This window comes from Meriones unguiculatus, chromosome 2 (assembly GCF_030254825.1).
Source record: "Meriones unguiculatus strain TT.TT164.6M chromosome 2, Bangor_MerUng_6.1, whole genome shotgun sequence".
In the NCBI taxonomy this organism is placed as follows: Eukaryota; Metazoa; Chordata; class Mammalia; order Rodentia; family Muridae; genus Meriones; species Meriones unguiculatus.
The window spans coordinates 125,851,760-125,995,938 of NC_083350.1; the positions used below are offsets into that span (position 1 = coordinate 125,851,760).

General features: G+C 40.7%; 1 protein-coding gene across 4 annotated transcripts; it reads right to left on the bottom strand.

Annotated features, from left to right (window-relative positions):
- Positions 1-4,205: 4,205 nt before the first annotated feature.
- On the bottom strand, positions 4,206-88,447 carry Frs2 (fibroblast growth factor receptor substrate 2). Of its 4 annotated transcripts, XR_009590029.1 has the most exons (11): positions 88,310-88,447; positions 38,953-39,043; positions 37,391-37,431; positions 36,773-36,797; positions 21,292-21,382; positions 17,273-17,364; positions 15,007-15,193; positions 13,130-13,288; positions 12,546-12,709; positions 6,782-10,517; positions 4,206-6,212 (listed from the first exon to the last, which is right to left on the bottom strand). XR_009590029.1 is itself a non-coding variant. In XM_060378097.1 (10 exons), the coding sequence occupies exons 6-10, from the start codon at positions 17,336-17,338 to the stop codon at positions 9,567-9,569; spliced, it is 1,527 nt and encodes a 508-aa protein (XP_060234080.1). In that variant the 5' UTR covers positions 17,339-17,364; positions 21,292-21,382; positions 36,773-36,797; positions 37,391-37,431; positions 38,984-39,043; positions 88,310-88,447; the 3' UTR covers positions 4,206-9,566. The 4 variants fall into 4 exon arrangements, 3 of the variants coding, with proteins under 3 accessions (XP_060234080.1, XP_021499329.1, XP_060234081.1); XM_060378097.1 differs by having other exon boundaries at positions 4,206-10,517; positions 38,984-39,043; XM_021643654.2 differs by having other exon boundaries at positions 4,206-10,517.
- Positions 88,448-144,179: the final 55,732 nt, after the last annotated feature.

Sequence of the window (144,179 nt, forward strand, 5' to 3'; positions counted from 1 at the left end):
TTTTCTATTTACTTTTGACACCCTAGCGTACCTAAAGTAAAACCTCAGTGCTTTAAAAAGATACTAGTTTTTCTTTTATCCACCAGCAACATTTCTTCACTCTTTGATCACTTAGAAAGTACCTGTGTTTCTGACACTTGACAACACTAAGGCATTTTCAATTGTTAGTTATTTCTACCTTCAGATATAGTAAGTTCATCTATAGTGGGTTGGCGTGCTATGGAGAGTTAAATCCAGGTATCAACTGCTTTTAAAGTTTTAAGTATTTAAAAAATAATACTTCTGTGTGCATATGTGTACAAATGTGGACCTCAGAGGAGAACTTGGAGAAATCAGTTTTGTCCTGCCATCATATAGATCTGGAGGAAGGTTGTAAGGCTCAACAGCCTGCTTTCTGTGTGTGTGTGTGTGTGTGTAGGTGCTGGCAGAAACCAAAAGAGGGCATCAGACCTCTGGAGCTGGAGCAGTGAGCAGCCCAAACCTGGTGCTGGGAATTTAACTCAGGTTCTCTGTGAAAGCTGTTAGTGCTCTTAACTGTTGAGCCATCCTCCCAAGTGCCCATCAAATGTTTTTATAGTCTTGGGTCCACAGAGCCTACAACAGCCATTATTTTAAATAAGTTGGTGACCCCTGGTTTACACTATCCTAAGGTCTAAAACAATAAGGGGTGTGTTCAGGCCCAACAAATTGTTTTTTAAAATGTATCAGTTTTCTGTTGCCAGAAATTTTTCTTCGGAAGTTTGTGTGTGTGTTTTGTTTTTGAGATGGGGTTTCTTCATGTAGCCCTGGCTGTCCTGGAACTAGCCTTGTAGACCAGGCTGCTGGCCTCCAACTCACAGAGTTCTGCCTGCCTCTGCCTCCTAAAAAGTATTTTAATGTGCAGATCCCATATGATATTTGGAAGCGAGTCACACTGAGAAGCTAATGTACCTGCACATTTTCAAAGGCTGCCTTTTTTGTGGACAAATTATGTACTAGGAGATATTTATTATCCTGTCCAGTGGGTGGCAGGCAAACTTAGATTGTGGCTAGAGGGCTACCAATGTCCCCTCACTGTTAAAGACTTTAGAAAAGTAGGTAAACATAAGGACAATTGGATTGGCACCGGGAGACAGGCCCTGTCATCCTGGAGATCTGAGAAGAGATGGCCAGGAATCTCCTGGAATGGGGGCCCTAGAGACTTTTGCCCTTTCTTCTTTGCTCATCTTTGGTCTCTTCCTCCTTTCCCCCCTTTCCCTTCACATCATGCCTCTCCCACACCTGAGAGGTTAAACACCCAACTCTAAAGCCAAGCTACAATAAATTTGAATTTCAGCTTGTTTTTGCAAGTAGTTTTATAATGTTGGGCGTCCACAGGCACTCTAAATAGATTGACTGAACACTATTTTGAAAAGTCCCACCAGGTGAATGTGTCATTTTAGCCCCAAAATGTTCAAACTTCTCTTAGCTTTTTATATATAAATTATGTAACAATTTGTATTGGGTATGTCTCAGGGTCCACAGTAGTGAGACAGTGGGAACAGTCTTCCATGGACCATCTTTTTGCATATTCCTCTCTTCTTTTACTCCTCAGGTTTTCTCTTAGCTCTTCCACACCCTGTCTTTGTGACCTCCCCCTGTCACCCTCAATCATTCTTCTCTGTGGTTAGAATTCCTTTCACTGAATTCTGTAAATTGATCACCCCTAGTTATATTACCTCTGTGCCTCAACTTCCTGGTGTACGAAATGGACATAATGAGAATACATATCTCACAAAAGCAAGACTAAACTTCTTAGAGGGTGCCTGGGGCTATAGGCAGCTCTATTTGGGTTACCTGTAACTCCCAATTGTTTGTAAAACATTGTGTCCACATTTGGTGTACTTAGGACTTGCAGAGCTCTGTAGGGTAAGGTTATTTATAGAGGTGACTTGGGGAAAAGAATGGAGTTACTATCTAGAGCAGCAGTTCTCAGCCTTCCTAATGCTGTGCACCTTTAATACTGTTGCTCATGTTGTGGTGATTTCCCCCCCAACCATAAGGTAATTTTCGTTGCTACTTCATAACTGTAATTTTTCTACTGTTATGAATTGGAAATATCTGTTTTCTGATGGTCTTAGGCAATCCCTGTGAAAGGGTTATTCAACCCCCATGATGCATGGATTTTGAATACTGCTAGTCTGGAGTGATACAACTAACGGAAATAAACCACCAGAGCTTAGGTTATGGGACCTCTCCACATTCCTCATGAATTCTCATACAACTATAGCAGGAAGTCAGGACTCCACAGTCAAGGCCTATGTGGGTTCACACTGTCTGGTACCGAATTGCCCTATCATTCACTATACAGTGCTACTTATTGGTCAATAGTTTGCCAATGGGAATAGGCAGCCTGAGAGATTAGCCAGGATCACCTTTAAAGTAAACTCTTCAGGGGCTGGAGAGATGGCTCAGTTGGCTCAGCAGTTCAATGCTTGGTCCCCTTGCAGAGGACAGGAGTGTGGTTTTCAGCACCCATATCTGGCAGCTCACAACTGCCTGGAACTCCAGACCTGGGGCATCTGATACTCTCTCAGGCTTCCAAGGATATCTGCATAGACATGTGTATACACATACAGACACACATATAAATTAACATTTTAAGTCTTTACATGAAGCGAGCCAGTATCTGTGATAGCACCTGGTAGCTGTTAAAGCCTTTTACAGGTCAAAATCCTAATGTCTTGAAGCAGTACACGGCATTCCAGTTGCCCCTGCTATCTGTCTGTGTTTACTAACTTCTGAATCCTGAGCTTCTTAGTGGGGACAGTACTGACCCCGCTGGCAGCAAGTAGAGGAAGCTTTTTCAGAAATATATGAGCCTCTGTAAGAGAACAGCTATTGTACTTTGTATGAGGTAGGAAAATTTTAAAGAAAACTTGATAGCCTGCAGTACACAAGAAATGCTTCTTCCACAACCCATCTGCGGTTTCTAGGATCCATACCACATAGCTGAGCAAAATATTTGTAAGGAAGCAAATCTCCAGAACCTAAGTCTGCTATACACACACACCTCTTCTATAAACTCTAACACTTTCCTCAGTTCTCCTAAGGAATTTGGCTGCTGTCATTATAAGTTAAAGAAGTTGTTTGCAATATGCAATATATCTTAGGGCTTTGTTCTTTGGGAGGAAGGACATTGCTTTCTATCATTAGTGATGGTCTAATTATAGATTCTTTTGAGGACAAAGGCTGCTGTCTCAGTGACTAGCACATTCATTTATTTTTTTTAATTCACTTTATATCCCTATCGTAGACCCCTCCCTCTCTCTTTTCCCCCATCCCTACCAACTGACCCCAGCCTATCAAAGTCTCATCAGGGCTGGCTGCATGCTCTTCCTCTGTGGCCTGATAAGGCCACCCTGCCAGGGGGAAGTAATGTAGGAGCTGGCCACAGAGTCATGTCAGAGACAGCCCTCCTCCCCTTACTAGGGCACCCACATGGAGACAGAGCTGCCTATTGGCTACAACTGAGCAGGGGGCCTAGGTCCTCTCCATGCATGGTCCTTGGTTGGTACATCAGTTTTCGCAGGCCCCACAAGCCCAAATTTAAGCCCATCTGTTAAACAAGAACACGTGAACAGTTATGTCCTAAAAAGATTCTCAAAGGAAAAATACATAAATAATTCAAAGCAGTTTTCAAATTCTGATCATTAACAACCTAATTTTTAAAGCTGCTTTATATCACACATAACGAATTTGAGTGTTCTCTAATGTGTGGCCCCGTATACACACCTAATCATTTGGGGGTTTGTCTATGAATTGCCTGAATTATTTCTATCCCTGCTGTACTAACTAAACAAGGCTTGGCAATCTCGGTGGCTAAAATAAGGTTTGGACTGAACGAGGTAAATTGCAAGGACCACTCACATTAGATAGTGAGAAATAAATACATAATCTTTAACACAGAATACATTCACTTTGAAAACAAATCTGGCTGGAGATATGGCTCAGTAGCTCACAGCACATAATGGTCTTACAGAAGACCATAATTTGTTTCCCACCAACCAGTCTACTGGGGATCGATCAACTTCCTCTTCTGGCCTACGTGGCACTGCATTAACGTGTCCAACACCACTCCCCAAGTTAAGAATGATTAAAAATAAAATCTGTTCTTAAAATTGCAACCTTTAATGCACATAAGGTGTCAAGAAATATATGAAATATAAATACAGTAAAACTTTAAATAAGTATCCAACCAAACTTTTATTTGGGTTTTATTGCGATCTACTTTTGGCAAAGAGGGGAAAGTGACCACAAGAAGTCATAAGGTTTTATTCAACAAAGCAGTTTTTCATGAATGCTTCAGGTCAGTGTATAGTCAGCTCAACTTCCAGTATCAGCTCGAGTACCTCATCATGGATATTTATGGCAGAATGATAACAATAAGGCAGTGCAAGATGCTACACAGTCTACGATTAAACCATATTTTACACAGTATAATTTTAGGATAGTATACTAATACTCCACAATAAATAAGAATTTTTTTAAAAGTGTTACTTAGCCCTTGTTGAACAAAATTCCATTATTAGCTTATTCTTTAAGTACTCCAGTTAATAAAAACTCGACTGTACTCAAGGACTCTGACTTTTCCAAAGATTAAAAATTAGTCATTTGTTACATTAAAAACAAAGCTTTAAAGCACATCCATACTTGCCCTTAAAGCATGTTTACATCATATATAACTTCTTATGCCTGATAACATGGCTTATATGGCAAAAAGTTCCATACTAGGACAACTAGGGGGCTATCCTCCCATCCCCACTTCTTTCAAAAAGCCACACTTGGCCTCAGTGTAAAAGTTATATTTTATTGCCATGCTACAAAATGTATGAAGTTGGCACTGACAAAGAGAATAAAAAACAAAGGGAAAGAAGGGATACAGGGCAAGGGCAAATGATGCTGTTACATATACAACAAAGCTTTATTTTAACTAACAGTGGTTAAGTTTTGCCAATACTAAGAATGCCAACTCAAAATGAAAATGCTGATATGAAACAGCATTAAAACACAATTTATGCATAGTACAGTATCATGTCTTTTATTAGAGAAATATGGAATGTTCAGAAAAGAAATTAACCATAGGGGTAAAATTCTTATCTCATATACAATTTGGCAATGGTAGTCCCACTGAAGAAAACTTTTATAAAAGAAAAAATTGAAACCTAATAAGCTACCTTTATACAAAGTTGCTATATTTATGCCTTTATGTAGGAAAAAAAACCATTTATAATGCAAATTAGGACATACAATAATCTTACATTATTATACAATGTAATGAAAATAGAAACATAACACAAAGTCTGTCCTTTATAAAACATCTATTTTGCATTTACTAATGCAAATGTGGCACCCCGGTGACTACGGTACTATGAATACCAGCCTGTTTCCATGCTGCTATTGTCTAATTGCTAGAGAATTTCAAATATAGGATGCTATGAAAGAATTGTTACACCCTGAAAAATGAGGAAGCAGGGATGGGAAATAGGCAGCAAGATGACAGGGTGCTGGTCTGGGCAGAGTACATTGTGATAGATAAGAAAGTGTTAACTTTTCAAGCCAAAAATGTTTTCCATACATTCTGTAATTTCGTACCAATGCCTTGATTAAAATTTGGCAAACATTAAGGAAAAAGTAAATAGTACCATATACTTCACATCAGAAATATGAATGAAATGCCAATACATTATTTCTGAATGATGTCTCTGATGTTATGTCTATTTCAAGAATATACATATTTATACATACACATTGCACAAAACATTTGGGTATTATGGGTAGAAAATAGCACAGGGGAAACTGGGAAGTACATTTTAGCTTGCTAAACCTTTACCTGGTGGCAAATACATGGTGGCACATTGCTGGGAAATTATGAAAACATAAGGCCCCTGTCCCATTTTTAATAGAACATTATTGAGGTACATTTTTATATGCTGTGCCACAGATTTGGGGCGGGTACAGTGAGGAGAACAAACACACCAGTTTGACTTATTGTACCGGGGAGGTGGGAGGTGGGGTCAGCATTAATATCTGCAATGACACAGACTGCATGGCAAAGCTTCCACGTCCCAAATGCGATCTATTTTATGGATGTACTGAGAAGTGAACAGCTTGTTGCGGAGTCTTCAAGAGTAAAGTGCATGTCTCACCACTCCACAGCAGCAGTGACTGAAAGCAACTATTTGCCAATCTTCCTGGAGGGAGGGAAGGCACAGTATTTTCATTTTTCAAAGGAAGATGAAACTGGGAAGTAAAACATTCAGAAAAACACTAGTAAAACCCATATCAGTTTCCAACCCTGGATCTGGAAAAAAAAAAATGCCATGGTCTATATGGATAAAAAAGGATTTTATTTGGGGGGGAAACAAGGAAAGCAAGGATTATATTTCCAAACCAAAAAGTGGGGTCACATGGTCTAATCAACAAAACCAATTATCTAAAATTAGGTTTGTCTCAGAAAATCTGAGACATATGGCCACAAATATGTGCCAATAAAATACCTCACTCTAAAAGGTACACTCTTCCAGGACAGACCTTAATGCCCACGATGAAACAGCTGTAAAGGACAGTGGTACTCTACATGACTGATTAAATAGGAACAAAAGTGATTCCCAGAAGACATCTAGAAATTAACACCATCTGTTTACCTCTTCCTAATATTCATACAGTACCCTAAAATCAAATTAGCAGACAAATTGGTCCCATTTTCATTCTTAAACCATATACTATTTAAAGCATAAACTGTAATGATTATATTACTCACCTAAAAAATATAGCATCTAATTCAAATCTGAAAGGGTACAAAGGGGGGAAAAAAAGACAAAAAAAAAAAAAAAAAAAAAAGCATTCAGCCTCCAGAATGAACAGATCTGCCCCCTCACTCGGAGAGTTGGGTTCGGTCCTGACCGCTTGTTAGAAATCGTGTGTGCTGTTGCCATCAATGTTCTTACCCCACATTACAAAATCCACTACTGAAATTTGGCACAATTAGCAATCTACTCAGAATAAAGGATAAACAGAACAGTATATAAAACATGAAAACTGCACATCCAGCCATTGCTCTCTTAAAGAGAACAGTGAACACTTCAGTAAGCACCAAGTTCACAGAGGAAAAAGGACAGAGAAACTTGTACTATGCTATAAACCAATGGTGCTAAAGATGAAGACAGCTGTCATAATTTATTTTTATTACGACACTATTCTACTGTTCTGCTACTGATGAGTTCCTAAATATACTGAATGCTGTATGACTGAAACCTTTTCTTGTTAAATCAACCTTAGTCACATCTGACGTATCCAGATCGTGATATGAGACTAACTCAATTTTAGAGAAAAAGTAAAATATTTTGCAAGGTTACCCAACCTTCTACTTTTATCTTCTCTTTATTATACAGTGGTTTGGGAATTGGGAGCATTCTTAATTTCCAAGATTTCAACATCTAGATACTCATCAGTTTATACAAACTTGACTTCATTTCAGATCCTCAATTATGACATAATTGCAATGCTTCAAGACTTCCCTGTAACTGCTATGCTAACAACAGCTCAGCAAAATCATGGGGATAAGAAGAGCCCAGCTCCAAAAGAGAACAGCAGAGTGGGCAGTGGGACTGCGGCCATGTCACTGAGAGAACCCCTGCTAAAGTGCTGCGCAACGCGCCCACAGGGAGGACAGTACCTTTGGGGAACTCACATGGTTAAGCATATCTTCCTTTTCTTCTTGTATACTAAAGACATCACTAATGGACACAAGTGAAATTTAAAATTGAGACAATGTTTTTTATCATCAGCTTGAAAAGTAAACAGCAGATAAATAAATACTGGACAAGGGCAACCCTGTTAGAAAATAACAGTCAGTTCCAAATGGACCTTCAAGACCATAACTTGACAAAAATGCAAACTAAGTAACAATAAACACACAATCCCATTCCAAAATGATATACAAACTCAAACATCATACTGTAAAAATGGAAGGACACTACAAAACAAACTTGTAGAGGAATTTTAATCCAGCAACACGGCTGCTCTGATCACATCCAAAGACCTTCTAGGTCTGTGTGATCTGGCTGGAATGCAGACACGCCCTTAGTACACACCTTTAATCCCAAACAATGAAGGTAAAGTTAGTTTGTAGAATAAAGCACCCATGTTTCAATGTAATGTCTAATTGAGAGGCCAAGTGACAAACCAGAGAAAAGCTTGAAAAAATAGGATATGCCCAATTCTCATGAGAACAGGGAGGAAAAAGAAGCTACTTAAGACACAGCAGCAGCACAGAAGGAGGGACAAAGGAGGCAGTTTTACTGCAACAGTTTTACAAAGACAGGATAAAGACAACAAGCTAGACAGGTGAAAACAGAACAAGTCACAGGATAAGAAGCTAGAAGATTAGAACATATTGCCAAAGTTAGTACGAGGCCAAACAGAGCAATTCAGTCAGAAGCTGAGAGAAGCCAGATTGGATCAGTCAGCTTGGAGTTAAGCCAGAACAGCTGAGTTAAACCAGCCAACCAGAGTTCAGAGAGCCAGAAAGGGTGAATTTATTCAGCAGTAAGTCTCAGAGGCTGAAAACATTCTAGGCCTAGATTAGATTGTACAGCGGCTAGAAGCTTCCAGGACTAGGCCTAGGTTAGCAGACTGAGGCAGTAAGCCCCTGAGAAGACAATTACATCAGGAGAATAAAAGATACTTTCACACAACGACAAAACAAAAAAAAAAAAAAAAAAACACCTGAAGCTAAATGGGAATTTAATGGCACAAATGTCTCCAGAAACAATGTGCTATCAATAATCTACTGAAAAGAAACGCCAAGAGATCATGGTGTAGATTTTCAAATGTTTTTTGAGGAAAGTGACCTGAGACTGATTCCTAAATCCACCATAATTCTGAGTAAGATAATATCTGGACATGCCCTTCAAATGACACCATGAGATGAGTAAACAAAACATTGTCTCCTGTCTGCCTTCCAATATACAACTATATTCATGATACTGGACTCTGTCTAGTAACACTGAAGACAGAGGAGCTGACTGGTACAAAAGGAGGTGTGGTTTCTCTTGTTTCTTTTATACGAGTTTTGGCCCAAGTCAAAAAGCCTTTAATTATATCCTCATGTTACATGCTGGAGACCATATACCGTGAACAGTGAATCTACGAGTATTACTCTCAAAGCCTAAAGTTATGTTAGCAATGTACATTATCAAGAGACTTTATAAAAGGTTTAAATGCCAACCACAACTTAGACATGGAAGATATGCGTATGTCCAGGACATTGACTATAAACCAACCAGCATGTCATTCACTTCCAATCTCATTTTAAATAGGCACTGTGAAGATGGGAATGCTGCTGTACAATGAGTAGAATATAATGAAATTAGTGTTTTTAATGAGTACCTGCTCTACATTAATTCCCTTTAAGAATGCACATGAAATATTCAGAAAAAAATTCTCAGTCTATAAAAGGAGTTAGTGTATAAATGAAAATGAAGCATTGCATCTTCATTTTTAAAAACTTCACGAAGGTGCAAACAACATAATGCTTTCCAGGCTCACATGGGCAGGTCAGTACTATTATGTCTAGTTTTCCTAGATGTACCATCGTCTCGTGGCAGTGCTTTCTGCAAGTTGGACATAGCAGCAGTTCTCTCAATGTCTATCACAGCATAGAGTTCTGTGCGCCTGGTAGGGGTTTGTGGAAGGGGAGTGGTCGGCGTCTTTGGAGTCTGAGGGTTATCAGAGTCACTGCCACCTTCCAAATCCACCTGTATATAATTGAGTTGCCTGTGTTCTAAACTGGGGCGCCTGATATCAAAGTTAAAGACTGTCGGTGTACAATCCCGACGCCTTGAATAGTCTATTTTGTGAGCACTTGCCGGCACTGTTACATTCTCTGTATTAACATAATTATGCATTGGATCTAGATTATTATGGTAGCCATTTAGAGATGGGGTCTTTGGTCCTAAACTTTCATCTTCATCCCTACTGAGTTTGCGGGCTTCCCAAACAGGAGGCAAAGACGGTAGATTTTCATAGTTTAATAACGCAGTTCTTCTCTGAGCAGAGTTGTTGACATTCTGGGTATCTGAGGTGCTGGTAGATGTCAGACGACCTCTCCTGACCCCTGAGGCACTAGGGATAGATAGCCCATTTATATTTTCGTACACCAGTTTGTTAACAGAGGGTACATCTCTTCGTTCATCACTGTCATAGCCAGTGTCCCATTCTGTGCTATTTGCACCACTTCCACTAACTGGGTCTTTTCCAAGTTGCTCCAGTTTCTCCTTTTCCATTAACTGCTTCTGAACAGGGGTTGGTCCTAAAACAAATTTGACTCCTTCGGGTTTAAGAAGAACCTGAGGGTCCCTGTCTTCAATATTACTTGGTTCTTCTTTTGGTGTGTTGCTTTCAGCATTAGAAACTCTTGCCTCTGGGGGAACATGCACACTTGCACAGTTTTTTCGATCTTCTTGCACACCTGTAGTGTTAACATAAGTATGTACCTTAAAAGAAAAGGGGCGGGGGAGGACAAAGCAAATCAGTCACAAAAGCAAAAATAGCCTGACTAATCAGGGAGCTAGTGAGGTGGCTTGGTGGTTAAGACCACTGGCTGCTCTTCTAGGGGACCTCAGTAAATGATTCCTAGCACCCACATAGCAGCCTACAACTGTCTGTAACTCCGATGCCCTTTTTTAGCCCCTATAGGCACTGCACGTAAGTGGAGCAGACATGCACACAGGCAAAACACCCATACACATAAAATTTTCAAAAAGATAGCGTCATGCCAAAACATTCTGTTTATTTAGTGAAACAGGGTCTTACTATGTAGCCCAGGCTAGCATCAAACTACACCCAATTGCTTCTACTTCCTAAATGTAGGATTTGTGCCACCATTCCTTTTTTGTGCCACCATTAATTTTATTACTTCCTCTTTAAATAAACTGTTAATTTAAAACTTCTGCACCTATTTTTTTTTAACCTAATAAAAAGACAGGAGGGGAAGGAATGTAGAAATCTCTTTGTAAAAGGAATAACTACTTTAAAATAACATGCAGCATTACACTTAAATAGTACTACATTCATCAGAAAGTCAGCTGATCATGGTGACACATACCTATAATGCTGGCAGAGATAAGATAGCCAAGTTTGAGGCTATCATAGGCTACATAACAAACCCTGCCTCAAAATAAAAATAAATGAATGAATGGATAGATGAATGAATGAATGAATGAATGAATGAGGAAAGGAAGGCCTGGAGAGATGGCTCAGTAGTTAAGAACACTATCTGCTCTTCCAAAGGGCCTGGGTTCAATTCCCAGCACCCACACAACACTTCACAACTGTCTGTAATTCCAGTCCCAAGGGATCTGACAGTCTCATACCAATGCACATAAAATAAAATTAAATAAATTTTGAAAAGAAAGTCAAAACAAAATAGAATTACAATTTGGCAGCTCTAAGATTTTTAAAGCATGGTGCTGGAGAGATGGCTCAGGGGTTAAGAGCACTGACTGCTTTTCCAGAGGTCCTGAGTTCAATTCCCAGCAACCACATGGCAGCTCACAACCATCTACAGTGTGATCTGATGTGTGTGTAAAGACAGAACACTCATAATAAATAAATAAATATAAAAAAAGATATTAAAGCATGACTCAGCAGTAAGAAATGACAAGAACTGAAAAGAAAAAGGCAATTCTATCACTATTTCCTCATGATCTGACTTGACAAAATGGAAACCCCCAAATAAAGAGTTTTGTAAAATGTATAGATGCAAAATAGCTACACCTAGTAAGATACCATGACCACTTAGAAAAGTGTCTCAAGAACTCTACCTAAAAATTTTCAGATTTAAAATGGTACGCAAAACTGAGATAAGTGTTATTATGGTAAATAATATAAAAAATGTTTACTATGTTAAGAACACAAAGAAATTTACTTTTCAAACACTAAAAATCTCTTAATGACAAATGATAAAATAATTTACAGAAGATAAACTTACCTGCTACTATATTATGTCCAAACAAATACTTGATTCCACATTTGAACTAGTAGGAGCACTAAGTAGCTCCAAACCCTCCACAGTAAAATCTAAACATTAACAGCCGCGTAAAGTCTTGACCCACTGAGCGTTATTCTATTCAGAACTGACTATGAGTTTGTCTTTCTTCACGGACAGATGCACCTCTCTATGGACAGACTGACTACTCACGAGTTTCTTCAATCCCAGCACTCAAGAGGCAGAGGCTATGGAACCTCTGTGAGTCCAAGGCCAGCCTGGTTTATAGAGTGAGTTCCAGGATGACCAGGGCTCTACAGGGAAAGCCTTACCCAGAAAGGAAGAAAAAAGTTAAGTTTCCCTGGCATCTGTGTGCATTCAGCGCACGCTAGCAAATGCATGGCACTTTTTCACTGTCAATGCACAAGTACTTTACAGAGACAGTTAAAGTCCACACTGAATGACACTTCGAGCACTAACACAAGCACACTTTAACCCTACAAAGTCTGTTCTGCTGACAAAGTGGTGGACTTACTTGTTCCTCAGCCACGAGCAAAGGGTGTGTGGATTCTTCACCGACTGAAGGTAAGCGTGCACTTCCGACAGAAGGATGCCGGCTTGAGGGGTGGGATGAAGCATCTCCAAATGAGGGGTAGCGAGGATACCCATTCGGTAAGCTCTGAGCAGCAAGCCCCGGGGCTGACATTTGTTTATTGTATTGAGAAGAAAGACAGGAAATGGGGGTAGGGCAGAGAACAAAAAAATGAATGAGAATCTAACATGCACTGGGAGTTAGTAACACATTCCTGTCAAGACTTATGAACTAGAGCAAAACTGCGGCCCATCCAGTCTTAACCTTCTTATCAACTGGCTGTTCTTTCTGGCAGTGCTGGCAATAAAGAGCCCACCCCCAGGCACACAGGTGAGCATTCTGACAGTGAGCAGTACTCCTGGCTTTTGGCTCACGTTTAATGTTTTCATTTTTAAAATGTTTGTAACTAAGGCTAATCAGGATTTGTTGCTATTGATCATCATTTCTAATTGTTTTAGACTAAATTTCTATAACCTGTATCATATAAACATCTGACATGCAGAATGAAAGGAAGAACGGCTCCTTACTTGTAGGTGTTCGAGGTGTTCTAGGAACCTCCAATTCTGTCTGATGACTATTCCTTTCTACAACTGGCTCTTCCACCACATTTATACTATTATTCTGCATAATCTCTTGCAACATGTTAAACAATTCTTCTGCACGGGCACACTTGAAAGCAAAGATTCCTACAAATAGAAATCAAGAAAGAAACATGACAACTGTGCCTTTAAGAAGCTATAAAAGTGTTGGTCAAAAGAACTTCCTTTTGTACTGGTTAGCAGTGAGTGCAGAGACAAGAACAAATATAACAAACACCTATCCAAGTCCTCCAAGGCTCAGGGGACAGTACAGAAGAAAGGGCACAGAATGGTATGAAATGCTGACTTCCAGACGTGACAGCTGTACTTTTGAATGCACAGTAGCTGAGACTATGGGCATAAGAACTGAACTTATCCATCAACATACCACATCATGGGAACTAGCTCAAGGGACTTTAGGATTTATACCTAGTTAATGGTTACTGTGGGAAGAAAAAACATTTTTTTATCAACGGTATAGCCACTATTAAGGTACCTATTCTCCTGTAAACAAATCCTCAGCCATGTTCCTGTAGCCAACTCTAATGAAACTCACTGGAATTCCTCTAAGGGCCTCCTGACCCCAAAATTAAATTAAAGTAGATGGGGGTACTAAGTGGGAAAAGAAGGAGATTACTAAGAGTGGTAGGTGAGTAAGAGAGGTTAAGAGGGGTGAATATGATCAAATTTTATTATGCACATGCATGAAAATGCCAGTGAAAACCACTTTTATGTATAATTAATATATGGTAATAAGATTTTGTTTTTGAACTTGTAAGAACACATCAAAGAGAAGTTGTGGACTAAGCATGGTGGTGGTCCTAATGAGAACAGGCCAAAAGGCTCATATATTTCAATGTATACTCCCTAGTTGGTGGAATATTTGAGTAGAACTAGGAGGTGTGGCCTTGTGCAAGGAAGTACGTCACTGGGACGGGGTTTTGAGGTTTCAAAAACTCACTCCAGGCTGAGTCTTTCTCTGACTGCTGCCTGTGCGTCAGGATATAAAGCACACGAGATCTGCACATTTACTACAGTAGGCTTTAACAGCAGGGGGAGCCCAATCCCACTAACAGAGCAGCTCTTTCCATTGACCAGGCCCTGGTAGGGAGTTTATAATCATTACCTTGTTCAGCTGTTACAATTCTGCAAGATAGGTTATCATTCCCCCATTACAACATTCAACAGCAGGCAGGTAACTTACCCAGGCCATTCCACTAGCAGGGAGCCAAAATTATTACCATTATTATCATCATCATTATTACTAATAAGTTAATTAAAAAACAAAACCAGGGGGCTGGATAGGTGACTCAGAGGTTAAGAACACTGGCTGCTCTTCCAAAGGTCCTGAGTTCAATTCCCAGCAACCACATGGTGGCTCACAACCATCTATAGTGAGTCTGGTGTGCAGGCAGAATGTTGTATAAACAATAAATAAATCTTAAAAAAAAATAAAAATAAAACCATGTTCTGTTGACTCCACTGTTTACACTCTGCCCAAGAAGTTAGAACCAAAAGATGCTTAACTATTTTATTTCCACCAGGGCAGGGTGATTAGTGCATGACTGATAAATAAATCAGTTTATTTTCTTAAATAATGGGAGGTTCGTGTATTATTTATTTATTGGCATGGGGTCTTCCTTTTTAACCCTGGCTGGCTGCAATCTGCAACAATAATCTTGCTTCTACCTCCCAAGTGCTGGCTATACAAGCATGTGCCAACAAACGCAGGCTTTCTCTCAGAAATGAAGCACTATATAAATAGTAACCAAAAGCACAATGCTTCAAATACACTATCACTGGGAGAAAATAGAGGCTTCACCTACCTTGTCCAGTTTGACACCTTCGACCACTTTCAAAAGAAAAGAGATTTGAGTCATAGCCATATCGTCGCAGGCAGAGGTAGTGCCATTTCACTGAGTCACGTTTTCGAGTGTATAAAATCAGCTCTGTGTCTGTAAGCTCCATTATACCAGAGCCTAGCTCATTCCCATCATCATCCACATTAATGACCTAAAGAGAAATGACGGTAACTTAAACATTTCACCAAGTTTTAGAGAAAAATGCACTGCTGATAATTATATCAACTTTTTCTTCACTTGCTACAAGTTCATTCACCTGGCAATGTGTGTAGGGCATCAACTATGTCACAATAAAATAATATTTGTTCATATGTATAGAATTTACATTCCCACTGGAGAAATAAGATACAAACACAAAATCTAACTATGTTTGATTAGTTGACAAAAGAATGCAACAGAGACTACAAGGCACCAATGACTGCCTAAGGTAGCTGAAGAAAACGAGATTTCAATTAGACCTGAGTATAATAACTTTAGAGAGGAAATAAAGTAAGAGAGGAAATCTGCTGGCTTACAAGATACACAACACAATATGAAGGCACAATGCTAAAACAGAATAAAGAAAGTTCCTTTCAAAGAGACCAAATTAAGACAGGCACAAAGTCCATCTATAATGAGAGAACTATACTGCTGAGCTTCAGAAACTACCCAGAGATGGGCAGGGTATATGGCTCAGTGGGACAGCACTTGACTAGCATGTGTGAGGCCCTGGGTTCCATTCCCAGTGCTGCAAACAAAGAAAATGGCCAAAGACTAAGAACAGAAGGTAACACAGAGAAGCGGTTTTACCCCGGGGCACGGACAGGTTTTACTCCATTTAATCCACTGCACTAATGGAAGTAAAACTTACTAATCATACAAATTGCCCAAGAGAGCAAAGCTGTTAAGTAACAGGCATAGAACTTATACAGATATGTATCACCCAAAAGCGAGGACTCCCAGCACACTGAGGTAAGATTATAAGTGACACTAAATAGCTCTGGGAACATTTAGTCTATTTTAGCACAGGTTACTGAAGGATGAAAGATAACTAATTATATGGCAACCACAGGATGAATTACAGGGTAAATGCAAGTACAGTGCAGTTAAGAAATCACACCAGATGTGTAAGCTTCAGCCTGTAATCCCAGCTACAACAGAGGGGAGGACTGGGAGCTACAAGGAAGCCTTGAACACACAGTGAGACCCTCTTATCAAGAAAAAAAAAAATCATCTAAGCATGCAAGAAGATGCCTAAATGGCAGTGCTATAGCTTGAATCTTAAGTCTCTCCCACAAGTAGGCACAGACCCCCATTTGTAGTGCCACTTATAAATGTAAAACCTTAAGAAGAAGGGGTCTTCCAGTCACTGTGGGCATGTCTGTAAGGAAGAGCCCAGCTGTGTCTTTTTCTGTATCTTGACCACGACCATGACATACATGATTCTGTTCTACAACAGACTTCTGCCCTGATGTGCTATCACACACACTACTATCCCAGAGCAGTGGGCTAACAGATCATGTACTGAAACCTCTTAGAATGACCCAAAATAAAATTCTTCTTCCATAGAAGTTATTTGTCACAATAACAAAAAGTTGACAAGTTGTAAGACTACAAGACAATTATAAAAGGATATTTTAAAGAAATTATTACCTAAACTATGTGATTAAAAGGACAAAGGACTAAAGAAAAACTAGAAAAGAATTCCTATTATGGTTTCCAGTTCATGTGTTGGAGGCTTGGTCATCACTGTAGCAGTGTTAAAGAAGAGGTAGGTCATAGCGGGAGGTCCTTAGGTTGTTGGGGGTGTGTCCTCCTGTGGGAGTCCAGTTAAACACACCTCCCTCCCTCCCCGTCTCTCTCTTTATCTCTCTGTCTCTCTTGGTTCTGGTCTTTAGACCATTGGATACTCTCCCACACTGAGACAGTCTAGTAAAGGGGTGCTTGGGCAGGGCCAGCGCTATGCCTGCTGAACTTTTCAGAAAGGTTAGCTAAACACACCTCTCTTCTTTCTAAGGACTTAGCTTGAGGTATTTGTTGCAGCAGTGAAAAATGAAGTAGCAATCCATATTGTTAGTAAGAGAGTGCCATCATTTACTCAAATAAGAAAAAGGCAGACTATTGGAAAAGGGGAGGAATAAAAGGTTCTGGGCAATAAAAAGAAAGAGAAGGCAAGATAAATTAAATGTTCAAGTCCATCCAAGTAGGCAGAAGAAAAAAATAAGGATACAGTTCTGCTGGCAGTACTGACCTTAAACTTGTTCCGATGGTTATCTGGGACAGTGTCTTTATCTGGACAGCTACAGCAGCTACCCATGGCTTCTTCAGAAGACCATGTGAGCACTACACAAAGAATAATTTGAAGAAAAGTATTATACACAGGATATAAAAGATGCAATCAGGCTAAGACTAGAAAGCATCCCACACAGGCATGATACTTTGATGCAGAAAATAAAGCCCAATTATGTTAATGTTTAGAACTAAATTTCATTCAATTAGTTGGTCAATTTTGCATGGTGATAGTAAATTATATAAGGTACATGTCAAAGAAACTCACATTTCCAGTTTAATTTTTAAACGTCTGCTTATTCTAAAATCATGTACCACTATCTAAATATTAACTTTCAGTTATTCAACAGTTAGTCAAGAAACTAATCTTTTATGGCTTATCAGAAATTTCATGTCCTTTCTAATGAATGAATGAATGGATGGGTGAATGAATGAATAAAAGTTGGATGTGTGGCACATGCCTTTAATCCTAGCAGAGACAGGCTGCTCTCTGTAAGTATGAGGCCAGCCTGATTTATATAGCAAGTCCCAGGCCAGCCAGGGTTGAACAGTGAAACCCTGTCTAAGGAAAAAACAAAATGTTTAAAAAAAATTTTTTTAAAGGATGCTACACTTTTAGCCAGCAAGTATTCTGATTCTTATTACTCACTGTAGTATCTTTTATATATCTTATTAAACAAGAGTTCACTGGCAAGCAACATACATTGAATTTTAAATAGTACATTAGTAAGAAAGGTGGTCAACTCAAAATTCCACCGGCAGTATAAAACACACAGCACTAGCCAACCTGATAGTAGTCTGTGTGTTTAATCCTTTGCCACAAAAGGTCAGACAGAAAGGTTACACAGGAGAAAATAAGTATTCAAGGGCATTCCAAATAAACAAAGGAGAATGTCAAAGCATTACTTCTAAACAAGGGAGAGAAGCAGAGTAAATTTACTGTTTGCTTCATGGGGATAGCAAAGGTGCACAGGAGCCACAGGACCTTACACATAGATCTGACTGAAACCATTTACATTCTTCAGTGGTTCTTTAGCACTTTCAGGTTTAAAAACCAAACCTTCCTTCTCCTCTGCTAAACTACCTCACCTCTAGTTAGAATAAACAGTCTTCCTCCATATCATATTGTCTCACGTCCTTCCATAACAGCTTTCTGTGGCTTCCTTTGCCAAGATTAAACTTTTTCTAACTCCAACCTATTAGGTTAATTACAATTCTCACAAATGCCCATCTCAGTGCCCTAGGCTGTCCAATAGCATAGCATCTACCATGCTTCGTACTTAGCAAAAGTTGTGGCTGGCTATCTGTTTATAGACTGTTCTCCCTCCACTATGAGCTCCTTTCCAGAAGTGGAGCTTACTCATCCTTGCACCTCCAACGTTCAAAGTAAGTACTTTAGGCCATTTGTGAACTAAGTGAACGATACTGCACTAAGGTAAAGAATGCCTGGCAATTATAATTAAGTTGAAAAAATCACAGTAGTGTGTAACCTAAAGAAATGACGACCTTCAATGTTCCCACAGGAAAACATTATGGCCTTTGATTGTGTTTTTCACAATAGGTATTTGTCTTCACTAACTTACTTCACTGTGGTCTCTCTAAAGATAGGCACACCTTGTTTTCTTCATTTTATAGGGAACTAGCATACTGTTTAACATAGCTACAAATGTTTTAGGTTTTTTTTTTTTACCAATAAGTGTTAAATTATTAAATAAAACTATTTTAAGTTTATAAAAAAAGTTGTAACTGATAGAAATATTTTGAAAACCTTAAAATTATGCAGCATTCTTTTCCCAACCTCCTTAAACTCAATCACTTTAACCACACACATGATATACTCAGATATGTATTTAAAATTTACCTGCCTGCAGGATATGGTTAAGATTAACTCAGAAATCAACAGAAAAAATGAAGTATTATAAAGACCTAACACCATAGCAGCAATAGGTACAAGAAGAAAGCGATGAATCTAGAAGACAAAGTCGGCAGCACTGAGTGGCTAGCTTGGTACAAGGGTACAAGAAGCAAGTGTTCATTATGAAGATGACGGTACCGGCTCCACTGCCAGAGATTCTTCTGGTGGAAATGATGATGGGCTCAGCTTCGGCTACCCTAACTGAGGTTGCAGACAACATCAAAACTAAGGCATACCAAAGAGCTAAATACGTAGTTATGAGTTTGAGGCAGGAGTTTAGAAACATCACAATGCAGCGTCGGTGCTGGTTGCATACGCCTTTAATTCCAGCAGGAGGAGGCAGAGGCAGGAGGATCTCTGTGAGTTCAAGGCCAGCCTGGTCTACAGAGGGAGTCAGGACAGCCAAAGGCACACAGAGAAACTCTGTCTTGAAAAAACAAAGCAAAACAAACAAATAAACAAAACAAAAAAGAAATGTCAGACTGCATGGAACACTGAAGCCACGAAGGGAAGGAAGGCTGTGCCTGGAGAGGACTTGCAGTTAAGAGCACTAACTGGTCTTGCAGAGAACCTAGGTTTGGTTCCCAGCACTCAGATGGCTCACAATCACCTGTACCTCCAGTTCCACGGTACCCAAAGCCCTCCTCTGATCTCCAAGGGCTCATGCACACAGGTAATGCAAATACATACACTCAAGCACACACACCTAAAATAAGTACGGGAGGGGAGGCTGGCCTCAAACTTCTAACTGTCCTGTCTCAAGTCTTCTAAGTACTGAAATTACAGGTGAGACCACAAGCATGTATTTCCTTGAGATGTCATATACTTAAAAAAAGCAGATTTACAATCAGGGGATCAGAAAGAGTTATTTTAAAATGGGGGACAGGAGTGTGTATGTAGATGAGTGAGTGGCCAAGACACTCCCTGTAAAAGCGCAGAGGAGTTTTAGGTGAGGCGAGCTCGGCAAAGGACAAGGGGGTTATGTTCTTTACTGTGGCACTCAGCAGTCAAAGAGCTCAACCTAGGGTCTGAGGTGATAGAGGAAGTACAGGATGTCTGTAATGAAGAGTCATGGTCAGAAAAGAAGCAAGGAGGGACAGCCGACAAAGGGAAGTACTAGTGAAGACCTCAGGCTGATGAGTGCAGGCACTTGTGGTTCACATTCAACTTCAGGAAAGAGACTTTAAAAAACTGACTTTGGTATTTTGACAGTCTCATTGCTGTACACAATGCATTCTGATTCTTAAATTTTCCTTCTTCCCTTATCAACTACCCCTCCCTCCTCCCTTCCTGTCTCTTTCCTAGACTCTTGATGTTATGTGATTCAATTTAGTTTAACCAGGACCGTATCTGTGATTATTGCATTGAACTAACAACTGGAACCTGCTGAGGTTACCAGTAGGTACGCAACTGAAGGTAATGAATTCTTTCTCTGACTCTGTAAGTAAGAAATACTTCTGCAATGAAGGGGCAGAGTGCCCTGAGCCCTTCCTCCATCCATGCCTGGCTACTGATAAGCTCATTCTTGTGTGGCCCCAGTGCAGACATTCAGAGGTGCCGAGATTCCTGACTGAAACAGCTGTGTATTCCCTAACAGATGTGGACTTGGCATTCAAGTCTCTGAGTCCTGAGCTCTGAACCATTATGTCCTAGGCACAGGGCAAGGTGGGGCGCTGTATAGTCTGCTTTTCTAAATAGCAGAACAGCATCTGGAGGCCACATCTCAATGGTGACATCTCATGATGTGCAGTAACATTGAAGTACCGAACAAAAAACCATGTGATCTCATAAGCACATTTCTCCAAACCAGAACTCAGCTTTATTTAAGTAGTTTTATGCTCCCCTAGGAGAACACTGATTTCTGAGTGCATCTGAGGTAGCTTTCCATCTGAGATGAAAACTTCCACAAGCTGGCTGAATATTCTATATTAGTATACATTGTGTTTCTTTAATTAAAGCCATTTGTCCTTATTTTATGGTGCTGAGGGAGTTGTTAAATCAAGATACAACACGGTTGCATTCAACAAAATAATTGGTCCTTTCTTTCAAGATAAATTTCAACTTACCTAGATGTGGCCATTAATACTGTTAGCCTCTGGTGCTGCATCAGGAGATTAATCATATTTCAAATACAATGTCTTCGTTTGCTAACTTAACCTAGAAGTAACAGAAGAAAATCAATCTCCTTCTGGCAGTTAAACCCAAGACCTCATCATACCTGCCGAGTGCATATTTTAACTACTGAAGTAAACATCCAGCCCTCAGACTATTTCTTTTAAGATAACAATTTTCACTGTAAGGCTTCTGGTGGCACTACTAGTTCAGGTGACCTACATATGCAAACTCACATATCTAAAATACGCGTTTAAACTTAGTATCTAAGCTAGATTTTTAAAAGATCAAGTAAAGATGCACCAACTGAGTTTTATAATGCTTCTTCCTGGTTCACTTCTCCAAACATAAATCCTCTACTATAAATATGGCTTCTTTCCAGGCCCAAAGTCCTGTTTAAGCCCAGGGTACACTAATTCTGCATTCTTGGTGATTCTTCCTGAAAGTAAGATTCCTTTAGAATCCATCCTTTGTTTTTTTTTTTTTGTTTTTTTTTTTTTTTTATTCTCTAAGACACACAGCACCCACCTCCAAGCCAGGTGACAGTGGTCAATCTAAAAACTGAAAAGAAAACCATCTCAAAGAGTCCCAGCATAATATCAAATTCTAGCACTAAGTTAGTCTACAGTGTAAGAGATTTCACTGTATTTTCTGACATTTCTGATCAATTAATTTGTTTACTGAACTCACTCAAGGAGAGAGGTGCCCACTCAACACCTACACTGCATCTACCAGGCACTTTATCAGAGCCTGCAGAATTTCCCATGTGACCTACACACTAACCAGAGTTCACAAGTGGATGACATTCAAAACAAGCACTTCCAACATCATGTAAAGATAATCCATACAGATACCTGAACAAAATACCAGCACACCAGGTACTTGTATCCCCCATGGAGGTGGGTGTGCAGCAGCTCCACATCTCTTTTAGCACAGCGTCTTGCTTGTCTAGCTATTAAGATGGGGAATCTTGCTAGACAGTCTAAGGCTTAGACTTAACAGTGGTTTTCAACTTGTAGGTCGAGACCCCTTTAAGGGCTGAACAACCCTTTGATGGGGTTGCATATCAGATATTATAATTCATAACAATAGCAAAATTGCAGTTATAAAGTAATAATAAAATAATTTTATGTTTGGGGGTTATGACAACATGAGGAACTGTAATGAAGGGTCACAGCAATAGGATGGTTGAGAACCACTGCTCTAAGCTTCTACAGGCTGGCCTCAAGTTGATGGTCTTCCTGTCACAGCCTCCCTAGTGCTGGGATGATGAGCACACACCACATTTGGATAACAAGGCTTCTTAGAAACTACAGGTCTCAAAAATATGTTTGACAACAATAAAAGGGGATTTGTTTTGGGGTTTTTGTTTTGTTTTGTTTTGTTTTTGTTTTTTAGCTTAAAGAAGCATTTATTAGGGCATTACGGTTTCAGAGGTGAGTGAGTTTATAACTATCAGGGCAAGAAGCATGACAGCAGGGAGGCTAGCATGGTTCTGGGGAAGTAGCTGAGAATATACATCCTTATCCACACAAATAGTACAGAGAGAGAGAGAGAGAGAGAGAGAGAGAGAGAGAGAGCGCTAAGTAGGAATTGAGTGCCGTTTTGAAACCTCAAAACCCACACCCAGTGATAAACCTGTCCCAACAAGGTCACATATCTGAATCCCCCCCAAAGTCACTCCATCTTGGCTACTAAGTATTCAAATATATGACCCAATTAGGGCCTTTCTCATTCAAACTGACCAATTATCAGAATATGAAAAAGTCAAGCTAATGGGCATGACTGAGACTTAGCATAGCAGAAGAGAAAGCATGGGAAAGATAAGCTTTATCTGCTTATGATGCTGTGGCTAGGAATTGGTGTGGAGTTTCTTATTTAGAGCTGTTTTGGCTTTTTAAATATATTTCTATTAATTGAGAATTTCATACACTGTTTTATGAAAATCATTTTAATTTTTATTTTAGGGCGCACATGTGTTTCGCCTACATGTATGTCTGTGCAGCATGTGCATGTAGAGGGCCTGTGGAGGCCAAGCAACAGCATCAGATCCCTTACAACTGTAGTTCCAGACAGTTGTGGGCTGCTATGTGGGTGCTGGGATCCAAACCCAGGTTCTCTGGTAGAACAAGTGCTCTTAACTGCTGAGCCATCTCCCCAATCCCTGCTTTTTTGTTTCTAAAATTATTTTTATTTTATGTGTATAAGTTTTGCCTGCATGTATGTCTGTGTACCACATACATGCCTGGTGCCCTTAGAGACAGGAGAGACTGTTGAATTCATAGAACTGAAATTACAGACAGCTGTGAGTTACCAGAGACCTAAACCCTGGGTCTTCTGCATAAACAGCAAATGCTCTTAACTACTAGGCATCTTTCCAACCCCAATCAAAGGTTTTTGAGTGTTCAATGATAAAAAATAAATTTAGTATCAAATAGGCAATCAATCCAAGCTGTTTCCGACAGTACTCTACTGTACTGCAATGTATGACTTCACTCTTCATGTTATACCCCCAACACCACAAATGCTGCTTGGAAGGGCTTGGCCCAGATAGGGGAATACCAAATGCTGTGCATTGCAGCACTCACACTGTACATATAGCTTTCTACCTTCATCCTGTATGGGTAAGTATGCAATCAGTTTATCTTTGAAATGCACTGTATTAAAAAGTACACTTTTAGCTACTTATTTGAGTGCCATAAAAGTTGTTCAGTGAATTTTTGCTTGGGCCCAGGAGAGACGCCTAACAATTTCTGAATGGGTCTAAACATACTTCTGCCACTTTCATACACGTATGAACATTTTTAGCACTGATTGTTACAACATCAAAATATCAACCAACTATGAAGATGTTTGACATTCTGTGTCCTGCAGTATCACATATTCACCCAACATTTAAATCTTAATGTAGAAGTAAGCATGCAAATTTGCTTTTGGTAAAATTATACAGATATCAAATTTCTTAAAATAAAAACTTCATGATTTATTATCAGTAACTTTCATTTGTATGCTTATTTTATAAACATGTACTTGTGGTTATAAAAAACTTTCTTACACATAAGGGGTAATGAACGAAAAAGTTTAAGAAGCCCTATTCTATACATCCTCTTCTATTCTCCAGCAACCCAAAGGCTTTGTCTCTGGTGTATTACTGTAGCCTACGGCTAAAGTAATTCTCCCATAATCCACTTCTCTTCTTTGAAGCTATCCTCCCATTGTCCACCTCTTCTTTAAACACATTAACTAGTTACTCAAGAAAACCTTTCTTTCTTACTGTCTTTGTTCTGGCATCTCAGCATTTGCCCACTTCCACACTGAGTGAGTTTACAGTTAGAAAATAAGCTTAAGAGAAATAAAAGTGTTCCAGATGTGACCCCACACACCAAAAAAAATTTAGAAAGGAAAATACATTTTGAAGTTAAACATATTATAGAATCAGTATGCCAACTTGTAAAAATAATTAAATGCCCCATTTTAAATCCTTGGAAAATATATACTCTTGTTTTCTTTTTTGTTTGTTTGCTCAGACAGGGCTCACTTTGTAGCCCTGGCTGTCCTGAAACTCACAGAGACTTGCCTGCCTCTGCTAGGATTAAAGGCTGCATCATCATACCTGTCTCCTCTGTCCTCCTTTTGAAGCTCAATGTTTACTTAGGTGTTTGTTACTGCTGTTACTGTTTGTCTCCTTTGGATGTTTCTGAGATGGGGGTCTCACTATTCAGCCCTGGCCGCCCTTAACCTGGCAGCCCTCCAACCTCATTCTCCTGAGTGCTGAGACTGCACGTGTGTGCCATTGCATTACATTTTATCGCTTTATGTTTTATTAAGAGTGCTAGCACTGCCAAAGTATTATGGCAAATTTGCTTGCCTTTAAGATGCCTACCGTTTAAGATTTTCGTGCTTTCCTTAAAAGCACTTTGTACATGAGAACACATTCCCAGTTTCAAACAATCTAAAGCCCTCCTGACATGAACATAACTCACTGCGCTATGGGGTCTCAGCATTCTACTCAGGTCTTCTGTATGAGTTCTTAAATCTCTTTGGTTTCTTTTCACTGTTGCGTGACTTAGAACTAAAAGCAATGTAAATGCAGTGAAAATGAAGTGGTCATAGACAGTATAATGGAGCTTTGGTTTTACTGTTCATGGGAACTCAATGGCAGGAGAGAACTGACGCCTGGAAGTTTCCCTCTGATCTACACACATACAAAACCTCTATAAACTATGTTGAATTAAAAACATATAGAGTTATCGTCTAGATGTGACATCAAAACTACACCCATGAAATCTCAACAACACGTTTGCCTAAACAAGACTTAGACAATTTCAACAACAGTTGAAATTCCAGTTCAGAAAGGAGAAATCTCATGAGGCCCCACTCCTAGATAAAGAGCTTCAGGCAATTTACAACTGCTGAGAGAAGGTGAACTTGCCTTCCTCCAGGATGAAGCCCCTACTTGGCTATTTAAAAACTAAGCGGTCAACCCTACAAACACATGCATGTAAGCAATACTGAATGACTAAGAATGACAATACTGAATGTATTTATGTTGATTTGAGTGCATGCCTGTGTGTGTGCATATGTCAAGCCATGGGAAGGGTAGAAGGGAAGAGAGGGACAGGAGAAGTGATATGATTGTATTTTAAATCTAAGAAAACAATAAGGACTGCAAAGCTGGCTCAGTAGTTAAGAGCACATCTGGTTAAGTTCCCAATACCCACAAAGTAGCTCACAACCACCTGTAACTGCAGTTCCAGGGAACTCAGCACCTCCTATCGGCCTATGTGGGCACCAAGTACTCACATAAACATAAAAAACAAAATTAAATTTAAAAGGATGGCATGAGCTGGGTGTGGTGGTGCAGATCTTTAATCCCAGTACTCAGAAGGCAGAAGAAGATCTCTGTGAGTTCAAGGCCAGCCTGGTCTACACAGTGATAACTTCTGGTATACTGAAAATAACAATTTCAGCTAAAATAGGAATATGTGCACAAATAGTTTTAAAAAATGCAACCTTGAAACGTCACAAACTACAGAAATAATAGTTTATGAATATTAGTTTCTTCCAATTAGTTTTCTTTATATTAATTCATTCAAAAATTTGGAAAAAAAAAGTCACTGAATAAAAAGTTCTTCTTTAGCCTTAAGGGTAAAGTCATCATAAAGATTTTAAGTTCTTCCTGTTAATAAGGTTGAAATTTTTTAGGACTGGAATTGGCAGCATGTGTTTTCACACTCCAATTAAAATGCCAGAAATGAATGTGTTTATTTTGTCAATATTAAGAAAATCCTGTGGTAAAGAAAAATATTCAGAATGCTTCCTCTCCCCAAAACACACGCATTAGGAAGCAGTGAACGCTCTTTTCCTCCTCCATGGCCTGATGGTATTTGCTTTATTAACAAAAGAGTAATTCGATCATTCAAGTGTTTACTGCAAAATTACTCTGAAAAATAAATGCTACTTATGTGAAACCAGGATCACATTACTAAAACTGTGTTAAAATTACTGCTAGAAAGAAAAAAAAAAAACCTGTACAAAGAAGTATTACAGATTAAACCCTAAACTACTCCATCAGCATTATAATGCAGTGCTTTTATACTAAAGTAGACTTAATAACATTAGTAACAAGAGCATTGCAGCCTTTCCTTTAGAAGCTCAACAAAAACTCAGTATGAAAACAGGCAAAAAAATTTACACAGTCCAGAGTACAGTCAGTATTTTATATTTTATAAGAATTTTCGTTAATCTGAAGATAAAAAAACTTGAAATGTCCTAAAAGAGTTAAGATTATAAAAACATAACTCTAACATTTACGAGGGTGTCTTCAATGGGGAACAAATGCAGTCAAATACAGGGCCTGTCTGCAAAAATCATTTGTCCAACACCCTCAGGCAAAGTACTCCTTTACTATACTTACTAGATTTTAAAATAAAAAAAAATAAAATAAAATAATAAAATGGGCTACCCAAGAGCATGGTATTATTTAAAAAATGGTTTTCAAAAAAGTATGAGGTACATATTTTCTGGAATAAAACAACTTGAACAAGCTTAGTTTAACACAAAGTTTTAGACTTGGAGACCCTTGAGAAGAGGTGCTAGAAACCCCATAGAGCCTGAGCCCGCCTCCCTCTACTACGGACAACTTACACGACATGGTCACTTGCTATTCTAAGGTAGAACATGGACACCACTGTCAAAAACTGAAACACACATTATGGCCAGCGCAGAAGCTGAAGCTTGTAATCCCAATGACCAAGACACGAGGCAGGAGGATTGTCATTAGTTTGAGGGCAACCTGGGATACATAGTATGTTCCAGGCCAGCCTAGATACTGTGTGACATCCTGTGTCAAAAACAATTTAAAACTTAAAAATAAAAAATTTAAGTGTATACTTACTGGGATTTACTTAGTTTTTACGTAAGTGGGTTTTTTTTTTTTTTAATTTTTGTTTTTGTTTTGTTTTCTTTCCATTCAGGATACTGTAGTATATGTAGTCAGAGAATCTCTTAAGGCTTCTTTTGCCTGTAATATTTTCCTTCTAATGTTCCTTCTTTCTTGTGACACCTCCAATTCTGAGCAATATTAGGTTAAGTAATTTATAAGGCTCTTTGCTGGGATTTGTTTCATGTTTTTCTTATAATTAGACCAGGGTTATGAGGTTGGGGAAAACCAGAGATAAAACTTTACAACCCCAGAAACATTATCAACATCACTTATGGCTGGTAGTAGCCTGCTATTTCTCCAGTGGAAGCTATTCCACTCCAACTGTCTTTCCATACAGTATATTTTAGAAAAAAGGCTCACACTCAGAAAGCAAGGAAGCCAAGCATGGTGGTGCAGGCCTACAATCCCGGATACTGAGGAGGCTAAGGCAGAATGCTAAGCTTAAGGCTAACCTGGGCAATTTCAGCAAGATACAATCTCAAAATGAAACAAGGTGATATAGGCTAGGAGGAGTTCCATAAGCACAGTCCTCTAGCACACATGGGGCTGAGTTCAACTGCAGTACTGAAGTGAAGGAGGGGGGGGTTGTGGGGGTAAGTATAATGCTTAATACTAAAGTCCTAATACTTAGTGGTAGAGAAAGCTCTGATCTACTGTATGTAAGTTCCTGAGTTCAATCCCCAGAATGACACACAAGAAAGGAGAGGATGTGGGAGGGCGGGGGTGCAGAGGAGTCAGGGGCAGCTTCAATTTATTTTGAAAACAGAACACTGTCAAACTCTTTGGTATGCTAGGCTGGTAGTCTCTCCAGTGAGCTAAACCTGTAGCACTGACCAACTATTTGGAATTCTTTGGCACAAGAGAGTTGTCTTTTCCCCATTTTCATTATATTCAGTCATGTATTTACAGCAGTATTAGCACATGGATATTTCTTTTACATTCTGAGTTATACCTAAGACTACTTGACTTGACTTTGTTGCTCAAATGATTTCAATTTTGGCCATTGGGAGCTCTTCCATTTGGTTCCTATGCTTTTCTGACATATTCCCATCTTAGCACAGTTTACTCCTTTGCTTCCTTCTTGTTTGCCCCAAGTCCGAGAATCAGCCATTTCCTAAAGGATCCTTTTACTAAAGAATGCTATTTAAAACCAACCTCCAGACCCTGAAAGCTCTTCCTATGGTAAAATGTTTCCAACAAGACTCTGCTTTTAACTGAATTTTACACAAATTTTGTGAGGAGTTAGCATAAAAATATAGAATTAGGGGCCTGGAGCAATAGCTGAGCAGTTAAGGGTACCAGCTGCTCTTCTAGTAGGACTCAGGTTTAACTCCCAGTATCCATATAGCAGCTGTCTGCAACTCCAGTTCTAGAGAATCTGACACCCTCACACAGAAAACACATGCAGGAAAAACAACAGTGTACATGAAATGAAAATTAAAAAATTTAAATGTAGAATTAAATTCATACTGAGATTAGCTCTATGTAATTTTATACAATTTTATGTAAATAGGACCATTTTTAATAAACATGTTTCAAATATCCAACAGAACAATTTTTTAAAAACTACAAAATTGGAACACAGTCTTTTTCTTGGAAAAAGAAAAAGTAACAAGTAGATAAAGTCAGAAAAATTTAAATCTCACTACAGGGGGCTGGGGATGTAGCCCAGTTCATAGAGTACTTTGCCTAGCATGCCTGAACCCTAGGTTGAGACAGGCTTAACTATGTGGCTCAGTTCCAAACTTACTATTTAGTCCAGGCTGCCTCAAACTCCTTATCTTTTTGCCTCAAGTGCTAGGATTAGAGGCATTCTTTCTTCTTCTTCTTCTTCTTCTTCTTCTTCTTCTTCTTCTTCTTCTTCTTCTTCTTCTTCTCCCTTTCTTTCTTTCTCTCTCTCTCTCTCTCTCTCTCTCTCTCTCTCTTTTTTTCAGGACTTTGTTTGAGGTAGGGTCTGTGTAGCCGTGGCTGCACTATATGGGCCAGGCTAGCCTTGAACTCAGAGATATCTAACACATACCTCTATAAGCAATGGTTCAGGACAAACAAGTGCAATAAGGCAGAGCATACAGAATCAAAACTATTCACCCATGAAAACCTGACTTCTCTTAGGATAAACTATAAAGGAAAGACAACCTCACATCTGCTATATTGAAATTAAGACCTATTGTGAGGGTTGGGTGTGTGTGTGAAAGCCGATCACCCTTTGCTTATTTGGGGTGCAAAGGTTATCACGATCTACTGTGAAATATCAAATAGCCAAGTGAATTTGAAGATCAAATTACTTTAATTGTTCAGTTACCCCTCAAATCCTATAATTACAAAACTAATCAAACAAAAACATGTCAAATCAAGTAGATTATCCAATTAAGAAAATAAAGCGCCAGAAGCTGTGGCAACTTTGGAGGCTGAGGAAGGATGATTTCTAGTTGAGGCTAGCATGGGCTACACAATGAGACTTAAATAAAGTCTGTGACCATTCCAGATACTTCACACGTTGAGCTCTGCTTCTGCTTGCCTCATTTAAGATAAATGTGTTACTGGGATGGGATGTGCGTCCCTTGACAGAGCACTTGCCTAGTGTATGGAAAGGTCTAAATTCAGTATGTGGCACTTGCCTGGAGTCTTGACACTTGAGAGGTAGAAGCAGAAGGATCAGAAAGAAGTTCAAGGCCATCTATGGTACATATCAAGTTGGAGGTAAGCCTGGGATACATAAGACACTGTCTTAAAAAAACAAAACAAACAAACAAATATTGTTGTATATACAAATATATTATTGTAGGAATTAGGAAAGAAAAAAGTAAGATAAAAACAATGCAAGTGGGTTGGAGAGATAGCTCAGAAGTTTAGAGCACTGGCTGTTCTTCCAAAGGTCCTCAGTTCAATTCCCAGCAACCACATGGTGGCTCATAACCATCTATGGTGATATCTGGTGCCATCTTCTGGCGTTCAGGCATACATGCAAACAGAATACTGTATACATAATAAATAAATACATCTTTTTAAAAATGCAAGTTTCAGGCTGTGTCTACATGTATACCTTCCTTAAAGTATGAGCAGCAATGCCTATGGCTATCAGAATTGAAGCAGGAGGATGCATGAGTTCATGTCTATAGAATAAATGCCATGCATGTGTGGGCACCTGCAGAGAGGGCAGGGAAAGGCACTGGATCCCCTGGAGCTGCAGTCAGTACAGGCGGCAATCATCTGACCTAAGTGCTGGGAACTCAACTCCAATTCTCTGGAAGAGAATCAAGTGCTCCTACTGTGAGCCATCTCTCCAGCTCCTTTTGAGTCACTACATTTTTTTTTACTACATACAAATGCCAGAACCTGTCTGTAAACACGTTAGAGGATGAGCAATGTGTTAGGATCTCACAGGCTGGTGGCTCAGTAGGTAAAGAACCTGCCACACTACGATGAAGACTTGAGTTCAGCTCCCCAGCACCAGCTTAAAAAGCTGGGAAGTAGGTGTATGCCTATAACCACAGCACTGGAAAGACAGCAGGCAGATCCCCAGGACTCGCTGACCACCCTGCTTAGCCAAAATGGCAAACTCCAGGTTCAGTGAAAGCCTGTCTCAAACACACATAGATACTCAGCTGGCAAAGTGGCACGCCCTGGCAGTCTTAGCACTCAGAAAGCCGATTCTGGATGCTCATGAGCTTAAGGGCAAGCCTACAAACTACAAAGTAAGATCCAGTCTCAAAAAATAAAAAACAAGTACACAAATATCAAAACAAAGATAAGATCTTCCTTGGAAAGAGTAATAACAGAGGCAGAGAGAGGGGCGGGGAAAGAACTAAGCCAGGCACAACAAGGCAAGCCTGTTGTCAGACCTACTTGGAAGACTGGGGCTGGAGGACTGTTCTTAGAACAGCAAAGGGGGGGAGGGGATTTTCCAAATAATTCTGATTAAAGTGTCAAGTCAAAAAAATACAATTGCAAAGAATACATCACTAAACTGGGAACTTATCAACACTGTATTCATGACTAAAAAGGATGAGATGGGATAAGTAAACATTTATGTCAAATACTTTTTAAAAATTGAATATAATGAATGTTTATCATTAAGCAAAAGAAATTCACTATTTCATCCAACATCAAAGTTGCCTCCCCTGTCTCCAAATGCGCGTGTACACACACAGAGGCAGGCTTTTTCCTTCTGAACTGTAAGTTTCTGGCTCGCATGAAAACATGATTAAACACACGCCAGTGTGGGCTGTCAACCCTGTCTCTCTATGCTGCCCACACAGCACTTTGTGAGCATGTGATCAGGAGGAATGATGCACAGTCACACCACATTCTTTCCCTCAGCTCACACATCAAGAACTTGCCCTCTCAGCTGCATTCTTCTCCAAACAGCCGTGGTCACCTTAGCAACCCTATGCTCCCAATATGGACAGCTGGTCCACTTAAAGTCAGTCCTCCTTGGCAGGGAAAGTGCTTGTTCTTCAAAGTGGGGGAAAGAAGAGAGGCTTTCCTTTCAGTGCACATTACAGGGCTTGATTCATCTTGATCAGCACTTTTGTTCTGTGGTAGCAATTTATGTGGAGTTTCAACCTACTCTGAGTTTTGGGTTTTTGTTGTTTAAATTTAAAAGCAAGTAACTGAATCAGTAAAACCCGGCTAGATCATAAGGGACTCTATGAGCGGAATATGAAACAAGAAGTTATCTAAAACAATTTACTCTTTTATTAAAATTTAAAACTATCAAATTTCAAGAATAAAGCTCAGCTTCATTTAAATTTAATTTAACACCTGGAACCTTGATATACGACAAAGGATTTGAATCAGAAAGCCTGAAACCTTTCAATACCATGGCCTGTCTCTGACACGCAGACACAGGGCCTGCAGAAAGCCCTTTCCTAGCAAGTGAGCTGGACCTCCAGCACCACTCTAGTGTTAAACTTCAAATTCTAAATGCGTTTAATGAATTGACTATCAGTCAATCTGTTTTCTACCACCTACAAGGATACTTTCTTAATCCTTCCATATGTTCAAATAAAACCAAGTAATAAGCGTATCTGGAGATCTAAAATCTAGACTGACAGAGATAACTACTCAAGCCAATCTTGATGGCTGCCTGGATCTGGAACTGAATGAAACTGGGACTTTCAGAATAAGAGACAGTTTAAAACCCAGTATACATTATCTTTATATAAACAAACAAGCAGAGAAAACTGTGACACTCTGAACAATAGTCAATCAAATCGCTTAAGACATAACCAACAAAGGCATTTAAAATATGTCCTACCTAATGATACTAGACACCTAACCTTTAAAGAAAGTAAACCAGAATATTCTAAAAGTTTGTGGTATTTGTGACAAACCGGAAGCATTTATTAAATGTTTTTCTATATAACAGAGGTTAACCAAATTTTATTAATTTAATAAATGCTGCTTTAGTACAACTCATAAGTACTTAAATAGAAAATAAAAGCAGTTGGGACTAGAGAGATGGCTCCACAGCTAAGAGCTCTGGTCCTCTTCTAGAGGACCCAGGCTTGCTACTAGTACTTACAGGGTGATGCACAACTGTCTGTAAGTCCCGCTCCAGGCCCTCTACTGTCTTTCACAGGCACCAAACATGCACTCAGTACACAGACATGCAGGCAGGCAAGATATTCATACACATAAAAGAAAAATTTTAACAACAATGATATACAACTGTTGATATACAGGTGATTCCAGTAGCCTGACCTAGGGTCCTAGCAACCTCTTAGGTCACCAACTGCCACACAGGCAGGTATATGCTGGATAAAAGGAACCCATCCTGCCACCCAACTCTCGGTTTCTCTTTCTCTTTCTCCTGATCTATCTCCCTGTTCTCCCTCTGACCCCAAGTTTTCTCTCTGTCCTTCTCTGCCCTCATGGCTCTGTCCCCATCTGTCTGTCAGCCTGTCTATGCATCCAATCTTCTGCCTTCTAACTCTTCTCCTCTTCCTCTCCCGCAAATAAACATCCTTATACCAGATATGTTGTATGGCTTAATCATTACTATAACAACAACAATAATAAACCATAAAGTAACTACTACTGAAATTATTCACTGACTTTTTTTCTTTCTTTCTCTCTTTATTAAACTTTCAGGATGTGAGGCTGGAGAGATGGCTCAGCGGTTAAGAGCATTGGCTGCTCTTCCTGAAAACCCAGGTTCAATTCCTAGCACCCACATGGCAGCTCACAACTGACTGCAACTCAAATTCTGGTGAATCCATCCGACTCCCTCACACAGACATGTATGTATGCTAAACACCAAATGTACACACACACACACACACACACACACACACACATATACACAAAAAAAAATTAAAAAAACTTTCAGGATATGAGGTTCTTGATGGTTAAAACACTTCTTTAGGAGGCTAGAAAGATAGTTCAATGGTTACAGGTACCTGCCACCAAGTCTGACCAACTGATTTCGAAGAATCAACTTTCTTAACTTGCCCTCTGACCGCCACCTGTATGTAATTTTATAAAAGACTCAAAAACAAAAGATACTCAATGAAGAACTATGCTACTCGTTCAATTCTCTGAGTTGCACATTTTAAAGAATGGGGCAATATTTGACAATCTATGGAATGTGAAAATGATTATCAACTGCAAAAGTTTCTGGTCTTCTCACCAAAACTTTTATAAATAGTTCGTTACTGACATTAAACAAACAAACAACAAAACAAAACAAAAACTACGTTCAAAAGACTTCAACCTTGGCTTTGTTTTTTTTAGACATGTGCACTCCTTCCTTTCCTGCTACTGTCTGTATATGCCCTAAAAATTCAGAAGCTGAAGCTTGATGGCTGGTGTAATAGGAGGTGGGAGGATGGGGGTAGGAGGTGATTAGGTCATGGAGCTCCCCTGTGAGAAGGAGATTACAGCCCACACAAAGGAGGCATCACACAGCAGAGCACTTCTCTCTGCAGGAAGCAGCAATCAACAGACAAGGACCCAGGCAGTACACTGGTCTTAAAATTCGCAGCATCCATAATGGTAAGAAATAAATTTCTGTTCTTCATAAGTTGCCCAGTCTGTGGTGTGCTAGTATTACAGCAACACAAAGATAGATTCCTTTCCACGTTGTATCGGTTCTCTAGTCCCAAAACTAAAGGCTCCAGCACTCTCACCTCATATTAAGAAATGCCCTCCTAACAAGGTACCTTTAGTGTCTTCCAACCAAGTTTAGTTCCCTGTGTCTACATCAAGTGGCTCCCAGTCACTTTTAACTCCAGCTCCAAAGATCTTAGGCTTCTTTGGTCACTGAATGCATGTGCACATGCCCATACAAATATACAGGTAAATCAATGAATAAATAAGGATTAGGCAGAGAAAAGGCAGGAGGATACTGGATGCTATCTTCTGGCCTCCCAACATTCCTAAAGCTCCATAAACACACGTACTCCCACACATAGAAACACAGATACAGACTCACACACACAAACACACACAAAATCAATATTTTTAATTCCTTATGACTTATATAAAATAATATGCATAACAAACATTAAAAGGTCAATTATATGGAGAACAGATATAAAAGAAAATAAGATGGTCCTTTAAGTGAACTGTGATGATGACTAGGACACAAAAAAACATTTTAATATCATTACTCCTGAACTTAAGTCAATGCTGGTAAGTCAGACATTCAGCCTCTTATAGGTTCTCAAAAAATTTAAACGAAATTTAAAAAAAAATACAAAATATACTATGCAAAAGTTAACATTTCAACTAGTTTCTAAAATATATAATTATTTGTTAAGGTTTCCACTGTCCCTTTACTACATTTAACTACACAGTGGAGTGGTATTGTATGCGTGTGTGAATAATGTGCTAATTTTCTACACTAAATACAAAAATATCAGGGTGCTGGAGAGTGGCTCAGTTAGTGAGGTGCTTGCCTTGTAGGCAGAGGACCTGGGACGGGCCCCTGGAGCACATGTGAGAAGAAGCATGTGTAGTTGCAGCACTATGGAGAGAGTCAACAAGATCCCCAGGCCTCTCTGGCCAATGAGGCTAGCCTATATGCCAAGTTCCAAGCAAGTGAGAGACCCTTCTCCAAAGAAAAGTGACAAATGAACAAAATGACAGCTGAAGCTGTCCTCTGGCCTCAATATACACATGCATAAATATGCACCCACACACATGTGCATCTGCGCACATCACCAGCAAGCATACACACAAACACAAAATAAAGATTCTGGAATTTAGGCACAGTTCAGTAAGAGGAGCATGCCTACCAAACATAATGCCCGAGGTTCAATTCCCGGTATCAATAACTAAATACAAATTAAAAATCACAAAAATACCAATTTACCACTCTAGATGGGGGCCCTAAAAATACCAGACACTATGATCCATCATCATTATAAATCATACATTATTTTAACATAGAATATTTAATTTCCCTTTCTAAAAGAAAATGGCAAAGACAGACAGACTAAGAACAGTAAGATGAAACCTTTTAAAATGTTGGCTTTTGCTTTGTAGTCTAGGAAAAGAAGGTTCTGGATTTCTACTGAAGCACTCTGTCAATGCCTTGAACAGCACCCTGGAAGATTTGAACATGCTTTTTACATTCCATCCTGGAAGTAGGAAGGACAATAGGACAAACGAGGTCCATGGGATCAGACCCCACACATGTGACCCCAGTAACTGCAGTGTGAGGTTGAAGTCCCTGTTGCCCAAGACAATCTTGGTGCTTTGCTCATCCCTTCTCTTCTCCAGCTGGTGTGGCAACAATGGGAAAGGGTATTTCAGAGTACTTCTTAAAACATGCAATACTTGGAAACTTTAATACGAATTGGCTATTTTCTGAACACCTCACTTTAAAGCGCTTTAGTTGGCAGGTGGAATTAATCTACAAAGATCACCACTACCTATCTAGGAATGTGAGGAAATATAACCAAAGGAACTGTTTAAAGCTGCCAAGCAATTGAATCCAAGTACTTGGTACAAAGTTAACAAAGAGTAGAATTTCTACTTACCTGATGCTGTCTTCCTTCACAAAGTCTAAAGGGAAAAAAAAAACAAAACCCACAAACTATTGTTATCAAATCCATTAGCAAGGTGATAGGTATAACTATAATCCCAGCAGTGGTCACGGTCAGTCTTAGCTAGCTACACAGTAAACCTGACACAGCCTGAGCTCCATGAGATCCTATTTTGAGAAATTCATAAGCAGCCAGGCATGGTGGTGTACACCTTACATCTCAGCACTGGGACGGAGGGTCACTGTGAATTACAGGCCAGCCTGATCTACATGGCAAGTTCAAGGCTAGCCAGAGCTACATAGTAAGAATCCCTCCTTAAAAAAAATAAATAAATAAAACAAAAACACCCAGCAAATCAGGGGCTGTGAGATGACTCGGATCACCTGATTTGATCCCTGGGACCCATATGGTGGAAGGAGAAAGCTGATCCACACAGTTGTTCTCCCACCTCCACTGGGCTCTCATGGCACACAAGCTCCTACAGACACACAAAGGCACAACAGGTATATAATGCTTAAAAACAAACTATGTTACTTTATCTTTCATAATCTATATGGGAGAAAGCACTCTACTTTTCATGTGGAGTTTACTATTATATAAATTGTTTCTTACCTTGTGAAATTCTTTTCTGAGAAAAATATATGGATTTGCCCCTAAAAACAATTCAGGTAGAAAAGAGTTAATTTCAAAATAGTTTCTTGAAAATGAAAATTTTCACACTGCTACTTGTAAGTGATTCAGAATATGAGGTCGTTTTTAGTACCAAACAAAGCTTAGGAGATAATAGGTGGCTTCTTTTTAAGACAGGATCTTAATATGTAGTCCTACCTGGCTTTAAACTTACAGATCCACTGGCCTCTGCCACATGAGTGCTGGGATTAAAAGCATATGCTATCATGCCCACATGACAGTAGATTTCTTTTTTGTTTTTGTTTTGTTTTTTGAGACAGGGTTTCCCTGGTTGTCCTAGACTCACTTAGTAGACCAGGCTGGCCTCAAACTGACAGAGATCAGCCCTCCTCAGCCTCGCAAGTGCTATACTTACGGGCATGCACCACCACGCCTGGCTGACAGTAGATTTCTTAATAGTAAAGATACTTTTACCAAAACCATAAAATCCACTCTTGTTATAAAACTACCATTTAAAGGGGCTAGAATGATGGCTCAGTGGTTAAAAGCACTTGCTGCTTTTGCAGAGGACCTGGGTTTGATTCCCAGCACATGATGAGTCACAACCATCTGTAACTTCAGTTCCAGGGGATCTGACACCCTCTCTGGCCTCGATCAGAACCAGGCATGCATGTGGTATACATACATGGAATCATGAACATAAAATTTAAAAAGTAAAATTAAAAAAAAAATAAAAACACCACTTATCAACTGAAATCAAATCATTTTTGTCAGGCACACAATAATGTAAGGTACACTTCCATATTCAAAGATAAAAGAAATTCAAATGACATTTATTTTCTCTAAGACATGATATTCTGAAGGATGATTTTTAAGGTATAAAACTATTATAAAGTCAATCTATTTCAACAGAAGTATTTATATTCACAAAGTTTTATAATCATTAGCTTCATGTAACTGTAGAACACTTTATCACCCCAATAAAAAATGCCCAATTAAATACTGAAGGACAAATTGCTAATTGCAGAGATAGGTATCTGAAATAAACCTAACTTTAAAGAAGCATATTCTTTTTCATTTGTTTGAGAGTCTCTCTGGATCTCAGGTTGGCCTGGAACTCACTACGTGAACTTACAAGCAGCCTTAAATATACAATCCTCGTGCCTTAGCCCCTCCAGTGTTAGGCTCTCAGACATGTGCTACTATGCCCACATAAGAAGCATAGTCTACACAATACTATGATCAAATTATATCTTTTCAATATGCAGAACAAAGATTGGAATGAAAAGCAGATATCAAAAATAGTAAGAAATGTTATACTGGGCAGAGGCATCATAATGACTATTTTTTAATATATGCTTCTAGAGCTGTAATTAAATATTACTTCCTGTATGGTTCTTTTAAGAAAGCATAGCAGGCACATTTCCTAGAACCACTCTATACTACACAGTAAAAGCAGAAATATAAGTGACTCTTTTAATGCCCATATTCTTATTAAATGTTCCAACATAGATAGGGAAAAGGAGAGAGACTTGGTCACTTACTAATCTGGATGAAAGCTATACTGCATCTTACTTCATGACATGTGGATTATCTCCTCCTTACATCTGGGCATCTATTTCTTGATGGCCATTTCTGAAATAAAGGAACAGTAATTGAGAATGTGACTCATATTATAAAACCATAAAAAATTTTAAGAACAATTATCTATATTATCATGACCAGTGAGGATATTACCATATTAAGTAAACTCCTAATAGAAAAACATTATCAGGACTAAGACTAAGATTAAAAAAAAAAACAAAAAAAAAAAAAAACTGGGGACTGTCCCACAGGACCAGAACATTTCAATCCTCAACACCTTTGTCCCTGATGGGCCTTAGTTCCTGACTGTGATTTAGAAACTCAAACAAAAGAGATACACACAGTAAACTGTAAAACTGCATGTGCCATGAAGCAACTACCCATTCATTATTTACTTACTCATTTGACCTAAAATGAAAACCCAAGAAAGGGGTTTCTGTACATTGTATTTCTTTATTTCAGGCACCTGAAACAGTGGCTATCATGCCATGAGTGTTCTACACGTTCACTCAGTGAATAAAGTGAGTATTAGATAGCTAACTGATGACATGCCGAAGTCTTCTTCCACAGGAACGCCACTAATGCCAACTACGCCATCATCTTTTCTCCAATAAGCCAAAGCTATAAAAGACATCAAAGACACATTCCCAACCAGAGAATTACAATAAAAGCCTGTCATTTTGTCAAGTACCAGGGCATGGGTGGGCAGATGTTTTTTTAATGAAACATTCATATTCTTTGAGGTGCTGTAGAGACTATTAGGAATACAAATCTGTAGGAAGTGGAAAGTTACTACTCTGACGATCTCAAAAATAAACACAATTCTGGTGGTTCCCACTTCTCATGTTATAACTGAATGATAATCCACAGAATGCTATTAGTGGCTGGGCATAGTGGGGCAGCAGAGGCAGGTGGATCTCTCTGAGTTTGAGGCCAGCCTAGTCTACATAGTGAGTTCCATGGTGAATACAGCCAGAGCTACACAGTGAAACCCTGTTGTGAAAAAAAAAAAACAAAAAAAACAAAAATGTTATTTGTGTGTGAGCCTGTGTACATGTGAAAAACTTGAAGGAAAAAGTAGCCTGAATGGTCCTTAATCCCTTCACAAAACAAAAGAGCAACAATAAACAGAAATCATTTTTAGATGATAATGGAAAAAAGAAGTAAGGTAGAAGAGGCACTGCTGAAAACTACAATTCACATTCTATCTTGTGCTGAGTTAGTTGGGGAGGTCTGGCTTGGGTGGTTAGTTAAATGACAGAAGAGTTTTGTAGGTAGGCTAATCTAGAACTCAAAATCCTCCTGCCTCACCTTCCTGCACACTGTGATTAGTAGCACCCACCACCAAACTAGGTTTAAAAACATATTTAAGATAATTAAAATGCAAAAGAAGCTGATGAGATGCTCAGCTCGTATGGGTGCCTGCCGCCAAACCTAACAACCTGAGTTCAGTTCCCAGGTCCACATGGTAGAAAGAACAAACAGCAGCCACAGGCTGTCTTCTAACCAGCACACAGACACTGTGGCAAGACACACAGCCCACAAACACAGACACAGACACACATAAAATTACAAAATAAATTCAAGGAGAAAAAAATCTATAAAATGGGAAACTGAAACATGAAACACTATGTATGAGCTGGTGGCATAACCACACATAAAAATATACCAGTGCACTTAAAAACAACACTGTAAAAAAAAAAAACAACACTGTAATAACATACTCATAGTGTGTATTATTTCTTTTACACACACATACACACCTATATAGAGACAACCTGCGAACTCCATCAGTGTTGTTTACATAATTTTGGCATTATGGTTCATCACTGTGTGACAAAACTTTTCCTGGGGAGACACTAGACACATTACTGACTCCAGATAGGAGTGAGCTCATAACCAACCAAAGTATGGTTACCACCAAAGTCCAACTTTGTGGACCATGAGTTTTATTGGGGTTGCTTACAGTAGTATGGGTAAGGGGCTACTGAGTGGAGCAGAAATAACTCAAAAACAACTGCTCACAAGTTGGGAACCTGGGCACACACACAGCTTGCAGTCAGCTCATCTGGGTTCTGCTTCTCCCAAGCAGCTGGTCTGACCTCAGTCCTCTTTTGTAGTGTTAATTCTTCTGAGTCTTCCTTGCAGCCTGTTTGTTTCTTTGAGAGAAACAAAGCTTTTATTGCTCACTGTGGCAAGGAGTGGCCTACTGAATCTGACCAGTTTCAAGGACTTCTTCAGTCTATTTTTCAGTTTTTACCATCTTGCTTAAGGAGCTTTCCCTGCAGGATGAAATGTTTCCATCTCCAAGGAAACTGTTACACACCACAGACTGGTGGGGGCTCATACCTAGAAAAGTAATTCTCCCTGGCTGAGCAGCTGTTAGTTGTGTAGGGGTGGGCTCCCCGAGATTTCTTCCTGCAAAAGTTGGAATGTCTATTGGTGAGGTAATGTTCAGGTCTTGTTTATCAGGCAGCCATGCTCCATAGCTGTAGCTTCTTTGTCTCAAAAAGTCTTAAACTTGAGGCCAGAGAAAAGCACTTGCCAACATCTGAGTTCAATCCCCAGAATATACACAGTGAAAAAAGTTTGTTCTCTGACCAGCACATGAACACCCAACCTCATTACCTCACTACCCTCACACTAAGAAATAATTACATGTATTAAAAAAAACTTAAATCTCACTGAGTAGTCTTGTTAGGAATGCTGACAAAGAGATAATATTAATCAGGAATATTCAAACAAAAATCACAGATGTAAAAAGTTGACAATCATAAAATTTAAAGAGTATCCACAAAGACTCATGATTCATTTCATAAATATCTATTACTTGCTCTCTCCCCTTAAAAAAAAGCCTTAAGGCAATTATTACTCCACCATAAACCACAATATAATAACCACCATGAATTGGAACATTAAGTACATAAAAATTCATGGTCACCTTTAGAAGTGGCTTGGGCATAAACTTCATATGAAACAGTCAGTGAGAAAGGCAGGCAAGCTGCAGGCAGATAGGCAGACAGACACTGCTGAGCTTCTGGAGAATCAACCCCAGGGTCTCAAAGCCTAAACAGGCAACTCTAACTCGCAGCTACTCTAGCCAAACTCATCACACAATCCACACCATATTTATTTCACAACTTCATTACTGCAACAGTTCTCTGCCAGAGCTCCCATCTCTTCCTTGCCTGCTTCAAGAATCAGCGAGACTAGCTATTTTCAAAAGGTCAGAGCATGTCATCCTTCTTATTAAACCCTTGCAGGAAGCACTCACTTTGCTAAATACCTAACCTTTACAAACGATCTTTCCCACCTCCCTGACCTCATCTCTTACCACTCTCCCCACCTCTGTTCCCACTCTTGAGGCACAATGACCTCTGTGCTCTCCTTATACACATTATGCCCTTTTCTCACTTCAGAGCTTTCTAACTTTCTCTGTGTGAACAAGATCTCTCCCTCTCCCTCCGCAACCCCTCTCTTTTTTCCATTCCTCTTTCCCTCCCTCCATGGTTTAATCCTCCTCATATTTATCTTCTTTCTCATTTTCTGATAGAGAATTTAAGAAAATAAGTTACTAATTTTAGATGAGTTTATTTCCAAACATACCATCATCAATTTTCAGATTTTGTGTCTAAAGAGCTAAAAGATCTATACTGTCATGTTTTAATTACACAGGGCTGGAGAGATGGCTCAGCAGTTACGATCACTGATTGCTTCTTCCAGAGGATCCTGGTTTGACTCCCAGCATGGAGGCTCCCAAGCATCACTAATTACAGTTCCAGGGATCCAACACCTTGCTCTGGTCTCACTAAGCATCCGGCACGCACGTAGTGCACAGATACACATGCACTCAAAACACTACACACAGAAAAAATATTAAAAAATGTTTGTAAGATTATATTCCCAACTTCATACAATTAGTTCAAATGTATGTACCATACTGTTTTCTTACTGTTCTGTTTTTAAACAATCTGCACCACAGCTCCACAAAGGAGCAGTTTGGAATTTTAATCATATGAGCACCATTAGGACAACTCCCAATAGAAATTGCATTACCCTTCTCCTATTTCTTTAAGCATTTCTGTTTGTGATTATAAAGTTTCAAGTTTTCTCAGGAAACGTTCAACTACTTCAAATTTATTTGTTATCTTTAGGCATCGTGGCCACTAGAAAGAATCCAAAGAGCATGTGAACTCTTAAAATGACTAAGTTAGATATAACACTGTAGGGAAGTTGGACCTTATTTTTTTTTTCTTTTAATAAACAAACTCCCTCTGAGCTGAGGCCTACTTTGCCGAGTAAGTATCACATGGCTGGCAAGCTTGAAAGTTTTAACAGAGATTAACCAGGAGACCCAGGAACCACCAAGTATGACTCAATGATCACATTTACTAGTTCCTGAAGACTAAAGCAAACATATTTGATCTCTAGAACTGTCCTAAAACTTCTGCCAACATACCTTTCACCTGAACAATCTATTTTCATTTAAAGCTCACAAAGCTATTACCATATAATTGAAGGTGTGAAAGTAAACCCAGAATACCAGAAACATAATCAGCAGGGACTGACATTAGAAGCTGACTTGGGGGAAGGAGGTGGGGATAATCTTAAAACACTTTAAACAGAAATAGCCTCAGTCATCTAGAAATTAGACTCATAAATTTGTTGGAGGTTGATCCAATGCTAACTACTGACCCTGAAGATCTGGTTACTGCCAGGAGGATACACCCATCCTTGTTAGTGTAAACCTGCCTAAGTCATAACTGATTGGCTGATTAAACAGCTTATACCTGGGCAGGACTGTATGGGGTAGGTGTGGCTAGGGTTCCCACACATTTGAGGAGAATCATAGGCACATAGAGGGGAAGAGAGGAAGGAGGACTCCACCATGGGTTAGCGTGGACAAAAAAACCAAGTGGGACTAGAGAAAGGAATCCAGTGATGGCCTGGAAAGGCCCAGATAAAGAATAAAAGCAAGTACCATGGGATTATGGATGAAAGGTAGTCCAGATGAGGAGGATTAATGTGGATGGCACTGGGATATGAACAGTGAAGACTGAGACAGTGTAAGTGAAATATCTGCCCAGCCCAAGGTAAATAAAGCAATTATAAATCTAACAGGTGTCTGTGTCTTATTATTTGTGATAGTGGGTTAGATAATACTGCCATGATAATCTTAGGGCTAATAATAAACATTATATAGCCCAACAGCTTTTTAAAATTTACTACACCATAAATTCAACTAACTGAAAGATAAGTGAGAGGACCAGCAAAATACCTAAGCAGGTAAAGCCACCTGTCTACCTGAGACCTGTGTTCACTCTCCTGGACCCACTCAGGGCAACAGACCTGACTTCTTAGAATTGCCTTCTGACCCCCCATCCTATGTGGATGTATACAGCCACACACACAATAAATAAATGTAACTTAAAGTTTTGAAAGACTTTTAATAACGGCATTGTTATACTAATGCCCTCAATTATGTCCTGGATTGTCAACAAAAGTTAATACAACAGCCTCTCGGAATCTTAAGTCAGTGTCTGGATGATTAAGGATGAGGAGAAGGGAAAAGGAAGATAGAGAGAACTCATTCTCAAGGTAACAATTATAAATAATACAACCTAATTTAAAAGGAAAAAAACGCAGAATGTTAGTGTTTTTAAGAAAAAAAATGTTCAAAACAACGAAGATAATGAAATGGTCTGTGTGGTTTCAAGGTCAACACCTGAGGCATCATTTACTAGTGTTTGCTTTTATACCTTGTTTTGGGCTTTAACAGAAAATGATAGCATGTAAAGTGTCTGTAGTCTCTTGAAAGTCATACATGTGATCATTATAATCAATAATTGTCTTTTCTTCCTTCCTATGGACACCCATAAAAATGAGGAAATGTCCTATTTAAACCTTCTGTTTTCTATAGACATCCTGTCCACGTTCCAGGCCACTACACAAAATGTGTTTCTACACAGAAAATACCATTACCTTTTCCACTGTGATTTACTAAGGATATCACGGTAGAAACTTCCCAAGTTTTCTTCTAGGTCTTCAACATCACACAGAAGATGTATAAAGACCTAAGTGAACATCACCAGAATCTGTGATTTTATTGTTTTTCATAAATTTTAAACACAATGCCTAAAATATTCACTATGCAGAAAACTTGGCCTCCAAAGGCTTATCTTTTCCACTATTCAGGGAGTTGATACCCGAATACCAAAATACTCAGTCTGTACATGTGTCCTACTCCATGTCACCTTATTCCATTAACTTTTCATTGTATTTTAAAATTAATTAATTTAATTGAGACAGGGTCTCACTTTGGAACTTGTTGTGATCGGGGTGCTCTCAAACTTACAGAGATCCAGCTGCGTCTGCCCTGCACGTGCTGGGATAAAAGGTATGTACCACCATGCCTGGATGGGTTTTTTTGTTTGAAGTGCTTTATTTAGCTCACAATTTTGAAGACTGAAATCCTATCAGCATGGAGCTGGTTCTATAGCATCTCCAGGGAGACATCATAAAAACAAAAAAGATCATGTGGCCCAGGAAACAAGGAGTAGCCAATCCTGCTCTTTCAGGAGAACTACCCAGGGTCCCACATTCTAAAAACAACAATTTCCAGAACTTAATTACCTTACATTAAGCCCTATCCTTTCAAAGTTCCACCACCGCCCTGAGCACCAACCTCCCACGTATGGATCACTTGGCTACACAAACCAAGAACACAAGCTATACCTCAAACACTTTTGTCCTTAAATTCCCTAAAGTTAATCACAGTCATAAGATATTCCACAGATTTCTATGGCTTGCCCCACCATATACCACCTCCTTCATTATATATCAATAATCTACTTGTTATTCTATCTTTAAATGACATACACAAAGGACTGGAAGAGACGGCTCAGCAATAAGAGCACTGGCTGCTCTTGCACGGAATCCAGGCTTGGTTCTCCACACCCACACCAGGTGGCTCACAACTACCTGTAACTCCACTTCCATGGGATCTGACACACACTTCTAGCCTCTGAGGGTATCTAGGCATATGCATGATGCAGTCAAACACAAAAATAAATAAATCTTTAAAAAATTTAAACATTTTAAAAATAAATAGAATGACTCTGTGAATTCTGAGTATGATGACATGTATGTTAAGGACATTAGAAATGGTCTGTGTATACTTTAGGAATAAGTAATTCCAAATAGTTCAGATAAGTTGCATTTACTAACAGCTAGTGCCTGTAAAGATATGAAATGGCATCGTCAGCACTGGTTTTCATCTGCTTAACAAAAGAACTATCTGAAGATTGCTCCTGTAATACAGAAGGATGAGCTTAAAAGCTCAAAGATGTAATTCTAAAAACATATTAAAGTCCACAGCTTGAACTGGACCCCTAACAAAACTTTATAAAAAGCTAACAGTTCTCACGTTAAGATGTATAGCCTAAAAAAGAGCAGGTGGTAACAGGACAGAAAGTACAGTATCTCAGTATAAATGTTAATACTAAAAGAAAAAAAATTACTTTTGATTTCACAAACATTTTCTTTACATCAGCATTTTTCTAATAGCCAGTCCACATTTGAGGTAGTCCACAAGTGTTATGCAAAAAAGGACACTCAAATTACTCAATTTTACAAAAATGTTGCTACCTATTTCATCACAAGGGCATACATTATTATAAAGTGATGGTTTGGTACTTTATAATAGAAAAAATCTTCAGGACAGACTTGTACTAAAGCAATTTAATGACTGTGTGGCTTCTGAAGACTCATGCAGGCTTTACTGACATTGTAGAAAACCTTAAGACTTATTGTTTACTCTAGGAAAGGCTTTGGTTCAAACCTAATAAAAATAAGTAAACAAAACTACTGACTTTCCTAAACCAGGACAAAGAATTTTATAGAAGTAACAAACATGTATTTTAAACACTACTTGTGGGACAGCAGGTATATGTCCCCTTTGTTTTATGAGTGTTTGTCTTTGTGTATGTGTAGTGTGAATACTTTTCTTCCTTAGTATTGGTCACTCATCTTCCCTCTCCTCCATGCACATCTGACTCTTATTCAGTAACTCAAGCTCAAGCCCATACTTCCAGAAAGGGTATCTGATTATAGACTAGGACACATCTTTTAAAAACTGTTAAAACATGAGAAAAAAGAAGCAGAAATGAGGCTGGAAAAGCTCAATAGCAAAGCACTTGTCTACCATGCACCTGGGTTTGGTACATGTACCACAAAACAAATTATTCAAACACTGATTAAAATGTAAAATGAATGAAAGTCAGACATGAGCTGCACACCAGTAATCACAGCACTGTAAAAGTGAGGAAGGAAGACTGGAAATCCAAGGCCAGCCTGGGCTACATATAGAGTTCCATGACTGCCTGGGCTGCAGAGGTGAGACTTCATCATAAAATAAGTCAAAGCCACAAATTTTCAACTTTAAAATTCATAAGTACACATGATAGATACAAGATCTTAATAAGCTTAGTGGACTCGGCCTACAGCCTTACAGAATTTATTTGAAGCACAGGAGTTTATTACATTTTTAAAAAGATGTACATTTTTATGTGTATGAATGTTTTGTCTGCATATGTGTGTGTGTATGTATGTATGTATGTATGTATGCGTGTGCACCACAGAAGAGGGTTTCAGATTCCCTAAACTGGAGTTTTAGGAGGTTGTGAGTAGACTGGCATTGGTGCTGACAACTCTACTCCTCTGGAGTTGTATGAGCTCTCAATTGCTGAGCCATCTCTTCATCTCTCAAAAGATTTTAATACCAATTTTAAGCATGCTGGTTACACAAAAGGTGTTTAGCAAGAAAACAAGACACAGACACATCTGAGAACATGGGCTTTGGAGTCCTTGCCTTGAATGCTTGTCACATCTGTGCCATGACTAACTATGATCTTGGGCAAGTACTTTCTCTTACTTCTCCTCTATAATTATTAGTTAATATTGCTGTTGTGTAAGAACTACACAGGGATAATGCTTATAAAACACATAGCCTCGCACCTGGCACCTGGCACACAGTGAGGGCTCAACAAACATCCAAAGCACCGGGTACCATGAGCCATTATCATTCTTTTTGTCTGCTTAACCTTTCTCTCTGTAAGTATTTTGAAAGATCAAACACTTCCCATTTTGAGAATTTTATCCATCTGATCTTAGAACACTAAATATTTCCCACATTTTATCACACATATATCAAGTGCAGACTAAGAGGGGCCAAGTGAACAAGAGAAATACAGAAAAACAACTTGTTCTCATACTAATGCTGGCGCAATTATAGCAAGGTCAAGTCTGGGGCAGAGGTGGCAGCATTTGGTCGTCCAGAGCCAGCAATGTCACTGGGGCAGGCTGTGGCGTCTGCCTGTCTCTGGAGTTGCTACTGGCATCTACATGGACCCTTGTGCAGTGTGATTCTGGGCACTGTTCCTGGCTGCTTGCCCTGAACCTGAGGCTCTAACCCCTGTAACATTACAAACCAAGTAAACTTTAAACTAGAAGATACACTTAAATTGGTTTTTCCTACTCCAGAAATTCTGGCATACATCGAATAGAAAACCATCCACTCTCACCTTCCCATCAACAAGAAGGGTGTGTGTGTGTGTGTGTGTGTGTGTGTTATATTTTCAATTTCTTTAAACAAAAACAGAAATAAAGAAACAAATAACCACAGGGAAAAAATGTCCACTTTCAACCTATGGTTTATCCTGGTAATTCTTGAAACCTTGTTTTAATAAGGTATGAACAACTGAGTTCCTAATTTAGAAAATGATTTATTTCTAAGTATGAAGAAGAAGTGATAACAAGAAAATAATGACTTCAAAAAGAGCTAACAAAAATTATTCCAGGGCCGGTGAGATGGCTCAATGGGTAAGGGTATTTGCTGCCAAGCCTGACAACTTAAATTCAATCCCCAGAACTCACATGGTGGAGTTTTCTTCCTGCTGCCTGTGGATCATGATGTAGAACACTTTCTGGGTCTGGGTTTCCTAACTTAGAATGATCTTTTCTAGTTTCATCCATTTGCCTACAAATTTCATGATTTCTTTGTTTGTAATAGCTGAGTAATATTCCATTGTGTAAATGTACTACAATTTCTGTATTCATTCCTTGGTTGAGGGACATCAAGGCTGCTTCCAGTTTCTAGCTATTATAAATAACAAATGTCCTAGTTGTATGGTGGAGCAACTTTTGGGTATATGCCCAGGAGTGGTATAGCTAGGTCCTGAGGTAGAGCTGTTCCCAATTTTCTGAAAAAGCGACAGACTGACTTCCAGAGAGGCTGTAAGAGTTTGCACTCCCACCAGCAATGAGGGAGGGTTCCCCTTTCTCCACATCCTCACCAGCATGTGTTGTCACTTGAGTTTTCAATCTTAGCCATTCTGACTGCTATAAGACAGAATCTCAGGGTCATTTTGATTTGCACTTCTCTGATGGCTAAGGACACTGAGCATTTAAGTGCTTCTCTACCATTTGAGATTCCTCTATTATGAACTCTCAGTTTAGCTCTGTGCCCCATTTTTTAATTGGAATACTTGATTTGTTGATGTTTAATTTCTTAACTTCTTTGTGTATTTGATATTAGCCCTCTCTCTGATGTAGGGTTGGTAAAGATCTTTTCCCAATCTGGAAGCTGCCATTTTCTTCTATTGACTTACAGAAGCTTCTCAGTTTCATGAGATCCCATTTATTAATTGTTGAACCCAGAGCCTGAGCTGTTGGTGTTCTGTTCAGGAAGTTGTCTTCTATGCCAATGAGTTCCAGGCTTTTTTCCCCACTTTGTCTTCTAATAGAGTCTCTAGTTTCATGTCATGATTTTTGAAAAACGTCATCCTAAGTAAGATAACCCAGACCCAGAAAGACATACATGGTATGTACTCACTTATAAGTAGATATTAGAACAGGATAACCATACTACGATCCACCGACCCAAAGAAGCTAAGTAACAAGAAGGGCTCAGGGGAGGGAGCCAGAATGTCACTCAGAAGGGGAAATGGAATAGACATAAGAAGTGGATGAAGAGAGGGAAGTGGGCAGGAGATGGAATGGGTAGGGAAACAAAGGTGGGGATCAGATGTGGGGAGAACAGGGGTGGGAGGTGAGAGGAATGGGACAAGAAGGGAAACTGAGGGGGGACATCTCTTTGTCAAACTGGAGGCCTGTGACAGGGTAGGCTCCAAGGAGGATATGGGTGTGACTCCGGCTGAGACTCCTAACAGGAAGAAGGACTGAAGTGACCACTTCCTACCCAAGCAGGACTAGTGGAAGGAGGGAAACAACAATCCACAGACAAAATCTTTAATTCAAAAATTACTCTGCCTACAAGAAATGCAGGGATAAAGAGGGAACAAAGATTGAGGGAATGTCCAACCAATAACTGGCCCAACCTGAGACCCACCCCACAGTAGAGAGCTATACTGACACTATAAGAATGCTGTGCTATGCTTGCAGATAGAAGCCTAACTTGGCTATCATCTGGGAGGCCACAGCCAGTAGCAAATTGAGACAGATGCTTGATGGGGCGGGGTTCCGGGGGTCCTATGGAAATGTTGGGGGAAAGATAGAAGGACCTGGAGGGGACAGAAACCTCAGAAGAAGGCCAACAGAAACTAACCCAGATCCATGGGTCTTACAAAAACCAAGACATCAATCAGCTAAGGAGCATCTATGGTCTGGACCTAGGCCCCTGCACATATGTGGTCAATGGGCAGCTTGGTCTTCATAGGGGTTGCCTGGCAAGTACAGGGCCAGAGGGGAGAGGGGGCTGTTTCTAATGTGGACTCTATTGGCTGCTTTTGGATCACTCCCCTTGGCAGCACTGCCTTGCCTGGCCTCAGGGGATGAGCACATTCTCAGTACTATGTGACTTAATGGGCTGGGGGGGGGGGGGCTGGAGACGGCTGATACAGAGTAGGAGGCTCCCCTTTTCTGGGAGGAAAGGTAGAAGGGAAGGAGGGGATCAAAAGGAAAGGGGGACACCCTTGGGACATAAAGTAAATAAACTGAAATAAATAAATAAACAAACAGTAGAACTCTCAGCTCCTTCACCAGCATCCTGTCCACCTGCATGCGGCCATGTTTCCTGCCATGACAATAATGGACTAACCCTCCGAACCAATTAAATTTCTCCTTTATAAGAGTTACTGTGGTCATGGTGTCTCTTCACAGCAACAGAACACTAAGACACAAACAAACAAAATGAAGCAAATTTTAAAGAAAACCCAATTATTCCAGCACTGATCTGTCTATTCCCAGCAGATGTCTTCCTATCAGGAGCTTTTCACCTAAGTGTCTGTAACCAAAGAGCCACCCTTGCTTAAGACCCCTAAGTGGCAAAACTGAAAAGTATCAAAGAGTAAAATTATACACATGCATGTATAATAATCTGTTTATTACTTGATGGCACGGATCAAAGTACAGGCACAAGATCTGTATGAAGAGTAACCCTCGGGGACGAAAGTCTGAGGAACTAGTAGCCACACAGAATAACATGGCTAGCCATGTTTTCATTGTCCATGGATTCTGTTCTTTGTGCTCAGTTATGATCGGAAACCAGTAATTAAAAAGCAAACAATTTAGAACTCTCTACAAGTTTCCCTCATTTTGGGCTGCGGACTACTGGAGATTGAGCCTCCTTGGTAACTCAAGCTAAACTGCACACCCCTGGCTCTACAATTTATCTTACAGTGTGTAACATTTAGAGTCGTGTGGTTAGATCTTACGTCATCATGTTCTGCCCTTCCCCCCCCCCACTGTGTGAATCACCTCCTAACACAGCATAGCCATGATGGAAATTTTCCCCGTCTAATCAGGCTATCACAGCTGGGCAGTGCTTACAGTCAAAGAGCCCTTACTTTACTTAACAGGAGCCCTAAGCTCAAGAGCGATGACACTGGCACTCTTACTTGTGCACTTACTACAGCCGCTCCATGTTGCTATTACTGTTATTACTGTTCCCACTTCTGCCTAACTCATTAGTGGACTTTACTGTCCAGGTATGTGTACAGTAAAGTACTGCCATGCTTTCAGGCATCCACTGGAGTTCTGGAACACACCATATTCACCGTGGGTGTGGAGAGGCTACTTTATGTGTTAAAGAACAAAAGCCTATCTCAACAAAATCAAGCATAGCTTTTTCAGTAAGTTGGGTTTTTTTTTAATTAAAAAAAAAAAAAGAACCAAGCATTTAGTAACCTTATATTGATAACTAGTGTCTACCTAATATACTGACAGAGATTGAGTGTTCAGAACTTTAGAGCTCACAACAACCTCATCCTAGAGCTATGACAGGCCTGAGGTAGTTGAGGCCTTGACTTAGGCAGCATATTTGAGGAACCTCTCTCCTGACTCCAAGCTGTTATACCATTAAAATAAGTAAAGTCAAAAATGAAATTAATGAATGCAACATTGCATTATATATAGATTTAAAGTAAATAAAACAAAAACAAACAACAAAACAAAAAACAAATCCAGGGCAAGAAAACTCAAAACTTGACTCAAACTTTTTAACTTTTCTGATTTGTGATAATTCATATATACCATGGAATTACCAATAGAAAGAAACTGTCAAAGACAGTAAAAACTGCCTATTAAGTTTAGCATGTCAGGGAGTAAAAGTCATGTACCTGTGCCTTAGGTACTATATCACTGGGGAACAATCATGACACATTGGTTACTATTTATTTCATCCCATAGAAGGTGAGTTCTATCTAAAACCTTGCCTTTAAGCTAAAGACAACAAAAAGGTTTATCTACCTTATAAAAAAAGTCACCACCACCCATCCAAAAAAACATTCCCTGGCATTTGATCACATTATGCTAAAAATAATGAGAGTTTTACTAAAGGGAATAAAAGGGAAACAGTTGCAAAATCTAACTTTTTAAAAATGAGGTAAGTCTAGGTTAGCCTTACATATCTAGCTATATTTGCTTTATGAGAGGCCTAGAGGCAGCATACAGAGGGACTCAGACCTAGTTCTGAATTACTACTCTATTATGAGAACTGATTATGCTATGAAGGAGCAATCAAAGCTAACAATTCCCATCAAGATAAGGTACCGGAGCACAAAGTGCATGAAACACAAGTGTGTGCACAATGAACCAACAGACGGTCCAAAGAAAGAACAACAAACCAGAGACATATGCTCTTGCTCCCCCTCTTCCAAGGCTAACAGAGGTACAGTTGACAGCTCTGTAGTCTACACAGCCTGAGAGACTTTGAGATGGGCTAACAAAGCCATGAGATTGTCACACTAAATAAAACCACGCTGTCCCTAGCATAGTTTAACTGCAACAAGACTGTGGAGAAAGCCCAAGGAGGAAGTAATGAGTATAAAGAAAACAGCAAATACTTACATGCTACTTCACTAACTCCCCTCAACAAATTCCTTAGCTACTAATCTTATGCCTGCTTTACAGACCAACAGTACCTTAGACTTAAAGAAGTTTAAACATGGGACATATTTCTCCTCCTAATTTAACTTACTATCTAAATGTCATGATCTGCTACTGTTCGTGATTATCATTTCAGAACATGAAAGCTTAAGGTAATAAATACTTTAAATACTAGTAAGATTTGGCACTTTACTTCTACTTTCATTCAGATTCTAATACTGCCAGAACACACAGTGTTTCCATAAAGCCGAAACACAGATTAACTAGAAGACAACGTACAGAGCATCAGTGACCACTTTAGATGTCTTCATTTCAACATCACAACACTACTTAGTAGACATTATTTCTAGAGATAAAGAAACTGAAGCACAAATAGGCTTTAGAAAAAAAAACAACAACAGAAGCTATGCCTGCGCCATATCTCTAAATCCCAACATGGTTTGGATTCCCAGTACCAAACAAAAGCACTAGATACAGGTTTTGTACAACTTTCAATAGTCACTAGTGATTACAGGTACAATGACAAAATACTTCCAGAATATAAGATAATCAACAAAGCTGTGTATTTTCATTCATTTAGCAAATATTTATTGTCATCATAAACTAAAAACTCATCAGAATGTGGCTGAATCATCCAAATCTCCAGAACACAGTCCAAGAAAAGGAAGAAAAAAAAAAAAAGACAAAATGTCCACGTAATGTAGACATTTAGTACACACAGGTAGATGCAACACCCGAAGAACAAAGGGAATTGCTCTCAGGGATCTAGACACAGAAGAAGGAATTAACTTTGCCTAAGGTATTCAAAGATGCATGAAAGGAAAACCTTAACTGTACCATTCTTTTTCTAACATGTATATGTATGTGGTCTGCATGCATGTGTTTACACTTGCATGTGTGGTATACACATGTATGTACATGTGTGTAGCGGCCAGAGATTGATGTCAGGAGATTTCCTCCACTGTTTTCCATCTTAATTCATTGGAGCAGGGTCTCTGAAACCCAGAGCTCACTGATCCGGCTAGGCTAACAGCTTTCAGTTGATCCTACCACAGTTCACTATCAAAACTGCCCCTCATTTACATGGGAGATAGGGATCTGAACTTGGGTCCTTACACAAGAGTGGCAAGCACTTTAGCCAGTGAGCCGCCATCTCCCCAGATCCTCAACAGAACCTTAAAAAACAAAACAAGACTTTTATGGAAGGTTCTGGCAAGTCTCTCGCAAACTCACTCCCCTTAAAAGGTCAGGTTCTCACTGTGAAAACTGTTGTGGTAGAAGGACAGATATGTGTTAGCACAATTACACCATCTTAAATGTACAAGAGAGAGGAAAAAGGGAAAGGGTTGAGGCGGGTTCCAGATAGCAAACCCCTGCAATCAAAATGGGAACCAGTGGCGGGGGACTCCACTTGTCCATCTTAATTTTACAGCCAATTGGCTGTAAGATACTGTTTGGCAGACCTGTAAATTCCTTCCAAAATTCCTATTAAGAGAGGTCTAGCATGGTAGCACAAGTCTTTAATCCCAGCACTTGGAAGGCAGAGGCGTGAGGATCTCTGTGAGTTAGAGGTCTACATAGCCAGTTCCAAGCCAGTTAGGTCTACAGTGAGTCAAAAATACATAAATTCCTAAAGAACCAAAGGAAGGGGGTGGTAGGCCTTTAATCCAACCACAATTGACCTTACCATTTTTCCCAAAACCTTAACATTAAACAAATAAAAGGAGGGCCAGTGAATGTCTGTCAAATGATACAACTGAAGGGTCTACTCATGGAAAAATATACACACTACTAAATATGAGAAGCAAAAAAAAAAAAAAACAAACAGGAAAAAGTCTTATCTGCAAGAACTGTAGCAACTTGTAACTTTTTAAGTCACATTTTTGTGGGCACAAATTCACCAACTAAATATAATCTAATTAGCATACTTCTACAGTCTAAACCAAGAACCTGATTCCAAAAAAAGAAAACACTTCAAAGCACAAGATTAAAACCACAAAGTACATCAGAATTTATGTAATGTTTTTCAATTAACAAAGCTCTTTTCATATAGAAATAAAAGCTGTGTGTCTAAGTTTACTTTTACAGCAATATTAACAGAGGATGGTGATCCATGACTGACTTCACTTATCAACTATGTAACAACGGTGCAAAAATAATTAAGCAATTATTACAATTTTAAGGGCATTAATAATATTTTATATCATTTTTATGGTGACAAGAAACGCAGTCAAAGAGTAGCAAGCAAAGAACATCTCATGTTTCCATCACTGAGTTCCCATCACGTGATGGGAACACGAGGGAGAAATGCACAAGACAAGCATCTACATCCAAGCATATTGAAGTTTAGCAGCACAGAATCACATAAGAACTGTATGATAAGGGACGGAGCATGCGGCTCAGCCATGGAATACTAGCCTAATATTGGCAATGCCATAGATAAAGAAAATCAAAACCAGATGAAGAAAAAAGAAGGGAGGAGGAGAAGAAAGAAGAAAGCTGACACAGTGGCTTGAAGCAGGAGTGCTGCCGACCTGTGATTCCAGCTCTATAGAGTTCTGAGGACTGCTCAAAGTTCAAGGTCAGCTTGGTCTACAGAGAACCAGGCTAGCAGAGCCCACGTAACAGGACCCTGTTTCAAAAGTGATAAAGAAGTGCCTGGTAGAACTGCCAAGTCTAGGGCATAAAAATAATACACGAGCAATACAAAGCAGTAAAACAACTGAGAACTAAACTACGAACATAAATTTGGAGGGGGGGAAAGAGGGCTTGAAAAACAGGAGTAGAAACCAAATTCAGCTCCAAATTCAGATGGGAATAAAAAGCAAGTCTGTTCTCTCCCTCTAGCTTTTGCTCTACGAATTTTTTACAATGAAAAATACTAGGGAGAACCTATATGCAAAATCAAAATGAAAAAGGGAAATAACCTAAAAACAACTTCCCAGAGGAAAAAAATAAAAATAAAAAACATAAAAGAGAATCATCCATAATATAAAAAACACCGTAGTAAACGATATTACATTAAATTTCAATAAATGTTCACATTATTTTAGGTGACCTAAATTCCATCATTTAAATGAGAGCATACAGGTATTGCAATTCCCTTTCCACAGTAACAAGCTCATAAAAAGGTCAATCACAGCAACAAGACTGTACAAGGGCTGAGACCTCTGATCTTCATGTGGTGATGGCCCTTCAGAAGCACCAACAGCTACCTAACACACTGTCTTGCTGTATTAGCAACCTCAACCTCTTCTATCAACCAAAATCAAGGTACTAAAGGCCCTATTAAAAAATAATAATAATAAACTAACAAATAAATAAATAAGAAAAAATAAAACTAGACTTAGCTGTATTGCAAGCACAAAGACAGCCTGGGCTACATGAAACCCTGTCCCCAAAGCAAACAAACCATTTATTTTAAAATTACTATGCTGCAACACACCATGATTTCAAATCAAAGAAGCTTTTATGAGCGAAACTCCATTTTCAGGAAGCTGGGACATGTTACTATCCCAGTGTGCCCTCTAGACAACAAAACACCTGAGGGCTAGAAGGAAAGTGAATGCCTAGGTCAGAGTAAAAAGTCACAGTTACAAAGACTCTATACTCACAACTTTTTCAAATTATTTGATTATAAACTGACAGCTTCATAGATTGAAAATAAAGATATGAGTATGTCCAAATTCAACAGCATAAAAATTACTCATATAAGTTATGCCATAGTTATTAATCAAGTTTATGTGTTCAGAAATTAAAACACTTTCATTTACACCAAAAATAAAATGTTCCTTTCTCTTTTACACTTTTTATTTTGTTTTGTTTTGTTTTTCGAGACAGAGTTTCTCTGTAGAGCAGGCTGGCCTCAAACTCACAGAGCTCCACCTGCCTCTGGGAATTAAAGGTGTGAGCCACCATGCCCCGGCCTCTCCAACAGATTCTTACTACTATTCAACATCTAGGAATGTAGAATACATGTTTCTGGTGCACCCAGAAGTACTTGGCATAAATGAAAAGCATTCGTCAGTCTAACATCTATAAGCCACAGTACCTTTGCCCTTACTGTCTTAAAGTGTTAATATCCTCGATGGTCATGATAATGTAGTTAATTGTTCTTTCCCACCTGAAACAAATCTGAGTGACAGTAATACCCCCTTCCAATGTTCACGAGGCTGTACTACCAAATTAACCCCATTTACTTAGTATACAGCAGAGTCTGTGTGCTGTATGCATGTATGAAGTGTTAGTTCAAGTACCAGGAACACACATGTTGAGGACAGAGGTTGGCACAGGGTGTCTTCTCTATCACTTTCCACCTTATTATTTGTGTGGTTGCATGTGTGTGCACGTATGCACCACAGCACATGTGTGCCAGTCATGTAACAACTTAAGGCTAGGCTGCCTCTCTCCTCCGTCATCATGTTTCCATAGCAATCGCTTTCACCTGCTAAGCCATACCACTGGCCCTCAATCTTAGCTTTTTGAGACAGGGTTTCTCAATGATCCTGTAGCTCACCAATTCAGCAAGCAACAAGCAAGCTCCAAGAGTCCTCTTGTCTCTGCCCCCTGAGCGCTAGAATACAGGAGCACACCACCACATCCACGTTTTTTATGTGGGTGCTGGGAAACTGAGCTCAGCTTCTCTATCTGCATAGCAAGCACTTAACCATCTGGGGCATGTCCCTACTAGGCGATGTGTTTATTTGTGCCTGGGTGCAGGAAGGGAAAAGAGTTTGAAATGGAGTCACAAGAATGCCCTCCAGCCCTCTGAACTGATATAAAACCAAAGTACCTGTAGTAGAGGACCAGAGATTTAGTCCAAACTAGGCCACTTTACCACTTATCTCGGCGATCTTCCTTCCGTAGCATTTACATGACATTTAGTCTCTGAAGTCACACGTAGAAAAGTCCTAAACGTTAGTAATCTTTGATGGTGGTGGCGACGACGGAGGTGGCAGTGGTGGCAAGAGTAAAAAAGGACAGAGTGAAGGAGGGCCTCAGGAGCTGCAGCACTGCTACACAGTGTGGGTGAGGGGTGATGGCAGGACTACACGGCTGAGAAGCACTAGGGAGAGCACCAACACACATCTCCCTGGGATGGCAGTGACAATCACGAGGGAGAACATGCACTGCCCTGCAAACTGTAATTTCAAGACATTTATTTAACCAACACTTCCACAGAGCTTACCACGTGTGCCAGCAACTGTTTGAAGCACTCTACAATCCATTTAATCCTCTTTATGACATAGGCATACACTCCGTCTGACAGATGAAATTATTAAGGCACAGAGACTCTCTTACCTACGTCACACAGGCAGCCTGACCTCAGAGCTATGCTCTCCATCTAAGCAGCCACGTGGTGTGGATGCACAACCGTTATCTTCAGTATACACCACCTTGACTATGTTACATTATTAGCTACAACTTTCTTTCCTCAAGAATTATATTTGGGAGTAATAACAAACCAGCACCAAGTGGTCAGCTCTGAAAACATATATACATACAAGTAACAGTATACTTAGGTTGTATTTATATTTTTAATATATATACACACACATAATTAAAGAAAAAGAGGCCATAAATTTGAAAGAGAGCAAGAGGGTTACATGGAAGAGGTTGAAGAGGAAAAAAGGGGAAGAGGGAAATTATGTAACTATAATCTCACAAAATTATATAAAATAAAAAAATCATATCTAGAACAGTATTTGCTGCTCATATTCATAAAATCAGTCATAAACAGTAACATTTGCTAAGGTGCCTCACAGATCAGTCAGGCTTGCTTTATGTTTATTTCTGTGAAATCCACACATACACAATAGACTATTCTATTTGAAATTATTAAAACAAGCAACGTAATATACCCTAAATGTAACTTTGTAAAAAGAGATGCTATCCCAACTTCCCTTTATCATAAATGTTCATGCATTACATCACAACTTTTGTTGCTGCAACCACCAGTTTTATTCTAAGAGCTGATTACAGTACTAACAGCCTTCTTAACAAATATATTTGTTATTAATAGCACTGAATTATTAATATTCTCCACTAAAGCATATGCATTAGGTCTTCTCAAATTTATCAGTATAATTTTATTTGTAGCACTATTTTAAAATCCTTAACAGAGTGGAGACTCTATTAAGAATTAATTATAATTTTATGGAGTATCTGAGATCAAGCCAATTTAATGTTACAGGAACCAATTAGAACAACAAAAGCAAAATTCCCTATGGTAATACAGGACAAAGCATCAAGAACAGAAAGAAGAGCCTCCAAGACTTCTGCAATTCTCATTACAAGTAAGACAATGAGCTAAATTTTGAAATAATTCCCAGAGGTGTTAATACTAAATGTAACTTCTCCACAAAGAGAAAATTACACAAAATAAGCATGTCTTACCAGCCAATTCAAACAGTGTTGGGGTGAAATAAAAGACATCTGAAAACAACTTTATTGTTTTATAATTTCTTAAAGTACTAAGGGAAATTTCATGTTAGTATAAAAACATTAAAGAAAATTAAAAAATAAGGAAAACTTAATGAGACACTTCTCAAAGTAGGTGACTGAAAGAGAGAAGCTCAAATTAATCAAATATGGGAGGGGTCTGAACTCAAGCAGAAGCATTCTTGGAATCCTACAGTAAAAAATTAATCATGTGCAATAATCATAATGAGGGTCTATTGACTATGCTTAGTATGTAACGAGTTTATGTCATACTTTTCTGTAAAATCATGATAAAAAATTTCTTTCCACTATAAAATTATAAAAGGGTTTTTGTTGGTACAATTTACTATGTCTATTCTCAGCCCTAGGATATTTTTGTACCCAATCTCAAATTGGAGCTGGGATGCTATCTGTCCTCAAAATGTTGAGTTACTGGCAGAAGCATAGCTCCATGTCTAATAGAACTTTTATGCTCTACTGCGGGTCTTTTTAAGTGGTATTCTTTTTTATCCCCCAGTTTATTTACTTTAAATCCCAAGGGTGACCCTTCTTCCCCTACTCCCAAGTTCCCCCCTTCTTCTGCTTCCCCATTCTCTCTCCCTTCCCCCTAGAAAAGGGAGCACCCTCCCCCTGTATCAACCCTCCCCAGCACATCAAGTCACATCAGGACTGAACATGGTATTCTTATTTATGCTAACTAAAACCACCTGTACATTTAAACTACAAATCAAAACTTATGAGATATACTGTTCACTGATACAATGGATCAAAATTTGTCTCTAGTACCAACAATGGTTCTGGTGTCTATTCAGCACTTAATCTATGGTTAAACAAAGTAATTCATATTATTTATACATTTTATTTTAAGAAACTAACATGCCAAAGTTAGCTACATAATAATGTTATTTCCCCACCACTGGAAAAGCAGAGAAATGCTCCACAAAACTGTATTTCCAAACCATTATGCCTAAACTGTCTACTACAAAACGTGGTCATCTTGCTTATCAGACTGCCACAGTATAACAACACTTATGTCCACGGAGCTCTTAGGTAGTACTCTAACAGGACACCCAAAAGCCCATGAAACTCACTTAACTTCATCTTATTATGTAGGCACTCAGTAATTTCACATTATCACAAGAAGGGCAAGTACAGTTCAGTGAGCTATTTTGGAAGGCCAGGAATGGTGGTACACGTATGCTCTTCTAACATTTAGGAGGCTGAGACAGGAGTTGGGGTAATGGCAGAGGTGGCGAGGTCATAGCCAACCTGGAGTACAAGACCTTGTTAGAAAACAATGTTGAAGAAAAACCACAACCACACCATTTTATTAAAGTATGTCATTATAGTTTTCTATATTATTGCATTTAACCTTCTAATTAACTTAATTTATAAACTGTTGTCTATCAAATGCGTGCAAATAGGAAAAATGTTTCAGTCATCCATCACTAGAGTGTCTTGGATTACATCTTCCCACATGGCAGGATTATATAAATGTTTGATGATGACATGCAGCTAGCAGATTTTATTTTAAGGATGACAAAGACACAGGCAAACTATTAGTATATCCATTCCCCTCACAAAGCCATCTAAGTAAACAAGAGCTTTGGCTAGTGTTGGTTCACACATATTCAAAGAAATCAGATTTTAAAACTTCATTAACTACTCTTCAAAAGTATTCCCTATTCCTAATATGTAACAAAATTTTCTCAAAGACAGATTTAAAAAGAAATAATTATTTTCAGGCAATATCCATTTAAAGAATGACAGTCTAATCCATGTTTACATTGCTAGCTGCAAATTTCATTTGTTGAATTATAACTACTGAATTAACTAATCCTATAAATCTTTATCATATGAAAGTAGCTAAAGTAATAGAACTGGGGATGCAGAAGAGCATATCCTAGTATTCATATACCCCAGGATTCAACTTATAGCATCAGAAAGCAAAATGGAAAAGGGGTTTTTTTTGTTTGTTTGTTTTTGTTTTTTGTTTTGACAAAACTAAGAGCTAATACTCACTATATTTGAAAGCTAAGTTTTCCTCTTTATTGTCAAGTACCTTCTTCACATTTCCATTCATTCATTCATTCATTTACTAGGTAAAACTTGATAAAATGGCAAGAAACTCAACAATTTTGAGGACCAAGGGAAGTTAGCAAAACCCAAATAAATGAGAATCATCAGCACCCTAAAAACTTAATGTGCATATTAGCAAGCAGGAAGACATATTTTTCTTTATTTACTGAATGTAGCCCAGGCTGGTCTTGAATTCTCTGACTTCCTCTCAAATTCACAGTCTTCCTGCCTCAGCCTCCCATGTACTGGGATCATGGTATGTACTACCATGCACTACCACACCCACGCAGGATCATATCTTGATGTGTACGGTATCACAAACCTACCCTTGAATCTTTAGTTGTATCATTCCAACCTCTGTAAAATTCTATAACATCATCATGTTTTCCTGGTTCTCGTTTGACTAATCATTCTGTCTCTAATCCAACTGCCAAACCCTCTTTCTCGGTATTTGCCCAAACACAGAATGTACACACTTTAGGTAGCATAATTGTTATGTAACAATCATGTCATGAAAATGTCTTAGGTCTTCTTCTTCTCATATTCTCTCTACCTCTAAGCATTTTCTTTCTTTCTTTCTTTTACTAAAACAGTCTACAGATAACTACATGTCAGAGTACAGTTATACTCTACTGTGATATGTGAGTAACTTGTTTTATACATGCAAAACATCTACCAAATGAAAACTGTGGGTACTTTCTCTCTACTAAGACACTTCAAGTGGAGGTGTGGCTCAATGGTAGAATGCTTGCTGAGTATACACAGACCCTATTTTATCACCATCACTGGGGGAGGGGTAGAGGACTCAAAGATCCTGAGGGTGCTTCTCACCATATCACAAGCCTGGCCATATGCAGAGCCAAGAAAACTGTTCAGTATCCTACAATGTATACAGAAGAGTCTGTCTGCCTCTCTGCAACTCTCGGTATGTCTCTCTCTTTTTGTGTTTCTCTGTCTCTCCCTCCCTCCCTTCATCTGAGCCACATAAAACAAGGATGGTGTTACACACTTGAGATGGAGGTAGGAGGATCAGAAGTTCAAGGTCACTCTCAACTACTACATATCAAGTTCAAGGCCAGCCAGGATTACCTGTCTCAACAAACAATTCCAGGTCTGTAAATTGTTAGCTAAGTGAACTTCAGATTATAACACTTCTGAGGGGACATAAAGGTGTATTGTGTTATATTAAAAGACGGTCAGGAGCAAAAACTGAGACGGAAGCCTTACAGCAGTAAGCTAGAAAATCCACACACTTCAAAATAAGTCAGAGACAGGGCTCCCGACTTCTCAAAGACAATTTCACACTACAGTTTCACTCATGGCATCAAAACTGACTTGTTTTACATATCTTCTGTTGAAGGTCAAAGGCAGAGTTCTTACCTTCTTAGATTTTGTGTACTTAACCTATAGACAGCATTCTTGAGAATATGCTTGTCACAAAAGGATAATCCATTACAGTGTCAAAAGTACCAAAACAAATTAAGAAAATTTACTTTGTGACCTAAAAAAATTTTTTAAATGTTAAGAGCTATCTAACAGTAAAACAAAATATACAAATGTGTTTAACCCAGGAGGCATTGAGAAAAACACATGAACTGGTGGCAAAATTCATACGAACTGCTAAGGCCACAAATACACACTAACAGGATCTAGATAAAACAAATTAAATTAGATAAACTTGAGGGAAAAATCATTCTTTTAATTGACAGGATCCTAGCTCTGCAATTAGTATAATTGCCTATTATACTCTGTATATAAGCAATATACTTAAATCATAACTGTTATAATTTGTCATTTTAGCAATATTTGGCTAAATTTCTAATTCAGATGAATGGCAACCTATTTGAACAGGTTTAAAGGCTATTTAAGTGATATTTTAAATGCATATTACATTTAATGGCAATTTGCTGAATTCCTGACTTCCACAATTAAATTAATGGTGTGAGACTGAATAAGACCAAAAGGACTGATACCCAAATGTCTGAATAAAGACTTTTCTGAAAAGGTTGAGCTCCAGCATGCCCAAGGTGTGTTAAAAGTAATTTTTAAAATGCACTAATGTAGTAATTATTTTTAAGCCAACAATTTAATGAATAGAGCAGTTCCTAGCTAAAATTTATATAAATATAAGACACTAGTTTTACAAATGTCAGGTTTAAGATCCTTTTCTACAGTAACAGTATCTCTCTGTTTTGACTGGTATCTTAATTTACCTTTAATTTCAAAAATTAAGTTTACCAAGACTATTCCTCTCAAACCTCAGGAATTCTATTACTAGTTTTAGGGTGCCTTAAAGGAAATAAACACATGCAAACCAAAGCAGAAGTGTGCACAACGGTTTGTTGACGTTTACAAATAGACTGAGAAATTTGTATATCTGACAGACAAGGCACAGTCAGCTGTTTTTCTCTACCGTGAAACTAAATAGAAAGAACTACTGCTACTCCTTCAGGTGAGACCAACACTGGACACCTTTAAACAAACTGCTATAACAGACAGAGCATACTGTCTAATTGTGTGTTTTCACTTCCGAGACCACCAGTCAGTCTTCTTAAAAGCCCACATGATATGGGCAGGCATGGTGGTGCACACCTCCAATCCTAGCACTCCAGAGCAGAGGCAGGCAGATGTCTGGGACTTCAAGGCCAACCTGGTCTACATAGCAAGTTCCAGGACAGCCAAGGCTACATAGAGACCTTGTCTCAAAAACAAAAAAACAAAACAAAACAAAACAAAAAAAACAAGAGTCCACATGGCACAAAGATGTTCCTGTTCTCTTCCTCTGAACAATCCTTAAAAAGAACACTCCAGTGTATGAATATATGTATGCATACATACACAAATACACATATATTCTATACATACATATATGTAAACATACATATATTAAATGTATATTTTATATATAACAAACTGCTTGTTACACTCGGTTCTCTTACCCCCAGGAGTCCCCTCCTATTCTCCATTACCTCCTCTAAGACCTACCACTTCTCAACTCATGACAATTCAGGAATTAGGATTCCCTAGGAAGAACTAATAACGTATTTCCCATTTCTCACCTCGTCAAAGCTTGTATCATTAATGTAGATCAACTTAAAAAGTGAAAAAGAAAAAGAAAAGAAAAGAAACAAAAACAACTAACCTTCTTTCTACTAGTCCCTCTCAATCTTTTGGTCCTAATTCACTTACTTCCAGGGCTCCGCAGGCTTTGCTGCCCCAACCACTTATAACAAAAATCACAACAGCTCAGAAAGGAAGAATGCTTGCAACCATGCCTGATGACATGAGTTCAATTCCCAAAATTCACAAGGTAGAAAACTGACCCCTCAACCTCTAGCCTCCACATGAGCACAACCCCACATCTATATCACTAGATAGCTTAAATTTTATAGATATGAAGGTCTGTTTTTCTTGTCCAATAAATAAATAAATATCAAATATGGTCTTAGAGGTTTAAATATACCTCAGAAAACAAAAGCTAGTAGCTGGTATACCGTCTGGGTTGCCTAGCAACCTATGATGTCATCATGTTTCGCTGGCCAGGTAGCCACATCTGGCAGGCATGTTTATGTTGTTCCTGGCACTTTGTCTGTCTGCCTGTCTGTCTGTCTCTTGCCCTCTCACCTTTCTCTGTCAGAGTGTCCCTTTCTGCCCACTATCATATCTCGCTCTCTCCCCTCTCTCTTCATCTTCATCTAATAAATCTCTTTCATATAAAATCTGCTGTGTGCATCATCATTTATTTGGTCTATACAAAAGAAATCAGGACCTCCCTTTGGAAGATTAATGGCACCCCTCCATAAAAAGACTCATGAAACAGTGGCATACTTAAAACAAGAAGTGGTGCCACATAATTATGTGTTTATGGGTCATGATATTTATAAAGAAAATAAACCTTCAGAATGTCACCAACTGCTAATTTTTAATTTTACTACTTACAGCTCAAGAAACCCCAAGAACTGAATATCATCAGACTACTGTTAATCATATTAATTATGAGCGCATGTAAGGGTTTAATAAGTACACACACGTACACACACAAGCACTAAAATTCATATGTAACAACAATTTTCAATCTCGCCTTCAAGAATACCTTAATTAAAAAACAAATTTTCAAACTGTGAAAGACTGTGGTCTAGAAAGCAGTTGTGCAAACAAGTGGTGCGTAACACACCGTCCGGCATAGGAGCTTGGAAGGCAGCAGTGCTGAGAGCCACAGACTGCGAAGACCACCTGCACAAGGTTCAGAGGGAAACAGCATAAGCACCTGGGGTGCAGGCTATTCCTGTGATATTCTGAAAAAGAACATGGCTGCTTTCTGCCCTTGTCCTAAGAACTTCCCCAAGGCTAAATTTTAAAATAATGAATGAATCTCATTGGCAAAGATTTCAAGTCAGCCTAATACTGACTCTGTCACATGGTTATTAGTCATCACTCTGAGGCAGGTTTACAATGAAAAAGACCAAGTGGGGCAGAAAGAAACATAAGATTTACAGTTTGAAGAGAAAAAAAGATCATCAGGAACAAAGTTGCACCTAAGTCTTGTGCTGAAAGAAAGGATATTAAAAGGAGACCTGATCTGCACTGGAATAAAGGGAAGGGTGTCCCCAGGGCAAGACCCCACCCAGCAAAGCTCATGAAAAGGTATGAGGAATTTTCTGCTACTAAACAAAAACAATAAAAAACCACTGCAAATATGATTCAAGAGGGCTAGGGTCCATCCCAAACTGACAGCCAAACCTGCCAGTGTCATTCGGGTACTGCCGGCTTTAGACACATGAATACAGGAGTCATGGACTTGTCCTCTATATTTTCAGAGGGCATAGAAGACAGAAAGGTACAGTCCCTGAGAGGCCACTGCATCAAGTTGTGGAAGCAAAGCTTCGGTTGTATTGGATACCCCAAGATGTTGGAGATGTCAAAGCCACGGGATATTAGCCAAGGAAGTGGCATACAGGAAAAGGAACCAGCACAAGAGCGAGGCAGGCAGAAAAGCTGGAGGAATGGAACACCATCTAAGGCCTTCAAAACCAGACACGAAGCTACAGTATTGGGTGTCTGCCCTATTGAGCTTTTATCAGGACCAAAGTTATTCACTATGCTTCTATTCATTCTTTTCATAATGATAATACATATTCTTGACACTGTATGTTGGAAGTATGTAGTTTGCTTTTTGAGTTTACAGGGTTACAGTTAAGAGACTGCCTTGAAGTCGCAAAAGAAACTTTGGATGCCCGACTTTAAACTTAAACAGTGTGGGCTGGAGAGATGGCTCAGAGATTAAAATTACTATTACTGGTTGTTCTTCCAAAGGTCCTGAGTTCAATTCCCACCAACCACATGCATGGTGGCTTATAGCCATCTATGAGATCTGGTGCCCTCTTCTGGTGTGTAGGCATAATGCAGACAGAGTACTGGACGGACAGACGGACATACAGATAGATAAACATTGTTGAGACTGTAAAAGACTGTGACTTCTGAAGCTCAACTACATGCATTTAGCAAATTGTGGTGGCTTCAATGAAATGACTCCCAACACCACCCCAGAGTCTCAGGTATTTATATTTTTGTTCCTAGCTGTTGGCCCTTTTGTACAGTTCAGAAGGTAAGACCTCCCTGAGTAAGTGTCAGTCAGAGCAGGCTTTGAGGTTTCAAAGGCCATGAACCATTCCTGGTTTGCACTCTGCTTCATGGTTGTGATGCCCTCAGCCCTGAGCTTCCAGCTCCAGTTGCCATGTCTGCCTGCTGCCAAGTTTCCCACCTTCATGGCAATCAATCTTAACATTCTGAAACTGGAAGGTAGCTACAAGTACCAGCTAAGGTCATGTGGCCAGTAGTACACATGATGATGATGTAATTGGCATGAATGTTTCTTCTGTATTTTGTTAAAAAAAAAGTTGTACACATGATATATATAATATATAATACATATATAATATATATTAAACAGATACTTGTGTCTCTATTTCTATATAATGTAATATAGCATTGACTGTAGTGGTTATTATATTTCTTATGAGACACTCATTCCTCAAGGTACATTGTCATCTATTCCAAAGTATGAGTTTGTGATAGTCCATAAGATAGCTATTTTATTTTAGAAGAACTATTACCTGGCTATTGTTTTCACTTGGAAATTTAGTATGACATAAGAAAAAATGACTATTTGCCAAGTTGACAAGGTATGAATTTCTAATAGCTAATCACAGTTGTCAACTGGAATTAACCAAACCCCAAGTTTCTGGGCATGCCTCTAAGAGCTTTTCTTGATCAGATCATTTGAGGTAGAAAGACCCACCCTAAGTTGGGGCCAGACCTTCTAGTGGCAGCCCAAATAAAATGATATTAAAGAAGGACGCCTGTTTCTGCCTACTTTTCCTCACTCTTTCTGGCAAGTTCATTTCTCCTGTTGCTGAGGCATCTCTTCACCAGGATTACAAATATCTTCTTCAGAATTCCAGCACATACTGAAGACCAGCAGCTCTTCAGAAGCCTTCCAGGACACAGTGCTAGAGTAGGCTGTTGAGATACCAGCCTCTCCAAGAACTCTAGTGGCTCCTTTAGAGAACCCCAACTTAATGTAATAGCACTGTCTTTTTATTGGAATTAAAACTCGAGGTAGTAACACTACATATCTCATGACCAAAAACTTCTGGTAATTAAACAGTCCTCAGTAAGAATAACAAAAACCCTGGGTCAGAGAGATGGTTCCACAGACAGAGGCACTAGCTGCACAAGTCTACTGACCCAAGCGTGCTGCCTAGAACTTACATACTAATGCCACGGGACTGCCCTCTGCCCTCCACACATGTGCCATGGCGCCCATGCACCCTCAATGATCAGATAAATAATATTCTTTTCCAAACAGAGAATGTAGGAGCTATAGATATGGCTTGGTGATTTAGCGCTTTTGTTGCTCTTGCAGAGTTCTTGGGAGTGACTCCCAGCATCCACATGGTGGCTCACAACCACCCTTAATTCAGCTCCAGGGGATCTGACCACCCCTTCTGACTGCCACAGGCACCAGGCTCAAGCACGGTACACAAATATACATAGGCAGGCAAAACATTCATATACATAAAGTTAGTAACCCTTTAAAAAAAAAAAAACTTTTTAGGGCTATAGAGTAGATTCACAGGTTAAAAACACTTGTTGCTCTTACAGAGGACCAGGGTTTGATTCCCAGCATGCACATGACAGCTCACAACTGTCTGTGACTCCAGTTCCAGGGGATTTGACACCCTCTTCTGGCTTCCCTAGGTACCAGGCATGCACACAGTACAAATGTTCATACCCATAAACTAATAAGATAAATCTAAAATAAAAGTTTTAAATAGAAAACCTATTTTGTAACAAAATATTTCTGAATCTCAGCTCAAGATTAATAAAATTAGAGTGATTTGATTTTTTTTAAAATTTTCTAGAAAAGTAAAACGCAAGCTAAAACTACATATTGGGCTCTAAATATTGAAAAATATTTGTTTAATCAGAACAAAGATTGGTGTATACTAGATAAGGATGGAAGCATACCTAAGAATAGAGATACACATAGCTATATCTACAGTCTTCCTTTTTTGAGGGGAAAGGAGGTAGTTCTGTGTAGCCTTAGCTGTCCTGGACTTACTTTGTAGACCACATATCTGCCTGCCTCTGACTCCAAGTACTAGGATTAGAGGCATGTACTGCCTCGCCCAGCTAGATAGAGTCCTCTTAAGTCCCAAGTTAACTGATGCTTACGAAATAAACAGATAAAGATGAAGACAGATAAGAGAATTGATCAAATCTCAAACTACTAAGGAATTTCAACTGAAATGTTTCTTCTTTTATTTCAATTACTTCCACACCCAGCTCCCTTACAAGGTCTTTAAGCTATAGTCCCCATACACACATGTCCAACATAATTTTTTGGGGGGAGGGGAAGGGTTGAAGACAGGGTTTCTCTGTATAGCTTTGGTTGGCCTGGAACTTTGCTCTGTAAACTCACAGCCCAACCATTATTTTTTACAATAATTATGTTTAATTTTCACCCTATAACGTACCCTTACTTTTTAAAGAAAAAAAAAATCAGAATTTAAGACAAGAACTATACAGGACAAGTGTAAAGAAGCTACCCAAGCCAGTCTGAAGACATTCAAGATTATTTAATAACTGAATAAATGGCACCCAACAACTCTTTACTGTGTAAAAATTACACAGGTATTTGAATCTATGCAGATCTAGGTACAAAGTCTGTTATCAGAGCTTTTATTATCTACTTAATTTTGAGTTACCAAGCTCCTGACATCTAAGTTTTCTCAACTGTAAGATGTTAATCAGAATAATAATTCAGTAAAAATCCTTGTAAAAAGCCTACCTTGGAGGCCTGGAAAGATGGCTCAGCAGTTAAGAGAACTGACTGTTCTTTCAGAGGACCCGGGTTCAATTCCCAGCACCCTTATAGCAGCTTTACAACTGTAACTCCTGTTCCAGGGGATCCAACAGCCTCGCACAGACATACACACAAAACACCAATGTCTATAAAATACAAGCAAAAAGCCTACTTTATCCATTTGTAAAAATAAAGGTCTGAGAGAAGAGGAAAGGGAGATGAAAGGGAGAGGGAGATGTGACAAATGTGACAGAGAGGGAGAAAATGGGGGGGGGGCGAGAGGAGAGGGAGAGGGAGAGGAGAGAGACAGAGAGGGAGACAGACAGAGAGAGAGAGAGAGAGAGAGAGAGAAGAGGGAGAGACAACTGAAAGTGTAAACTCTCAAAGCCTACCTACCACCAGTGACATTTTTTTTTCTTCAGCAAGGTTGGACCTTCTATAACCAAAGAGCACCACTAACTGGGGACCAAGTGTTCATATCTCTGAGCCTAAAGGAAACATTTCTTATTTAAATCTACTTCTGAACTATTGTAAATAATATAGCTGTAGACATGGGCATTCAGGAATTTCTGTGACCTGTTAATGTAAGAGTCCTTTAGGCACACATCAGAGAGACATATAACTGTGTCATATTGTAGTTCTACTTTCAGTTTGTTTTAAAAAAAAAAAAAACACCCACTTATTTCCACGTGGCTATACAGTGAATATAATTGAATATAATTGTTTTTCTTGCCAGCATTTGTTGTCATTTGTTTTCTTGATGATGTAAATTTCTGACTGAGTTAGATGGGTTCTAAAAGTAGTCTTAATTTGGATTTCTCTGATAACTGAAAATGTTGAATACCTTTTCAGACATTTATTGGCTACTTGTATTTCTTTTGACAATTCTATTTATTTATTAGCTCACTTACTGATTGAATGATTTTTTAGATGTTTAATTTTTGTAGTTCTTTTTGTGTCCTTGATATTGAAATAAATTGTCTCCTATTTAGTTGGCAAGGCAATTTTTTAAAAAAAAAATCATTTAGTAGGCTTTTTTCATGCTGTCAATTTAAGCTGTTGTCCAAAAATTTCTTATTTTCATGTATAACGTATCTTTCCTCTTCTCTCATGTGTCTCCTCCCACTTATGGACTCTCTCCCACTGTTACTGCTGGCTCAGTCTATAGCAAGGGTCAAGACTACTGTGTGGCTAGCAACTGTTTTACTGTACTATACTAACAAAGTCCTCTGTTATGGTAGAAGCATAATATTTTTACTATGGAAACAAAGACTTAATATTTTCATACTGTCATTCCTTAACATGTGTCAAATTATAGTATCTCTGGATTGCATTGTGTTAGAATGTGTGATTTAAAAATTGCTCCCATGACATATGGAAGAGGGAAAGTGCTGATAAAAAATATATCAGTTTTCAATTAAAAAATAAAATAAATAAAAATAAAGGTCTGAAGTTCCTGCCTGACTCCCTACTCTGGCGCATAAACTACTTCTACATAAACTACTCTCTTAGTGTCTCCACCCTTCTGCTCTTACCAAATGAACAGGATGCTTAGTAAGAGCCAGCTATTTGTTCCCAAACCCACTCATGTCAACTTGTTACTGTAATTAGGTAAACCGAAGAATTATAAGTAGAAAATGGTTGTTTCTATGAAAGGTTCAAAAAGACTTGAAGGCTAACTTTTTAAAAAACTGGTGGTGGGGGATGTGTGACTGTGTCTGCAACAGAGCTCATGTCAGAAGACAATGCACAGAAGTAGGTTCTCTCCCAGCATATGGATCAAACTTAGGTCTAAGGCCTGGCAGCAGTTAGCTTTTATTGGCTGGGCCATGCTGCTGGGTCCCTCCCTGCCCACTTTTTTAAAGTTATTATGAAATCAGATGTATATGAGACAGCTTTAAAAGGACGGGAGAGGTGGGCTAGAGTTATGGTTCATAGCCCAAATTCAATTCCTAGCACCCATGTCAGATGGCTCACATCTGCAGCAATTCCAGCTCCAAGGGATCCAATGCCTGCTTCTGGCTATTATGGCCACCTCCACACACATACAGCAGAGACATATACATAAATAAAAATAATAAAAATAAACCTTTTTAGGGGGCTGGAGAGATGGCTCAGAGGTTAAGAGCACTGGCTGCTCTTCCAGAGGTCCTGAGTTCAATTCCCAGCAACCGCGTGGTGGCTCATAACCATCTATAATAGAACCTGGTGTCTTCTGCTGGCATTCAGGTAGAACACTGTATATGTAATAAATACATATTTAAAAAAAAAGAAAGAAAGAAAGAGAAAAACCACAAAAACAAAGAAAGAAAAATAAACCTTTTTAAAAATAAAAGAACAGAAGAGAGCATAAAAGTACACAGAACCAGGGACAGTGCACATGCCAATAGTCAAAGATACTCAGGAGTCTGAAGCAGGAGACTCATCTCAAAACAAACAAATGCCTGAAGGAAGAGTTTGCATTTTACAGAGTAATATATAAAAGTTACTCATGTTCTTTCCTATAATAAGAAAAAATACACTAGGATACTTAATAGATACTCAATACTTAATGCTAAAAAAGACAACCCAGAACTCTTCTCAAAGGAAACAACCAAAAGAAAACCCTTTACTTTATGGGGAGAAATCAGTAAGAAAATATAGATCTCACTTAAAATTTTCAACTATGGCCAGGCTCAATGGCATATGCCTATACTCCCAGCTACTCCAAGGGCTAAAGCAAAATGTTTGAGGTAAATCTCAGCAATATAGAAAAACCTCATGGCAAAATAAGCTTGTTTATGATTTCCCATGAATCATTTTTCAATTATACACTCAAATATCAAATATGAGATCTTCATATGCAAAGTATAAACTTTACATTTACCTTATTTAGTGAAGGCTAAATAAAACATGCCACTAAGTTAAGCACAATGAGCACTATTTAGTAATCACTAAATTTAAATTCTGTTTGAAGGCCAGAGATTTAGCTCAGCGGGAGAGTACTTGCCTACCAGGAACACGGCCCTGGCTTTCATCTCCAACACCATTTTTTTTTTTAAAGTCTATTTTACTTTAAGAGCTTTATTCTCTTTTGTTGTGATCTGATTATCAGTTAATGGTAGTGTGCTTGCCTAGCATGTCCAAAGTCTGGGGTTCAATCATTAGTACTGTACTAACAGAGATTATGCATGGAGGTACAGACTGGTAATCCCAGCTTTGAGAGGTGGAGGTGGACAATCAGAAATTCAAGCAAGGTCAGTACGGGACGATGGCTCAGTGGGTAAAAGTACTTGCTACCAAGCTTAACAACCTGAGTCCCATTCAGAATACAAACATGGTAGAAGAGGAAAACCAACGCTCACAAGTTGTCCTTTGACTAGCACACTTTACACCAACCACCACACAGACAGACAGACAGACAAGTAGATACGTATGATACATAGATAAATAAATGCAATTTTATTAAAGAAGTAGTTCAAGGTCGTTCCCAGCTATATATTGAGTTCAAGGCCAGCTGGGGCTACATAAAACTGTCTTGAATGAGCAAAAAACAGAAGAGTTTTGGTGTCTCCTAAAACATGCATAAGAGTAAAAAGAAATATAACTTCCTTTCTTCTAGTATTTCTGTACAGAAACAAACAGGCATACTTCATATGTCCTTAGTCATATAACTTCTGTGCTGACTATAAAACAGTACTATGTAGTACTGAGTCCTGTAGATGGCTACACTCCACTACAAGGATAAGATCACAGTGACGCACTGATATGCCAGCATGTCCAGGCCTTTGAAGATGACAAGAACAGGAGAAATGGATGAGATGCTGGCACAGTACCAGTGGAGGAAACATGGGATCCTGAGCAAGAAATAGACAGTGCGGCAGTCAAGGATTTAGACTGAGGTGTGGAGAGCTGCTTGTTTTCACCCTGGCCTTCACCTGGAGACAGGGTTAGGCAGGATGTTTTGCCAAGTCCACTTCCTTTTGTTTGTGTGAGGATCACACAGACAGGTGGTCCAGGAATAAGTCTGACTTCTCGATGAACCCTTCATTGTATTGAGGTGCTCTGCTCTGACTATAAAAAGGGACTGTGAAATAAACCAGTATGACAGTTTCTACAGGCAGCCCTCTTGAACTGATCCCATATGCAGTGTGTAGGTTTTTAAATTTCTTTCAATCCTCATTCTCCACTCAAGAACTGTTCTACTCTGCCAGTGGGCTCCAGCGTTGATGCGATAACAGCAGAGACAAAGAAAAACTTGTAAGTATCTGGCAATCCAACCTCTAAATCAGAATGGCTCAACACTGTCACAGATATTAAGGCTTTTCCAATCACTTAAAGGAAATAGCACATTTTAAAAGTTAATGTCACTATGACATTCCAACCAACTTTAGTCTTCATGGAAAAATTTACATAAAGAAATGACTCTATAATTTGAACAGTGCGTTAAGTGCCTCTTTCATCTAAGTTAGAAAAGTAGCACTAGTAATCTAACAAGGACAGTGAATCATTAGTAACACGATCCTTTTGAAAAGCAATTTAATCTAATGTTGCAAATTTTGTATCATTTGATCTAAAAAATAAAATCATACCTGGGAATCTGGCTTAAAGTAACTATCAGAAACATGAAGAAACCTTTATATTAATGATGTTTTCCCTAGCAGCAAAAATTTAAAATGACAAACTGCTTTACAAAAATACTTAATAGATACAAGGACATAGCTCAGTACTTGTCTAGCAGGTACAAGTCCTAGAGGTTCAATCCCTATAATGCAAAAAGGAAAACACTATTTTTTTAAGGCAGCAAACGAAATTGAGCATATACTATAAATCAAGGCTTCTTAAATTGATCCCACTCATGAATCCTTCCTGCCCAAGAAATTTTAATGTGCCCTCAGATGTGTTACATATACAAAATAGGCATAAAAACACGAAGTTACTGATAATAAATCATTCCAAAACAATTCTTTGCTATACATATTTTATTATTTAAAGTGAAAGCAAATTTGCATACTAATGAGATGAATGTGCTCATTTTACACAAATAAGTGAATAGTTCACTTTGCCAAGGTAGAGTTTCTTCAATGTTTTTCAGAGTTGACTGATATTGTAATTTTATAATCATCAAAATGGAAGGCAAATGAAGTCATGAGTCAATGTGTCAATGTGTACTGTTGATATGAGCATGGCATGTTAAGAATACTAATACCTTCAACCCATGAGAATGGCAAGACCTTCCCCAAGTCACAGTACTCCAGTATGTGCAGAGACTATCAAGCGCAGCTTATTCCTCCTGAGAGCCACCCTCCTCATATAATAAACGCCCCTCATTCACATGTGTAAGGCACACACTTCATGGATATACTAAAAGCCCGACTTTCCAAGCTTCTGGCGCTACCTCCATCTCAGTCCGCCCAAGCGCACCTGTTCTGTGTATATACCTGTTATTTCTGCTCATTGGCTAGGGACCTAGTCAAGTCAATCAACCACAATGCTTTACAGGCTGAGGCCACATCACTGCTGAGAACACCACTTCACCCTGTACACAAGGGCATGGTATGTGTGTTCATTTCATTGTTGTTGCTGTATATTTGTGGGTGACTGTTTTACTTTTCAGTTTTTCTGGCATAATTATATTTAGTTCATTTCAGATATTTTGCCCTGCTTCCAAACCAAAATTCATTTAACAATTCTTAAGGGATTTATTTTTTCATTATATGTGTGCAAGTGTTTTATCTGTACATGCGTATGCCTGGCACTCTCAGAGGCCAGGAAAAGGCATCAAGATCCCTTGGAAATGGAGTTACAAATGGTTCTTAGCTGCCATAAGTGCTGGAAACTGAGCCCAGGTCCTCTACAAGAGCAGCAAGTGTTAACTACCTAGTCATCTCTCCAGCCCCATTTAACTTTTTTTTTTAATAAAGCTTACACCAGCAACTCAGAATTTTCTTAATTTAAGCATTCTAACCTAAGACAACTGAAAGATATTCTAATTTGATACATCCTAAGAAATGAGGGGAAGAAAATATTCAAAGTTTCCTGTAATGAGCCCATTGTGTTTCGGTAAGAGCCAAACCTCTACAGGGCTAGCAAAAGTCCTGTAACTGTTAACACACAACAGTTTGGAACCTGAGCCAAGGTTAGGGGATATGAATGGCACACACAATATAAAGTGAATGTGCTATATGTTCAGAGCAAAGGGCTGAAGGTGTGCCATGTCCTGAGTTCAATTCCCAGCACCCATATGGTGGCTCACAACTGTTTATAACTGTAGTTTCATGGGATTCAGTTCCTTCTTCTGGTATGCATATATATGTGCAGACAAAACACCCATATTCATAAATAAATAAATTTTTAAAAAAAGAAGTTGGGCTATAAAGACCATGAAATCACTGTTTATAAAGAAAAACATCTCCAAGCCCGAGCTGTTCGTCTGAGTGGAACAGCTCTTATTTGTCATGGGGGTGGCCATGGATTTTAACCCCAGGACCAAAGAAAAAGAAAAACTCCAAAATAATTATTCTATTCAAATACTAATATCTTATCTACTGTCTAAACTTTCTGAATCTTCTTTGTCTTTATCTGTTTCCATCTATCATTACCCTGTTTCCATACCCTTAACCTGAGTTGGAGTGATGGGCTCTCTCTGCCTCCAGAACACTTGAGCTCACTCCTGGAGGCATGTCTGGCTTTCCCCCACCCTAGTTTTTACAAGATAGTCTATCCTTGGTCACTTTTCTTCTTGCACTGATAAAACACCTTGGCAAAAACAACTTAAATATCAGAGCTCAAGTTTATACTCCAAGGAAATAGGGAAGCTACAGATGACAGCTACATTTTCTTTTTCTTATACACTCCAGGATCCTAGTCTGGGAAACAATGCCACCCAACAGGGGCAGGTCTTCCCACTTTAATTAGCCTAATCAAAGCAATTCCCATAAACTGGACCATGGTGGCACACGCCTTTAATCCCAGCACTGGGGAGGCAGAGGCAGGTGGGTTTCTCTGAGTTCAAGGCCAGCCTGGTCTACAGAGTCCAGGACAGCCAATGCTATACATAGAAACCCTGTCTCAGAAAAAGGGGGGAAAAAAAAGGAATTGTCCATTAATAAACCTTTCCTTAAGCCCTCCTCCCAACCTAGATGAGCAACAGCCCCCATTGAAACTTATGAATATTCCAAACAAGACGTTAAATACCTGCTAATAAATATACTAGTCAACTTTTTTCAAAATTTGTATTTAATTACTAAGTGGGGGATGTAGTGGAGTAATGGCCACATTGAGCTACAGGTGGTTGTGAGCTGCAGGTGGTTGTGAGCTGCCTGATAATGGATGCTGGAAACTAAACCCAGGTCCTTTGGAAGCACAGCAGGAAGTGCTCTTAGCCACTGAGCATCTTTCCAGCCTCCAACCTTTTTTGTTAAGGTATGTAAGTATGAGAATCAAGTTCACAAAACAATGTGTTTTACTTGCTTATACGTATGCCAAAATACCTGGTACCAGGGAATTCAGAAGAGGGCACTGGCTCCCCTTGAACTGAAGTTACAGAGATGCATGTGAGCCACCATGTAAGTGCTAGGGATCAAAACTGGGTCCTCTGCAAGAGCAACAAATGCTCTTAAAGGCTGAGCTAACTCTCTCCATCCTGATTATTCATATCCTGAGGCCTTGTTTAACACCTAGAAAAAAAACTGAACTGATACCAGAATGTCTTCCTCGCTAACCTCTCTCACTTGCTGCAGATTTTCTTTGCTACTAAGAAGAGCTTAAGTTATACAAAATAGCAGAAACTCCTTCCATATGAGCCTTAAGTTATCAACGACTATATACAATTATGTCTACTTATATAGATATATGCATTATATGTACATTCACATAAAAATATACTTTATAATATATGTAATTACACTGGAATTACTACCTTTTCAGTAATGTATTTCTGAATCATGGACATGTTATATATATATATACATATATAAACATTAATAGCAATTGTAAATAAAAAAATAAAAACTATAAATAAAAACCTTGAAAAAATTCTGTAAAAAAAAAAAAATTCTCACACATACTGATGTTTGAATTCCACTGCTACCTTTTATCAGCTCTGTCTCTGAGTCTTAATTTCCAAAACTACAAAATAGGTACACCTGCCACAAAGATTAAACTAAAATCATGCAAGTCAGACATGGTGGCTCATGCCCGGAATCCCAGCCTGAGGGGCAGAGGCAGAGGCAACACCATGAGTATCTAACCAGCCGGGACAGGACACAAAGTAGTAGGAGAGAGCCGACTTCCATTCTGTGACCTGAACACCACACACACACACACACACACACACACAACTCACATGCACACACACTCACATGCACACACACTCACATGCACACACAGAACTCAAGAGGGAGAGTAAGAGAATCATAAAGTCAAAGCAAGCATGAACTACACAGCAAGAACTAGTTTGAAAAGAAACAAACATCAAGAGACCCTCAACTTAGAAAATGTTCTAAGGACTTGCAAGATGGCTCAGCAGGTAAAACCTGACAACCTGAGTTAAATCCTTGTAACCCACTTTGGAAGGAGATGTCCTCTGACATTTGTGTTACATACATATTCACAAATAATAGTAATCACTTAATTTTTAGAAATCATTACTGAGATCTTGCAGTGCTTTTAATCCAATCTCTAGTTCCACCAACACAGAGAAATGGCGAGAGGGTAGCGTGTTCTCTTTTTTCTGAGACAGAAACTAATCCCACATCAGACAATAAAATATACCTATAAAAAAATAAAAATAAAGAAATATACCTGTAGTCCAAGCACATGGTAGGCTGAGGTAATGGGTTACCAAGGACAGAGTTCAGGTAGCCGAGGGCTTACCATAAGCTTATGCATGGCCCTAGACAGAGTAAAGCAGAAAAGAAAAGGAAAAAAAAAAAAAAAGAGACCGTTCTTACTATCCTCTAATATGAAGCAAGTCATCAACAAAACGAATTGCCACTTCTTGGAGCATCAACTTTAGCTGGAAGTACTTTACATAGTTTACATACATAAAAAACACAAAATGCAAAATCCTTGCAAATGTAATAAATAAAAAGCCTTTAAAGACAAAGACTTTTCAACTTATAAAAGAAATATTTGGGGCTGTTTTCCTGGATGAATTGGAGGATACTCGCCCAACTCATTTGCCATTGGAAATGCTTGCTAGAAAAAAAAAACAAAAAAACAAAAAAAAACAGCATGATTAAATAAATGGATTTATATACTTTTTTTTTTTTTTTTTTTTTTTTTAGTTTGCCACAATTAAATGCAGGAAAAACCAACACCATGTTTAATATCCAAGGCAGCAAAATCTCCAAGGTACGTTGGCTGTTTCAACTTAACCTCAACATTTTACTCTAGGAATCCCAATACAAATTCAAGATTTCCACACAATACCCAACTTTTTTGAATTACCCAAGCTAAAGCACTCAAAGGCAACTAAGGTTACATCTCAATTCGGTAGCCCAGGATAAGTTTGTCCCTTACAGCCTTATGCCCTCCCCACCCGAAGTGAGCAAGGACTCTAAAATTCACATCTAGACAACTGATTTCCATAGACATCTATTACTAACTGCTCTATCTCCTCGGGAGGACGTCTGTGGCTCTACTTGTATCACCCACTATGCACGGTGCTTCACCCTTCCCCTTCACTAGCAACTATTTCTACACCAGTATTCTATTTGTACAGGATTTACTTTCTGCAGTGAATGAAAAGGCTCTCGTCACTCTAGCTTCAGCTATCTTTCCTGCACAAGGGGAAAGCAAGGCCAGTTTCTGCTGCTTCACTATGTCAAAGGCAAGTTACTTGTCTTGCTGGCAGAGTAATGACTTAAAGCAGCACCCAAGAGCATCTCCAAGCCCCCAAGCAGTTCACCACGCTCTCCTGAGAAGTCTAAGAAACAGCCTTAAACACCTGAACACAGTCTGCACTGCCCCTTGATGTCAGCATGAGCTCCTCCAGGGAACAGGGCAGAATGTACCCTGAACCTAACTCAAATATGCATAAATATGTAAGATGACATTCTTCTCCAACACTTCAAATACTATCTAAGCCACAACTTTCAGATTTCATAAAACCACCATCTTAAAGGTGGTAGAGAGACCAGCATAGCACTGCCAACTCTTATTCTACCAAAAACTCACATGCACATGCATACATGCACACACATACACATTCACATATACACACTCACACATACACACTCATACACATGTACACACACTACACACACATACCACACATACACACTGTTGGAGGTTGGTCTGATGCACATTACTAGCCCTCAAGATCCAGATACACCTATCCATGTTGTGTAACCTACCTGATTGGCTAATGAAATGGCCTACTACCTGGGCAGGGCAGAATGGGGCAGCAGTGGCTAAGGTTCCCAGGCTTGGAGAGGACAGACAGAATCACAGGAGACAGACGGATGGAGAGAGAGAAGGAAGAAGGATGAAATGATGGGTTAGGTGGAGAAGGAACCACGTGGGTGAGGAGAAAAGACTCCAATAAAGGCATGGAAAGACCCAGATGAAGACTATAAGCAAGTACCATGGGATTATGTATGGAAGGTAGACCAATAAGGAGGATTAAGGCAGATGGCATTGGATGGGGCTGGGAGATGGGAGGTGAGATTAGTGAGCCAGTGTACATGAAATGTACAGTGTAAATGAAACACCTGCCTGACCAAAGGTAAATAGGCATTTATAAATCTAACAGGTGTCTGTGTCTTATTGTTTGTGGTAGCAGGTTAAATACCACCATGATAATCCTAGAGCTAATAATAAACCTTATATAGTCCAACACTCATTTTTTTTTTTTATTTACTACAACAACATACACAGACTTACACTCACACATACACACTCTCCTGCCAGGAATGGTGGCTCACTCCTGTAATAGAAGCAACTGAGAGAGAAAAGAGAGAGTCATGTGTACAGGGCAATCTTGGCTAGAAGAGGGTTCAAGATAACATGAGGCTACCTGAAAAAAAATAATAATAAACCAACTACACAATCATTATTATTTCATCACCAAAGAGCTAATGTAGTCACTTCAAAATTAGTAAATGATAACTTTAGAAAAAAAGATTATCTTTTAAATTCAATAGATTTAAGTCTTAAAAAGCAGACTACATTCTCATTTCATAAGTGACAACAGTGTCATAGATTGACATGCCACTATAACACACTTCATCATTTGAGAACCATAGGTCCAATTGGCTAGAGCTGCCAGAGGAAAGCAGCAGTAAACCATGCTAAAAACAATTATTAACATCTCCAAAGACAAGGGGCAGAAGCCTGGAGGAAGTTTGAGGACTCTCCCAAAGTCACAGACCAAGAATTTTAACTCCGATTTGTGCATCCCAGAGTCAATTCGTAACCACCAACCTAACCTTTTTCAGTGGCATAAAGGCCTACTTTCATCCAGCCATTTCTGTGACCAATGACCACCAAGGCACTTCTGAGACAGCTGGTGGGAGTGAGAGGTGTATCCTTGGCCATTACGCAGACTAAAGCTAAATGGAGCTCCTGACCTTTGCCTCATTACTACCAAGCTCAGTGAAACTAAACTGAGCAGCCCAGACAAGCTCACACCCACAGCCACCCTGCTGCCAGAGCCTGTGCACATCCCCTGGTGCCTGTGATACAGTGAAGAACATTCTTGAAAAGCAAAAGGAAGGTATTAATTCTTCAGTGAAAAATAAATGCTTCTACAGCAACTCTGACTAAAAACAAACATGTCTTTAAGAAGTTACAGCCCAAACCAACTTGGTGGCACATGCCTATAATCCCAGCACTCGGAGCAGAGGCCAGCCTGATCTACAAAGCAAGTTCAGGACAGCGAATTCCACACACAGAAATCCTTTCTCGAAAAGCATAATAATAATAATAACAATAATAAGTTACAACCCTGAGCCTCATTCTGCAAACTATTATAATCTTTTACATGTTAAAATACAATGTCTTCCTATTTAACTATTTAAAAAGCAACAGACATGAAATCCCACAGATTTATAGCTCTTAAAAGTTGTCAAAGTAGGGGCTGGAGAGACAGCTCAGCAGTTAAGAGCACTGGACCTGAGTTCAATTCCCAGCACCCATATGGTAGGTCGTAACTCATATGGCAACTGTCTGTAATTCAAGTTCCAGTAGCTCTGACTCCCTCACACAGGAATGTAGGCCAAACACCAAAAAAGTTGTCAGAGTAAAATATAATCTTCACATATATTACATGATAGATATAAGTATCTTATTCTTTCATCTCTCTGTGGTAATCAGAGCATTTGAATAAAATTACTCATGTTAATTAAAAGTACTTCTATTAGGCTGGAACGGAGCTTGGAGGTACATCACCTATCTGAGATGCCTGAGGTCATGAACTTGATCCCACATCATAAAAATAAAAAGGATAATATAAGAGAACCAGGGAAAAATATATAAATGCCATTTTTTTCACAAAAGGCAATGTTAACTATATTAACAGTCACTGTAATGAGAGGTACAAGAATGTCTTTGACTATAGGAGGCTCTTAATATCGAAATAGAAACATAAATCATACACACACAAAAAATAAATGAGGCCAGGCAGTGTTGGCACACACCTTTGATCCCAGCACTTGGGAGGTAGAGGCAGAAGAATCTCTGTGGGTTCAAGACCAGCCTAGTCTAAAGATCAAGTTCCAGAACAGCTAGGGTTACACAGAGAAACCCTGTTTCAAAAACAAAACAAAAACAAAAGAAAGAAAAAAAGAAAGAAAAAAAAAACAAAACAAAACACATACATCTCCTCATGTATCACTCACCAGACAAATGCCCAAAGAAAGGAACCAACTACTGCTATAAGGCAATCAGTTTGACACTCTGAACCAAAGAATGCTAAAGAGCAACAATGACAACAAAACAGTCTTGCTAGCAAGGTCAAGAAATTTTTCTTTTCTTTTCTTTTCTTTTTTTAATTTTTATTTCTTGATTCTGTTATTTTTGGGGGAAGGACATAAGGTGGGGTGTGTTTTGGAGATCAGGTTTCACACAGCCTAGGATGGCTTCAACTCCAGTGTAGGGGAGGATGACCTTGAACTTCAGACCATCCTTCGTCTCTGTCTTAAGTGCTAGAATTATAGGCATACACCTGGAATGCATTGGTGGGGATGGAACCCACAGTCCAGGGCCTCAAGCATGCTAGCTAAAAGATTTACCAGTTAAACTACATCCCCAGCCTACCTCCAGTGGATCTGTTTGTTTGGTTTTGGGTTTGTTTGTTTGTTTTTGATTTTTGGTTATTTGTTGTTGTTGTTTTTGTTTTCCTGTATGGCCCTGGCTGTCCCAGAACTCACTCTGTAAACAAGGCCCTCCTCAAACTCAAGAGATCATCCACCTGCCTCTGCCTCCCAAGTGCTGGGGTTAAAGACATGTGCCACCATGCCCACTTCAAATGTTTTTTTTTTAATAATTTATTTAACTTTTATTTTATGTGCATTAGTGTGAAGGTGTTAGATCCCTTAGAATGGGCATTACAGACAGTAGTGAGCTGCCATGTGGGTGCTGAGAACTGAACCCTGGTCCTTTGGAAGTGCAGACAGTGCTCTTAACCACTGAGCCATCTCTCCAGCCCCCTCAAATGGGTTATTTATTTTTTGTTTTTTGGGTTTCTGTTACTGCTGTTTTTTGAGAGGGACTCACTATGTAGCCCTGGCTGGGCTGGAATTCACAAAGATCTGTCTGCCTCTGTCTCCTGAGTGGTGAGATTAGTGTACACTCCCATAGCCCACTGGATTGTTTTTAAACTAGATGTGTGTGTATATATGTCTGTGGGGGGGGGGGTCTCTTCAATAAGAGGGCGGGTAACAGAGGCCTGTATGTGGTAAACACCCAGAGAGAACACCCTGCAAAGCTGGTTCTCTCCTTCAACCATGTGGGTACCAGGAAGAGAACTTGGGTCATCAGATGTGGAGGCACCTTTACCTGTTGAGCCATCTTGACAGCCCCTCAACTGGAATTTTAATGAACAGATTTCCTACTAGTCCATCTGAACTACCCAGATTATCAAATTCCTGACTCACTGCATAAAACCTACTTACTGTTTTTTTCTCTCTGTTTTAAACAGACATCACTTAAATGCCACTTAGCTTTGCTGCTGTTACTTTGATCTTCTTTTCTTTCTATACACTCTCTTGGCACTTTCATCTTCTTACACAGATTCAACTAGTATATGTATCTGGATACTCTATTTATATTTTCCCGATATCTATATATGTCTAGCTATATGCAAACCTCCATTTCCAAAAGCCTCTAAATACCTCCAATATATAATTATATTTTAAAAACAAAACAAAACAAAACCTCTGCATGCCAGGCCTGGTAGCACACTGTGGTGATCATGTCTTTTCTAGACATTAAGGCAGGACTGAGAGTCTGAGTCTACCCTATTTTAAAAACATGAAACCTAATTATGCAACTCCTTGCTCAGATTCCTAGTAGCTGTGCCACCATCAACATCATCTACAGTTAGAAAGTATAACTTTCAATTTCTGCCTCCTCTAAACCTTTCCTCTCAGACCCTCTACCTAACAATCAGTGCTAGGCCTGCTGGGCCTTTGTTCTCACCCCACTGGCATCATTCTCAGTATGCACAGTAGAATATTAATAGCTTGCCATACTAAGTCGTTTTGCTTATTAAACTATCACAAGGAACACACATCTCGCTTTCTTCAAAATGTTGAACTTTTAAATACAGCAACTAAATATGCTCCACAATTCAGCCTCAACTTAAATTGCAAACTTCATCTCTAATTCCAAAATAAACCATCCAGGTCATCTGGCACACTAACTTTTATCTACATCATGAACCTTCTCATCTCCAAAATTGCTGTTCTCTTAATTTGAAAGGCCTTCTTTATCCACCAAATCCTAACTCCTGAATCTGTGTTTTAGAAGAGTTTAGCCCTCAGTCACCAGCTAATTTAAGACTGTGGGTTGGAGAGCAGGGAATGGTGAGACATGCCTGTAACCCCAAGCACAGAGGAGGTCTAAAACTACAGATCAGAAGTTCAAGGTCACGCTTGACTGCAAAGGGAGCCCTATTTCCATCTGAGATACAGGAGACCCTGTCTCAAAAACTACACTAAGTAAAGAAAAAGAATACAAGTTTATTGGGAAGTAGCACCATGAAATAACAGCTTTCCCACAAAGCAGATCTGGCTTCAAATACAGACTGCTATGTTAGCCACATAACTGTAGCTGAAGTTACTGAACATATCTGAGACTAGGTATCCTAACTTTTACAAGAGATGCCTACACGGTGCAACCCTGTCTCAAAAGAAAGAAGAAAAACAACTATAATAGAACTAAGAAAGCGTATGACAAAATGTAACTATAAAAGCACTAAGAAAGCATAACTACTTGACAAAACATAACTATAATAAAACTAACTACCCAATAAATAACAGCATCAGCCTACCCTCAGGAGTGTTACTAAACCATCGCATGGTCAAGTATTCACATCCATTTCTTTTTGTTTCGAGAGAGTCTACTTTGCTGCTGCATATGCGCCACCACATCCAGCCAGATACTTATTTACACTTTAAACCTCTGTACAAATATCTTGCACCCTGGCAGATTCCAATTTCTAAAGACCAGGCTTAGTCTTTGTGACTTAAGAGTGCCTAGCACAGTATTTTTCATGAAGCACTCAACACCTCCCTTCATATTAAGTCCCAATTCAAAGGAGGTTTAGTATTCCTGGACAGTACAAGTCAATTCTCCATGATTTCAACACACCTTGGAAAATTATCAAAACATGAATCTTAAGTTTCAATGGCTTTGTCTTTATTTTTCCCTTCAGGGTTCCCTAAAAGAACCTGACGCATAGAAAATGTTCAATATCATTTGAATTGACTTGAGCAATAGTTAAAATTTATAATGCCTGAAAGCATTTAATTTTCACCAATTTCCTTTTTTGCTTTTATAACTGCCATAGTTTTTCCCTTCAAAATTCAGTATATCAGAGTACACGTCCATGAATCTAACCTGACTCATTTTCCAGACTCTATTCAACATCCCAATCTTAGGCCCTGAACAAGTGAGTACTTCAAATACATAAGAGGCCACGGTTTCTAGCCAAATCTAAAAACTGTGCAACTTATCTTCACTCACATTTTTCCCACAAGCGTAAAAAAAAATAAAAAAATAAAATACACCTCCTTTATCTATTTAATATCAACAACTTTGACATAGATTTGGGGGTTGTGGAGATGGGTCACATGTAAAGTCCTTTCTGAGCAAGCATGGGGCCCTGAACTGGCATCTGCAGCACCCACACAGAAGCCAGGTGCTGTGGCATGTGTCTGTAACTGCTGGACAGGGATTGAGGGACACAGTGAACACAGGAGGATCCCTGGAGCTTGCTGGCAAGAAAGCCCAGCCAAAACCTCAAGCTCCAGGCTCAGGGAGACCCTTCCTCAAGATGATGATGATGATGATGATGATGATGATGATGATGAATAATCTAAGAAGACAACCAATGTGAACCTCTGTCATTACACACACAGAGAGAGAAAAATTTTTAATGAAATAAATTTTCTTTTGCATAAGACAGTCATGGAACTTGTCACCTCAGACTATTCCCCTCATTCATATTATCTTCCCTTCCGGTAGTAGAAGGAGAGAGAATGGCATAAGTACAAGAAAGACAGACAGCCAAGATAAACAAAACTATAAACCCCAACATAAGCATGATATGAGAAGTGCAGATAATGGCATTGGTTTCAGGAAGATGACTTAGGTATACCTGACACTGAAACAATGAGGGTCATCTGCAAAAAAATGAACTTTCTGATTATAATTCAAAATCCAATGAAAGTGGAAAGTATCTCCATTACTTCCTACAATCCTTTCACCGGTAGTTTATCACCTAAACTCCGTTTACTAATAGTGCCTACAAGATTTTTTTCTCTAGGAAATTCTCATAGTTTATTCCAGCTAAACACCTCATGCATTTAAATCAACATACACCTCTTCTTTCCAGCCGTGGGAACCTCCGCGTTGCAGCAACAGCTGGACTACACAAAAAAACCCTCTGAGGAGAAACTGAGGACAATTTTTTTTTTAAGCTCAAGAAATGACAGTTCCAAGTACGACAGTGAACACACCTGGGGTGGAAAAGGAGACCATTTTCCAGCCCTTTACCGTCAACTTGTGCAGTGTCCCGACTGAACTCTTCCAACTGTGACTTTGGATGAGCACAGGAATTCGAAAGGTTGCTTAGAGAATAGCATCATTTTTTTTTTCCTTCACGTCAACAGGAACACCGAGAAACTCATCTGAAACTACGGTTCTCCCCAAACCTTTGTTTTTAAGAAGTAACTCCAACAGTTTCAGCTTTCAAGCGAGCAAAGTTATTCTTCCAGGAACGCTACTGCCTCAGTGACCGACCTACTCAGGCAACCCAGACCCAGTTAGTTTCAAGCCGACTCCAACCCGAACCCAGGCGACGCGCACTCAGGTCAGGATGAAAAGCCCCGCACAAGATCGCCAAACATCCACACAGGGAGCGCCCCACCCTCGGGACTGAGACTACACCCCTGGGACACAGGATAATTACTGCGCCGGGAAAGGGGGGGACAGACCCAAGAGGCGACGAAAGTCGGGCACTGATGTCCAGTGCAGCCTGGCGGTCCGGCTCCCCAGCGCTCGGGTCCGTCCACAGAGCCCACTCCGGAGGCGCCGAGCCCACTAGCCCCAGCAGAGAAGAGAGGGGGTCGCGGTGCGGGCGGCCCGGCCCCCTCCCGAGCCCCCTCGGCGGCCGCAGCTCCGGGAACCCGCTCCTGGCCGCGCCCCGCCCACTCCGCGGCCCCGCGGCGCGCCTCTTCCCGGCCCGCGGGCCGCGCGCGCTCCGCGGCGGCCGACGACCCCCTTCCCGGACCCCGACAGCTGAACCTGCAGCGGACAGCCGGGTCGGAGGCTCGCCCTCCCGGCGCAGGCCCGCTCGACTTCCCGGAGCCACTCACCGTCGGCGCGAAGGCGCTGCGAGGGCGCGGGGTGGCGGCCGCGGAGCTCCGCGCTCTCTCCGCGACCCGACCCCCTCCTCGGAGCCGACGGAGCCTCGGCGGTTGTGTCTTCAAGGCCTCTCTCCGGCCCGAACCCTAGACAAGCACTTCCGGGGGAGCGGGGGAGGGCTGGGTTCTGGCACCGGAACTGCTCCCAGGCTGGGGCTGCCAGGCCTCCCGGGAGGGGCGGGGCCTCCGAGCCTGGCGCCCGCGGACCCGCCCCCGGCTCCTCGCTAACCCCGGTGGCCCCGCGGCCCCCAGGCTACGGCTGGCACCCCTCAGTTTGGCTGCTGTTAGAAACACTCCCCTCCAGCCACCTAATTCTACGGCGGCTCGGGAGTCCAGCCTAGCCCGGCTCAGGGCATGCACCCCGCTCGCCGACTGTCCTGCGGAGTTGTCCTCACTCCGCTTGTCTCGCTCAGAAGTGCGGTTGACATTCATCCGAGGAAGGCTTACTGCGTGATAGGCACAGTATCGGCTGCGCTAACTTTTTAAAATGCCCTTCATGCTCCCGGAAATTGGTGCTGTTATTCTCTACACCTCGCAGAGAAGGAAACCGGCCAGGGATCAAACTTTGCCACCAATGATGGCTCTTGGTTTTACATTAGTTTGTGGTATGTGTAGAACTCTCATTTGCCCCCCAAACAATACTTTCCAAATTATTCGAAGACAGGAGCCAAACTATATTTCCCTATATCGGTCGTCCTTTGCACCTTCAACAAAGGCTGAGATGACAGGCTCCTCAATCTTAGTGTCTGGTTGGCTGTTATTTTACAGCCAGGATGTTTATTAACATCCTGATGAGTTAGTTAACCTTTTTAAGCTTGTGTGTGTGTGTGTGTGTGTGTGTGTGTGTGTGTGTGTGTGTGTGAGATATGTGTTCATCTCTGGATTGTAGAAGTTAAAAATAATGTAATGCATGGTAACAGAGTTCCTAGAACTGGGTAAGTCCACACAAGTCTTTTACCTAACTGGTAACAGGCAATAGAGAAGACCAGGGTACTTTTGAAACTCCGACTTTTTAAAAGACTGTATGAGAACCCACAGACTCAGATGTCAGGCAAGGAAAAGAGAGACGATCTTAAAAGATTCCTCTGCCACAAAGTCAAGAAAAGCATCAACTATTGGAGGCAGGTTTTCTGTCTGCAGCTAGATCCCACAAGAAAAAAAAAAAAAAAAAGCGAGGGGGGTGGGGGAGTCAAGCTTGGTGAGGTAGCTTATATCTGTATTTCCAGCAGTCTAAAGGCTGTGGTGGGGAGTTTCTGGTCAGCCTAGGCTTTACAGTGAGTTCCAGACATGCCAGCCAGGACTATGTAGCAAGACTCTGTCTCAGAAAAAAAAAAAAAAAAAGAGCCTTTTAGCATGCCTAGTGTCCTTTAAACAAATACTGCAGGGGAGAGTTTTAAAGCATTCTGCTTCGAGAAAGAGTAAAAGAAAACCCCTTATTACAAACTCAACATGCAAACAATCCCATCACTATTGCTGAATTTAAAGTGCTGCCCTGTGTTTTATGTAATTGCAGAAGTGTTTGTAAATGCTTCCACACTTCCCCAGTTCAAGAAGCCTTTCATGACTGCTAGCAGAGTGAAGGAAAAAAACAAAAAAACAGAGCCTGCACAGACAAAACTTAGGCTGTCTCTAGCATTTACCATCGTCACCCTCCCAGTCCCAGGTGCGAACACACACACACACACACACAGCCCAGAGACCTAGGAGAGGAGCCATCAATCACACAGACACACACACACACACACACACAGAGAGAGAGAGAGAGAGAGAGAGAGAGAGAGAGAGAGCCCAGAGACCTAGTGAGAGGAGCCTTCAATCACACACACACACACACACAGAGAGAGAGAGAGAGAGAGAGAGAGAGAGAGAGAGAGAGAGAGAGAGAGCCCAGAGACCCAGTGAGAGGAGCCCTTAGTCACAAGACTCTCTTATAACTGGTAAGTGGCGAAGCCTGAATTTAAAAGCGAATCCGTGTTCTCAGATGCTCTTCAGCACGCGGCCAGCAGTTCTCCAGCTTGAAAGTGCATCGCCATCACCTGGAGGGCTTGTTAAACAAATTGCTGGGCCCCATCCCCAACCTTTCACTTACCCGGGTAGTGCTTCTCAAGGTGTGTCCCGGGTCTAGCAGCTCAGCATCACCTGGGAACTTGTTAAAGATGCAAATTACCAGGCCCCGCCCCAGACCTTGTAAAGCTGTAACTCCCGGATTAGATCGAACAATCCCGGTTTCAAAAGTCCCTCCTCCCCAACCCGGGAGGTCTGATAAGATCGCGAGTTAAAGAACTACGGCATTCTAGTAGCCGATCTTTCACTTATTTTTTCCTTTGTGGTAAATCCACAGCATGGGATTGTTGGTCTTGTTGGGAGGAGAGGAGTGTTAGTTTTGTTGTGTTGAGGGATCAAGTCTGCCTCAGCCCATAGGGCGCAAATGCGTTATATTCCCAGTCAAGGGGGAAAAACCTCGTTATTAAATGACATTTTGGAACATTTTAATTCATCTCTTTCTCTCCATAGGAGATGAGGATGGGGAAAGTAAGTTCTAATGGAGGGTTCGGTTCGTTCTGATTTGTACTGAAATTGAACCAGATAATTCCCGGTTGGGGGTGGGGAAGGTGGAACAAATCTTACTTGAGAACCTCTGGGTGTCGAGGCTTTATGTGCATTTTCTAAATCAATCTTAACTGTGCTGTGAGGTTTTATGGTCTTACTTTTTCACAAATGAGAGTAGCTGAGACTGAGGTGAAGTAGTTGACTTAAGGCCACGTTCTTGTTACGGGGTCGAAACAGGATTGCTCAAAGATCCCTCTAATTCCAAAACTCATGCTTTCTACTTTGTGGCCGGAGCTAGAGAACCAGATTCCAGTGGCTCCAGCCACCCCGGCTACGCAGCCCTGAGTAAGCGATTTCATCTCGATTTTCAATTTCTCCATCTATAAATAATGTTATCGTAAATCTGCCCTCCCCGCACTAGAATGTCAAAATAAATGAGGAAATAAAAGTGCTTTCAGCTCTTTGAAGGAAAACAGTAAAAAGGCAAGTTATGGTATTGTGCGTTTAGACACACACGGAGTTTGTAAGCCTGGGTGTTGAAGTTTTCGCTGGTTCTTCCCTGAGCCATACAGAACACACCTACCGAAAAGGGGGGAGGGGCGGGGCGGGTGTTAACTTCATTTGCCAATGTCTCCTAAAGGATAAAAAGATGATAGGGAATAGTGTGTGTGTGTGTGTGTGTGTGTTTAACTACACAGAGAGCAGGACACTGTGGTCCACACATATGCTTAGCAAAGTGGAGGCTGTAACAAGTCCGAGGCCAGCCTGGACTCTATACTGAACCCCTGACTGAAAACTCAGGGAGCTCAGTGACAGTATGCTTCACGCGCCCTAGACCCTGGCCCGTCCAATTTGTAATTTAAATGACAGAGATTTCTTACAAGGTCCACAGACACCACTTGGTTACAAAATACTAGCCCACCCTCATCCTAAGCCGTTTTTTTTTTCTTTCCACTCCAAGCACCTCAATACCCTCCCCCCCTCCACCCCCCTCCTCAAGGAAGACTTAAAATTCCTGTTATTTTATTATGTAGAAGGATTTAGTTCTTAATCTTTATCTCAGGCCAGACTCCAGGCCATCTTTACTGACTTAATAGCCAGGTTGTGCAATCCCAGAGGGTACCATTCCCAAAGGATACAGGGGGAGTGTTTCTCAAGGGGGTGCCAGGCCAAGCAAGACCCCAAGCCTCACTCTGGGGGCTATGCAAGGCAAGGACGCCATCTCAGCAAAGCACCTATCCCCACACCCATTAAGACAGCGCACTGCAGTGTTCACTCCCTGGCAGGCCCGGAGATAATGGTGTTCTTTGTTTACGTTGTGTTTGTTTTAACATAGGCTTGATCCTTTACCAGCCAGTTTAAGTCTTAGGCTCCGCGCTTCACCCCAGCATTTTTCACTGCCTCCTCTGATACCGTCAAATCTCCCCAAACTTAAAGAGATTTCTAAATGTTTTAGTTCTTTTTTCCGGACAATATCTTACTATGTAGTTCAGGCTAAGTTCCCAATTCTTGATCCTCCTGCCTCCACCTTCCAAGTGTTGGGATTACAGATGAGTGTCACTACACCTAGGTAAATTTTTGTTTGGTTGGTTGCTTGGTTGGTTTTTTTGTTTTGTTTTATCTGAAGAGGGTCACACTTTGTGTACCTCAACTTTGATCCCTTCTTTGGCCTAAGTGCTGAAAAGCATGTATTTCAGGTAATAGCACTGTGTACAATATATGTGTTTTATTATTAGTGTATGTAGAAAGCTTTGAAAACCACTCTGGAATGTGTTTGCTCCATAGTTTTGTACACAAACCCCAACATAAATAAATAAAATAAACTCAAAGGGATTTTTAAAGATTTCCCCCTCTTTTTGATTTTACTTTTACTTTATGTGTGTGAATGTTTTGCCTGTGCCCACAGAAATCAGAAGAGGGCACTGGATCCCCTGAAACTGGACTTAGAGATGGCTGTGAGCCACCATGCAATACTAAGAATTGAGCCCAGATGCTCTGTAAAGAGCATTTTTTGCTCCTAACCATTGAACTATTTCCCCAGTCACAAGATTTATTCTATTTTCAATTATGTGTGTAGGTGTGGGGAGGGGGGTATATACTTGTGAGAACAACTTCCTGTGGAGGTCAGGGGCCTTAGAAGAATTCTTTTGATTGTGAGCCACCCAGCATAGGTACTAGGAACACTTGGGGTCCCTGGAAAAGCAGCACATGGGCTTGTTTGTTGTCACTGATGGTTGTAGTAGTTTTTATTATTTGTGAAGTTGTTTTGTTTGTTTTTTATGTGAGTGAATGTTTTTGCCTTCATAAATGTCTGTACAGCATGAACATCCAGTGCCAAGGCCAGAAGAGGGCATCAGGTCCCCTGAAACTGGAGTTACAGACGATTGGGAGCTGCCTTATGAGTGCTGGCAATCAAAGCTAGTCTTCTGGAAGAGCAGCCAGTGCTTTTTTAACCACTGAGCCATCTCTCCTGCCTCTTGCTTTTTTGTTTGTTTGTTTGTTTGTTTGAGATAGGGTTTCAATATATCTCCCTAGCTGGCCTTCCTGGACTATAACTGACTGTGTAGAACAGGCTGGCCTCAAACTCAAAGAGATTTGCCAGTCTCTGCCTCTCAAGTGCTGGGATTGAAGACATCCACCACCTTGCTCAAAAGAAAATAAAAGGAAAAAGAACACACAGACTCTTAACTGATGAGCCTTCTCTCCAGCTTTATAAATTCAAAGCTTTAAAATCAAGGCTGGGGATGTAGCTCAGTTTGCAAAGTGCTTGCCCAGCATGTAAAGATTCCTGGGTTTGACTTGCCAGGACCATATTAAAGTTTTGAATTGTTTCTTTAAAGGAGTGCTGGTGTATGTCTATAATCCCAGAACTTGGAAAGTATTGGCAAGAAGGTCAGGGGTTCAAAACCCTGTCTCAAAAAAAAAAAAAATTTCTGCCAGCTCTTGAAACTTAAGCTACTCTGGCAAGCATCTGGCACACATGTGGCACAAGGCACCATTGTCTTTGCTTCATATGCCTCTGCCCCTCTTCATCAAGGATAGTGAGTTGTTCTCCCTCAAAAGTAAAGTCTTTGCTCTAGACACGAAGTCTGGGACCGCTAGGCTAGAAGAGAATGTGGGTGTTTTGTAAGAAGTATAGAATCTTGTCATAACTACTTATTCCAATGGACTTTGTGAGAGTTTGAAAGTCTTTTTCTTGTAGAGCAGATCATAAGATCCAAAAAAAGACAAGTATAGACAACAAATGGTATAGTCAATACCAATGATTTTGTTTTATTGTTGTTGTTTAACAAAATAGGTAGCCCAGGCTGGCCTTGAACTCACTATGTAGCCAAGGATGACCCGAGCCACCAGTTTTTGAGGTGCTGGAGATGGACTCCATATTAGGTAAATACTGAACCAACTGAGCCGCATCCCAGTATCCCTACCACCAACAATAGAAAAGAGTTGTAGATACCAGTTGTCAGCTGTCTGGAAAGAGAAGAAAAGATACTATCAGATACTTAGAAGCAACTGTGTAAGATTGAGATCTGTCCATTCTGTCCCCTTTGTTCTTCATGGAGAGCTGCTGCACAGCTGGTTAAGGTAGATAGCAAGGGGCAGAGCAGGGATTAGAAGACAGACAATCTGTCTCCAAAGGGTCAGTCTTAACCGCTAAGCCAACACTGAGCCTCTCCCACGTGACACAGCCATGACTGCCTCCACCCAAGAGACTTGTGCCTATCTCCTCCAGGCCCTTTAGAGAGATCTGTAATGAAGCCACAAGGTCCTCCTCCTCTTCTTCCCCCTGCTACCCATGACACACTAGCTCATGTATTGTCTTCATTGTGGAGTGTGCAAACTGCCCGACATCTGAAACTTTCTGAAATTTTCATACGCTTGCGTGAAGTTTGTTCCTAACTGAAAGTTACAGCTGAGTCCTATGCCTATGTTGAGCAAAGTTTTTGTGAAGTGTTTTCTCAAAGACGATGGATGCAAACTAACGCAACACAAGCCTGACACTGGAAACCAGTGTCTGTAGTCAAATTGTGCTGGGGTGGAGAAATGGGAGACAGTAAGATTGAATTTGAGAAAAAATGTCACCTTGACACTAATGTAGCAAAAACCTCAAAAATAACCTCAAAGGGAATGGGCATCAATTTTTAGCATGTTTTGCATTTTTTTAAATTACATATTAAGAAAAAGTAATTAGAACCTATCCTGTCCTTTAAAAAGGTTAAGTTAATTACCTGTCTTGTTACCAGGCCTGAGTTAGTTATGCGTGTGAAGAGTAAGGGTTACCTTTCACCTTCACCTTTTATTTTTATTTTATTTTATTTTTAATAAAAGCGATGGCTCAGCAGGAAAAGGAGCTTGCCTGATGACCTGAGCGTAATCAATGGAACCCACATCATGTGTGGCTTTACCTCTGGCCCCACCCCTCCCACACACAGACACAAAATTGTTTTTTCACTTTATTTTAAAAATGGTTGCCCATCTCAGTCTGCCTCAGCTTCTCCCTCTACAAAATGCACACGATAAATGCATCTTTATGTCCTAAAGATGTTTTGAGACACGGCTAATAAATGATTGTAAAGCACAGGTCTTTGAAGTATAAAGCACTGCATAATTACTAAATACTGTAATAGTCATCCTCATAATAATAGTAATTTTCAACCAACACATCAACCAGCCCCAGATGCCTTTAGTCACCTCCCAATTAGACGAAAGTGTATATGCCAAGTGTGAAATAAAGTCAAAAATCTTAAACCGCAGGCCAGTTCCATTCTCTCCCTCTTTCCTAAGCAAGAGCCGAAGTCACACTGCCAGTGAGAGGTAGCTAAGCTCCAGCTGTGTGGCCATCACTGTGTGACCCGCTGGTGCAGTACAAACCTCTCTGACCTATTTCTTTCATTTTTTAAAAATAATTATTTATTTTTATTTCATGTGCACTGGCTTTGCCTGCTTGCATGTCAGTGTAAGGGTGTCAGGTCCCCTGAAACTGAAATTACAGACACTTGTGAACTGCCGCGTGGGTGCTGGAAATTGAACCCGGGTCCTTTGGGAGAGCAGTGAGTGCTGTTAATCACTCAGCCATCTCTCCAGCCCCTATTTCTTTTATTTTTAAGTCACTTTTAGTTAGTTGTCAGGGGTAGGCATTTGTGCCACAGTGCACAAGGAGGTCAAAGGGCAATGCGAGTGTGTTAGTGCTCTTCTCTCCAGCCTTACCGCTGAGCCACCTCACCAGCCCGAGGCCTGTTTAACTATGGAAATGACAACTGATGATGCCTGACTGTGTCTCCAGAAGAGCTGAACAGAGCGACACTAACAGAATCTAAACACAGGTATACTAGAAGAGCTCAATGGATGTTAGTGATGACGGTGACTAGACACGGTGCATGGAGAGAAAAACAAAAAACAAAAAAACTAACAATGGACTGCAGTCTATCCCATGCTGACTACAAGAGAAAGCAAAGTCAATACACTCAACTTGAGGAGCGATTTCAGCTACTCTCCAGACCATGGTGTTAGCATTTACCGTAACGAGCTCTTCAAGTGTAAAATCCAGAAAGCACAAGAAACGGTGAGTCATCTTATTTTCACTTTAATGGCTGTTTATGTCATAAGTGACTATGTTTTGGTTGTATATGACGGGAGTGGGGGTAAAATTTGAAAGTACCTCTTTACCACTAGTGACCCAATTCCCTAGCTCCTCCTCTCCATAGATGTGACCATGGCAAATGATTTGTTGTACTGTGTTCAGGGCCCTTGTGAGATCACTTACATGCCTCCTAACAAAATCCAATGCACAGGCAATGTACGCGCCTACAACATGTGTGTTTAAGGCCCTAGAAGAACAGGACCTCCCAAAAACTGTTTTAAGAATTTAGCATTTTGATGGGTGAGATGGCTGAGTGATAAAGGCACTTGTCACTAAGCCTGGCCACCTGAATTTGATCCCTAGGACACCATGGTCGATGGAGAGAGCCAGCTCCTACAAGTTGTTCCCCGACCGCCCCCACAAATAAATAAACATAATTTTTAAAAGAATTTGATACTTCCACAAATACAGAATAAAACCAGAGCTTGTTTAGACTTTCTTGTATTTAATTTTAATAAAGCTTTAATATCAAGCAAAAGGATCTATTTTAAATTATTATTATTATTATTTCGAAACACGGTCTCTCTCCTTAGCTCTGGATGTCCTGTAACTCACTATGTAGACCGGGCTGGCCTGGAACTCACAGTAAGAACCTGCCTCTGCCTCCCAAGTGCTGGGATTAAAGGCGTGTGCTGCCACACTTGTGGAAACAAAATGAAATTATTTAATGGATGCCATAACATCTTTAAAGATTAGGATCGTTCTTCAGATCTTACTGTCAGCTTGTTCTGAGGGCTGGAGATAGAGCAGTGGCCTAGCACATGCAAGGCCCAAGTTTAATTTACAGTACTGGAAAAACCACACGGCGAGTCACAAGTATGTTTTGTGAACGGGGCATGTACACTAATATTTTAAACTATGAATATAGTTGGTTACAAATGCTTACTTTTTGGTAATAATATCTTTGCTGTGTTTTATTTTTGTTTTAGGAGGTAGTGTCTTGTGGCCAAACTCTTGATCCCCTCTACCTCAACCTCCTGCATGCTAGGAGTACAAGCATGTACTACCAAACCTGGCCAGTGAGTAATGTTATATATATATATATATATATATATATATTCCATTATATCTACATACATATATAAAATAATATAATGTATAGATAAATATTATATCTATTTAATATATTAAAGTTTTCATTTACTTATTTATATATGTTTATGGAGTATATAGCATGATATTTCAAGACATGTATACAGTAGCTAACGATAGGATTGAGGTAACTGGTATCTTTATTATTTCAAACATTTATCACCTGGTATAAGAAGTTGCAGAATTCTCCCCACTGTCAATCTTGAAGTATTAAGTTAGTTGTTATGCCAGGGGTGTAGCTGAGCAGTAGAGTGCCTTCCTCCTGCATTCAGAGACCTCGGCTTGAAGGCTGCTGTACTGTGGAATACTGCTCCAATATCCCCACTAATGTGTGCGTGATTTTAAACACTGTGGTATTTACCAAGTAAATCTAAATCAAGAATTTGCTGCCTATTTGCCACTTTACCTCACTAAAAACTATGCCTTTTTAAGGCTCCTGTTGGAATGATTTCCATTTCAAACGCTTCCTTTCTTGGTGAAGCGAATTTCATTTTCCATCACATTTTCAAGGCAGTGTAATAGAATCCTCTTCTAATCTCCACAGAGTGTCTGAGGGCGAGGAGTCCAGCAGACCAGGGGCTTTCTAAATGGTGACGGTGGAGAGATGCCAAGGATGCAGAATGGTGCCACGGACAGAATCCTCAAGTGGCTCTCTGAAGTAGCAGAAACTCACGTGCAAACTGTATTTCACGGAGCCGGAGTGTCTCACCTACAAAGAGAGAGCACGTGTGCATATTGCAGAGCAGGGAATAGAGTGTTTCAGGAGACAGCAAGAGAATGTTCCCTGAAGAAAAAGCCAAAGACCTCTGGAGAAAGAAGAAAGGAGAATTAAGCAATAAGGCCTAGCTACACATACTTAAAATGTTTCTCTGATAGTAAATTAACGGCTGAACTTTTATTACTCCTACAGCAAGCTCGATGCACTTAGAAAGATACATACATCTGTAGAAATCCAAAGTTATTTCTAATTTTAAAAATGTTTATTTGAAATATCCCTGGATCTAAACCACTGCAAACGTTTATGGCTGGCTTATCATGAACAAGGCACAGAACGTTACAGAGAACACCGAGAACTCTGAGTCCCAGAAGAGAATAAAAATGCCAGCTGGGGAGATGAGTTGTGGGCTCCTAGGAAAAGGGCCGAAAGGCTGCAACTCATCTTGTGATAAATGCAGGATGAGTAACAGAGCCGTTAATTTTGGGAGACTGCTTCCATCATTCATGATCTGAAGACCAACTCTCAGATGGAATTTAATGTTTTAAAGGATTTGTAAAAAAGTGTAGGAAATGTGGAGACATCAAAGGATCCCAGCTTTTTTTTTTCTTTCTTTCTTTCTAAACTGTGGCTGTAGGAAAGTTCAAAGCAATCTAGCAACCCCCTGCCCCAGCCTCCCAAAACCTGGGATTAACCACACCTGGCCTTCAATGTGGCTTTACTTCAAAGGATGGTGCTAGTTCTTATGGACTACTGTGGTAACATCTCCAAGACAGATTTTTCTCATATTTTCCCCCAGTCTCTTAAAATTGATGCACCCAGAACTCGATCCTCTCTCTTCTCCTTCATCTACACCTCCTTAGCTGTTGAGCTCATCCCACCTCAGAGATGTAAATGTTAGCGATAACATTTACAAGTTTATCAAAAAATAATAATAATTTTAAAATGTCTTCCTTAGCCAGGCATGGTGTCCCGTGCCTGTAATCCCAGCACTCAGGGAGGCAGAGGCAGGTGGATTTCTGTGAGTTCAAGGCCAGCCTGCTCTCCAAAGAGAGTCCAGGACAGCCAGGGCTACACAGAGACACCCTGTCTGGAAAAACAAAAACAAAAAACAAAACAAACGAAGAAAAAGAGTCTCCTCTACTCCAGTGGTATCTGAAAGGAGCAATTACCACATGAAAGTGCAGTGCCCTGGAAACAGGCTTGCAAGAGGAGGCTCTTAGAGCTGAGTGTGTGCTACAGCCTGAGCAAAACCCTGGAGGTGAGAGTAGAATGGTGTGGTGAGGGTCAGGAAGTAGGAGCCATTATAAAGTGAGGGGACGGGCTAGGTGTGAGAGGAACCCTGGTCAACATCTTTGTAACATCTTCATCCCAATGTTCATAGGATTAAGAATGTGGCATCCTCATTTGACTTGGGTTTGTAATGAATGATACGTAGACATTAGGAGAGATGACGGGGGACTCCATAGACTGATGAACAAAACAGTACCCCTGAGGTTGAAAGCAACTGTATGCAATTCTGTTTCTAACATGTTCTCCATGCAGATCCTTCTCTCGTTTCTATGACACACTCTACTTTTCACAAAGTACTCCCTCCCTTCAGAAGCAAAATTTGCAAAGAATTCTCTTTCCATATCGGAAAGGCCTGGCTGCTTTCATATGATTGCAGCCCGCCCTCCATTCTATGTAAGTACAAACACATAAAATATTTATACACCCTTCCAATCTATAGAAAAGTCACTTTGGGGACTTGAAAACAGACTCTTTACAGATGGGGAGGATATGAGAGAAATGCCCTCAGTGTGCTGGCTTGAAACTGCACCGTCTGCCCAGCACTGTGCCTCCTCTCATAACGGGATGCTCTGCTGAATGAGCCCTTGTATGTCAAGATTCAAAACGTTCTTGTTTGCACCAGCTGAACAAAGCTCTCACAGACAGTGGGATCTGCAGGGCAACCACCAAGTGTATTAAGCCAATGTTCCTTCCACCACACTGCAAATGCTTTATCGTAATGGCAGTTCACACCTTCATGTATAGAGGCTGGTGGGCTGCCTGAGCTGCCGTCCTGCACAGAGCCCCGCAGACTTCAAAGGAAGTGACGTAGAACAGAACCCCAAGGTGTGAGGAGACGCAAGCAGCACTCTTCAGAAGCTGGACCATTTTGTTTGTGTGTGTGTATATTCATTCTCTCCGCAGAAAGGGCTAAATTTATATACCAAATATCCAAAGGCAACTTCTCATTTCAACAGTTTATGAATTGTCAGATATATTAATATTTATTGGGAAACTGGAAACCAAACTGTTCTTTATTTTTAATGAAAGAGGAAAATGGGGTTGTAATAGAAAGAAACTCATCCCAATACCACAATTTTCTTGCTTTATAAGCCTCCCGAGATGTTAAAGTGACTTTAGACAAGTTTAGTAGTTCTGTTATACTGAAAACCCTAAGAGAAGGCAAAGTATATAGAAGAGAGAGGAGGAAGAAGAAAAAAAAGAAAGTATGAAGTGTGCATTATATCTCTAGATAGAGCCTGGCATGGTGGCACATGCCTGTAATTCCAGCACTCAGGGAGGCAGAGGCAGGTGGAGCTCTGTGAATCTGAGGCCAGATCCACGACAGCCAAGGCTACACAGGGAAACCCTGCCTCGAAAAAAAAAAAAAAACAAGCCAAAACTCAAGATAGTCCTTTCTAAGTTGAAAAGCAAGGAGAAATCACTAATGATTAATAAGATTTAACTACCAAAATTTATAGATTTAACTACAAAAATTTAATATTTCTACATGTACAAAATCAAAATAAGACAGATTTAAATGGGAAATAAAAACTTGTGGCAATTTTAGAAGGCATAAAAATAATATTCCTAATGTATTAGAAATTTCTGCACATTGGCTAAAAATAAAGAAAAATAAGTTCCAGATGGATGGAGTTAAAAGTAAAACATTTTAAAGCTGTTTAACAAAAATAAAGTATAAGTGACTATCCAGCTTGTGGATAAAAAAGGAGATTTTTAAGCCTAAATAAATAGTATAAAAATTATAAAGAAACATATAAATATATTCAAGCACATAAAATTTAATTTCAAATAAAAAATACAATTAGAGCCTTAGATATAGCCCAGTCATAGGACATGTGCTTCGGGGTTTAAGTTCTGGGTTTGGGCTGTGATATATCAAGAAAGGAAAAAGAAGATTGAAAATAAATTTAAATTAACTTGGAAAATATTTGCAGCAAGCAATTTTTAAAAAGTTTACAAGGAAGTCAACAGAATTAATTTTTAATAATCATTTTATTATAATTTAATAATAATAAAGGAATAATATTTTAATTTTTAAATTTCATGTGCATAGGTGTTTTGCCTGCATGTATGTCTATGGACCATGTACCTGGCTTATGTCCACACAGGCCAGAAGAGCACATTGGATCCCCTGGAGTTATAAAGGGGGTTGTGAGCCGCCATATGGAGTCTGGGAATTGAGTCTGGTTCTCTGGGAGAGCAAGAAATGCCCCTAATTGCTGAGACATATTTCCAGCCCCTTTGTTTGTTTTATTTTAAGCACTGAAGCTGTGTATACTGGTACATATCTTAGCACTCAGGAGGCAGGGGCCAGAGGCTTGCAGGTTGAAGCCCAGTTTAAGCCAAATGGTGAGAACCTATGTAGGAAAGAAAAAAAATGTAAAGGAAAAAAAAAAAAAACTGAAAGCACTGAAATTTTCACACGAGAAATAAATGATTCACAAAGATATAAATTTCAGTGGCTGGCTAACAAACATCTGAAAAATGTTCAGTTACTTATAACCAGAAAAATCAATGGAATACTCTTTTAAAAAAATTCATATTAGTTGATAGCAAAGATGACCCTGTATGCTGCAGCCCTCTCCAATACAAATAAACAGAAAATGTCCTGAAAAGTTACTTCAAAATATCAACAAACAAAGACCCGGGGAGATGGCTTAGTCAGGAAAGTGCTTACGATCAATGTGCGAAGGTCTGAGTGCAGATCACTAGAACCTGCAAATCAAACAAGCAACCAAACAAACAAATACTAAGGGCGTTGGTGTAAACTTGAAATCCCAAGGCTGGGAGCAAAGGCAGGAAGATGCCCAGGGCTCAGTGGCCAGTCCATTCAACCAACCCATCAGCTCCAGGTTCAGTGAGAGACACCGTCTCAAAAAAAAAAGGTGTGTGAGGATGTGGCTTAGATGGTAGAATGCTTGCCAAGCATGCGTAAAGCCCAGACCTTCACCGCCAGGACCACATAAACTGATGGTGCCCAGTTATAATATCAGCGGTCAGGAGGTGGCCACAGAAGTGCTCAGAAGTTCAAGGTCATCCTCAGCTCGTCTTTAAAAACAAACAAACAAACAAACAAAACACATGAAATATGGTGAAAAAGAGATTGAGGAAGATTCCCAGTGTTAACCTATTGCTCCCACGCCATGCTCCGACCGCATGTCCATAAAATGAGTTTTCCATCCATCCTGGTAGAAAGACAGGTTCATGGTGGGACCAGCCATGCACAGACTTGGCTGATGTGGTAAGATGACAGCCTAAAAATGTCCAAAGATTGGCCGGATGCAGGGACTTAAAACAAATTGCTAGAACATTGCGGATAATGAGTGTGTCAGAGAAGAAACTTGAGACTGCCTGGGAAAAGCTGAGGTGTAGTAACAGATTAAAATTGAACCTGTCAGTGTGAATGTAAGATTCTCTTTATCTCAGCTGGCATGGTGGCACATGCCTTTGATCCAGCACAAGGAAGGCAGAGGTAGGTGGATCTCCATGAGTTTGAGGCCACCCTGGTCCGAAGAACGAGTTCTAGGACAGCCAGGGCTACACAGAGAAAGCCTGTTTTGGAAACAAACAAACAACGAAAATATTTTCTTTATCTTTAAAGTTTTTACTTATGTGTTATTATGGGCGTGTGTGTGAAATATGTTTGGGAAGAAGCCACAGCATTTATGGGGGGGGTCAAAGGAAAACTTTTGGGAACTAGTCCTCTCCTTTTAGAATGGGACTCCAGAAACTTAGGCCGTCACAACAGCACAATTCTCCCTAACTCAAACTACAATTGCTTTTACACATTTGTTGAGTGTACTGTCTCAGTCACAGAAGTCTGAGTGATCTTGTCTCTCTGTTCTTATTGCCTCGTATAGTGTCTGTTGTATTCCTTCTAGTTGATATGTTTTTGATGAGTTAAAAAAAAATCCACAGAATATATATGACTATATGCCAATGAAAAAAATTTAAAACATGAAAATATTTACATAAATTTACTATGTGTGGGTGGGAAAAGAACATTTGCCTAGCACTTGAGAGTCCAACCCTGGTCAGTCTCTATCACTGGAAAATAAACAAACTAATTAACTATGAGTTAGGTACTAGGAGTTAAGGAGTAGAGCACAAAATTCTCTTTTGTTTTTATGACGTTGCTAGTGGAGCGGTAGTGGGGTTATGTGGGTGTCACAATGTGCAACTTGACAAAGTCATTTCTCTCTTTCCACCCTGTGGATGGATCCAGGGACCAAACTGAGGTCACCAGGCTTAAGCCATCTTTCCTGCCTTAGAAAACAAACAAACAGACAAACAAACAAACAGAAAACCTATTATTTATTTTTTAAGACAGTTTCTCTTACAGCCCAGAGTAGCCTCAAACTGTCTATGGAAGAAGTGGTCTTGAACTCTTGATCTCTTCTGTCTCTATCCCACAAGTGCTAGAATTACAGGTCGTGGACCACTGTTGTACTTGCAACAGTAAACACTCTCACCGAAAGCAATGGAGGAAAGAGCTTATACTTATACTAGCTTATACTTTTAGGTCACAGTCTACCACTGAATGAAGTGAGGTCAGGAACTCAAGCAGAAACTTTAAAGCAGGTAAGGTTGCTATCCTATGAAGCATTACTTCTAACCAGGCACAGCAAGTAATACAGCAGAAATCATGGAGGACTGCTGTTGGATGACTCATGCTAGCTCATGCTCAGCCTGCTTCATTACACAACTCAGAACCACCTGCCCGGGGACCACCCACAGCTGGCTTTGCCCTCCTACACCAATTAACAGTCAAGATAATCTCCTACAGGCATGCCCATAGGTCAGATAATGTAGGCAGTTCATCAACCGAGGCTCCACTCCTGGGTGATTCTAGGCTGTGTCACTGACAGATAAGACTAACCCATACAGCTACCGTGCTGGGTTCTCACATGGTTTGCAACCTAGAAAAGAGGTGAATAAGATATCGCAACCCTGTATAATTAGAGCTGTGGTGGGAAGTACAGGGAGTGTAGTCTGTACAGGCGCTCTTGGTGTCTGGGTTCAAGGGAGATCATCACAATATACTCTTTAAAAGGGCGTGCTGTCTTAGTGAAACCTAAGGGATGGATGACTTGTTCATCCAAAACAAAGTAAGGTAGGTTAGAGGCAAAGGAGAGCAGATGGTCTGAAAAGGAGGCATACAATGCCATGTTCGGCATGCTAGGGAAAAAAAAAAAAACAATTTAGCCTTGGCTGTGGGAGGTGGTATGCACACTCTCTCTTGCACATAGACACACACACACACACACACACACACACACATAATTAATTAAATGTATACTTTTTTTTTTAAAAAAAAATCGACTTTCTGAACCTTTGTTACTGGCTTAACTGCGGTCGTCCACCCTGTTCTGCACCTACACCTCGTCAGCTGAACGTTGCTGAACTGTGGTTCCCACACACAATGGTCCCTCACCACAAGTGGCTCCCACTGTTGCCTATGACTGTTGCCTATCCAGTCACAATCTCACTCGTCTAGGCCAGCCATACTTTCTCCTAACTCTAGTATTTTCTTCCTGGTCTCACAACCAACACCTCTAATTTAATTTCTAGTGGATAGTATTAGCAAAGCCCATAGAAAATACTTAGCACCTAGCTTCCACATTCATATCTCCTCGCCCACATGCACTTCCTTTACTCTGCCTTCTTGCCTGTTACTGTGGATGGTTTTGTTGTTCTTGTTTAGTTTGATTTGGGGACAGCATTCCATGTAGCCTAGGCTGGGTTTGAACTCATTATATCCCTGAAGATGACTTTACACTTCTGGTCCTCCCGCACCCACCTCTGAAGTGCTGAAACCACTGGCATGCATCACACATGATTATTGAAAAACAGTCATCTGCTATTCACTGTATCTCATAGCTCCCAGCGTATCCAGGGGACCTGGCGACAGTTCCCTCCTTGGGCACAGATGCAGACAGCTCAGTAGCCAAGCACTTGCTGAGTGTGTGTTAAAGTCCCAGGTTCCTAGGATAGAAAGGGAGACTTTCTTTCTTTGTTCTGGGTATCATCGGTCTTCTTTTCTTTTCTGGATTTTTCATATTATCATGAAACCATGCTTTCATATTTTTTTTAAATGTGCATAGGTGTCTTTGGTTATTCGTTTATTTTGTCTGCATGTGTGTCTGAGTGAGCATGATGGATCACTTGGAACTGGGGTGGTAGGGAGTTATGAGCTGCATGTGGGTGCTGGGAATTGAACCTGGGTCCTTTGGAAGAGCAGCCAGTGCTCGTACCTGCTGAGCCATCTTTCCAGCCCCCATATCTGTCTTAACAAAATTTCTGTTGTTCCTCTCACTTTTCCATCATTATTTTTCTATCTTCTACTTTCTTCTTTTAGAAAAATGCCTTGGAAGAACAAGCTTGCCTATAGCTGTTGTTTCTTACTTTTCTTCCTGTCTTCAGTCTGTATCAATCAGTCCTTTGTCCCTTTCCTCAGTCCATTTTGGACTACTGTAACAGACCTGATTTATAATACACAGAAATATATTGGCTCACAGTTGAGGGACAGCATGTAGTGAGCCTCTTCTTGATGGTCAGCCCATGGCAAATGAACCAGGAGAAGGTGACAAATCGGAACCAGGCTTGTCCTTTTGTAAGGAACCCGTCTTTGCAAGAGCTTCATTACTCCACGGATGAGGACACAGCTCTCATGGCCCAATTACCTCTTAAAGGGTCCCTTCTTAATATCGATAAAATGGAGATACATTTCAACATATGTTTAGGAAAGGGCATTCAAAACTCAGTTTCCTTCTATTAATCTCCACCTCATCAGTTTCCTTGTGAAAATCACCAAAGATTGACATTGCTGAATCTGTTGGGTGAGGTTAGCTCTTATCTTGGTTGATCCACTCACAGCAGATGACACATTTGGTTCTGCCTTCTTAAGAGATTTTTCTTTTTCTTGGCTTCCACTGCTTTCTCTGTTGTATTGTCTGCTCCTCCTCTGTGTCTTTTGTTGATATTTTTCTTCCCTCCGAATACTGAAATAGCCCTGTCTTTGTATTTCTTCTCTGTAATGTTTACCATATTCACTGTAGTAGGGAAACTGTGATTTAAGAAGCTCCACCTCTTCTACAGATAATATATCTGCCCTCTGATTTATCTAAAAATCTCTCTTCTAAACAGAATATGCAGCCTGGCTCTGTTGCAGGGCAGGGCTAGTCTTGAGACTGTTAACTTCCAAATAAGTCCAAAGCTAGAAGGCAGTTGAATCAGGCCTACAACAGGCCTGTTGGCTATAGAAAATCTGTAATCAATTTGTAGGTAACAACAGCAGGAAATAAATGGTAACGTGTAATCTGTTGAGATTTGGGTAGTTTGTTTCCTTAAAAAATTTTGAGTTGGGAAGCGGTGGCGAGTGCCCTTAATCCCATTACTTGGAAGAGGCAGGTGGATCTCTGAGTTTGAGGCCAGCTTGGTCTACAGAGTTAGTTCCAGGACAGCCAAGGCTATATAGAGAAACCTTGTGTCAAAAAAACAAAAACAAAAACAAAACAAAAAAAATTATATATATATATGTCATGTATATAACCTATGTATTGATTGATTTAGAAATAGGATATTCTGTAACCAAGGCATGCCTCAAACTCACTATTTCAGTGAAGTCAATTTCTGATCTCCCTGTCTTTCCTTCCCAAATGCTGGGATTACAGGTGTGCACCACCATTTGTGAAACTGCCTTTATTGTCCTGAATTCCAAGCTCGTGTATACAGTTGCCAACATGACACCTGCATTTGACCTTCAAAGGCTTATCAAACTCAGTTGATCTTCGTGTGAGCGTGTACTCTTTCTTTCCAAACAAGTATGACCTGCTTTGAGTCTTTACACTAATTCACGGAAACCTCAATGTTTAGACCAGAAACATGAACAACAAAAAACCTTACAGTCATCCTGATTTCTTAGTGTTGCTAACATTCCATGTCGACTCATCAATGACTCTTGCTGCTTTTATTTTGAAAATCAATCCAGGCTCTGAAAATGTTACTACTTTCATGGCTCAACGCATGATCTTCATTGCCTATCACTGTGAGTGACACACCAACAGGATAGCAAGCTTTTCTCCGTCTGTCTTAGTCTGAGTTCTTTAGCATTTCTTGAGAAAGTTTCTCCAGACAAGGAAAACAATAGTTAATCAACAACTACCTAATGAATGCTACTCACCTCAAGGTGGATTGTAGATAATGACTTGTCTTTGAACTCTCTTTAATCACAAGTTCCCACCTCTATTACTATTGCCTGGTTCAAGCCACTGTTATCTTCACCTGGGTCATTTTGAAAGCCACCGAGAGTTTACTCCTATTTGTCCCTCCTAGTGGGATTTTTAAAAAGCAATGATATTGTACCTCTCCTTTGCTCAAACTTTCCTTTCTTCAAATGGCTTCCTATTCTGTCAAGAAAAAAAAAAAAAAAAAAAAAAAGTCATTGTAACGGCCTACTTCACAGCATTCCTCTCATTCTGCCCACAGAGCTCAGCTTACTGCCGGGCTCTCAGCTGTCATGACTCACAGTTTTCCCACTCAGCTGAGGCCGCCGTGACATCTACTCTGTTCCTTACACATCCCGTTTATGATGTCACTCCAAGTCCTTTGTGGTTGTTAGTTTTTGTGTCCCCTGTACTTGAGATCTTTGTGGTTGTTAGTATTGTTTTATTATTGGTCTTTTTGTTTTCTTTTGTTTTTGTTTTGTTTGTTGAGACATGGTTTCTCTGTGTAGCCCTGGCTCTCCTGGAACTTGCACTGTAGTGCAGGCTGGCCTCAAACTCAGAGATCTGCTTGCTTCTGCCTCCAGAGTGCTGTAAGGCGTGCTGCCACCACCACCTGGTTGGTGGCTTTCTTTTTCCTTTTTCTTTCTTTCTTTCTTTCTTTCTTTCTTTCTTTCTTTCTTTCTTTCTTTCTTTCTTTCTTTCTTTCTTTCTTTCTACATTTTTCTTGAGCCTGGGTCAGTCTTAAACTTGCTTGTATCCAGCAATAAACAACCTAGAACTCCTGACCCACCTGCCACCACACCCAGCCCCTAAGGTGCTCTCTAGCAAGTATCTCTCTGACCTGCTTTCTAATCTTAAGGATTTTACTTGCAATTTTCTTGACAGTGGGGACTTCCTGACCACTATTTTAAATTGCCCAAGACTCACTATCCTGCACCCCTACTTTCCCCTTCTATAGCATTTATCATAGAGTACATAAAATTTAATATATAATAAATTACACTTATATATTCTGCTTATTGTTTCCATGCCTACACTGGGATGTAAAATGCTTCATGAATTTCAAGGGGGTTTTTGTTGTTGTTTATTTATTTTTTATTGTAAATTCTGAGAATGGTAAACACTCAGAAAATGTTTGTCAAGAAAATCAGTATAATTAACCAAGTATACTATCCAGAATATATAAACGGCTACTTCTTGTCAAAAAAAAAAATATATATATATATATATATATAAGGGTTGCAATGTTGCTCACTGGTAAAATGTTTGCCTAGGATACACCAAGTCTTAGAATTCTTCTCCAGTTCAGAGAAGGTGAAGGGAGACCAAAATATCAATTGACCAATTAGACAATGCTATGAATTCATGGGTAAAATCTGTAATCAATAACCCTAAGAAAAGGGATTCTCATCAGTAGTGACAAGACTCCATGATGAGACCCCTGGGAGGCAGGGAGAACACAATTTTTTTAAATGTGTGAAGAAATAAGCTGGTAATTATATACTGATTAGTTTGGTGGGGCATGTATATTTATTATGAAAAACATTACATTTTCCACTAATCTTTTCTTCTAAGTTCCTTTTATTGAAAATAAATTTTTTTCTTCCTTTTTCCCTCCATTTATTTATTTATTTAATTACTTTACAGCCTGATCAAAGCCCCTTCCCTCCTCTCCCCCAAGTTCCACCTTCATACTTCCCAGCTCCCTTTTCCCTCCCCTCCTTCTCAGAGAAGGGGAGGCTCCCCCCAACCCCCATGGGTACCAACCCACCCTGGCACATCAGTTCTCAGCCAGAACTAAGCACATCCTCTTCCACGGAGACCAGACAAGGCAGCCTAGCTAGGGGAAAGTGATCCAAAGGCAGGCACCAGTGTCAGAGGCAGCCTCTACTCCCATTTTTAGGGGACCCACATAATGACCAAGCTGCACATCTGTTACATATGTGTAGTGGGTCTGGGTCCAGCCCATGCAAGCTTTGGTTGGTGGTTCAGTCTCTGTGAGCCCCCATGAGCCAGGTTAGTTGACTCTGTAGGTCTTCTTGTGGAGTCCTTGACCCCTTCAGCTCCCTCAATCCTTTTTCCAACTCTTCCACAAGACCCCCTGAGTTCATCTTATAGTTTGGCTGTGGGTCTCTGCATCAGTTTCCATCAGCTGCTGGGTGAAGCCTCTCAGAAGACAGCTATCCTAGGCTCCGGTCAGCAAGCATGGCAGAGTATCATAAATAGTGACAAGGGCTGGCTGTCTCCCATGGGGTGGGTCTCAAGTTGGGCCAGTCATTGGTTTGCCATTTCCTCAATCTCTGCTCCATCTTTATCCCTATACTTCTTATAGGCGAGACAAATTTGGGGTCAAAGATTTTTATGGATGGGTCACTATTCTTTTTAAAAAATTAAAAAAAATTATGTGTATGTGTGTTTGGACTGCATGTATGTCTGTGCATCATCTGCTTGTCTGGTGTGCTCAGAGGCAGAGAGTTTGTCAGATTTCCTTGAACTAGAGTTACAGATTGTCTTAGCCCAAGTCACTATGTGGGTGCTGGGAATCAAACAGGTTCTCTAGTGTGCTTAACCAGAGCCATCTCTCCAGCCCCAATGATAGCTCCTCTTTATGCACCAGTCAAGTTCATCCTTACAGAAACTCCAGGTGGTGTCTTCATTATCCTTACTTCTTAGGAGAAGAAACTCAAGTTCAGAGAGGGGTGTACATATGTTCATAAGTTCACACATCTGGAAGGTTCCAGAGCTGGCACATACAGATTCAGATCCCCCATCCCCAACGCACGAGCGTGCCGGAAGTCTGTCCTTTTGTTCTCTGCTGTGCTACAGCCTGAGCCTTTTTAGCTGCACGGAGGAAATGGTGGGCATCTGAGCTGATCTAAGGTAGGAAAGGATGGAAAAACAAAGGCACAGAAAGCAATGATTGTCATATGGAGGAAAGCTGACGTTTCTGAGTGTGGTAGGCACTTTCTAGACGATTGCCCAATGTCTCTGCTTCCTGGTACTCTTGGACTGGATTGAGAGACTCATTTCTGATGAACAGAGAATACAGTGAAACCTAAAGAGGCATTCTGATTCCTGCCACGAAACTCTAGACGTCTCCACTAAATGGGGGTATTAGAGCCCCAGATACTCTCACTGGCCATGCCCCTCTGTAGAGAATTTGGAAACTGCCTTGATAGACACTCATCATAAATATCCTGGCGATCACCACTGCAACATTAAAACAAACAAAACCAGTACATTTATCAGACTGCTTTGCATCTAGGCTTTGAAATATAAATTTGCAGTTCACAACTCAATACATTAGGGTAGGAAAAGTTACATGGGGCTCATCATCCTATTCCTTTTGCTATTGCCACCAGCACAGGCACAGTGATGGGAATTTCTGCTATGGTTCCAGGTCTTAGATTTGAGGTTACAAGAACACAGCTGCAGTGTGGAGTAGGCGGCTTGTTGATTGTCAGGATACAGGTGTTGAAGGAATCTCTTGTGTAGTGTATGGATGCAACACCTGTCAATTAAAAAAAAACCTATGGCCTATGGCTGAGACAGGAAATAGGTGGGACATCCAGGCAGGCAGAGAAATTCTGGGATAGAAAGTAGAGCAAAGGAGTCAGCCTGCAAGATACTGAGGAAGGTGGACACATGGTGCCTGAGCTCAGGTAACCAGCCACATGGCAGAATGCAGATTAGTATAATGTGTTGTTTTAAGTTATGAGCTAGTCAGAAAAGAACCTGTACACCTATATGGCCTAGGTATTTGCATAGAATTTAATGACTCTTACTGCCTGGCCTGAAATGCTTTTATTCTATAGAATTCAAGATCAGAAATACATTAAAAAAAAATCTTGTTTTACATCTACCTGTCAATCTATCTATCTATCTATCTATCTATCTATCTATCTATCTATCTATCTATCTATTTTGTGTGTCCATTGCCAGTTGAGGCAGGGTCCTTCATTGCCCTGGAGCTCAACTGTTTGGTGAGTGAGTCCCAGGGATTCCTCTGCCTCTGCCTCCCACCATGACATGTAAGCATGTGACACCACACATTTTTATGTAGTTTCTAGAGACTAAGCTCAGGTCTTCATGCTTCAGGGTTAGCACTTTAATGACTGAGCTATTTCTCCAGTGATATTTCTACTTTAAAAAACTTTTTTTATTTTTTAATTATGTGCATGTGGAAAGGGTATGTGCAAAAGAGTGCAGGTTCCTGTGGAAGACAGAAGAAGTCAGATTCCCTGGAGTTGGAGTCACAGGTGGTTGTGAGCCATCCAACTTGGGTGCAGACAACCAAACTCAGGTCTCCTAGAAGAATAATGTGTTCTCAGTCAGTTATGGTGACACATGCTTTTAGTCCTAGCATTCAGGATCCAGATATTTTTGGTAACAAAAGAAAATATATTCAAGTAATTAAGAGTTACCAAATTCATCAGAGGGGATTAAAAGGAAAGCAGAGAAAGATGGATCTCTGTGAATTCAAGGCCAGCCTGGTTTGTATAGCAAGTTCCATGCCAGGCAGGGGTACACAGAGAAAACCTGTCTCAAAAAAAAAATTAAAAACTAAGACCATTTCATCCTCTTCAGTGGTTTCTCCTATTTATTTTAACGTTTTTTTAATCTTAAAACCTAAAATATTTTTAAATCTTTACTTAAGTGTTTTATTTATTTTATGTGTATGAGTATTCCACCTGCGTGTATGTGGCCTAGTGTCTTGCGGAGGTCAGAAGAAGACTTTGGATCTCCTGGAACGGGAGGCAGAGATGGTTGTAAGCCACCATGTGCGTGCCGGGAGCGGACCTAGAACCCTCTGGAAGAGAGAACATCAGTGCTCTCAACCACTGAACCCTGCCTCTATCTTTAAATTTTCACTTTTACTAATTGTCCACTCACTGACCACTAGATTTTGCTCTTTCAGCCACGTATGCATATGTGGCCTCTTCTGCTTTGGTTAACCATTTGTCAAAGATCTATGGCCACTCTTCCAGACTGCGCAGGAGTGCTAGGAAGTCGTCCTCCATCCAAGAACTAGCCAGATATCGTCAGCAGCTGAGACACGGAACACATTGTGGTCACATTTTATTTTTTATGAAAATACTTTAATAAGTTGTTTTTTCTACTTGCTTTGTTTTATGTGTACTTGTCACAATTTACTTTTTTTCCCTCCCCAGAACTGTAAAAATCCTCTCCGTATTTAAACACATCATATACTCTATCTGTCTCGCATCTCCTGTTTCTCTTCTTAGGAGCAGGGGAGGAAAATGGAGGCCTCCATTTGTTCAGCCTCCTGGCTGTTCTTGAGATATGCTGTATAGCTGGTCATTCAAGACTGTTTCCTTTCTTCCTTTGTAAGAGTCTCATTTTCTTTGACTCTATGTGTGTTTCTTCTTGGTTTCTGCATTGTTTTGTGAAACACCATCTCTTAATAGCTTCCTAATAAGGGTTTCCATTAAATAGGCTTTTGAAAGCTTGCCTATCTGAAATTTTTTTTTTTTTGCTTTGCTTTATTTCTCTTTCTTTTTCTTTTCTTTTCTTTCCTTTTTTCTTTTCTTTCTTTCTTTTTTTTCCTAGACAGGATTTCTTTGTGTAGCCTGGCTGTCCTGGGACTCACTCGGTAGATCAGGCTAGTTTTGAAATCACAGAGATCTGCTTGCCTCTGCCTCCCAAAAGAGTGTTCTACTACGCCTGGCTGAAGTGATTTTGCTTAAGTAAATAAAATTGAGAAAATGTGATTGCTAACTTTTCATTATTTATTTGATTTTAAGGTAGACTTGGGGAAACTGTTGTCATTTATCCAATGAAAAATAAAAATTAGTTCACTCTAATGAAATGGAAGTATATGTTTGAAAATGGTCTAGTAGAGGAAATAAGAAAGAAATGTAGGCAAAGAGGATGCCACAATTTTGAATTTAAATAACTAGAAGAATATTATTGCTATTATGATGTATAGGAGAATCAAGAAAAGCAGTTTTGGGGTCTGCCAAATGGCCTGTTAGGGTTAAACCACTGCCAAGCCTGGTGACTTAATTTGATCTCCAAAACCCACATGATGGAAAGAGAGAACTGACTTCTGCAAGTTGTCCTTTAAGCTCTACATGGCCTGTACACACACAAATTAACTAATTTAAAATGTAATTTAACAAAGGAATAAGAGAAAAGCAGTTTTGGGGAAAGATGACAGTGTTTGTGCTAGCTCTCCATAAGCTATGGCTAGTAGCTCTCCTGGTGGACACATCACAACAGTAGGTAAAGTTAGAACACATGTTTGTCTGAGCTACCTGAGCTGTATAAGATTACTAGTGTGGGCAGTGTAGAGTACAAGTTGAAACCAAGGAGGGAACTTTGTACTTCTGGGAAGGGTTAATGCACACCTTTAACCTCAGCCCTCAGGAGGCAAAGACAGGTGGACCTCTGTGAGTTCCAGTCCAGCCTGGTCTACAGAGCAAGTTCCAGGACAGCCAAGGACTCACAGAGAAACCCTGTCCATATATATATGGAGAGAGAGAGTTTGATTTGAGCATATATATATATAATATATATATGGAAGAGGGGGCAAAGGAAAAAATCTGAAAGAATGCATATAAAAACACTTCAGGAACTTCAAAAAAGATAGGAAGAAGCTCTTAATTTTGATGAGAAGGAAGAGTGTAGTGACCTTCTTAGGGAGTTTTAGTCTAGCAGCAGAGGAATTTGTGAGTTGGATATACATAGAAACATGAATATCTTTTATGAATTTCCAAGTATTCCACGATACCAGAGGGTTACCCCATGATTTGTTGTGTTCCAGTTACAAGGGGGAGTCAAGGTCTTCTTATCTAGCCCAGACTGGCCTGATATTTATTGAATGACTCAGGGTAGCCTCAAGCTTGAGTCAATCCTGCCTCAACAACAGGAACAAAATAAACTGTAGCTTAAAGAAGGAGAGATCTAGCCTCTGGCTCTTTATTTCATTTACCTATCTTAGCATTATTGAAAACGGGACAGTGAAAAGGAATGTGCCTGAAGTGTGATATCCCATTAAGTATACAGCTATGGAAGCAGTAGCTATGTATATTCTAACCACACTATAATCCTGAAAGGAAATCAGCCTTTATAAATCTTATAAAGCAGTTCCCAAAACACAGGTGACAGATGTGTTCAATGACAGCCCAAAAGAAACTATTCAACATAAAAGAGAAGGGAACAGCGTTGAAATGAAAAAGAAAATTTAAAAAACATCCCTGCCATGTTTAGTCATTCCTCTGATAAAAGCTTCTCTAAAGGTACTTTTTTAAACAACTTGGAAAATGTGCATAATGTGATATCAAGGTGCAAATAAAAGGTGAAGGTTGTTACGATCAAAATGGAATCTCTTGTGTCAATCTTCACAGCCCAAACAAGAAGCAAATAGAACCACATGTATTCATGCCTGGTTTATAGCAGATTTCACAAAGGCCCTGCTAGGCCACAGCTCTGTATGAGGGACTCCACAGCCTTATGCAAAATGTAGTTTTACAGGAATTTGTTTAACCATGTTTGACGCCGCTGCTGTTATTGACCACTGTGCCCAAGAAGTATTATGTCAAAACATCTAACGTAAGCTTTTTCATTTAGGCCTTTCAGAACCTCCGCTTAGAGATCAGAGAGATGGCTCAGTGATTAAGAGCATGCACAGCTCTTGCAGAGCACTGGAGGTTCAGTTTGTAGCATCGAAGCCGGGCAACTTAACAACCACAAGTAACTCCAGCTTCAGGGGATCGGATGTCATCTTCTGGCCTCCACAGGCCAGGTCCTCTCCAACACACACAAAAATAAAAATAAATCTTAAAAAGGAGGAGGCGCTGGAGAGATGGGTCAGCAGTTAAGAGCCCTTGGCTGCGGTTCAGAGGACCTGCATTTGATTCCCAGCACCCACGTAGTAGCTCATAACCATCCATACTACAGTACTGGGGATTCCAATGTCCTCTTCTGGCCTCCATGGTACCAGGCACACATGTGGTGTATGGACAAACATACAGGTCAAACATCCATTCACATTAAGTTAAAATTAAAAAGTAGCTGGGTGTAGTGACACAGGCCTTTAACCTTGGCACTTGGGAGGCAGAGGCAAGCAGATCTTTGAGATCTTTGAGTTTGAGACTAGACTGAACTACAGAGCAAGTTCCGGGAGAGTCAAGACGACACCGAGAAACCCTGTCTCAAAACAAAACAAAACAAAACAAACCCCCAAACAACAACAACAACAACAAAAATTCTACATAAATAAATGCAAACATGAAAAGTAAAGTAAAATGAAAACATCCCTTTGCCTCAATCCCTGATTAGACCCACAGTTTACCACGACATACATATGCCCATTGTAAAGGTGCACTCTTCCCAAATAAATGCAAAGGCATTATTCTTGATTTTGTTAGTTGTGATAGTAATGTTTCAGAATACATCTCAGATATCCTGAATTATGCACTCTAGTATGATATGCATACCTAATAAGATATTTAGAATGCAGTCTAAGATATTCATTGGTAAAATGTCATGATATCTATAATATTTCTTTGAAGCAGGGTCTTACCATGTAGCTCTGGCTAGACTAGAACTAGATGTTTAGACCAGGCTGGCCTCCAAGTCACAAAGATCTGCCTACCCCTGCCTCCCAAGTGCTGGAATTAAAGATGTGTACCAGCACACACGGCCGTCAAGTCTATATCCTTTCATGTAACATATTTTAGGATATGAGCACAAAGCAAAGATGGTAAGCTGTTAAATCTAGGTGCAGGTGTGTTGTTGTCTATCATGAGATTTTACTTTTCCACATGTTTGAAAATTATAGTAAAAATAATTAGTGGTGGAAAGAGAGTGACAAAATTGTAGCTCCTAGTAACTGAGTCAAGGTTGTTTTAACTGTGGGATGTTTGAAAGATAAGGGATAGGAACCACCAAGAAAAAGAAGGAGGAGCTGATGGGTCAAAGTCAAGGAATTGAGATAGGATGGGCTTTAAGAGCAGTGAAGAGGGCTTAGATCCAGGCAGTTTGACCAGAGCATGAGAACATTCTAAAGCTGAGGAAACCCTTCCACTGGGAGGTAAATTCTGAATGGATGTGTTTCCCCAATGAGGTCAACATGCATTTATAGTGAGCCTGATTGATAGGGTTTTATGTTTTCTGTCAGGCATGTTCATCAACCCACAAGTAGTAGATGCTAGATTTCTCCTAACGTGGAAAAAGGGAAGGCAGCTATCACGTAAGTCAAATGGGGTAGCCATATGTAAGTAGGCAACCATACAAAGCCCTATATAGAACTATTTTGGTTTTTCTTGTTGATTGTGTGTTTGGTTTGGTTTTTGTCTTTTGGGGACAGGGTTTCTCTATGTAATAGCCCTACCTGTCCTGGAACTCGCTTTGTAGGCTGGGATGGCCTCAAACTCAGAGATCCACCTGCCTCTGGTTCCCAAGTGCTGGGATTACAGGTGTGCGCCACCACGCTCACTATGCTGCCCTACTGTTCTCCAATTCAAAACTTACTCAGTTGAGTCTTACTCAGATTCCTGACCCACAAAACCTGTAAGACATGTGAAAGTTTGTTTTGAGGAACTAAGTTACAGTTAATTATGTTTAAGATTTATTTATTGTTATCTTAGAAATATGGGTGTTTAGTCTGCATGCATATCTGTGTGCCACATGCATGCCTGGTGCCTGCTGAGGTCAGAAGAGGGCATCCGGTTTCCTCAGACAGTTGCTAACCACCATGTGGGTGCTGGGAATTGAAACAGGCCCTGTACAAGAGCACTTAATAGGCTTAACTGCTGAGCAACCTCTCCAGCCCCGTACATTATGGAGACGTTATGGACAGTCACAGATGACTAATACAGCGGAGGCTGATGTCTTAAGAATGATAGGAAACTAGGGAGTAGGGAGGCCGTGAGCTAGGACAGTGGTCATTGCTAGAGATTTAAGGCAGATCTTCTCCAACTGTACTACGATACAGATCACTCGGGCTTCTTGGCAGATTTGGGTTCAGTACTCCTGGGGAGGCTGAGGTTCTATGTTTGTGACAAATTTCAGGTCGGGTCCATGTTGTTGGTTTTATGTTCATGGAGTGATAAGAATGAAAAGCACCTGCTTGGGCAGTGGAGAGCAAAGAAGATGGATAAAAGGCAACATAGAAAAAATCCAAATCAGTATGCTTGTGAAGGTCAAATTATTTGCTAAAACAAAGAAGCAATGTAAGGTACACATGCAGAAAGACAGTGTCCAAGGTGATGCCAGAAACACAGATCAGCAGTGATGGCTCGGTGGCTAAGAGGGCTTTCTGCTGTTACAGAGGACCAGAGTTCTGTTCCGGGGGCCATGTTGGGTGGCTTACAACTACCTATAACTCTAGCCCCAAGAGATCCAATGCCCACATCTGGCTTCCACAGGCACCTACACTCAAAAGCATAAAACACGCACACACACACACACACACACACACCATTTAAAATAAAATAAAGATTAAAAAAGAAAGAAAATAAACTTAGTCAGGAAAGGGGTTTCTCTCATTGTAGCCTTAATGATTCTCAGTATCTCTCCACATCTATTTAACAAAATCCAATTTTATTTTATTATTTTTGTTGTTTGTTTCAAGGAAGGGTCTCACTATGTAGCCCTCACTGGCCTTGAGATTTTTTTTTTTTTCCTCTTTTGCCTACTAGAATGAAAGTCATACTTTATCACACTTGGCAGAACCTGGTAAGAGCAGATAAGAGTCACTGTCTCAGTTACTGAAATCATGGTGGAAACGAATATATGAGCTACTATTGGAATATAAGATTATGCTAGCCTAGCAGGCACAGAGACTAATTTTTCCCTAAAGCTCATGGATAGGAGAAAATTCTTAGAGCAGGCGAGATGTGAATCAGATCTTTATAGGAGTAGACACTGAGGGAGAATCCAGGAGTTCTGGAGAGATGAATTTATAAATAAAAATCAAGACCTCCTTCCTATACCAGAAATTTATTATGCTTACACAGAGACAACCTTCTAATTTATGCCTGGTTTCCTCGGTAGGAAGAGAACTCACAAATAGGCCAATATAAATAACATCCCACGGGCTGTTAAGGTTCTCACTGCAAATGAGTGAAGTGACTTTCTGATTATGCATGAGTTGGATACATGAACCAGTTTTTCTTAGAGCCTGGTCGACCCAGGATAAGCCACAATTGAGGCTGTAGACTTTCAAAGGCAGAAAACCTTCAGAACCCATAAGGAGTCAGTGAGAGTTTTGTTCACAGACAGAAACAGAAGACAAATACCCTTTGATTTAGGTGTGTTGGGGGAAAAGAACCTTTTACTGCAGTGACCTGTGTGCATTTAATAGCTGCCATCTTAGCGACTCAGGAGGCAGAAGCGGGAGGGACTCAAGTTCAAGGTCTGCTTGGACTGCAGTGAATTATGCCAACCCACACAACTTAGTGAGAGCCTGTCTCAAAACCAGAAAGTAAAAAGAAGGCTGGGGATTCAACTCAGTGGTAAGACGCTTGCCATGATGTGTGAAACCCTAACTTCATCCCCAGTACAACACACGAACAAACAAACATCAAAAGCCTTTGACCACAAACGTTCCCAATAAAGGGAAGAGAACTGTATATGGGTCTCTGGGGCCTCTTTGAAACCCCACATATGCTCGTTTTGACATCACACACTGATGTTCAGCTTGATCAAGTCTGACCAGTTTGCCCCTCTCGGTTAAAAGGTTTGCTCTCTTCCTGCTGTATTTTCTTACCAGCTCAAGCCGCTGTGGCCAAGGGTGTGTGTGGGCATGAAAGCACACTAAATTAAGCCACAGTGGGCTCTCAAGCCCTTCCCCTGCTCTCATTCGAATTGACCTAATCATGACATTCCACATTAAACTGTCACCCTGTCCTTAGCCCACCCAGCTGCACTGAAATCTTATGGCCTTTATCTGTATTGATCACCCCCCAAATACCAGGTGAAGGCCCACAAAAGAAATGACATAATTTTCCCTATTTAAATTCTTACACGCATATCAAACACTTGTCAGCTTTTTTACTATTTTGTCACTGTGTGCATCCACGATTTGTCCCAGCTGAAATCAAGTTGTTCACTGAGTCTGTTTCCTAAATCTTCATACATAGATACTCAAACACACTCCCATGTCTCAGAATAGACTAGATTCTTATTAGTTCATGTGGGTCCAGAGTATTCCAGCGTGTAGATAGAGCAGAATTTGCTTAGCCCTGCCATTTATCGTAGGGATTTAGTTTGTTTCCAAATTCAGAAGAAATTCTTTTTTTCTTTTTTTTAAATTTTGTATATGTGGATGCTTGGCCTGCAAGTATGTATGTGTACCAGGTCTGTGCAGCATCCGTGAAGGCCGGGAGAATGGCTTGAATCCTCTAGGACTGGAGTCACAGACAGTTGTGAGCCATCATGAGAGGGCTGGGGATTGCATCTGGGTCCTCTGGAAGAGCAGCCAGTGCTCTGATTGCAGAACCACTGTTCCATCCCTGTTTCCAGATTTTTAATGTTGTGAATTAAACTGCCATATACATTCTTACAGCCATTTTTCCTCTTCAGTTGTTAACTGTGTGAGGAAGGATTAATTAATTCACAGGTGGATTGTGAAGAGGGCCATTAGCAAGAAAGGGTGTGATCAGATTTTTGTCTCCAAAGTATCTACCCAGTGATGGTAATATCATACCGTGATGAGATTCCTGCAAACAGGGCGCCAAGATGGTAACAGCACTGTGAAGAACTATGCAATTTATGTTGTGATAGTCAAAGTGTTGTCAGGCAGTCTAACTATGAAGAATCCTGGTAAACTGAGTTACACTGATGAATTTTATCATACTCATCAAATGCCCTTTTGGGTTTATTATTTTACCTCTGCCTGCCACAATGCTGTGCCCAGCACACACTGCCATTCAGAAAAGACCTATTCTTTACCCTCTGAGCAAATTGCTGCTGTAGGAGCATGGGCTTGCCTCAGAAGTGTGGAAGTAAAGGCTGAAACTGAAGCATGGCAATGTCTGTGACCTGCAAGGGAGAAGGGAGACATTATCTAGTCTAGACATTGGCTTAAGGGACAGCATCTCACATTTCTCTTCTCTGTTTTCATTTGATCCGTTGTAATCCTCTTATCATATTTAAGTTCTGTTTTTGTTTCTCTGTCTTTTTAAGTGCTCAGAATGTCCTGGCTCCACCATTTATGGACTCCATTTGGCCTAGAAAATGAAGAGGTGATCTTGGCTGTTTCTGGGGGTCTTTGCAGCTCCGAACTCATGGCCCTGTGGTTCTTCCCACTCTCTCTGGATGGCAAGACTCAGTCTTGCTCCAACCCAATGTATTTTTCCTCCCACTACAATTTTTACTCATAGCCTTTCCTAAGTGTGAACTCACGAGCTATCCAGCAGCGATAGTTCAGCATTCCTTATACTCCTAGAAATTTTAAATCACCTAGGCCACTTTTTGAAGTTTCCATACCTTCCACAAGAACATCCCTATGCCACCTCTGTGTGTCCATATGTAAGCCAGCTAAGGGCGGTCAGTTTCAAGCACCCATCTTCCACATAACTAAATATTAGTTAAAGCCAGTTAACCAGTTAACCATATCACTAGTGTTAGACTAAAAGTTTCTACACATACATAAACTATATAATGGGCAAACTGTCTCTTGTGCAGCTCCTTTACCAAAGATACAAAATCTAAGGGTAGGAAAAGCCTGCCCGTCACACTTTGTAATTTTTATTTTATTTTGTTATTTTGAGACAGGGTCTTTCTACATAGCCCTGGCTGTCCAGGAGTTCACTACAAAGAACGGGCTGGCCTTGAACTCACAGAGATCCACCTGCCTTTGCTTCCCGAGTGCTGGGATTAAAGGTGTGTGTCACCACACCCCGCCATAATTTTTTTTTTTTTTGACACCACGTTTTCTAGTTTCCGAAGTGAATGGGAAGCACAGGCTACTGACCTGATGTCCTGATGCTTTGATTTTCCCACACCACAAACCATTACCTTCTTAGGGAAATTGTTATAAAAGCATGCCATCAGCTGGGGCTGGAAAGTGGCTTAGTGGTTAAGAAACCGTGTTCTTGCAGAAGGGGAAGGTTTGCTTCCCTGTACCCACCCACACGGTACAGGCTCTCAACGGTCTGTAACTCCAGTTCCTGGGACTCTGACTCCCTCAGGGACTACATGAATGCGGTGCATTTACATAGGTGCAGGCAACACACACTTAAAAGTGAAGAAATCTAAAAAAAAAAAAAAAAAAAAAAAAAGTTAAGATGACATTAGAATCAGCCGGAAGTCTTCCAAAATGAAGATTCCCAGGTCCTATGCCTACAGAATCAAAATCTTACGGGCAGAATTATTTTAATGCTATGAAAGAGACAAGGTTTCATGTGTGTATTCAGTATGTGTGGCCCTTGGCTGAAAGGCCGCCTTAGAGGAATGTCTCACCCTAAAAATCCTTTACTTTTCACCATTCCACCCTTACTCTTACTCTCCAAGGGTCTGTTTGATTCTGAAAGGTCTAATCGAAAACAACGGGTTCAATAACATGAAGACAGGCTGTAGGCACACACGAGAAAGACCTTTTAGTCCTCCTTACCCTCAAATTCCAACTGCGCTGTAGTTCCCTAACCTGTTCCTGTCAAGGTTGACACTGGTTGCAACATTAAAAGACGGTTATGGGTTGAACTGGGTCACCACTAAAGTCACATGTTGAATCCCTAACCCAGTCCTTCACAAGTAAGGCTGTCCAGATGTAATTAGTTAAAAAAAAAAAAAAAAAAAGAATGATGATACGTGGTTCTTGATTCACTATGGCTGGTGCCTATACAAAAGAGAAAGTTGAACACTGCAGTCATGTATGGCTGGGAAATACCACGTGACCATGCAGGCAGAGAGCAGCACCAGTTCTCAGGAGAGAGGCGAGAACAGAATCTCCCTCAAAAATTCCAGAGGGAACCGTTGCGCCTACACCTCGATCTTAGCCCTAGTTCCCAGAACTGTGTGACAATAGTTGTCTGTGCCTTAAGCCATTTTATTAGGTTTATCCAAGCTAACAAATCCAGAAACCTTGGGCATGATCCTGGCATGGTCCTGGGAAGTGTAAATGATTGCTTTCGCTGCTCTGCACCATCTTACTAGAAAAACAAAGTTGTTTCCTTTATCAGGAGCACTGTCCAGAAGCTTTGAGAACCCAAGGAAAGAGCTGACTGTGGACGAGGTCCAGGGTCAACAAGAGGCAAATAGGAAGCTGCTCTGGGGTCATCAAGGACTCTTAGTAACCAAGGATTAGTCTTTACTTCATATGAAGGGAGGCGCTGGGCTGCTGTTATCTGGAGTGTGTTGTTAGGGTAAAGCAGTGGTTCTCAATCAGGGCGTCAAAACCCCTTATGGGGTTGACATATTTATATTGCAATTCATCACAGTACCAAAATTACAGTTATTAAATAGCAACAAAATAATTCTATGGCTGGAGCATGGGTCACCACAACATGAAGAGCTGTATTAAAAGGTCGCAGCATTAAGAAGGCTGAAAATCACTGGCGTAAAGGAATTTTCTGTGCTCCCCGACCCCCGTCAGAATCTGACCCGTTACTGTATTACAGAATTAACTCACCCTACTCCTCTCCTCAAGCCTTTATTCCAGCCTCTCAGCCTTTCTGGTCTAAATCTTAAACTCCCTTTCTTCATCAGTTTTTTTAATGAAAATATTATTTATGTTTATTCCTGTGGTGTGTGTGTGTGTGTGTGTGTGTGTGTGTGTGTGTGTGTTGCTGGAGAACAACTTTATCCTCAGGAACATCAGCCTCCTTTGAGAAAGGGTACTCAGGAGGCAGGAGCAGGCCGATCTCTGTGAATTTGAGGTCAGCCTGGTCCACAAAGCGAGTTCAGGACAGCCAGGGCTACACAGAGAAACCCTATCTTGAAAAGCAAATTAAAACTAAAAATTAACAAATGCTCCCATTGGCTTGAATCCCCATTTAGACTTGGCTGGTTGGACAGCAAACCCCAGCTTCTTCTTGCCTCTGCCAGCCCAGTGCTGGCATCACGTGGAGAAGCTGACTTTTTTTTTTTCATGGCTTCTGGGGAATCAAACTCAAGTCTTCATGGTTGCAAGCATTTTCTCCCCTGAGTTGTCTTTCCAACCCTCCATATTAACATATTAACACATTAACATATTAACACATCCTACTAATTTTCCCAGCTTTTTTTTTTTTTTTAATCTTTACCAAATTTTCTTTTTTTAAATTATTTGAAAATTTTATACTGATCATGTTTACCTCCCCCTCTCCAAATTGCTGCGGATCTACCCCTGCTCTCCAACCCACCCAGTGGTTTTTTTGTTTTTGTTTTTTGTTTTTGTCAGTTTTCTTAACCCATCCAGTCTAATTTGTGCCACCCATTTATTCTTGGGTCACCATTCACTGGAGCCTGATCAACCTACCAGGACCAATGTTCTTAGAAACAGACTCTCACTCTCCCAGCAGCTGTGAGCTCCCACCAGCCCTTCAGCTGGAGGCGAGGCTCCTTACCCACCTTCCCAGTCCTTGCTAGGATTTTGTCTGGCTTGAACTCTCGCAGGTCTTGTGTGTGCTGTTATAATTGCCATGAGTTCATGTGTGCAACAGCCCTGTTGTGTGTGGAAAGCACTGTTCCCTTGTCATCATCCATCACCCCTGGCTGTTACAGTCTTTCATTCTCCTGAAGTGACTCCCTAGCCTTGGGAGGATGAGGTCCAGTATAATGTTCATGTAGGGCCTAAATGTCCTGCCTTTTATTTTAATGCACCTTGACCAGTAGTGGGTCTCTGTGTTAATTGCCATCTACTATAGAAAGAGGTTTCTGTGATGATGATGGTTTGAGAAATGCACCAATGTACGGATATTTTATAAGTCATTAGGAATTGGGTTAATATTATGTCCATTTAGCTGAAGAATAGTAGTAGGACTTATGACATGTCTAGTCCCAGGGTCTTGGCCCTGACAATGGTGCCAGATCTAGGTTTCATTTTGAGCAGCAGGTCTTAAATACAATCAGAAAGTGTTTGGCTACTGCCTTGAGGTTTATGCCACTATTGCTCCAGTGGGCATGGGTCAGGCTGCTCACTATTATAACTCCCAGGGTTCACACTCTGGTAAGATTGAAGGGAATAATGGGACAGGAAGGTTTAAAGAAGGGGAATAGGCTAGGAGGCTCCCATGGGAGGGAGGGAAAATACGGAGAGATAGCTAACACTAAAGACCTTTTGAAAGAACTATATGGGAACTTATCACTGTAGACGCTTCTCAAAAGTGTGCATATGCACACATAGGCCTCCTGCAAGACATCGTGGGCTGACAAAAAGCCCCGTGCTAAGAATGGACTATGTTTTTTTTTAGGGCTGTTGGCCAGTGAGGTCCCATTGACCTCCAAACACTGGATAGTGCCGGTGCTCTTGGCAGCTACCCTCCAGAGCTTGACGGTGAGACCCTGTTGCTGCCGAGGGCGGTGGTGCACGCCTGTGACACCAGCACTTGCAGAAGCAGTGGTAGGCAGATCTCTATGAGTTCGAGGCCAACTTGGTCTACAACGGGAGTCCAGGTCAGCCAAAATGACACAGAGAAACCTTGTCTCAAAAAACAAACAAACAAAAAACACTTAAAAAAAAAAACCAAACAGGCTGGAGAGATGGCTCAGCAGTTAAGAGCGCTGTCAGTTTCCCTTCCAGAGGTCCTGAGTTGAATTCCCAGTAACCACATGGTGGCTCACAATCATCTATAATGTGATCTGATGCCGTTTTCTGGCATGCAGCTGTATATGCAGATAGCGTGTTCATATACAAAAAAAAAAAAAAAGTAGATAAATCTTTAAAAAAAAAATGCCTGTTGCCACCACTGACAACAATACATACTGTGTCACACAGAGAACATGAGGAAATTAAGCTGACACTGACCTAGAAACCTCATCTCTGTTGGTTAGCTTTTGTAGTGCTGGAAGGAGCTGCCAGAGAAGAACACTAATTTTCCCAGCTTAGAAAAACCAAACCAAACCTTATTTTACTCGTTTCCATTATGTGCTGTCTTTCCTATCTTTCCCTGCAGCAAAACTTCAGGGAAGAAATTTACCGGTTATTTTTCCATTTAGCGTGTTTAATTTTTAGTACATTTTATTTAGACATTTAGAAATGTGTACAAAGTCCTACGCACTCTGTTAATTTTCACAAAGTGTGCATTCCTGGTAACTTGCCCCTAGCTCAAGAAACAGGCTCTTATCAGGAACCCAGAAGCTCACCTCGGGCTGCTCAGTCATCAGTTTCAGAGAAACTGCATTCTTGTACTGTCAGTACATTTTTGTTTTTGAGATTTCTACAACCAGTTGCATCCAGTGAAAGACTGTATTCTATCCTGCTTCGTGCTCTCTTGGAGAATTGATCCATTTTGTTACAAATAGCAACGGCTGACTCATTCTGATTGTCCTAGACCGGGGATTGGGAAACTATGTGTAAAAATCAGATAGTAAATACTTTAAGCTCTGGGAGCCATAAAGTCTATCTCAGCCACAGCTTTGCTCACAAGAGCAGCTAAAGATAATAGGTGAGCAAATGACCCAGGCTGTCCTGCAAAACCTTGCAAAAACTGGCCCCGTGCCCCATGTGACCTTGGAAGTATAGTCTGCTGTTGCTTGCTGAGTCTACAGAAGCCCACAAAATGAATGCATCATAATTTTAAACTCATTTCTTATGGCTAGATTTATGTACTATTTCCCAAGTTTGGCTGTCTGATTATAGCCAAAAGGGGAGCCTTTTTGTTAAGCGTTTAAATCAACCTCATGGTTATATAATTTATGTATCATATATGGGGTCCACTCACTTGTCAGTCTGTTTCTATGCCGGCTTTGCCTCCACTGTTCTCACAAAAGGCTTGTTAACAAAGTCTTCGTTTGCATAAATCCGATGGTCAGTTCTCAGTCTTCGTCCTATTTGATTTCCCAGGGATTTTGCTATTTGCCTTTCCCTGGGTACATTTTCTTCACTTGATTTTCCAGAATTCAGCATCACATTTTCCCCTTACCTCATTACTCGTGACATCTTGCTCTCCTCCTTTCCCAGTGTTACCAGTGCTCAATGGATCTGTTGCCAGTCTCTGTCTACACTAATCCCCTTGGCTTTAATACCGCCCGTATGCCAATAACTCCCACAGTTGTGTCTACAATGCACTCTACTCCTGCCCTCAAGGCTTGCATACCCCACAACTTGCTCTATCTGTGGCAACTGCAGTCATTGCACTGTTTTCCTATTTTACCTGCTCTCAACTTGCAACACAGCAGTGACCCTCCTGCTGAAACTTCCTGGTTGACCCCCATCTCATTTAGAGTAAAGTTCTGTTATGCACAAAGAGATGTCTCTGTAGAGGTTACAAGCCCACATCATTGGGACCTTCTGTCCCCTAACTATCTTTGCTATAGTCTCCTTCTTCAAACATGCCAGGCATTCCCTTCCCTTGCTGTTTCCTTTGTCTAGTATATCTTTCCCCTGATAGTCACATGGTTAATCCTTTCAATATCCTTTAAATTCTTTCACAAACATCATCTTCTCAATGATCCTCTGTTGGGGGTTCTGTCAAGGTTGGAATTAGCCCCTTGAATCCTCCTTATTCTGTTCTACATTTGTTTTTTTTTCCCATTACACCTATCATCTCCGGGCACACAGAATGTTAGACCTTGACTAATCACGTATCTCCCCTCACTCAAGTCTTACGTTCAACAGGGCATGAATCTTCTCTTGGCTCACTGATACATTCTCATCTCTCAGAAAGGTGCCTGTTTCATAGTGGGCGCTCAATAGAAAGTTGTTGAGCCAATAAAAGGGCAAACAAATTGGAATTTGTATTTCTCCTTTAAAAAGCATTTGTTTTAACCGGGCATGGTGGTACATGGCTGCAATGCCAGCAAGTAGGAGGCTGAGGCCAGGGGATTGCTGGGAGTTTAAACTCAGCCTTGGTTACAGAATAAGTGCCAGGTCAGACTATAATACAGAGTGAGACACTGTCTCAAAAACAAACAAACACATATAAAAAATGAAAGAAAGACTTTAGTCTCCTTTTCTTGGTGTATATCCTCACTTCAGATTGAAAGCTAAAGGACTCATCTGTCGAGGCCCTAGCCAGTGGTTTGGCAATTATATAAACTACAAGCAGGTCCCCTTAGGTCGATGGACACCTGAGGCTATTTATTTTGTTGGTGAAAGCCCAGTGTGAGAGCATTTTGGTCCAGTTCTCGAAAACAGCAATGCTCTAACCAGCAGCTCCAATAAATCTTACAGATCCTTGAGCCCATAAGTCCTGGCCTCTTGCCTCTCTACACATCTATTCATGCCACTAAGAAGAGCCTCTTGTTGGGGCACACAGGGGGCTCAGTTTGTTGGAGCAATGGGTAGGAATACAATCTTCTTCCTTTTCTGCCCTGGGGACGAAACTTCAGGGCAACCAGATCTGCGCTCAGGAGGTCAGAGTATGACCAGAAAGAGTTCGAATCTCCTTCCTCATGTGCCAGAGACAGGTTAGGTTAATGCCATGAGCTGCTGCAGCCTCATTCAATGCCAATTATGTTCATGTCTGGCGCTGCCATGTGGCCATTAAACTCTGTGGAGGCTAATGGCATGAGAGACAGTCCATCCAAAAGAACGCGCCGCCCACAACAACTTTCCGACTCTGTATCTCTATTGTGGTGTTTTAAACATCTTGCTCTGTAGTTGTTTACAGTCTTACCTTCCATTTCCCTTGATCATCTCTCTGCACAACATCTGTTTGTACTAATTATTCCCTAAAGCTGGTGCCATGGCTTATTGGGAAGCAAAGTGGAGTAGCTAAGGGTGGGGATTCTGAAGCCATACTGTGAGGGTCAGGGACCATCTTAGCACATGCTAGATATACGTATGACCTCATCAAGTGACTTAACCCCTCTGCCTCAGTTTTCTGGCCCAGTAAGCACGGTTGAGCAATTTGGTTCACGGTGATGTGGTAAGGTTGGCGTCAGCTGGTGTGCCCAGAGAAATCATTTGGCACAGATGCCAGGTCCATAAGATATTTATGCACTTGGAAGCACTTTATGTTTTTTGTGAGGTGATAGAAGTTCTATGAGGTGTTTTGTTTTGTTTTTTTCAGTATGCCCCCTGCTAACTGGTGAAAAGATTTGAGCAAAATATTAAGGAGAAAACAAATTTGGCCCTGTGCCCATACTCCCAGAATATACACATATATATGTATATAGTCTTTTGGCACAGCTGGGCCAGTTCCATAATCTAAGTTCCCCTTCCCTGGGAGGCTTCCCTGTTCCACCTCAAAAAACTAGGGATTTCATGCAGTGTCACTGGTGCTGGAGGAGGAGGAAGTGCTGGTAAAGTTTAGGGTAGCTTCATTTGCTTCCTCCCCCCAGCCCCTTCTATAGACGTTAAACCACGGTGGCTGTTGCATTCATACATGAGAACCTTTGGTCTAGCCTGTATTAGTTAAGTACCACTTTAACCAATTTATTACAATTTAAATTTTAACTTAAATGTTGACAATAGTCCCCTCGAACAATTACAGGTGGAAAGGGGACCTTTTAGGGGATGGCTAAAACTAAATAAGGTAATAAAGATGGAGCCCTAATCTAATAGAATTGGAGGAAGAGAGAGTAATATCGTGACCCGTCATATGAGAACGTAATGGGAACATAGCTATCTGCTCGCCGCGAAGAAACCTCTGGACAAGAATTAGCTGGCATCTTAGGCTTGCCCTTTCCTCTCCCAGGACCGACTTGTGAGGAACATATTTCTGTCCTTTAAGCCTGCTGGCTCACAGTATTTTGTCACAGTAGCCCAAGCTGACCGAAGCAGGCTGCAACCCAGATGACCCTGGCAGAGGAGCTGGTTTCAGGGATACGTGGGGCGGCCTGGTGTGGACACCCGTTCTCCGCCTCAGAGGTTCCCAGACAGAGGTTTTTCCAGGCTCGTGGAGCAACAACGGCCAGGCTGAACAGGGGCTACAGCACTGTTTCCTTATTCCGTGTTTTTAGCTCCCGTTTAAGCCGATACACGGCAGTACCCTAGTGTTCCTCAGTTTGACGTCAGCCTCTCTTCGGTGTCCTTCCACGCATGCGCCTCGCGCACTCGAGCTCCTCCCAACGGCTGGTATTCTAGAAGGGTTGGTTTCCCGCGACAACAGACCCCGCTGGACACTTGTCCTCAGAAGGGGTCTCCACACCTAGCGGGCATTTTGGCACTTGAGGGGTTTCTCCGTGGGTAGGTAGAATCACCCTTCCCAACCCCAGGCGGAGTCTCTATTATAAAGCCTGCATTCATCTCCTAACAACACACTGTCCCCTGCCTGGTCTTCACAACAACACGCATTTATTCTCTCACAGTTTTGGAGTCTGAAGTGAGGGTGTCAGCACCACACCTCCCTGCTGGATCCCGTGCACAGGCACGTGTCTCCAGGCGGAAAGGCAAAGTGATCTTAGGGCCATCTTGAAGGAGGCCCCACAGCAGCACCCTGCCTGGTGTCCAGAGTCTGAAAAGAATTACTCCTTCTCTTTTTGATTCCTTTGCTCCCTTCTGTACTTGTCTGAAATTCTAGATACGCTTAGTCTACAATGGCTAGGAACTGGAATGGGAAAACCCGTGCTTTGGAAGAAACCATCTCTGGGTAAATCCAAAGGTTTTCTTCTTCCTTCTTATTCTTAGGGTAACATTTGAGTCACTGGCCACTGCCTTCTTAAGTTTCTTGTTTTATTTTTAAGGGCTTATTTTTCTCAGGAGGTGGTGGATCACGCCTTTAATCCCAGCACTTGGGAAGGAGAGGCACTTGGATCTCTGTGAGTTCAAGGCCAATATGGTCTACAGAGTCCGTTCCAAGACAACCAAGGCTACACAGAGAAACCCTGTCTCAAAAAACAAAAAATATTTTTATCTGTTTATTTATGTGTGTCTGTGTGAATATATACATGTGTGTTTGTGTATGTGCAAGTATTTGTGGGATCCAGAAGACACAGCAGATCCTTTAGAAATGGAGTACAGACCTCTAGTAGCCATCTGAGTGAGAAGACAGGCTCAACCACAATGCAAATCAGGGCTGATCTCCCATTTGATCCTGGAACATTGTTTCAGGAACTGAGGTGGTCTCTAGGCAAAAGTCTATGGATTGATTGATTATGGTATTGTGGGTTAAACTACTGAACTATATCCCCAGGCTTTCTTCTTTTTATTTAGAGACAAGGGTCTCCTCTATTGCCCAGGATGGCATTAAACTTACTTGATCGATGAAGCAAGCCTGACACAGGGAATACAAGCCCTTGTCCACAGCCTGGCTGAAAGTTTCCTTTTTAATAGCCACCATTAGTTTTTTTTTTTTTTTTAATAAACTCTGGGTATATGTGTCTATCTGTGTGTGGGTATTCCAGAAGAAGGCATTGGACACCCTTGGCCTGGAGCTACAGGTGGTTGTGGTCTGCCTGACATGGGTGCTGGGAACCCAATTCAGGACCTCTGAAAAGCAATATGTTCTCTCTCTCTTTCTCTCTCTCTCTCTCTCAATTTTGGAGACAGGGTTTTCTATGTATAGCTCTGGCTGTCTTGGAACTCACTCTATAGACCAGGCTGGCCTCTAACTCAGAGATCCACCGGTCTCTACCTCCCAAGTGCTGGGATTAAAGGCTTGTGCCAGCACTGCCCATGGCAGTATGTTCCCTTAAGCTCTGGGCCACCTCCCCAGTACCCATATTAGCATTTAAAATATGTTTGATAACTGACTGTGGCCCCCATCCAGGAAGGTGACACCTGGCTGTGTTTAACGTATGTGTATTTCAGTTTGAATGCTAGGATTCCTCAGTCTTGGGTGGAGGTGTTTTGTTGTTGTTTTTCTTTCTAAAGAGTATGGCAGAAAAGTTAAAAGTTCAAATGACCAAAGCTATTGTTCTTAGTAGGTGGTTTTATTTCATTTTTTAAAAGTTGGTCTATTTCAGTGTGTGCAATTCTCCTATGTGTCTCTCAGAGCAGATTTCAGGCCTCTTAAGGTAGGGGCTCTCAACCTTCCTAATTCTGTGACCCTTTAACACAGTACCTCATGCTGTGGTGACCCCCAGCCATAAAATTATTTTTATTTCTATTTCGTAACTGTAATTTTGCTACTGTTATGAATCATAATGTAAACATCTATGTTTTCTGATGATCTTAGGTGATCCCTGTGAAAGGGTCATTTGTCCCCAAGAGGTCTTGATCCATAGGTTGAGAAACCCCTGTCTTAAAACATCTTACTTTTCAGTGGGCTTGTATGACACTGTTCTAGCCAACTTACCAATAAGCCAAAATCTGTTTCTTATGTCAAGTAAGATTACATAGTTACTAACTTTATTGGCTATTTTTTAATGCATTGTTAATGATCCCAGCCTCTTAGAGACAGAAACAGTCACAAATTCAAGATAGTTATGCTGCCACTGGGATTCAAGGCTTGTTTTCCCCTCAGGAGTTTTCGATTAATGCTCTATTCTTCCTCAATGTATTCAATACGAAACAAATGCATCAAAAAGATGTCTCTGTGATAAGCAAAATAATGCTTAAAAGTAATTTAATATTTCATGTCTGTCAGAAGAAAATAACCTAGACACTCATCATTTGCTGTAACTTTTATTGATATTAGATGGCATTAAGATAACCAAACATCAAGGAAAAAAATAATTATGTGTCAATTATTCTCCGAACACGCCTTCAAGAAAACTTGTCAACACAGGCTTGGTGCATGGAGAAATATGTGCTTAAAGCAGCCATTATCAAACTCAAACTGACAGCTCAGTGTTGAAAGCCAAGGACAATTACATGTTTGATGATTCTGCTTGCTAACTGACCCCCCTGGAGACCGTCTTTCACCTTCTGTAACATTGTTTAAGAGGGTTCTTAAACAGATAGTTTTTCTTTTTAGAACAGGTCTCACACTGTTGTTCAGGCTGGTCTCAAAGTCCCACCTGGGCTTCAGTGATCCTCCTTTCTCAGCCTCCCAAGTAGCTGAGACCGCAAGCCCAGGCCACTGCTAATTTTAAGGAATGCCTTTAATAGCTTAACTCAACAAATGACAGTTGAAAGATTCTGTATCATTTTGGCATTCCTCCACTGCTTATATTTTGAAAAAAAAAATTTTTTTAAATATTTTTGTTTGTTTGTTTGGAGACAGTAAACAACTCGGTAGCTCGGCCTGGGACCCTCTGTCTCAGCTCCCAAGGGCAGGACTAAAAGCAGGTACAGCCTCCAGCTTCAAGAAGATTGTAACCTGAAGAAGCATCCGCAGATGCGTAATTCAAATGCTTTATTCAGGGGTTGGTGAGACTGCTCAACAGGTAAAGGTGCTTGCTGAGTAAGCCTGAAAATCTGAGTTCAATGACCAGTGCCCAAACAAAGGTGGAGGAGAGACTTGAGTCCATCAAGCTATCCTCTGACCTCTACACACTTGCAGGGGCATGGGTGCTTGAGCACACACACACACACACACACACACACACACACACACACACGGATCCTGAACAATAGATGCTCTTTATCTTGGTCTTAAAAACAAAAGGCCGAGGCAAGATCTATGCTAATGTTTCACTAAAAGGGAAAGGTTAGGATTCTAGGTCAACAAGAGTGAATAATAAAGAAATCCAACGAACGAACGAACGAAGACAGAAACAAAGCCAAGACCCAGGGATGTGTTAGGAGATACAGCTTTGTGAGAACGCACACTGAACACTCCTTAGACCTTAGCAGTTGGAGCAAGAGCCCGTCTACCGAGAAGCTAGAGGAATGCCAGCGCGCTGGTTCCTGCGTGCCTCTCAAAGTCTTCCCGGTTGAGAAAGACTCTCCAGGGTGATAACCCTCAGGCTCCAGACATTATCAGCCAAGAGCACTCCAGGGACACCAGGGGAGCCTTGGCCTAAGGCTTCGGAGTCCTGAAGGGAGGAAGAGCCTGAGATCCCGCCCACCAGAGTGGGCTGTCTGGAGAACTGGTTCTGCTGGAACTCCAGCTGTGTGGGTGGGAAGACCTGATCCTCAGACAGCCATAAGCACCGGAGCAACTCCTTAGCAGCCTGCTCTGGAGCCCTCAAGAGCACAAATCAGTCCACCATGTGGGGGTAGTGGGTCCATCAGTTTCCAGTCTTTCTGCCATGATGGGTAAGATTAAAAATTTAAGACTCCTGGCCTTGTGATCAATAATAATTTAATATAAGTGTCAAGAGCCTGGGATGTTAGATGAGAGAAGTGAGTTCCTTCTAGGAGAGTTCAGAACTTCAAAGAAAAGAGCACAGGTGAGTAAAATTTTACCTCCGTGAGATCTAGGTAAGACGTGGAAATGAAAGACAGAACTGGTGAGAGGGGAAGCTGGACCAAGAGAGTACATCTTTGTACATCCCCTTGCACATGGAAACAGGACAACACAGGAGCGATCCTGTTCAAAGATTAGGATAAGTTATCCAGCAGCAGCAGGGGATGACATAAGCAGTTGCTAGGTCCCTGAGAGCAGGGCAGTGGAATTGCCTGTGTTCTAAGAGGGCTTGAAATCCAACAGGTTGCTCCTAAACTTTCTACTCTGAAGGCCACAGATATTGCAGCAGAAATCATCATCAACAACAACAATCCAACTCCTTATGCTTGAAAACATTAAAAGCTTCCACGGTAACTTGGGAAGTTCAAGGCAAGCCAAGCCAAAGATGTTTTGGAAAGCAAAAGTGTCACGAACAACCCATGGTCGTCCTTGTGTTCTGCCATTTCTGCCATCATTTGTTGTCTTATAATCCCGAAAGGGTTTTTGCAGCTCCAAACATTACATCTTTACAGAGCAATAGATAGAAAAGGGGAAAGGAAGGAGCCAATAGAAGCTTTCTTTTTTACTATTTTTCCGACAAATAAAAACACTTACCAAAGTGTCTTGTAGGCACCCATTATACCTACCGGCCAGAGGGGCTAGAGAGATGGCTCAATGGTTAAGAACACGGGCTATTCTTTCAAAGGACGGGAGTTCAATTCCCAGCACCCACATGGCAGCTTGCAGCTCACAACTGTGTAATTGCAGTTTCAGGGAATCTGACATCCTCACACAGACATACATGTAGGCAGGACACCAATGTATGTAAAATAAAAATAAATAACTTCATTAAAAAAAGAACATACTGGCCAGAGATGGTTGTACACCCTGGGATTAATCCGTGGATAAAGAGATTTAAGGGCGACATGACTGACTCCGAGCCATGAAGAGCTAGCTGCTGCTGCTGAGTGTACAACTGCACATCAGAACCCACTTCCCCTTGATGTTCCTGCTTCCAGTGTACCTCTCCTGACAAAATGAAGATGTCACTGCCATGCTCTTCTATCCCATAGGTCAAGACCAAGTTTCTGGACCATTCATTCTTCCTCATGTCAACTTTTCAATTTCACCCTCTCTTGCTCTGTCAGGAGCACTGTGTTTCAGACTTATGGGAATTCTCAGGATGAATGCTGCTGGTCCTTACCGCCAGTGGCAGAGATGCTACATATAAGAGATATTCATATAAGAGATATTCATATCTCTTATATGTAGCATCTCTGGTCCTGTTGGATTCCAGGAGAAAAATTCTTAACTGCTGTGTTGACACTAACTCTACACACACACACACACACATATATGTATATATTACATGATTTATAATATATAAATCATATCATAGATACACACATGTGTATGTGTATATTTATATATGTATATACCATGCATGATTTATAATTATAGATTATATATGTAAATACACATATATACGTGTGTGTGTGTGTGTGTGTGTGTGTGTGTGTGTGTGTATGAGAAGGCCGGGAGACACCTGGGCTTTCCCCAGTAGCTTCATGACCACTTCTCTTTTAAGCATAAACTCTAACGCCTCCTCCTTGCAAAGCCTTCCAGAATGCTGCTCCTTTGATTTCCCAATAGTGTCCTGTTAATAACCCTTTTATGACATCTATAGCCCTGTGGCAATTACTTGTTTCTTCATCTTTTTCCATTTCACTGAAAATCCCTAGGGCTTAGCTCGGTGTCCGGAATGCAGAAAACACTTTAAAAATGCTGACCAAGCTGGGCGTGGTGATGTGCACCTATCATCTCTGCACTTTGGTGCCTGAAGCAAGAGGACAGTTAGTTCAAGGCCAGCCTGGGATACGAGGGAGACCCTAACTCAAAACAACAATAAAAAACACTTCAAGAATAAGAGAAATTTTAAAATGCTGATTGAGTGGAAAATCCCTCCAGGCGTGTGCTTTCAATTCCAGGTAGCCTTTGTGTACTGAATCCAAGCTCAGGGGACTCTTCTAACACTTCCTGCCCCTCACCTCCCACGGCCTGGTCTATGTCCCCTCCCTCATTTTGTAGGACACTTCAACTTCTACCTTTTTATTTTTCTTTTCTTTGATGCTGGAACCCAAATCCAGGTGTTGCGTATGCTAAGTTCACTGCCACTGAGCACCTGACTCTCTATCTCTTCCTTCTTCCCTCCCTTCCTTCTTCCCTTCCAGTATAATGTCTGGGGCTGGAGAGATGGCTCAGTGGTTAAGAGCACTTGCTGCTCTTGCAGAGGACCCAGCTCATGACTCCTAGCTCACGACTGTCTGTCGTTGTAGTTCCGGGGGATCTGATCCCCTAATTTAACCTCCGAAGGTACCTACAAGCAAGAGGTGCACTCAGGATACCAGCAGGCACCATCCATACATATGAATACAAGCGTAAATGATCTTGAAGTATAATTTTCAGTATCTCTTACCCTGAGAGTGTCCCACAGGGTCAGCTCCTTACACGGACCTGGTGGAGGTCAGGGGGCAGCGCTTGCACGCCTGCAGCCTCTCTGGTCCTGTTGGATTCCATGAGAAAAATCCCTAGCTGTGGTGTTGACACTACCTCATGCAGTCTTGTAGCACAAGAGGCTGGTGCATGCAGATGTGCAAGACGCCCATGTCACAGCTAGCTGTGGCTGGCAACTGTAGCCTCCGCTGTGTTTCCAGTGACGAACCTAACGCCCTTGTCCTCCGACAAACAGGGTACAGCCGATGAAATGGATATGTGCACATCGCCTTGGTCTTTTCCATACAATTTACTCCTCCTTCTTTGGGGAATTCTTGCGGGGGCTTGAGAGAACTCAGTAGTACTTCTGAGAGTTCGCTTATACACTGATGTCAAGGTCCTTGATCCTCCCCCATTCACAAAAGCCCTCCTCCTTATTGCCCAACACCTTTGCCACCTAAAGGGCCAAGATGTCTCTTTCCAAGAGTCTCGTGATCTTCAACCTGTCCTTGGGGCACAGAATCTTTCATTTCCCTTTTGTGTCACTCTCTACTCGTCCCAGCCCTAAAATGCACATCTGGCTGGCTACCCCTTTATTGTCTTACATCTGGAAACATCCCCAGCCTGTCAACAATGCCGCAAACCAAACCCCAAGAGCAAGAATTACTAAAACTGGTAGCTCAAATAACAGACACAATCCATAGGATGTTTCATAGGTAATTGGTAATTTCCAGTGGGCCTGGGGGCACATAGCTCTAATCCCAGTACTTGAGAGATGGACAAAAGAGATCTTGCTTTTTCAGTCCAGTTCAGACTGGACTGAAAGCAGCCTAGGATATACAATGACACCTTTGCTCAGACAAAAAAAAAAAAAAAAAAAAAAGAGGGGGGGATTTCACCTTGAAATAAAGATTTTAATCTTTTTTAGACAAAAATACAACCCTATCAAGGGATTAACCCATGAAGGCCGTCAGAGCCCTCTTGGTGTACCTGTCTCTGAAAATGCCATCCCAGACACACCCAGAGGTGTGCTCCACTAATCCCCTAGGCTCTCTCTCAGCCAATCACGTCAACAAGCTTAACCTCCCCAGCATGTTCTCTGCATAACTTGTAAATTACCTGTGGTATCCACGACCGCAGCTCCAACTGAGAAGGGATATAATCACAAATCAGATCACAATTCAAGCGCTTCCAAGGATGTGGCAGGTCACAGCAGTGAGCAGAGTGGTTCGGAAAGTGCCCTTGCAGCCAGGTGACCGCACAGCCCACGTGACCCACAGCGGCAAGCACCTGCGCCTACGTCTACCCAGCAAAAAGTTAGACCAGGGTAGCCGTTCTGTTGGCCTGCCTGCTTCCTGCCTTCTTTTATTCCTGCAGGTCCATCTTTTTTGAGTTCCTCTCAGCATCCCAGGAAGCCATTTCAAGGACAGACTGACAATGCCACCTACCCACCACCCCCTCATTCATACTAGTAGACAGGACAGTAAAGTATAGTGAGCACAACAGGTAATTTTATTACGTGTGTGTGTGTGCGTGTGTGTAAGCACACATATATGTGAAGGACAGAGGACAACTTTCCCAGAGTCTGTTCTCTCGTTCCACCATGTAGATTCCAGAGATGAGGGATCAAACTCAAGTTGTCAGGCTTGGCCTCAGGCCCCTTTACCCACTGAGCCATCTTGCCAGCTCTGGACATGCATATAGAGAGAGGCTTCATTTATGGATATTGACCTACAATGGGAGAGTGAAGCCCAGGGCCTGTGACATTTGAATTTGACTTTAAAGGGATGATGCTTCAAGAGGTCGGCAAGAAAGTATTGGAGTGAAACATTTATTTATCTGTGGAACCCTATAAACCAGCCTAGACTGGGATTCCACAGTATATACCTCAGGCTGGGCTTGAACTCAATCCTCCTAGCTCAGCCTCCCATATACTGGGGTTACTGATCTATACCATCACATCTGACTTTAAAACAACTCAGGGAAGTTAGAGGGATGGTAAGATAGCAGTAGTGAAGATTGTCCTAAATGTATTTAGATAATGTAAGGTGGTTTTTTTTTTGTTTTTTTTTTTTTTTTTTTTGGATGTAAAACAGATAGGAGTCAGTTCTAATATACAGGGATGGAGTTTCCCAAGGAAAATGCAAATGCAGAGGGGGAAGAACATGGGTCATTCCCTTCTTGGTGCTGGCTCATTGCAACACACACATCCCTTCGTTGACAGGCAAATATTTTAGTGGGACATTTATGTATTATTGACATTTCAGAAAAAAAAAAGATACAGGGCTGGACATGTAGAGAGCTACACGTACAATGGCTTGCCCAGCAAGTATGAGGCCCATAGTTCAATTCCCAAACTCCTCAAGAAGGGAAACGAAGCAAAAGGATAGAGAGTCAGCAGTTGAGATTCTACGTAGATCTGAAAATTCGTAAACTGTCTCCTGCATCTTGCAAGCGTGGGATCTGCGGTTCAAATGTGACTTAGATTTTGAAACTTCTGTTCATGAGCAGAGGTCTGCTACTGTCTGCCAAAGCTGCACATGCTTCGAGAAGGGCTGCACGGGTACAAGACGACCCCCAGAACCTGCCTCCACCAGAACAATCTTCCAGATCTTCTCCAGAATACAGCTTTGTTTGATGAAGGTAGACAAGAAAGCCAGCAGCTTTAAAGGTAATTTATTTCACTTGTTCACTTGGCTGTCTTTCTTATCTGAATGCTTTCTGTACCCTGAAACACGGTCTTACCTGGAGTGATTGATTGTTTTTCAGGCATGTCTAGTTTCAGATGCTTGTGGTGAGAGACAGAGAAAGAGAAAGAGAGAAACAGCCAACATTAAACCAAGTCCCATTCCTTCCCTGGAGACCGTAGTCACAACAATGAGTGGTCACTATGTTTTCTAGCAGAACCAATGACTAATGCTGACCAGCTGTGACCGATAAAGCATTTTCTTCATTCCTAGACTAGCTCTAACCACAACAGAAAACACAGGTAGTCAGGCCTGAAGAGCAAAGGGTTTGTGATCACAGAACACTTGCTTCTTGACAAGGCAGGTTATGAACGGTAACCGGCCCTTCCTTTTCTTTCTTTTTCAGCCAAAGCCTCATGTAGAGTTGTCTGCCTCAACCTTTCTACAGAGCCAAGGGCGTTAAACTTCTGATCCTCCTGCCTCTGCTTTGCCAGTGCTAAGATTACAGGCATGTAGCACCATACCCCATTTTGTATGGTGTCGAAGATCAAACCCGGGGCTTTGAGCATGTTAGGCAAACACTCAACAAATGAGCTACATTCCCAGCCCTGATTATCAATGGTCTTCTGCTCGGATGCCTCAAAAATATTTACCCATAGCTAGGCAGTGATGACACCTGCCTTCAATTCCAGCACTCAGGAGGCAGAGGCAGGTAGATCTCTGAGTCCGAGGCTAGGCTCAAACAAAGCAAGTTCCAGGATAGCTAGGGCTACACAGAGAAACTCTTGTCTCCAAAAACAAACAAAACGAGCAAACAACAACAAAGTTGCCCGTAACGTTGGTGCTTCAGCTTTATCCAGACACAGTTTTGTCTCTCTCTCACCAAATACCTAGCGTTGCCTTTGTTTTGTTTTACTTTGAGAAGAACCTCATGTTGCCACGTAGCCAAGGATAACTTTGAACTCCTGAGTGCTTCACTAAATATGTTCTTCGCATCGAAGTGTCGGGAACTTGTTGTTCCCGACTTACGGAGAACTAAACTGTCGTGGAAGCCTTTTGATTTCAAATCAACCCCGTTGAAGCCAGCCTGGTCATGGTGATAGAAGGATTCAAGGAGGAGAAGAGAGAATGTGACCCAGGGTGCTTGCTCAGCTGCTCTTTGAACCACATTTGTGGCAAGCTCTCCTTGTTCCTGATAAGTGCTTCAAGATAAGCTCTATTGGGAAATCTTAGCTCTGATAAGCACTACAAGGCAATGATGCTGCTTTGCTCGGGGATTTTCCTGAAGCCAGTTGCTTTGCTGTAGGACTCTTGGACAGACTCCAAGTCTCTGGCTAGTGAAGACCGTAAATAGAATTTAAAAAAAAAATTAGGGGAATTTTCTTTTTCTTGCTTGCCAGATGATAAACACATCAGGGGACCAAGGCCTCTAAATTGTTTGTTGTTGATTTGATCTGTGGTGAGGGAGAACAATTGATTGACAAGCTTGAATTCTTCATGCTTGCTCTTTGAGGCACTTTTCAAGTGACCATGGTAGAAACTGAGGATATTTCAGCATTTCCAGCTCTTACTATATGGGGGAAGTGGGGACAGACGGACACAGATCAAGGCCGTGGGAGGAGCCATGCTTGCAGGATCTGGCTGCCTCTGGTTTCCTGGGCTGGTGTGATGGCTCTGTTCTCACAGAAGTGCTGACAAAACATGACAAAACAGAAAACAGATGTGAACTGACCTTCTAAAAATGTATTTCAAGTCTTCTTACCCGCTGAATGAATTATTCAGCGTGGGAGATGCCATCTTCGGGCCGCAGCGCTCACAGCACTAAAGGCTGGCCTTCCTGCTGTAGTCCCTGGCCAGCCCCTGCCACAGAGCCTTTTTGGCATCCATTTCACATCTGCTCACGCCCCTATTGAATACACTGAATCTATAAGCACTTGGGTTAGAAATACTAGCCAGGCAGGGTGGCACACACCTTTAATTCTAGCACTTGGGGGACAGAAGCAGGCAGGTCTTTGTGAATTCGAAGCAAACCTGGTTTATGTAACTCATTTCAAGCTGGCCAGAGCTATCTAGTGAGATCCTGCTTCAAAGAAGCAAACAAACAAATAAGGACAGCAAAGAAGAGAGGGTTCAGTGATTAACAGCCCTGGCTGCTCTTTCAGAGGACCCAAGTTCAGCCCATCAGCACCACGGCGCCCATCACGTTTGTGCAGCAAGCACTCAAATGTACCTTAAGTTTTTAAGAAGAGAATTTTGTTTTGTCTTTTGAGACAAGGTTTCTCTGTGTAGCCCTGGCTGTCCTGGAGCTCACTTTGTAGACCAGCCTGTCCTTGAACTCAAAAGATCTGCCTGCCTCTGCCTCCTGAGTGTTGGTCTTAAAGGTGTGCACCACTATGTTTGGGCTAAAAAGGGAAAATTAATACCATATAGCAGCTTCAAAACCAACTCTCATGCCTTCTGGCTTTTTGACTCCTGTGTCCAAGTGCTGCTTCTTTTGTATGTGAAATTGTGCTTGGATCATACATCAGTCTGTGGTTTTAGAATTACTCATTCTATTTTATTTGTCAATGTTGGTATACAACCTACAAGAATTTGGTGATAGTGTAATTCGCCTTTAAACCAGACCCTATAGGCTCATGTTTTCAAACACTTGGTCCCAAGCTAGTAGGACTATTCTGGGAGGGGTCTGGAACCTTTGGGAGGTAGGTAGGACCCACCTGGAGGAAGTGAGCCTCTGGCTGCCGCGTCTTGAGGCTTATAGTCAAATCTCACACCTTGTCCTGGTCAGCAGAGATGTGAGTGAGCAAGCAGCCTCAAGCCCCTGTCACTGTAGCTGCCAGCCCTCTCTGCTGCCATGCTTTCCTCACTGCGATGACCTGTGCCTTCAAACCGTGAGCCAGTATAAAGCCTTACTCCCTCAGATTGCTTCTTGTCATATTTTTGATCACAGCAAGTTTAGAAAAAGTAATGGATATAGTACAATTTCTCAGTGTTTTGGCTTCCCTCTCACTGTGATCCTTTTTTGGAGACAGTCTTCCTTGCCACTTTATCAATGTCCCACAAAACTACTGGTGGCAAACATTTTCTTACAAAGCAGTTCAAACCCATTCCCGATGCCACTGATCAGGAACCAACCATTAGATGACCATCAATCAATAATCTGACTTTAACATCTGTGTCTATATATACTAGGGGATGCCATTTTTTTTTTTTTTTTTGAGACGAGGTTTCTCTGTGTGTAGCACTGGTTGTCCTGGACTCACTTTGTAGACCAGGCTGGCCTCAAACTCACAGAGATCTGTCTGCCTCTGCCTCCCCAAATGCCGGGATTACAGGGGTGTGCCACCACACCCTGGCTGGGATGCCAATCTTGTTAGATGAGAAAAGCAAAGGTTTCAATAGCTGTGGTTTGATATGGGGCTATGGAAAGATTTCATTTAAATGGTCCTCTCTTTTACATAAGGGTTACAGTTCAGTGTGAGTTACATAAGGGTTACAGTTCAGTGTGAGGCATACCTGATTGACTAGCCTCTGTGAAGCCTTGTATTCAATCTGTGTTTTGACTAAGCTGGGCACAGTGGCACAAACCTGTGTCGCAACACTTGAGAGGTAGAGGCAAGCAAATCAGAAGTTCAAGGTTACCCTGGGCTACACAGCAAGTTTGAAACCAGCTGTGCTACATGAAAGCCCGTGTTTGTTTGTTCGTTTGTTTGTTTTAATTCCGTTTCTACAAAAGGACCTGTCCTAGTTTCTTTTCCTGTCACTGTGATAAACACCATGACCAAAAGCAACTTGTGGAGAAAAAGATTTGTTGGGCACACCAGTCATAATCCATCATCAGGGGAGGCAAAGGCACGAACTCAAGGCAGAAGCCTGGTGGTAGGAAGTGAAGCAGAAACCACAGAGAAGCACTGTTTACTGACCTGCCCCCAAGCTGATGCCCAACTCCCTTTCTCGCACAGCCCAGACCCACCTGCCTACGGGATGGCACTGCCCACGGTGGGCTGGGCCCTTCTACATCCATTAGTACCCAAGGAAATGCCCCATAGACATGTCCACAGGCCAGTCTGGTGGAGACAGTTTTTCAGCTGGAGGTTTCTTCTTCCAAGGTGACTCTGATTTGTGTGAGGTTGAGAGAAGCGAACCAGCACAGATTCTTTGTGCAGTGCATCTTTCTTTGCATGTCCTCAACATCATCTTGGCCATTTGGACCCTGAGCTAATGGTTATTTCAAAATGATCACAATGGTTATTTTGACTATTTTTTGTCTATTCTTTATAAATGTACTATATTTATTTGTGTGTGTATGTGTGTAGGTCAGATGACAACTTTCAGGAGTCAGTTTTCTCCTTTTACCACATGGATCCCAGGGATGGAAGTCAGGTTGTGAGGCTCAGTGGCCAGTGCCTTTACTCACTGAGCCATCTTGCAGGCCCTTAGACTTGAGTATTTCAATCTCATTCCAACTTTTCTGTGACCCATATATGTTTTCTCTTACATTTCTTTTTTCTTTTTTAACAAATAAACTATAATAGGAGTGTGTAATTGTATAGCAGCCACAAGGCTTAAGACTCAGGCTCATTATTTTTAAGTTTTAAGGAGCTGGAAGGATATAGAGTGAGTTGATTTTGAGCTAAAATTTCCTGACCACAGAAGATAGTTACAAGAAATGTTCAGAAAGGGCTGGAGAGATGACTCAGAGGTTAAGAACACTGGCTGTTCTTCCAAAGGTCCTGAGTTCAATTCCCAGCAACCACATGGTAGCTCATAACGAGATCTGGTGTGCAGGCAGAATGATGTATAAATAATAAATAAATGAATCTTAAAACAAAGGAAATGTTCAGAAAAGGCAA

Bases quoted from the DNA above. Each gene is read 5' to 3' on its own strand.
- Frs2 (XM_060378097.1), bottom strand. From the start codon at position 17,338: ATGGGTAGCTGCTGTAGCTGTCCAGATAAAGACACTGTCCCAGATAAC. The intron at 13,289-15,006 runs GTAGGTGAAGCC...TTCTATTTGTAG, and splicing joins AAGGTGTCAAACTGGACAAG to GAATCTTTGCTTTCAAGTGT. The intron at 12,710-13,129 runs GTAAGGAGCCGT...AACAAATGTCAG, and splicing joins AACACCTCGAACACCTACAA to CCCCGGGGCTTGCTGCTCAG.